At 35.0% G+C, this 144,179-nt stretch overlaps 1 protein-coding gene and 1 pseudogene across 1 annotated transcript; one reads left to right on the forward strand and one right to left on the reverse strand.

Moving 5' to 3' along the window:
* Window positions 1–9,829: 9,829 nt before the first annotated feature.
* On the reverse strand, window positions 9,830–74,279 carry PELI1 (pellino E3 ubiquitin protein ligase 1). The gene is made up of 7 exons (XM_051975383.1): window positions 73,755–74,279; window positions 26,450–26,590; window positions 23,628–23,757; window positions 17,033–17,134; window positions 13,167–13,364; window positions 12,882–13,070; window positions 9,830–12,264 (listed from the first exon to the last, which is right to left on the reverse strand). The coding sequence occupies exons 2-7, from the start codon at window positions 26,518–26,520 to the stop codon at window positions 11,698–11,700; spliced, it is 1,257 nt and encodes a 418-aa protein (XP_051831343.1). The 5' UTR covers window positions 26,521–26,590; window positions 73,755–74,279; the 3' UTR covers window positions 9,830–11,697.
* LOC127546473 (cytosolic purine 5'-nucleotidase-like) lies at window positions 33,395–51,239 on the forward strand (annotated as a pseudogene).
* Window positions 74,280–144,179: the final 69,900 nt, after the last annotated feature.

Raw genomic sequence — 144,179 nt, forward strand, 5'->3', positions numbered from 1 at the left:
AATAGGCCTCTAGAGATATGAGATTTCCCCTTATTACCGCTTTGGCTGCATCCCATACATTTTGGTATGATGTCTCATTATTATCATTTTCTTGGATGAAGTTATTAATTATGTCTATAATTTGCTGTTTCACCCAATCATTCTTTAGTATGAGATTATTTAGTTTCCAATTATTTTTTGGTCTACTTTCCTGTGGCTTTTTATTGAATGTAATTTTCAATGCATCATGGTCTGAAAAGGATGCATTCACTATTTCTGCCTTACTGCATTTGAGTTTGAGGTTTTTATGTCCTAATATATGATCAATTTTTGTATAAGTTCCATGAACTGCTGAAAAGAAGGTGTACTCCTTTCTGTCCCCATTACATTTTCTCCAGAGATCTATCATATCTAATTTTTCTAGTATTCTATTTATCTCTTTGACTTCTTTCTTATTTATTTTGTGGTTTGATTTATCTAATTCTGAGAGTGCAAGGTTGAGATCTCCCACTATTATAGTTTTACTGTCTATTTCTTCTTGCAGCTCTCTTAATTTCTCTTTTAGGAATTTAGATGCTACACTACTTGGTGCATATATATTTAATATAGATACTTCTTCATTATTCATTCTACCCTTTAGCAAGATATAGTGCCCTTCCTTATCTCTTTTGATTAGATCAATTTTTGCTTTAGCTTGATCTGAGATCAGGATGGCTACCCCTGCTTTTTTGGCTTCACCTGAAGCATAGTAGATTTTGCTCCAACCTTTTACCTTTAACCTGCATGTATCACCCCGCTTCAGGTGTGTTTCCTGTATACAACATATTGTAGGATTCTGGCTTTTAATCCATTCTGCTAACCGCTTCCTCTTTATAGAGGAGTTTACCCCGTTCACATTTATGGTTAAAATGACCAATTCTGTATTACTTGCCATCTTGTTGACCCCGGTTTATGCTTTTCTCCCTTCTTACTCCCTTACCCCCTCCCTTACCCCCCTTCCCAGTATTAAGCTTGTGAGCTCCCTTGCTTCTCACAGCCCTCCCTTTTTCAGTATCCCTCCCCTCCCCTTAGAGTTCCCCCCCCCCCAACTTACCCCTTTCCCTCCCAGTTACCGTATTCCCTTCCACTTAGCTTATTCCTTCCTTTTTCACTTTTCCCTTCTCACTTTTCAATGAGGTGGGAGAAGTTTCACCATAGATTGAATATGTCTAAAATTCTTCTCTTACTGCCAATTCTGAAAGCAGTAAAATACTCACTATTTTCATTCCTCTCCATTCTTTCTCTCAGATATACTAGGTTTTCTTTGCCTCTTCATGAAATGTAGTACCCCCACTTTCCCTTTTTTTCTAGTACAATGTCCTTTCCTCAACTAGTTTCTAGAACAAGGTATACATGTATTTTTTATACATCTTTACAGCCGAAATATAGTTCCCAAGATTAATCTTTACCTTTTTAGATTTCTCTTGAGTTCTGTGCTTGTAGATCAAATTTTTTGTTAAGTTCTGGCTTTTTCATCAGAAATAGATGAAATTCGCTTATTTCGTTGAATGTCCATCTTCTTCCCTGGAAAAAGATGCTCAATCTCGCTGGGTAAGTTATTTTTGGTTGCATACCAAGTTCCTTAGCCTTTCGGAATATCATATTCCAGGCCCTTCGATCCTTTAATGTGGATGCTGCCAGATCCTGGGTGATCCTTATTGTGGCTCCTTGATACTTGAATTGGGTTTTTCTAGCCGCTTGCAGTATTTTTTCCTTTGCCTGAGGGTTCTGGCATTTGGCCACTATATTCCTTGGTGTTTTGATTTTAGGATCCCTTTCAGTAGGGGATCGATGAATTCTTTCAATGTCTATTTTACCTTCTGTTTCTATGACTTCTGGGCAGTTCTCTTTGATAATTTCCTGGAAGATAGTGTTCAGGCTTTTTTTTTCATCATACTTTTCTGGAAGTCCGATGATTCTCAGGTTGTCTCTCCTGGATCTGTTTTCCAGGTCTGTTGTCTTCCCCAGAAGGTATTTCACATCCTTTTCCATTGTTTGATTTTTTTGGATTTGCTTGACTGATTCTTCTTGTCTCCTCGAGTCATTCAATTCCAATTGTTCGACCCTGATTTTCAGTGAGGTATTTTCTTCACTCACTTTTTTAAGATCTTTTTCTAATTGTCCAATTGAGTTCTTTTGTTCTGTGGAATTTTTTTCCATTTCGCCAATTTTGTTTTTTAGAGAGCTGTTTTCTGTTTCCAGTTCACTAATCCTATTTTTCAAGGATTTGGTTTCTTTATCCACTCTCTCTTTAACTGACTTCTCCAGGCTCTTTTGCCAAGCCTCCCTCTCCTTTTCCCATTTTTCTTCTAGCTCCCTTGTGAGAGCCTTTTTAATTTCCTCCATGAGATTCATCTGTGCTGAGGGACATAAGGTCTCCTCCTTCGGGGATTCACCTGGGGACTGTTTGTTTTTAGTCTCCTCAGGGTTTGGAGTCTGCTCTTTATCTGTATAAAAGCTGTCCAGGGTTAAATTCTTTTTCAGTTTCTTGCTCATTCTGTCTATTTATCAAAGACAAACTATCAAAGAAACAGAAGGAAAAAAAACCCCTTGAATGGAGGCTGCTTTCTTTGGGGGAGGGGCAGGGTATTCGTGAGGCACAGGTCCTACTGTGCTATGGCGCCTGCGCGCTGAGATCCGAGCGCTCTGAGATCCGAGCGGGCTAAGACACTGTGGGGGAGGGGTGGCCAGGTCCCTAGAAACTCCAGCTGTTTGGGATTGTATTCTTCACCCCCGGTGTTTTTAGCTTCTCTGCTGGGCTGCTGACTTGCTCCTATAGCAAAGCTCTCACCGCAGAGACGGCTGCGGTCCTACCCCCTCTCCGCTCCACCCGGTTCTGAGCTGCTATCTGTGCTCTGGTTGCAGCTGCTGCTACCCGCAGACTGCTTCCAAATACCGTCCCCGCCCTCGCGCAAAAACAGACCTTTCTTGACGAGTCTCAAGGATGGTTTCTCTTGGTAAGTAATTGTATGGTTTTTTTTTCAGTCGAGCATTAATTCAGAGGCATGAAATGAAATGAATAGTGAGAGAAAAACACGGAGATTACACAGAAGTGTATTTCCTCTCCGCCATCTTGGCCGGAAGTCTCAAAAATCCCTACTCTCAAAGAGTTTATATTCATCCTGTATTTTATATATATAATATATATTTTCCCCCCTGAGGCATTTGAGATTAAGTGACTTGCTCAGGGTCATACAGCTATAGAGTGTTAAGTGTCTGAGGTCAGATTTGAACTCAGGTCTTCCCGACTTCAGGGCTGGTGCTCTACCCACTGTACCACCTAGCTGCCCCTGTATTATATTTTTAAAGAACAAATTAATTTCAGCAGAACTTTGCATGGTGGAATGTGAGATACTCTTTACTTACATATAATACTATCATTTATAATTATTCTAATGAGGAAGACAACAAACACATAGATAGGTATATACAGCATAAATATATAGTGAATAAATGGAAATATAGGCACAATAGTTAAATATAAAGTAATATGGGAGGAGGGGCAAGGAAATAAGTCTTTATTAAGTGCTTACTACATGCCAGGCGTTGTGTTAAATGTATTACAAATAGCATTTCATTTGAGCCTTACAACAATTCTGTGAGTTACTGCTGTCTCTATTTTACAGGTGAGGAAACTGAAGCAGATGTCCAGGATCACTCAGCTATTAAGTGACTGAGACCAGATTTGAATTCAGGCCTTCTTGACTCTAGGCTCAGGATTCTATCTGGAATCAGGTTCCGCCAGGAGCTAGCACCCTAGTAAGTCCTTAATAAGAACTTTTTTCATTTCTTTTAATATTATGGGGGTTGCCTGCTTCTCTACTTGACCAAGAAGTAGGGGAATTCTGTGGACAAAAATGAAAGAATTCCTGTTCTCAAGGAGCTTACATTCTATTGTGGGAGTAGGAGTAGGAATCATATAAAATATAAAATAATGTTAATATAATTAATTATATATAATGCATGATTACATATAATTAATATATTGCTAATAATAAAATAAATTTAAAAGACTAACTGTGGAAAAAAAATTATGCCTGAGTGCCAACACTGTACTAAAAAGGCCTATGAAGTGAATGGGGAGTCAAAGCAATAGTAGCAATAAGTACAATAAACCATGCAACAATGACTAACATATAATTGACATTGATAATGATAATAATAGTTAGCATTAAAGTTGTACAATGCTTTACAAATAACTAATTTCATCTTCATAATAAGCTTTTGTCAGGTGATTGTTATAATTACTCCCATTTTACAAATGAGGAAACTGAGGCAAAGATTAAGTGACTCACCCAAGTTACAGTTAGCAAGTGTCTGAGATGAGTTCCTGACTTTCAGACTTTGGGAACTTTCTTCATAGTTACCACCAGGCATATATTAAAAATAAAATTTTAGAAAAACAAATATGGCATTTGTTATCATACTCTTTATAAAAAGCATGGTATGTGCCAGTATATGCCTCTCTCTTTTCTGATCTGTTTAATAGTGAATTAAAATTTCAATAATCCCAAGAAAGAAATAAACCTTAAAAACAGAAAAGATTTCCAAATCAAGGCTGAGAGCTTGAAGTTTAATGATAACACCTTTTAAGTTTTCCATAGGAAAACTTTTGATCCAGCATTTGATCCAGAAAAGTCACTGCCCAGTGACTAAAGATCCCCAGAAGTTTTCCCTTTAGTCAATAATTTAAGCGAATCTTCTCCTTCCATGGTTCCTGGACACAACTCTGTAATTCATTTGTGAGTTTTTGTCTTAGCAGACTTTGTGAGAGTCCCTAAATCAAGCCTGCTGCTAAATTACTTCTTTCTACTTATAACACTAGTACAAAAGAGAAAAAAAAAGGTAGATTATAAATTTATTGTTGTTAAAAGACTGAAAAACAACCTTAGTTCCCAAAAGATTCTGATTATAAGACTTCAGGTCATTCAAGGAGTTAAAATATAAAAGCACCTACCTTAACACATGCAAAGCAGTGCTTAGCACATTTCCTAGCATATAGTTTTTATTCAGTTATTTTTCAGTCGGGCCCAACTGTTTCTGACCCCATTTGGGGTTTTCTTGGTAAAGATTCTAGAGTGGTTTGCCATTTCCTTCTCCAGCTCATTTTACATATAAGGAAACTGAGGGAAACAGGATTAAGTGGAGTCACACAGCTAGTAAATATCTGAAACCAGATCTGAATTCAGGAAGATGAACTTTCCTGACTGCAGACCCAGTACCTAGCTGCCCATCGAACATATAGTAAGTAGGTTCTTAATAAATGTTTACTGATTGAGATTACTCACAGCAAACATTGAATTAAGGACAACCAAAAGGAGAAGAGATTTATCTTACCTTTTTTTAATTTAGCTTAGTGTCTGGCTTATTTACAATGAATAACTGCCCGTTGTTACCTTCCCTTTAGGCAAAGAAACATCCAGATCCTGATATCTAAAAACTAGATTGTGGCTAAAAGTTGGGATCCAGCCCAGACAGGGGAATTCCTTGTACTTATGAAATCCCACCCAAACATCATTTCAATGGCTATTTTGTATTAAAGGAGGAATTGAAACACTTTTATAAATAAACATGAGCCTATTTTAAGTTCTAACAGTACTGAAACCATAAATGAACCAAAAAATAAATAAATTTGTGATGGTCAGGTCTTAAATTTTACATGGCTGATAATAGATAGCCACACTCTAAATTAGTAAGGAAGGCTTTTCACTGTTCTTTTTCTTCTGCCAAGTTTACGTGGATTCTCCAGAATTCTGGATCAGTCTTTCATTTCACTAACTTGTCAGGTAATCATGAAGCTATAGGTTCCATCCTACTCCTGCTGTGGAATCAGGAAGCCAAGGCAAAGTGATTTTGAACTAAATTAATTTAAAAAACTGATTTTAAACATATTAATTCATTGGAATTCATAAACATACATTTTGGATCCATGGATACTCTCCACACATGATGATGGTAACTTAACCTATTCCTTTTGGTTCTGGACCATGTCCTTCTGTAAATCTTCCAAAGAGGATCCACCCAATGCTTTGGGAACCTTCCTTTTTGTCTTTCAGTATTTTTTGGAGAATAGTACAAACAACACTAGATATTCCCAAAGGGCATTTTTAGGTGACGTACTTGATAGAGTGCCTGGCCTAGAGTCAGGACTGCCTGACTTCAAATTCTGCTTCTGATACTTACTAGCCATGTGACACTGGGCCGTTTGCCTCAGTTTCCTTATCTGTAAAGTGAGCTGAAGGAAATGGCAAAAACACTTCATTATCTTTGCCAGAAATACTCCAAATAGGGTCATGAAGAATTGGACATAACTGAAACTGAGCAAAAACAATAACAAAAGATCTTTCATCTCTACTTCTTTGCTTTTGCTATATAATACATCCACCTCCTTTCTCATCATACATGTTCTTAGAAACATTTTTTTATGTTGCTTCTTGCATGCAAGTCAAAAATTTGTTTGCAAAATGTAAAAATGCCTTCGAACCCTGCTGTAGTTTACCTATTATCCTCCAGGTCAATTATAATTTTGATAATTATGAGTTCATGGTATTTGATGATTCCCAGTCATATAACCTTGGATTGGGATTGAAATGCTATTGAGGTAATCTCCTAAATGCAAGCCAGACTTCTCACCTTCTTTTTTTGATTTTAGTCCCAACTTTTTGCCCATTGATACCTGTTTATATCCATATATTGACAAACTGACTCAATGAGCACCCAGCTACATGTCATAAACAGAGCACTATGCATTTTTTATGTAGCACTAGGTTGTTCCTAGATTGCAACTTTTTGTGAATGCTCAATAGGTCTCCTTGAAGAGGCTCTTTATTGCTCCATGCAACAGTATAACACAATTATCACACCAAAACCTGAAGAACCTCAGGTAAAACAACTTTTGGAAAGTCAACATCTTTCATGATGGTCTATCAGTATTAACCTTTTTTTTTTTTTGTTTCAACTATCCAGGCCTTTGGATATTTTCCCTTTTTTTTGTTATTTTAGGTTCATCAAAACTTCTCTTCATTCTCCCACAAGTAAACAAGTAGCTTGCATTGGGTACATAAATATCTCAACAAACATCAAATTAACTTCGTCAATTTTGCAAGTTATCAACACCTTAAAAGATCTAGTGGAAAAGTTTCAAATCATGACTTTATAGTCCCACTCTTAATTTTTGCCTTAACTTGCTTCATTACTTTGAAATCAAATTAGGGCAAAAAATTAATTTCCCCTATTGGGCAAGTCAGAAGAATCAGATCCCTCACAAAACAGGTTTAACCTAAAAATATTCCTCCTTAAGGCTGCTGATGAAATCTTTACTTAAATATAAACATTAGAGAACATATCCTTTATTCAGCCGAGTTAGGGTCTGGTGGAAAAAAGAGACAATATTCAAAATTCTCTCAAACTAAAAGGCAGAAATTTTTTTTCCCTCAAGGCAAGTGGGATTAAGTGACTTGCCCAGAATCAGTAGTGTTAAATATGAGGCTGAATTTGAACTCAGGCCCTCCAGAGTCCTCTGCGCCATCTAGCTGCCTCCAAAGACAAAATTTAATTCCTTAAGTCATTGTAAGGAACTGTATGCATGTTTATGTGTGTTTCTTAAATTACAGGTTTCCAAATGTCACAGGAACAATGTTATAATGATTGGCCTAAGTAGCTTTATAATGGGATTTTGTGAGATTCTGGTTAAATTTAGATATAATTCATCAATAATTTTTCCTGAGGCAACCTTATGCTAATGTGACAGTATTTGAAACATCTGAATCTCAAACTTTTAAGTTATGCAATGAACACAATTCACCTACTCTATAGATAAATTTTACTGTGTAGGCAAAATTTGCTCAATTTTATTCTGTGAAATCCCTTGAGAGGGTAGACATGTTGGGAAGTTCCCCAATTCTTTTAGGCTACTTTGATGCCATTTAAGCAGTACTACAATTATTAAGCTTTTGTTCAGGTACATGTTATAACCTGCGAGCCCCTTCTGATTCACATTTCCTAAAGGACCAATTCCACACTAGGAGAATGTCCATCTCAGAAACAGGGAAAATTTGTTTCAAAAATTTAAGAGTTAGCATAGTGACACGACTTGGATTGAGAACACAAGTTTGAATCTCAGTTTTGCCACTTTCTACTTACCTGTCTGACCTTGGGCAAGCAATTTATAGCCACTCTGAGACTTTGATTTCTTCACTTGTAAGATGGGGGTGCAGGACAGTTGGGTGAGTGCAGTGCTTAGAAGCAGGAAGCTTCTTCTTGAGTTTTAATAGGCCTCACTGTGTGACCCTAACCAAGTCACTATTTGCCGATAAAATGAGTTGGAGAAGGAACTGACCAACCACTCCAGCATCTTTGCTAAGAAAATCCCAAATGGGTTATGAAGAGTCAGACCAGATGGAAACTGGACAATAAAAAATGGGGATGGTCAAACTAGATGACCTCTAAAATTTCTTTTGTCAGTTTCCATTCTTTTTGACTTCTCCACAGCCTTTGGCAACACAGTTCACTCTTTTTCCTTGATAGGTTTCCTCTCAAGGTTTTCAGGACACTAGTCTCCTGGTTTTCCTACTTCTCTGCCCTTCCTTCTGTCTCTTCCTTCAGATCACACCTTCTGCTGGTGTCCATTAAGGTTCTGCCCTGGCTCCTCTTTTCTTGGTGATCTCACCAGCTCATAATGGATTTAATGACAATCTTAGGCTAATGATGTTCACATCTACCTCTCCTGCCCCAATCTTCCATCTTCAACTGCTTTTCAGACATCTGGAATTGAATATCCAATAGACATCTTAAATTCAGTATGTTCAAAACAACTCATTGTTCTTACCTCTAAGGCCTCCCTCCCTTCTCCCTTCTCCCTTCTCCATGGCAACAGAGGGCACTAGCATCCTTGGTCCCTCAGACTCGCATCCTAGGCCTTTCACTCTCCATATCTAAGCTACTGCCAAGGCCTGTCAACTTCATCTCTTGAAATTGCCTCCTTCTACCCTCTGACACTGTTGCCACTCTAGGGCAGGATCTGACTGCCTCACACACTTTGATTATGGTAGCATTTGCTGGTAGATCTGTCAACTATCTCCCCACTGCAATCCATCTTCCAAGGTGATTTTTAAAGAGGATATGTCCAATTACGTTGCAATACACCCCAACTCTTCCTCCCCTTTCCCTTCCTAATACTTCCAGAACCAAATGTAAAAGGTACAGTTTGTCCAAGCTCTTCACAACTTGGCCCCTCCTACTTTTCCAGTCTTTTACACTTCACTCCCTGGCACGTATTCTTCCATCTGATTGCTCCATCTCATTTCTGGTTATTTTCTCTGGGTATCTTCTATGGCTGCTATGCTTTGCTTTTCGGCTCCAACTAGTGATATCTCTGGCTTCCTTTGAGTCCCAACTAGACACCTTTTACAGGAAGCCCTTCTCAATATAGTGTCTTTCCTCTTTAAATTTATTTCCTATTTAATCTAGTTTATATATATATATATATATATATTTGCATGTTGTCTCCCCTATTAGATTTTAACCTCCTTTAAGATAGGGATTTGTCTTTTACATCTTTCTGTATTCCCAGATCTTAGTTTAGTGCCCAGTATTTAGTAGAGACTTAATATTTATTGATTGATTGATTCTAAGTAAAGGAAGGACTGATACATTAAACATAAACCTTCCACATACTAGAAATGAATTCTTCCAGCTTGTGAAATAGTTTGTCTCCTCCAGTATCCCTATCATTAATTTCCCATTCCTGTTTTCTTTTTCTTTCCATATACAAAACCAAAAAACTTAAATCAAAACAAGAAAGCTTCACATGTCTATTTTGAAAAGTGTTTACTTACAGTTTGAATAAATTAAATTGCAAAAAAAAAAATAGCTATGGTATAGCCCAAACAGAAATGATTAAAACAAATACATATAAGGGTTGATTTCTGTGCTGCATCAGTAATAATGCATGAATCTAGAAAATTTCAAAAACAATTATATTTCTATGAAAAAGGTGTAACAGCAGTTACTTATACTTATAATACAGGTTTCCTGACATGCATTTCCTGAGTGAATCCAAACAATTTTTTTTTTAGGAAAAAAAAAAAAAACAAGGAAAATCTGACAGCTGAAGTAAAACAGTTAATGGCTTCTAAGCAAAAGAATCTTTTTTGTTCTTTTTACTGAGAAAATCAAAGCTATGCTACAAAGTACAGGAATTTGCTATTGTCAATTTTTATTATATACCTTTTTTTTTCTTAAACCAAAGGAAAAACATTATAAATGGAAAAACCTCAGCCTAATCCCAGGGTATACCGATGTACAAATATGTCACAAAACCTTTTTTTTCATGTAGCACATCTATCTATAACTTTCATGTGTATCAGTGCATGAAAAAAGGAGAGAATTTTTCATGCTTCTGAAAGCAAAGTTTTAAAGGCTCCTTTGTTTCATGAGCAAATACAATTTCTTTCATTTCTGCCGTCACTGTTGTTTACTATCGCCTGCTCAAGTATGTGTTTGCTGAAATGGCCAGTGCTTTGTAGGAATACTGGGACTTGAATATGATTTTAATTCAAAGTTCTAATGTAAACCAACTATTTTGAGGACCCAAACCCATAGGTAACGGGTTGGTCTTCTGGGTTCAAAGACACAAGTTTCTGCCACTCAGCCCACTTTATGCCTGTATCTATATCTCCAAAATTTGCAGATTAGGCCAAATGTAGAACACCCAATTTAAGCATCTTTTTTTTTTTTCTAAAAAGTCAAGTCCGTGCTAATTTATGCAGTTTCTAATAATGAAATATTTTTCCAGTGAACAGATGAACCACAGTTTGTGTCTAAAAAAAATAAAATAAAATAAATAAACCTGCCGAATGTTGCTAATACTAAAAACAGATTAGTTATCATGGGAGAAAAATATATAATCTAGATTAAATTGCATATTCAGAGGAGCATATAAAATGTTTCTTAGTGATAAGTTCTTTTATTATAGTACTACACACTAGAGAAACATTTTAAGAAAATCCTTCCTGATTATCCTTAATGTGGTTAAAAACAAATCTTATACAATGTAATTTGCATGAATTTTGTTTTACAAAGCATTCTACTAAATCTACCAAATTTAATATTATTTTTGATTAAAAAAAGAAAAGATTTGTTTCATAATATTTTTCCTAACCTTGCAAATCCCTGCCCTCTGCTAGTGACTCAAAGCATCCACGCAAGGGATGTTTACACTACTGTGCTACTCTAGCAAATACACTCTCAGATATTTTCTATAACGAAGATAAATAGAAAAAGAAAGTTAATGTACATGTTGCTGTATTTTACATTGTTTGCATCCAAACTGTAAACTAACATAGTTTGAACCAACAGTACCTCAGTAATACAAAACATCTCTTAGACACCGAGGATGAGTGATTCAAAAAACACAGAAATGAAGGCATTGAATTAATTCTTTCTTCAAAATATATAATCAGACAAAGAATACGGAAGTCTGGAATGGCACCAGATTCCTTTGCTTGACTCTTCCAGATTTTGCTCGGGAATTTTTGTTACAAATACAAAAAAATTTTTTTTCCCAAAAAAGTCTTCATCTTAATGTAAATGATCAAAGCAGAGAAATTTGTAGACAACTGGTGGAAAAAACCTGCATCACTTAGCTTATAAATTTCGTGCCACCCTAGTGCACGTTTATTAGTCTAGAGGTCCTTGGAATATGAGTCTGATGTAGCCTTGCTCGCCGGCCAGCTGGTGTGCACAAAAGGGGCAGGCCGCATGGAAAGTGTGAGTGCCATGAGGAAGTGGGATCTGGGACCAGTAGGCAGTTGTTTTCTCTGAACACACATGCCCACAAGGGCTGAAAGCGTGAGTCGGAGGGCCTGCGTCCACATAAAATCCAGCTTCACAGCCAAGCCAGAGCGGGACATAGGGGCCAACAGATCTACACATGGGGCATTCCCGGTCCTTCCCATCTCTCTCTTCTTTGTTACCCCAGTTGTGATACCCATGAACATGGCCACAGTTCAGATACACCCAAGGCTGCTTTTCATCGACAACATCTTTTCTTTTCATACTAGGAAAAGCAAGTGTGTTGAACCCCACAGGGCACTGGGGCCGCGCAGCATTGATCTCCTGCCTCAGAGCTTCCAGATGCTTGACCGTGGGAGTGTGAGAAAGGCCTTCTGCCGTCCGCCACAACAAGGTGGCGCCACAGAGATCGATCAAGGAGCCATCCTGTAACTGGTTCGTTTCAATTTCCACCTGGGTGGGGAAGGAAAAGAAGAAGCAGGGTTAATTTGGCTTTACATTTCAGTTTTGGATGTGCTTAGAAATAATACTAAGTACTTCCTGACTGCTCTTTAGGAACTCATCAAAATCTTGGGGCAGAGTCATAACAAAAAAGATGCTTAGAAATAAAGATGTAACTTGAGATAATAACAAATGCTTTTTTTTTTTTTTAACTGTAAGGTAATGGCAGATAATTGAAATGTTAACAATACTTTTAACCAGATAAAAAACTATAGGCAAACGATATGAAAATCTCAGAGTAAATGTAGCTAGAGAACATAGAACAAAACAGCATCTAGATCCTTTGTAGCTTTCAAAATTTAGAAAATTTTAGATTTTAGAATGACTAAATAGGAGAAATGTGAAAGAAATCAAAGAATGTAAAATGGTTTCTCTAAACACATCTAGTATCATATTTAGTATTTTTACATTTGACATATTTTATATATAAATCTCATGCAATCTTGTGTTAGTAGGTGTAAAGCAGTTCTGTTTGCAAGCATAAGAATTCATTTATTTCAACTTACTATTGATAGATGGTAGTTTCTTGACTATAAAAAACTGAATTAAAAAGTTCTTTCTGAACCTACCATTTTCCCCCTTTGCTGAGCTGATCTGGTTTCACGTAGGCTGAATACATTTCCACATACTGAGATTTCTCGCCATACCCCTGGTTTAGAATCTTCAGTAAAACCATTGCGTGGATGCATAACAAGAACTCCATTTGTGGTCAAACCATCCATTTGTCCATCTGCAGTCTTCCACTTGGCAGCCTTTTCCTAGAAGAAAAGCAACAATGAAAGAAACATCCATTTATCTATAATTATAAATTATAAGCTGATATAAAATATAAATATAAAATAAAAATTTTTTACCCCAAGAAAGATGTTCTTTGATGAGTCAAATCCTGCAGCATATATCCTGGCTGTAAAGGGGGGATTCCGTTCACATATGATTCTACATGCAAATCTTGAGATAGTACTTTGCACTGACTGTGTATCAGAATTGCTTTGACTTCCAGGAACTGTATCAGTCACCACAAAATCAATGGGGCTTTCAGTAGATCGTCCAATCTGGGGAAGAAATAAAAGATTATAAAATCAAAGAAAACTCATTTAACATAATAGAGAACAAAAGGATCAGAGCAGTAAACCTCTCTAAATTTCTAAGGCTCAGAGTTACCACTCTCAGATACAGGATCATTATGTCCTTAGAAACCAACAACTTTGGAAGAATATTTCTGATACAATAATTGATTAGGAGCATGGGCTTAAGTATAGATTTGTGAGTTTGAATTACTATATGAATTATCTAGAATACTTCTAGAATACTAAAGATTAGTCCCTTTAATCATCAAAGTTTATTTTAAATGTTGAACATAAATTTAATATGCATTCTAGACAATCTCCTGCCTTCTTAAAATATACTGACTACAACTGAACGTTTAGTATCATTGCTGAATGTAGCCATTATGAACAGCAATATCTGTACTATTGTGTCCTCCGTCTACTGAGAGATCTTTAGGAATGAGTTCTTACAATCCACAGCCCTCAAAAACCATGCTTTTTGCACTATTGTATTTTCTGTTTCTAATATATGTTATGGGTAGAAAAGTCAAACAGCTTGTTAGAACTACATAGAAATTTAATTTGGAAGGGAGCCTATAGAAGATTCCTACATCATGGCAGTATCATTTTCAACTTAATTTCAATTTAAGGGCTATCCCATTAAATGACATCTTGAAACATTTTTCCAATTGAGTTAATATCCATATATATGTGTTGGTCTAGTTCATTAGTTCACACCAGATAATGTTTTAAAAGTTGCAAAGTATAGATATTAGAGAAAAAAAAGATTTTTCAACAAAATTAAGGATTTGGAAAAGGTATTCTTTGCCTCATTGAACCTCATTAATAGTTGTTTTTTTTTTTAAGCACAAATATATTTTAAACAAAATTGTGCCCTTTGAGTGGTGATTATCTTCATGAAAGGTATACAGGTTTTCATTCTATCTTTTTGGAATATGAAGAACTTCAATTTTCTGGTTTATAGGTATTACTACATAGGATATCTCTATTATTTTTATCTGGTGTACTTGAAGAAACAGTACAAGGCTTTTACAAAGTACACTGATGGTTCCCAAGTTTAATAGACTTTGTGCCAAAAATCTGTTATGTTCCTTCCAGGCAGTGAAGTTAGTGACAAGGATACAAAGGGAGAAATGAATAATTTCTCCTCAAGGAGTTTATATTTGATCGGTGATTGTATATATACAAAGAAGATATTTTTTATTTACACACACACACACACACACACACACACACACACACACACACACACACACAAAATAAATACAAAGTGATTTTTTATATGGGGGTGGGTAGGAAGGCTGAGAAAAGACTTCATGCAGAAGTAAGCACTTGAGCTGAGTTCTGAATTCTCGAAGGTGAAAGTGAGTGGGGAGGGAGTATACTTTAGGCACAAAGGACAGAAAACCTATGTAAAGTTCAGAGATGAACATATGAGGGATACAAAAAAACTAGTATGGCTAGACCACAAAGTATAGAAAAAAGAAGTAATTGTTTAAAGCTGGATAGAGAGAATGGGGCTAATGTGGGAAGGGCTTTAAAAGTCAAACAGGGAAATCTGTATTTCAGCACTGAGGTAATAGGAAGCCAATGGAAATTACTGAAAGGGAGACAGGAATAAAAAGAAAGGGACAAATATGTTGCAGAGACAGAAATGATAAGTTTTGGCAAATCACTGCATATGTGAAATGAGAGAAAGAATAAAATGCCAAGGATAACTTCAAGGTTGTAAACCCAAGAACAGTGTTAGTATCCTTGGGAGAAGGGGAAAAAGTGGAGAGAGGTGTGGATAAAACAAAATTAAGTTTCATTTTAGCTAGAATGAGTTTGAGATAGCAATGGGAAATCCAGTTTGAAATGTTCAATTGTTAGTGATGGGCAACTGGAACTGGATATAGATTTGGAAGTCATTTGTACAGAGATAACTGAGTTTGACAGGAACTAATGAGATCATCAAAAGCAGGAATGCTGAGAGAGGATATGATAGTCCAGGACTGAGTTTTAGGAAACATCTAGAGCTGGAGGGCAAACAGTATCTAATAAGGAAACCCAGAAGGATAAGAAAGGTAAGAGGAGAACCAAGAGAGTAGTTTCACAAAAACCTAGAGATTAAGAAGGATGGAGACCAAGAAAAAGTCACAGGATCTTGCAATTTTGGAGAAAGCAGATCCAGTTAAGAATGATGAGGTTTAGAAACTATTTTGAGAAGGGCTGGGAAAAGAATGAGAAAAGAGGAAGTACAGATAAGTGTAAACAACTTTTTTCTTGAAGTTTACATGTAAAAAGTATTAAAGATACAGGAGAAAACTCAGAGAGGATGGTAGGACTAGTAAAGGATAATAGGGGAAAGCTTGATATTTTGTAATAAAAAAAAATCCTAGTAAATAAGGAGAAACTGAAAAAGAGGGAGGGAGGAGGAGGGAAAGAGGAAGGAAGGGGGAGAGAAAGAGAAAATGAATGAGTAAGTGAGACAGGCACAGTGGGAGAAAAAGAGGCAGAAAAAGGGAGGAAGGCAGCAAAGAGAAAGATTGTGGTGGCAATTTTCTATAGAAGATATGAGAGGATGGGATAAAGGGTGACTATAGAGATATTCATCTTGGCAAGAAAAGCCACCCCTTATCAGACTGGAGTTGAAAATATCAAAAAAGAAAATGGGTCTGTAAAACATGATCAAATTCTAAAAGTGTATGTTACAGGGAATACTAGTTTTAAACTATACCTGGAATATGTTCCTGCTGACTGTGACAAGAAATTAATAGAAAATACATGGCCTAATTGATTGAGAATAATATATATACTTCTTTTGCCAACTATGGCAATTACAATCGGAAGCTATATTTAGTGGACTAGAAAAGTTACTGGGCCAAAAAGACAGCCAACTCCAGAAATATTAAGAAAAATTCAATTCTTCAAGGCCTATACAGACTAATACATCAAAGATGTTTACACTCTGAAAAAATAGATTGTAATTAAAAAAAAAAATAACTACTTTGATGTAGAAATGTCTGGTTTTTCTACCAGCAAAGTCAACAACAAAGTGTTTATTTTAGGAAAAACTTTCTTGACCCGGAAAAACTGAATTTAAAAATTATACTGAATGGCAATTTAACTGGTTGCCACTGAAAAATGTTAAAAGTCAGCACAATTGTGCTGATGAGAGTGCAACATCACTGTAGGATCTAACAAGATCATTAATCCAAAGCTTCATTAAGGTTGCTTATTTTTTGATGAAAACAAGAAGGCACATTAAAAAGGTACAACAGATTCAATCCCACAGAGGCTATTTTAAGAAAAGGCCCAAGGGGCAGGTAGGTGGCGCAGTGGATAGAGCACCAGCCCTGAATTCAGGAGGACCTGAGTTCAAATCTAGTCTCAGACACTTAACATTTCCTAACTGTGTCACCCTGGGCAAGTCACTCAATATCAATTGCCTCAGAAAAAAAAAAAAAAAGCCTTTAATTCATTAGAAGTGCACTCTGAAAAACTTCAAAAAGAATTTTTGGTATATAATAAGGTTTATTTTTTATTTCAAGAATTGTCTCATTCAAGAATTTTTAAGGGGGGAAAAAAAGACATTCCAAATCCAAAGTTAAGGATGAAGATCTGATGAAATTTATTTTCTTAAAGAAAAAAAAATGTAGTCTTAGAAATACCTGGAACATATCAGTGTTGCTGTCATGAGTATATTCAACCACCACGGTCTGAGCTCGAGACAAAGTATATGATATGCTATGTTGGTCCTTATTGCTTATTGCCTAGAAAAGAAAAAATAAGACAGACATGATTGTTGTATAAAATAAATTTGTTTTAGTTTTTGTTTTTCTTCTAAAGTGTAGTTCTAATAGGGGCCAATAATAGGATTATATCAATTGTGTGACTTAATTCAATTCTCTTGGTTTGATGAGGAAAAACATAAAAAAAATTATTTGGACTAATCTGTGGGATAAGATTAACTCTTTAAATACAAAACCAGCACCACAAATACCATAGCATCCTGCAGACACACATAGACACACAATTTCCTAGCATCTTTCTACATATCCCTTAAGTCTTTATAATCACATAATATGGATTTTGAACATCAAATGAGATAGCATATATTGCATTGCTAACATTTAAGCTAAATCACTGCAATAGTAGATTTTAGAAAGAATGGATCAAAGCAGTAAATGTTTGACTTCTAATTCTAAGATTTAAAAACATACCATAGATTTCTGGTGTATAATATCATATAATATTATAAATTAAGTAATCTAAATCAAAAGACTACATAGAGACTGAAAAAAAATTTTTTTAAATTGTTTTTAAAAGAAAGATACTCAAAAGTCATTGAACATGTATGGACTAAATAAAAATATTTTTGAAACTAAAGAATAAAGTTAAAATAAAAGACAAATAAAGAAATTAAAATGAAAGAATAAAGTTGTAGAAAAGCAGATTTAACAGGTTCTTTTAAACATGCTTTTAGTCTCACAGATGTTGCTATGAGAGACACACTTAGTGATGCCAAATGTTAGCCATATGCTGGCTAGACATAAAAAGGTACATAGAATGATTAAGCATCACAAAAGGAAATGAACGTGATGCTGATGTGACCACAATCCTAACTTTTCCACAGCAAAGAAGCTTATGAACAAATGTTTCCTGATTAAAGCTTCAATATTACACATTTATACTTGGTCTCAATGTGATGGCTCATCTGTAAAGGATAAAACATTAAAAAACAAAATTTTATAATGTCATATACAAATTTTAAAGTCAAAGCTTGATGACAAAATAACTTATTAACACAAAGAAAAATTCGCATTATTTTTCAGCTAACTCTTCTTTTAGGGATGGTGATGAAAATTTGGTGAAATTAGATTTTAGTCAGGTCTTATTGAGCTGAAAGCTAAGATTTTAAATGCCAATCCAAAATCCCCACTGCCTGAGTAATAAGCCCCTTTCTTTATCCGGCAAGCATTTTTACTATAAAAAGCTTTTATGTGCTAGAAATAGGGGAAGAGGGACAATAATGTGAATTCAGATTAAATAAAAAATACAGAGTAAATACAACACAATGAGGAGTTGAGGGTGAGGGAGAGCCTTACCACCTAGGGGGACAGGGATAATTCTTATGTAGGGACAGACATTTCCAGAGTCTTGAAGAAGTCTAGGGATTTGAAAAAGCATAAGTGAAAAAGAAGAGCATTTCAGGTATGGGGAACCATATGGGTGTCAGTGGCATGAAAAAAAAAGGTCTCTTTGTTCAAGAGGTCTCTTGAACAAAGACTGGCAGAAACTAGTTTAGATATACATGGGGGGAATTATGACTATACAATAAGCCTGGAAAACCAGAATGGAGTTTAATTATGAAGGGCTTTTAATGCCAAATAGAGGAGACTGTGTCTTCTAGGCAACAGAGAGCCAATAAAGTTTCCTGAACAGAAGAATAACACTTATGCTTTAGGAATATTAATATGGCAGCTGTGTAAAAAATGGACTGGAGAGGAAAGAGACTAAAGGCTGAGATTCCAATGAGGAGGTTATAATTGTCCACATAAGGATATTGGTTATGTGAGTGGAGAGAAAAAAGACAAATATAATAAATATGATGGAGGTGGAATCAACAAGTTGTGGCAACTGATTGGTTGTCTGGGATAGAGGGAAGAGAAGTTACAGATTGAAACTGCAAAATTCGGTGATTGAAAGGATGGTGGTGATCTCAATAAGATACCGGGAGGTTAAGAAGAAAGGATAGTTTAAGAAAGATTTAGGGAAGGATACATCTATTTTAGACAACTGTGTTTGAGAAACTGTTGGCCCTTCCAATTGGAAATGTTCAACTAATAGCCGATGGTAACATGGGGTTACAAAGCAGGGGAGACTAGGATCATGTACAAATGATAATTGAGCCCATGGACTCTGATAAGAAAGTAGCAAGAGGTATTGAAAGAAAAAAAAAAAAAGAAAGTCGGGGATCATCTATAGGCATGGGATAATAGGATATGCCTTAAACAATGATCCTGCAAAAGAGATCGAAAGGAATAATCATAAGATGACAAGAAAAAATAATGATGAATGTTGGAGGGGATGCGGAAAAACTGGGACACTGATGCCTTGTTGGTGGAGTTGTGAACGAATCCAACCATTCTGGAGAGCAATCAGGAATTATGCCCCAAAAGTTATCAAATTGTGCATACCCTTTGATACAGCAGTGTTACTTCTGGGCTTATATCCCACAGAAATACTAAAAAAGGGAAAGGGACCCGTATATGCCAAAATGTTTGTGGCAGCCCTGTTTGTAGTGGCTAGAAACTGGAAATTGAATGGATGCCTATTAATTGGAGAATGGCTGGGTAAATTGTGGTATGTGAATGTTATGGAATATTATTGTTCTGTAAGAAATGATCAGCAGGATGAATACAGAGAGGACTGGTGAGACTTACATGAACTGATACTAAGTGAAATGAGCAGAACCAGGAGATCATTATACACTTCAACAATGATACTGTATGAGGATGTATTCTGATGGAAGAGGATTTCTTTGACAAAGAGACCTAACACAGTTTCAATTGATAAATGATGGACAGAAGTAGCTACATCCAAAGAAAGAACACTGGGAAACAAATGTAAACTGCTTGCATTTTTGTTTTTCTTCCCAGGTTATTTTTACCTTCTAATCCAATTCTTCCTGTGCAACAAGAGAACTGTTCGGTTCTGCACATATATATTGTATCTAGGATATACTGCAACATATTTAACATATATAGGACTGCTTGCCATCTAGGGGAAGGGGGGAAGGGAGGGAGGAGAAAAATTGGAACAGAAGTGAGTGCAAGGGATAATGTTGTAAAAAAATTACTCTAGCATGGGTTCTGTCAATAAAAAGTTTTTATAAAATAAAATATAATTTTAAAAAAAAGAAAAGAAAAGAAAGGAATAATCAGACAGATAGGAGAACCAGGGAAAACGTCACATGAAAACAAATCATGTAAGTATCTTTCTGAAAGCAAGAAAGGAAGACGTGTCAACAGTTTCAAAAGCTAAAGTGAGATCAAACAAATGAAGGTTAAGTAAAAATAAATGGCTTTCGCCATTAAGAATTGGTAGTTTTAGAAAAACAAATTTCAGCTGCATTACAAGAGCAGAAGCCAGATTGTAAAGAAATAAAAAATGAGAAGAGAGGAAGTAGTGGCAATCAATTTAGTTCTTTCTACAATATGTGAGGATGTAATTTGGCTATGTTTATAAGCAACAGGAAGAAGTCAGGAGAGATAGAAAGTTAGGGGGAAAATGAGGTCAAGGACAAAAGAAAAGGAGAAAAGAAGAGGAAAAGAGGTACTTCATCAGACTGACCAAAGAGAAGAGATTAGCGACAATTTCAAAAGATCTGGTGACATAGAGAAGAGAGAAAGAGGAAGCTCCTCATAGACGGGCTCTATTTTCTCTTTCTTTTTTTTTTGCTGAAGAAATTGGGATTAAGTAACTTGCCCAGGGTCACACAGCTAGAAGTGTTGTGTCTAAAGCCAAATTTGAATTCAGGTCCTTCAGGGCCAGTGCTCTATCCACTGAGCCACCTAGCTATCCTTCTATTTTTTCAATAAAGTATGAGACAAGGTCCTGCAACAAGAGGGAAAGGGGTGATGTGAGAGTTGAGAAGAGAAGAAGGTTTGGAATAGATTCTATGGTTGAATTTGCTAAACAGTAAATTTTGAAGGTGTTATTCGGTTGTGTCTGATTTTTCATGACTCCATCTGGAATGTTCTTGGCAAAGATACTGGAGTGATTTGCCATTTCCTTTTCCAGCTCATTTTACAAATGCCTCATTCCTAACCAAGCCAAACAGGGGTGAAGTGATTTGCCCAGGGTCACACTGCTCATAATTTTCTGAGCCTGGTTTTGATTTCAGGCCTGGCATTCCATCCGCACCTAGCTGCTCAAATAGTTTATTAGGGAAAAGTAAATGGTTACCTTATAGGAATAAGTAGGTAACAGACATTTGTATAAAGGCCAATGAGCAGAGACATATGATTTTCTCAATAAAAAAAAAAAAAAGATTCATGATTCAGCAAAATGTGAATAAGTGAAAAGAAGGTAGGGTTGGTATTTTACAAAAAATAAAAAACAAAAGCATGTTTGGTAATAGGACAAGAAGAAAACAAATTTAAGCATGATGGGTAGTGTATAGCTAAACTACTTAATTATAAGATCAAGACTGGAAAATAAAAAATGAAGCCAGAGTAAGAGTGGAAGTTTAAAAAACTTTTGAGTAAAGAAGGGCCTGGAATTCATGGAGATGAATAACTATAAAAAGAGTAAAACAAAGGGAGAAATGAAAGGATACTCTATGGTTAGACAAGGGAATTTCACAATTATTCCTCATCGAAAATGCGTGGCTCAATGGTAAGGCTACCGGGTATTAGCTAAAGTGGAACATAGTAAGTCATGGAAGCTGGGGAAGTTTCTTAACTGAGAATATTTGAGAGGACAAAAGCAAGTCTTAAAAAAAGATATTCTCAAGCATGTATATAAACACACCATGTCAATTTATCTTCCTCAAAAATCTAGAAGCTGTCCAAATTTACTCACTAAACTTTTTCACTAATATAGTGCTTCTATTACATACTCTGATCATTCTTTCCCTACTGTTCAGATAAGACTGAGGACAGCTAAAAAGTGTTTGTGTTTTAGGACTGTTAGTTTAAATCTCTGGTTTTCATGACTATATGACGATCAATTCTGATGGACATGGCTCTCTTCAACAATGAGATGAATCAAACTAATTCCACTTGTTCAGTGATGAAGAGAGCCATTTACACCCAGAGAGAGGACCGTGGAAGCTGAGTGTGGACAACAGCATTGTATTCTCACTCTCTCTGTATTTTGTTTTCTTTTTCTTCCTTCTTGATCTGATTTTTCTTGTGCAGCAAGATAACTGTATTCCATGAAGAGGAATTAGAATGGGATAATCAACTCAAATATATATTTTAACATATTTAACAGGTGTTGGACTAGTTGCCAGTTAGAGGAGGGGAAATATGGAACAAAAGGTTTTGCCAAGAGTCAATGTTGAAAAAATTACCCATGCCTGTTTCATAAATACAAAGCTTTCCCCCAAAAGTTAAAATACTTATTTCTTAAAGAGTAAAGATTGTATAACAATTGTAGCCCAAGAGCTGGGGTACTTCTTGATAGTAATGGGTTAATTATCAAAATAAGAAAAGTTAGAGTTGCCTATCCTTTAATCAAAATGTATTTTTTCAGAGTCACTGTATTATTGATAGTAAGAAGGTCATAGGAAAAGAAAGAACCTAAACAACTCTTTCTTAATTTTTCCTTCCCCTAAAAAGCCTTGTAGGAGGCTTCTAGTTTTTTTTTAAAAAATTGCTATCAGTGCTAAAATCCAATATGCCTACCTAAATACAGTGAGAAATGAAAGGCAAGAGACTACTACTATGACAGAATGTATACAGTGTCAGAAAAGGTCACTGATTGGGATGTTTTTAATGGGGGGGGGAGGAAATGTTTTGTTTTGTTTTATTTTCAAGGAAGGGCTCAATCTGGGGGCTGAATATTTTTTCAAAAATCCAATGTAATAACTACAATTTGATTTTTGGTATGAAGTAGATGGATTTATGTTAATTATGAACTTAGTGATAAGCTTGTTGAACACAGAAATCTTATCTATGCTCTTCCTTTATACTGATTCACACCAATAATCCTTTAACCTTTCCTATATTAAGATACAAATAACTATCTAAGCTCTGAGAAAGGAAGTATGAAGTAAAAATGTGAAAATGTTAAAGAGAGTACACTCAACTCATACTTCAAAAGATCTGTGATTCAGTCTGTCAGACATTTCCATGCCTTAGCAGTCTGGACTTCCTGAGTTGTTAATGGACATGGGTGTGAATACGCAGGCGCGTGTGTGTGCGCACGCACATACATACACACACACACACACACACACACACACACACACACACACGCCTCTCCCTTACTTCCTCCACTCCCCCTGTCTGTCTGCTTTCAAACTTAGACTGGTCTTCTGATATAGCATCTGCAAAGAAGACAACAGGCTGTCTTTCAAGTCTTACCAGAGCCTCCTGCTGTTATAGAGTTTTTGAGAGCCCTGGGGTATTTCCTGATAGTGAACCTAGAGTTCCCTGTGCCATGAAGAGGAATTAGAATGGGATAATCAACTCAAACATACTTGATTTCCCCACCCAAAATTCACTTTTCCCTTTCATATAGAAATCTAATTACCTTTGCAGCTTGAGGGGTGCAGGCAATATGCACAGTGCTGGGCTTCACCCCATTTGCCTTAGGTCTTTTAAACAAAGCAAACCTACTTTTTCTCCTTCCTCTATCACCATTTGGGAGTGACCCATTATACCTGATGGAGAAAAAAAAAAGTTAAGTGACCACTTGTGATTATAACCTTACTATTTTTTTCCCTAGCAAAGTAAATTCTCAATTACCTCCCAAGTTGTTATCGATAGTCAGAATCTTCTCCCATCTATAAATGATTCCCATACCAGATGCTGACAGGAGGGAAATGAGGGAGGTGAGGGGGAGGGGAAAGAATCTGTTAACTAGGCTTGTCTTATTTCACATTTATAGAGAAATGACTTTTGGATTATCTATTGTTCTTAATTAATGGCACCTCTCCCCCTTCACCATCAAAGATAATCAAGGGTTGATTAATGGCAGAGCAGCTATCTACTTATGACTCACTTTTTAAAATATGGTGACTGTTTGCATGTGCTAATACAACCTTTAAAAGTACAGTACGTATTGTTCAAAATAGACTCTGCTTTAGTTGTGGAGCAAAAGCTTTAAATAGCTGAACTTTTAAAATAAGGAATTTTTAGATGTGTTAGTTGAAGAAAATTAACTCTCCAGTGCATACACACAGTGTGCTAGAAGAAATATGTAAAACAGACTACCTATTTAACAAGATGCATGCCAACTAGAAGATCTCTCTATGGACATTTTTTTTTTCTATTGATAAATATCCTGTTTCCAGAACCAGTGGTTTTTAGAGATCAGGCTAATATTAACAAAGTGCCAAACAAGCAAAACCTTCAAAATGATTTCCTTCCTCCCCTGTTTTGACCTGTGTTCTATCCTGAGCCGCATTGGCCCAATACTTGGCCACTCTTCTCATCTGTTTCTAAAAGCTTAATATGGGCCTGTAGTAGAGGCCAAAGACTACAAAAGCAGAAATGTTGTTATCTTAAGCTAAAGAACTGAATGTTGCTCCTTGAATACTTGTCTAATTCAGGTATAAAGAGGAAAAGATGACTGTTTAGCATGGAAGATGTATTTTTGAATTCCAGAGATTGTAATGATAATTTAAAAAATATATGTAACAATTATTCCAGAAAATCTCTGCATCTTTCACACTGGGGAATTTATCCATTAATGCACAACCAGTTGTGATTGGCACCAGTGTGATGCCATTAGTCCCAATGCAATTCCTCTATCCCCCTACTAACCTCTCTTTAGTTCTGACTCATTCTTTTCCCTTAAGAATCTGTGTTTTGTCTGTCCCAAAATTGTACATCTGAAGCTCAAAGTATTTTCCCAACAGCAACAGCATAAAATTAACAAGCCTTTCCAGTTTTATTTTGTTACTTTTAGATTGTAGGGGGAAGCATCACTTTCATTTTAAAGAAAGGAGCATCATATATAGAAGTGACTGCTGTGGTGGGAGATCAAGAGAAATAAAAAGGAAAAGATAACAAAATGTTAGTTGGAAATGAATGTGATATGGAAAAACATATGAGTTGAATTTCAAACTTTTTCAAATGGCTCTCAACTCTTCTGCTAAAGGAGTTAAGACTTCACACAGCTTCTCATAAGTGAGCTATGTCATCCAATCACTAATAAGATTTAAAGTTGAAACAGTATACTAATTGTTATAATAAATTCAAAAGATAGTCTAAAAGCTATGTTTGTGATAGTGCTCAGAATAGTTTTAAAAGAAGCCTAAAAAACATTTTATCTAATTCCCTCTTTTACAGAAAACTAAAATCTACAACAGGGATTCTTATTTTAACATCTCAGACAGTTTGGTGGAGCCTCCGTACCCCTTCTTAGAATGGTTTTTAAATGCATAAAATAAAATACATACAATTGTCAAGGAAAGTAATTATATTGAAATACAACTGTCAAAATATCTTTAAAATTTCATGAACCCCAGGTTCAGAATCCTTGGTCTATAGGAAAAATGACCTACTCAAAGTAATACACGTGACAGAAGAAAGATTAAAATACATCTTCTGACTTCCAGCATTAGGTCATCTTTCCATCATACTACATTGCTTTCTTAATTACTAATACTCTCTGTGGCACACATGGAATATCTGTACCATCCTGACTGTTACTGTAGATATTTGGAATATCTGAAGTGATTTTCCTGTGGAAGTTGACATTAGGTAGAAGGACTGACCTGGTCATAGTTTATTTGGTCAACTGATTACAAGAAGAAATAAATAAGTGAATTTCTTCCAGTTCCTAAATTCAAGGAGTATGTCAATGAAATATATAGATGAAATGCCATTAATATATTTTGCAGACTTAATAAAAAGAAAGAAAAATGGTTTTCTTTTTAAGTTTTAAGTATCAAAAGCTACTTTTAATTCACAACAGAGTTATGAAGCTAATCCCAATTTGAACACAGGCAACCCCTTCAAGGGACAACAAAGCAGTAAGAACCTTGCTTTTGTGAAAAGTATTTATAATATGGGAAAAAGTATAGATCTTTTGCAAAATTCAGTGTGGTAAATCTTTAATCTTGTGGTGGGTAAAAGAAGGTATAGAAAGGAAAAGCTTCTAATGAATTGTTATGTGGCCTTGGTTAAATGTCTTAAGTTTCCCCATTTGTCAAATATGCCATATTTATTGACAATATGAAGTTAGTGTCTATATGGCATTTTGAAAGCCTCAGAATAGAATGATAAAGTGTTTTCACTTTTATAGCGGTCTGACCCAATTTATTATTAAAAGAAATAATACTGTTTCTTTTAGCGATTCTACAGTTTCAGTTTTTGCTGCGTACTCTTGTGTTTATGAAGCCTTACCCTAAGACAATGAGTTCACCATATTTAACTGGTGACTTAGATGGATGATTTTCTTGATCAGGAGAAAACATGAGCTTAGTTTTTTTGTCTCAAATCCTTGTGCACTGATCAGGAGCCTGGGGACACCTTTTGCATTATTTCCTAAAAGAAAAAAGAATACATTTTTCATTAATGGTATAAAAAAATGAATTTCACATGAAATGAGCAGTTTCATGTAAGTCTCCCCAGGCCTTTCTGAAATCATCCTGCTGATCATTTCTTATAGAAAAATACTATTTCACAACATTCAGATACCATAACTTATTCAGCCATTGTCCAACTGATGGGCATCCACTTAGTTTCCAATTCCTTGCCATGACAAAAAGGACTGCTACAAACATTTCTGCACATATCCCAACTTTTCTCACAATTTTCCCCTTCTCTCCACTAACAGCTTTCATCACCTCTTATATGTACTACTGCAATAGCCTCTAGTCTCTTCCTATTCCATTACATTCTGCCCACAGAAATAAGTGATTTTCCTAAAATGAAAGACTGATTATGTCTTCCATCCCTCCCACTGTGCTACCTCCCCTCCTAGGCTCTCTCCTTCCCCCACTCCTACAAGTCTCTGTATGTCATGTAAAGTTCTTTAATACCTAGTTCCATATTGCCTTTTTAGTCTTATTACACAATAATTTTTTCCATGATCCCTACAAGCCAGTGACACTAGTTCTGCTATTCTTCACAAGTGAAATCCATTCCTATCCCCATGTCTTAGTATTTCCCCAGTACCTGCAATGTTCTTTCATCCTTACCACTAGCTCTTAGACTCTTGGTCTCCTTCAAGATTCAGCTTGAGAGATACTTTATGTATAAAGCCTTTCCTAGTTACGTTGTTTTTTATATCTTTATTTATGCATATATGTTATCTTCCCGGTAAAATGTAAATTCTTGAGAAGGGAACTGTTTTACTTTTGTCTCTATTTTTAGCACCTAATTTCATGACTGGCACACAGTAGGCACTTAACTATGTCCTTACTAATTGACATCTAGATCGAGCCCTTTGATCTAATGAAAAAATGATGTAAATGATATAACCCAAAACAATCTGATTGCTCAGGATTCCTTTTGTGTCATTGATTGCCACACAACTGACAAAACTATTTCAATGTTTTAAACAGTAAAACATAAGATAAGGGAGAAAAGAAAAATAAATGAATGATTATCAACTCATATATCCCACTACAATATATATGCTTAGATTGTCCATTTCAACTGGGACTGAATAAGACCTGAAGTTCCATACATCTATGTATCAAATTTATTACTTCAATTTCATATCTTAACTCTTTTTTTTAATTAAAGTTTTTTATTTTCAAAACATATGCATGGTTAATTTTCAACATTTATCCTTGCAAAATCTTGTGTTCCAAATTTTTTCCTTCTCTTCTCTTCTTCCCCTCCCCTATACAGCAAGTAATCCAATAAATGTTAAACACTTGCAGTTCTTCTACACATATTTCTATAATTATCAGACAAAAAAGAAAAAGGAAACAAAATGCAAACAAACAACAACTAAAAGAGTGAAAATACTATGTTGTGAGCTATACACAGTTCTCCAGTCCTCTTTCTGGGTACAGATGGCTCTCTCCATCACAAAACCATTGCCCGAGGAATGCATGAGGAAAATGCTTCATAAAATGCAGCATTGTTTTTAATCTACCAAAGGAGTAAGATGGGATTTCATAAGAGATCATTAGAAAAATTACCTACTTATCTAAAAGATGAAAAATTTAATTTTAATAGTACAGAAAACCTTAGCAATTTATCATGTTACATCAGAAAATTGTAAAACAGCAGAAACATTTCATTTTTTTTTTCTTGGAACTGACATAATACTCAGATTACCAATTTAAAGAGTTATTTTAGATACATACATATATCAGTGGTTAACTCAAAAAAATACTGTTTGCTAATGCAATCAAAAACTATACTGGCTAGATTGAGGTTTTCCTTTAAGGAAAATAATTGAATAATCAAAGAAAGTATATAAAGAAGTTCTTTGGTGAGATGCTGAAACAAATTTAAATACTTCACCAAAGTATTTCCTTTCTCCAAGAAGTTTTGTTGGATATCAGGGCCTCAAAAAGAATACTCTCTCTCTCTTCAAACAATATATTAGACAAAAGATTCACTTTGTTCACATAGGGTAAGCGGCAACAAGAAATTTTAACATGTTGTAACAGGACCAGTGTTCACCCCCCACTTCCCCATTAACTACACACACAAAAAAGACAGGAGGGGGAGGAGGGATGTGTGAGAAAGACTCAGACAGTGGCTCCTTTGCTACTAGCTTCTTGGTCACATGGGAGCTGGGCCCTTATGACATGGTAGATTTCTGAAGATCACAGAAGTCATCCAAACCTGTTCTTATGAACAGATGCATTTCCACATGGAAACAAGGTGGGGTTTTATCTACAAAAGCTATGTCAGGGCAAGGTAAATACTAATTGCTCAATGAGTTATGAGCATCTCATTTTATCCCAATATTGAACCTGAACAGGGTAACCATTGGAGTTGGGCCTAATCCCAACATGAATCTTAAACTACACTATAGCAAAATTATTATTAAAATCATAGGTGAACTGTACTGATCAATTTCTCAATTCAGAATAGTAAGTGATGTTATGAATTTAAGCCTCTAGCTTCAAAGCTATTACAATAGAATTCTTTAACTTTTTTTTCCAGTTAACTTTAAGGAATATACTCCATAATATTCCTGAGCTTTGGGTCAGATGCCCAATTTTTAAAAAAGATTTCCATGTTAGATTCCATAAAATATTGTCTTAAAAATATTGACTTTTTTTTTTTTAATTTATCATTGATACTTGTTGGATTTTCAGATTGTAGGAATGCTGTATACCTTCTATCCAAGTATAATCCTTACGCAACTATAGAGTCTTGTTGAGATGGTTTTCATATTTTACCAAAAGTCATTTTTATAAATTTTTTAAAATTACTTCACGTTTTAAAAAAATACAATTAACAAGCATTTATTAAGTGCTAATTACATGATAGGTACTGCGTTAAATGTAGGGAACATAAAGAAAAACAAAAACAGTTCTTGTGCTTGAATTTCAATGGGGGAAGCAACACTTCTAGTTAACAATATTATCTTAAAACAGCATTAACTGTATGAACATTAAATTAACTGAAACAGGATAAATGTAGTGTATTTAAAGTTTAAAAACGGACTTCCCAAGTAACTGATGAAGAGAAATGTCTGTGAAGCTGTTTATCTGAAAAAGATCAAGGGATTTGGGTGGATTAAAGTCTCAAGTTAATAAACAAACCAAAAATACTATTATGTTCTTAGATTATATTAAAAGAAGCATGATGGATAAGGACTAAGAAGGTGATAGCTATACCATAATATTCCCAGGTGAAGCCACATCAGAAACATTGATAGTATTTTGTTCAATTCTAGTTACCATATTTTAGGAATTAGTAATAAACTGGAAAGGATAATAAGGAAGGCAAAAAGACTTAGGATGGCTAAATGAACTATGGTATATTTAGTCTGAAGTAAAAACTTATGGGGGTAGGGTGAAGGAGGAATGGTGCATGATAGTGGTTTTCCATTTTTATTTTTTCAATTAAAACACATTATTTTCTCTCTCCCCTCCATACTCCCCTTTCCCGGGGGGGAAAACCCAGAATAAAACAAAACAAAACAAAACAAAAAGAAAAATACAACTCTTGTGACAAATATGTATGGTTCAGCAAAACAAATCCCTACATTAGTCATGTCTAAATATATGTCTTATCCTGGATCATGTCTATTATTTCCATTAGGAAGTAGATAATGTTTCATTATCAGCACCAAGAATTGTGATAAGTTATTGCATTATCAGCATTGTCAAGTTTTTGAAGACTATTTGTCTTTTAAGAATTTTTTTTTTATTAAAGCTTTTTATTTATAAAACATAGGCATGGGTAATTTTTCAACACTGACCCTTGTAAAACCTTGTGTTTCTGATTTTCCCCTCCTTCCCCCCATCCCCTCCCCAGGTGCAGGTAATTCAATACATGTTAAATATGTTAAATCCAATATATGTATACATATTTATACAATTATCTTGCCGCAAAAGAAAAATCGGATCAAGAAGGGAAAAAAAACTGAGAAAGAAAACAAAATGAAAACAAACAACATCAGAAACAATGAAAATACTATGTTGTGATCCACACTCAGTTCCCACAGTCCTCTCTCTGGGTATAGATGCTCTCTTCATCACAAGGTTATTGAACTGGTATGGATCATCTCCCTGTTGGAAAGAGCCATGTCAATTTCCTGGTTCTGCTTATTTCATGTAGCATCAATTAAGTCTCGCCAGGCCTCTCTGAAATCACCTTATTGATTGTTTCTCATGGAATGATAATATTCCATAACATTCATATACCATAATTTGTTCAGCTATTCTCTAACTGATGGGCATCCATTCAAGTTTCCTGTATTCTTTCCACTACAAAAAGGGCTGCCAAACATTTTTGCACAAGTGGGTCCCTTTCCCTCCTCTTTGGGATATAAGCCTAGTAGAAACACTGCTGGATCAAAGGGTATACAAGATTTGATAACTTTTTGAGTGTAGTTCCAAATTGCTCTCCAGAATGGATGGATCCATTCACAATTCCACCAAGTATCGTGAAGCAGTTTTTCCACATCCCGAACATTCGTCATTATCTTTTCCTGTCATCTTAGGCTGTTTGTCTTAACACGGTTATTATATAATTTATCTCCTGTTTCTGCTCACTTCACTTTGCATCAGTTCTTACAAGTCTTCTATTGCCCTTTATCATTACAATATTAAATTACATTTGTCTATTATAATTTGGTCCAGTTATTTCCCAACTGACAGACATCCTACTTATTTTTCAGTTCTTTTTTTACTACAAAATGAGCCGCTATAGATATTTTCATATATAGCAGTCCTTTTAATCTTATTTTTTGGACATGATGGTGAATTTCAAGTATTCTAAAGGTTGTCTTATAGAAAGAATGATTAGACAATCTTTTTAGAATTAGGAACAATGTGCAGAAGTTGCAAAGATGAAATTGTAGGTATGATGGAAGAGAGAAAATAAAACAAAATAAAGTTCCATTAATGCCAGCTATTTACAATTTGAATTCCTAAGCTACCGTAGGAATTAGTAGTCTCATATTTCACTGGAGGTTTTGAAAAGAGATCTGTATCACTACTTGATTATGTGAAAGAGATTCTTATACAAATATGGATTGAGGCTAAAGAGTCTCAGAGATAACTTCCAATTTTGATAATGGTATTAAGGATAGGAATGTGATGGTAATAATGGTTTGGAAGGTAATTTGGAAAAGAAGGAAACTTTGGACAGTTTTTGGCTAGAGAAGCTACTGCATTCTTTCTTCCTCTTCATTAGAATGCCTGAATAAGATAAGATTATAGTCTTATAGCCAGGAACTTTGACAGTGATGATAGTTGAGAAAGTCAAGTGATAAAGAAGGCTTGATTTCCCATCCCAGGCAGGACATAACTGCCAATCCCAATGAAGGATTAAGGTTAGGAAAATGATGTCACAGAACTTTTCCATTTATTCACTCAATAAGCATCTATTAAATATTTATGATGTGCCAGGCGCACTGTGTTAAGTGCTAGAGATGTTCAGACAAAAATGAAGTCTCTACCCTAAAGAAGCTTACCTTTTTTCTCCTTATCCTGGCCAGGCCCTTAGCTGTTCACTGACATTATTTCATTTCCATTACTTCTGATTTCCAAATAGATGGAAATCACTTATGTTAATAAGTATTTATGAAATGTTTACTAAGTGCAAACTCCCAGTTATTTACTAGCTGTGTGATCTTGAGCAATTAACAACCTGTGTTATGGGCCAGAACTCTGTACTTAAAACAAGGATTCTTACAAAGTGCTAACTCAGTGGAATTGATAAAGACAATGGTTATCTAGTTTAGCATGGTGATGAATAGTTCTCTACTTCAGTATATGTACTTAGTACTCAATATAGTTCCACAAGATTGACACTCTACAGATTCACACCTATGATAATGTAATTAGAATAGAGCATATAAGCCGGGACAAACTCAGCCAGGGTCAGAGCCAGATTCATTTCAATGTCCACCTTTGTGGTGGCTGGAGGCTGAAGCACAAGCTGGGGGACTCAGAGCCAGATTCATTCATTCCATCTCACACCATCGTGGTGGATGGCTCTCCTCCTTAGTTTCTCCACTGAAACCAAGACTCCAGAAGGCCTCTAAAAAAGCTAGCTCAGGCCCCAAGCAAGGAAACTAGATTGTGAAGGAGATAATAAAGGATTTGGACTTTAACACCTGGCTATTCTTGTGGTGATTACTTGGCTGAAAGTAAGGATGCTCCAAGACCTCCAGAAAACCAAGGAGAACACTACAAACCTATTTGCCAGTTTCCTCAACTTTAAAATGGGGATAGTACAAGCACCTACTTCTCAGGGTCAAATGAGAGAATGATTGTAAAATATTTAGCACAGCGCCAAGCATCTAGTGTGCAATATGTAAATGCTTATTCTCTTCCCCATCTTCCACACTGTACTAGGTGCTGGAGATACATCTAGAAAAATTATGACAGAATGTGCCCTTAAAGAGCTCATATTCAAAAAGGGAGAAGACAATATATATATAGGAAAATTTAGCTCCAAAGTTAAGTGGAAAGAACCCATAGTGTTGTTACAGTAGCAATATGATAAATATATTTTCTTTAAAAACAAAAACAAAAAATGCCTCAAAACCTTATTATTATATAAATAAGGACCTTTGGTGGCAACAACTTAATTTTTCTCATCTTCAATATCAATTGTTCCTGAGGAATCAGGGCTAGCACTTGCAGAGGAAGGCACTTGGTCACAACTCTACAAGAATTGTTTTCCTGGACTGTGGTGATGGAGGCCAGGTAAAAGGAGGATCAGTGATTGAGGAAGTAGAGAAGAGGAATTGTTGCTATTCCCAATGTTCATAAGCAGTTAGTGGCAGTTGGTCAGTGGTTCATTTTAGTTTTTCTTTCTTTTTTTTTTTTCCATTTTAGTTTCAATAGGGATGTTGTATATTCCTTTTCTACAAAGATTACTTCCCTCCATTTTGGCTACAAGGGTGAAGATGAAGGCAGAACTGATAGTCTGTGGGGTGAAGGGGTGAATGGGGATGTAGATAGAGTGCCATTCCTAGGTTTTGGGGCTTTAAATACTGGGCTATCCCCATGATATTGAAGGAGGTGGTTGTCAAGGTGGGTACTTGTTTCCCTCAGGGAGCCTTGCCACATTCAATTTAGGGGCTTTGCCTGCTTATCAGTGGCAACTGGCAAACTAGTATTGGTGGTGCTGGAAATGGAGAACTGTTTCTCCATAAAGGTTGCTCCCCTCCCTAACATGGTGCTAATGCGAGGAACAGTGCTATTCCCAGGGGTTGTAGGCTTCTTGTCCACCAGAGGCAATTGCCATTGGTGGTAGCAAGGACAGGAAGCCCCTTCTCCACAAGGGTCACTCAACAATGGCTACAGAATCATCTAGTTCAATAGCTCCTCATTTTATATGGAGGAAATTGAGCCCCAGAAGAGTTTTTGTTTATAAAGGTCTTTCCTTTAAACTTGAAGCTAAACCTCTCCATTTGTGTAGTCCTTCCTCTTTTGAATATGAGCTCTCTAAAGGCTGGTCATCTTATATTTATCTCCAGCACTTAGCACAATTAGGAAGATGGGGGGGGGGGAAGGTAACAATAATTTCGTGGTTTGTTGTTCAGCAGTTATTTATTCACGACTGACTCTTTATGATTTCATTTGGGGTTTCCTTGTCAAAGATATCAGTGGTTTGTTCATTCTGCAGATCATTTTACAGTAAAAGGAAACTGAGGCAAACAGATTTAGTAACTTGTCCAGTGTCACGCAGCCAGTTCATGTCTCAGATTTGAACTCAGGAAGAGGAGTCTTCTTCACGCTAGGCCTGGCACTCTATTCACTGTACCACCTACCTGCCACACCAATAATACTTAAAGTTTTAAGTTTTTTGTACTATGATTGACATATTACAATCACTCTATCAAAGAATTAATAATTCTAACTGTAGTTTCAAAGCTAAATTCAGTTGTTTTCTTTTAAGATTTTTACTTTTTCATTAGTAATAGCTAGAATTACAGATTAAGAATTTAGAATCACAATGGATCTTAGAGGTCATCTTTTTTAATCTTCTCATTTTACAAATGAGGGACTGAGTCCCACATGAGTAGTAAGTGACAGAACTGGGATTCAAAACCAGATTTTATGACTTCAAATACATCATCATTTTCAAATGCACCACTCCCAAAATGAGTGTAGTTTATCAGCGAGTTTATGTATAACAAGAAATTACTGATGGAGAAACAGTGAGTGGGATGTTTCACTATTATATGAATGACATCTGTTTTCCTGCAATTTTATTAAAAGTAACGCCACTGCTTTCTATTATTGAAGGAATCCTACCTTAAAACCAGATCACCCCTTATACTGGGCATTTTTCAAATTTCAAGGAATATTTCAAAGACCAGATATAAAGATATATAACTAAATAAAATCTGAATTTTTTCAGATAAGTGTTGTATCCTTGATTTGGGGAGATATAAGATGTAGGTAAATATAGATTTAACTGAGTTCTAGATATAAATATACATAACTAGGCTTTGAAGGAAAACTTCAGAGTTTCCAATAGTTGAAAGAAAAAAAATCAGATAAAAAAATCTAGTAACAGAGAAGAAATATTTTGAAACATAGAGTTAACACCATGCTAGATTATTAATAGAATAAAATTCAATTTATGAGCATTTTTATTTTAAAAAAATTTTTTTGGGGGGGCGCTAAGTGGCACAGTGGATAGAGCACCAACCCTATAGTCAGGAGGGCCTGAGTTCAAATTTAACCTCAGACACTTGACACTTCCTACCTATGTGCTTCTGGACAAGTCACTTAACACCAATTGCCTCAGCAAGCAAAAAAAAAAAAAAAAAAAAAGAAAAAGAAAAAGAAAAATAATCGGGATGGTGGGAAAGCAGAAAAAACAGTTGTCTCTTCCCAGATAAAATTAAATGATTTATTCTTTAATCCTTTTTTTATTATACAATATCAGGGACACTATTATCTTAAAAAAAAAAAAAGATAGGAGTTAGTGTTCTAGCCTCTAATTACACAAAAAGGACCTGTTTTGAGAGGAATCTCATTCAATAGATTATTATGTATCTTCTGTAAACTATTCCTGTTTCATTTCTTAAAGAAAAAAACTAAAGCTCTACATCATCTTGAATGAGATAAAGGGAAAATAAAGAGAAAAAAAAATGTGAGTATTGCCATTTTTCAAGCAGAAAAAACTCTAAAAAAGAATATTAATCAGAAGACCTATAATTAACTCTTAGCTCTCCTCCACATCCTATTCCCATCATAAGAAAAATAATTTAGGCAAGAAAGACATACATATCTTACCAATTCCATATCCATATTTTGCTTTCCTCATTTGCTTCAGTTTTTTTCCTTATTTGTCAAAAGATTTGCAATTCTGTTTTGATTGTGAATTCTAATATGTTGTACTGGCAGAGATGCACAAAAGAACAGACCCTGAGCCAATATTTATGGTTAAAGATCTAGATTTGGAATAAATGGTCAATGACTCACTAAAATCTGCCAATGCTTCTAATACACCATCATTAGACAGCTACAAAAGAATAAGCTTCAGAGTTATTAACACAATCCTTTCATACAATGATTTATAAAATGAAAATGGCCAACACCAAGTCCTAAATTATGTGAAAGAAACAGTTTAGACTGGGGGGAAATAGCTTTCAATAATTTGCAATCAATTTATTAAACATTACACTTTTTTGTCATAAATCACTTTTTGTTCTCCTTCAGGATACTAAGAGAATTGATATGAACAATATATGAAAATATAAAACCCTTGGAGGATATAAGTTATTTCTCTCCCTAAATGAAAAGGACAGTGTGTATATATATATACATATACATATATATATATGTATGTATGTATGTATCTATTTGATATATTAAAAAACCCCGACATATTTTATACAAATTATGAAATTAACATTCCTTACATGTTTCCTGCATTTTCATCTGACATCAGAGATCTACCAAGGCAGCAGCAAGGTAATACTTAAATGATAAGCCATAGAACACCTACTTTTATTAGCTCCCTATCAATACATGCTAGTCAAAAACAACCTATTCTCATTAAAGTACCTAATTCAAGTAGCCTAAGTAGTGCCTAACTACACTTGAGAGTCAAGCCTGACTCTCAGTCTGCTCAGTGTTCTTTTACTTAAGCAATTCATAATGTGTGGGGGTGGGATTGTGTAATACAAACTAAGCAAACACTATATTATCCTACATTCTATGGCCTGAAATCAGAAACCACGTCTTGCTTATTATTACTTTGTCCCCAAGGAGGTATATGGCCAAAACCTGAAGAGACGGAAGTGAAAAGAGTAAGAACTGTTTTTAACAAAAGCCTTACAGTTATAGAATATAATGACTTAAAAGAGAACATTCTATTACTCAAAAGCATGACTGAGCTGTAACTGTACAAGCTATTAGTTCTGTTACTTGGTGATGTTAACACAATTTCTTCCAAAATAATAAAATTTAGCAACTCACAGTTCAATCTGATAAGAAAGATACCAACTTAAGGGATGAATACACATTTCAATCTTTAAAAAGAAAACTATTAACCACATTATTAATATAATGTTAGTAAGTCCTGGCTCTGGAGTTAAGAGGAAAGGATTCAAATATCAACTATTATTTATTACCTGAGTGACTGAACAAATAAAAGATATTGCCAAGATTTCAAGCATGAGTGATTGAAGAGTGAAACTATAAGCAGAAAATGGGAAGATTGACTAAAGGATCTGTTTGGTAAAAAGATGATAAATAGCTGACAAGATGAGTTTGAGGGCAGAGGGAAGTCCAGGTGAAGATATATACTATAAGGATGAAAATGTGGGTCTGACACTTAGGAGACAAGTCAAGAATTGGAGAAATAAATTTTGAAGTCATCAAAGAAGTTATTTGAAGCCATGAGAGGGGAACAGATAGGAATGGGCAAAAACTAAAACCTTGGTAGGTGCCAGGAGTCAGGAAAGACAAAACAGTAAAAGTAGGAAAACCATGACTGAATGTGGTATTATAGAAAGCAATGTGGGAGATATTATCAAGATGGATGGGATATTACTGACAATAAGAGGAGGGGATAAGGACAGACAAAAAGTCTAGTAATTATGTCACTAGTGACTTTTGAGAGAGTATGGAAATTGTTTTGATCAACATAAAACATATCAGTATGGCTAAAAAAGAGAGTTGTCTAACATTCTTTTTAATACTGTGCACATGTGACTACTTAAGCTTTGGTCTGTTTTGAATATAGAGCCCGATTTCTTATATTTAACTCTTGGCCTAATGTTTTGGCTCAAAATGACCATATATGACTGAAGAATATCACTGATTAGACTGCTTCAAGGTATTAAATGATGGGAAACAGTAGTATCATTTTACTTAAAAAGTATTTTAAGTAAGCTAAGCTTTATTCATTCTGTGGGTAATAGATCCACTTTAGATTGCTTTGCAGCATGGTACTAAAATACACTACTTTTATCCAATTTCTGTAAACATCTAGCCCAATGGAATGTGCTTCAAGCCCTGTAAACATATTTTCAAAAATGATGCACAATTATGTCCTAGGACTTTATTATTAGTGAACCTGTGTCATCATTTGATATCAAAGAAACCATATGAGAGGTCTAAGACTCATAGAAAAAAAAAATACAACTGCTATTGACTTTTTGAGCCAGTCTCCTCAATAGCCTACTACACTGGTTTTCTGAATTTGGCTTCCATTGATTAGTGTACTAGCATTTTAGTGAAAAGTATGCACAAATTCTCTAGCCTCAGATGCTTATCAACAACTAAATAACACACTCAATACTAAGTTAGTACAAAGTTAGAATTCTATTACATATTTCAGAGTTATATTTATGCTGAACTCCTTAGCTGTTTTATTTTTCTTAATGAAATATAATTGGAAAATCTGAGTTAAGAAAGCTTCATACAAACTATTACTATTCTGTCTTTGGAGTAAAAGCTCAGATCAACATTTATAGAGAAAAAGATCAGGCTGTAATTCCATTCTTTTCTTTTCCGATAAAGATCCTATTTATTAAAAAAAAAAAAAAAAAAAAAAAAAAAAAAAAAACCCTTACCTTACTATTACTATGGCAAAATATGCTAAGCCCAGAAGCATCCTCTCTAACAAATGGTCTGAATCTTTGTTCTCTACTCTTTTGTATATTGTCTTGTGTAAAAGTTTTGTGATTGACAAAAGAAAACAACAAATAACCCCTTAGTTTTCTTTCTTTCATCATGTACATATAGTGTGCCATCTGAGTAATTAAGGGACAACTTGTAATACTTAGGATAAGTGCTTGCACATTAGAGGAATGAAAAAAAATGTTTGTTGAATTAGTCATCATACACAGACTAACTGGTTGAAGAAATGCAAATGAAAGGAAAAGTACTATATATAATATGGAGAGAGAAAGAAGAAAAGGAAGAAGAAAAAGAACAAAAGAAGAGGAAGAAGAAAAAGAAAGGGTTAAGGCTATCACAAAATATTCATATTAAGGGACAGGGAAATTAACAAAGACAGAAGTAAAGATTTGCATTAGGAGGAAAATCAGGCCAGTGTGGTGGTATTTGTTGAACCAAGAGTAGGAAGGGTGTTAATAAGTGTTCAATGCTACAAAAGTCAAGACAGATAGAGACTAAAAATAAGGATACTGAATATAGCAAGTGATCAGAAAATAAGTGGTACCCTCACGACCCAGTTTCAGTAAAATGGCATGTGGAAGTAGAAGCAAAATTACAAGAGGCTGACAGGAAAGGAGTTAGTTAAGAAGTGAAGGCATAGATAGAAACAACTTTTTCCAAGAAGTTTAGCAGGGAAGGCAAGAAAGAGCTAGGATGGGAGCTAAATGAATAATGAATAAGCAAAGCCTTTTTTTTTTTTTTTTAAATAAAGAACTTGGGATACCTGAAAAAGTTTGCAGAAGATGATGGTAAGAACCCACTGAAAGAGGAAGAGATTTAAGATATGGAAGAGAAAAGCTGATGAATGGTAGGAGGAAGGTACTGGAAGAGGGAGAGAATGGCATAAAGGAAGCAGATAAAGAAATTAGCTTAAATGAAGAAAAAGAATACTTGTTTCTGTGACCAAAGACAAAGAAAGAGAAAGTGGCTGATAACTACCACAAAATTTTCAGAAATGAAACTAAGGATTCCATATTAGATGGTCTTAATCTTCTCAGAGAACTGAGAGGTGAAGTCCTCAGCTAGGACTTTGTGATACTGAAGTTGAAGTTGAGAATGAGAAATGGGAAGAAAATGTTCATAACACTAGGTGTGGGGAAATGAACTAGAAAATTGATGAAGGTAGATTAGAAAGACTATGAAGAAGTCCAAGACCCATCTATATATACAGAGCATCAAATAGGTTATTTTTCTACAGCAAATATATAATACAAGATACAAATACTTAAACAATTATTCAACTCCTCTGGCAAAGTAGCTAAAAAATTTGTTTCGATGATTACCTAAAAATTCCGTGTCATACTCTTGATGTTTCTTATGTTACTTAATAGGGTCAGTGTCATGCTATAATTAAGTGGAACATACCACTTTATTATATGAGAGATAGGTTTTTGTTAAGTTCTTTGTCTGCTACTACTAACAACTACAAATTCCTTGTTGATTATTTTCTCTACCAAAGATTTCATTATCTTTATAATTGTCAAACTGTTTGATCAATAATGTTCAATTAATTTGCAGGTAGCCCACATGTCTATGCATCTCCAATTTTCTTCCTGTATTGTTGTGATACGGGAGCCACCTACCACTGACTGCTGGAGGTCTAACTCAGACCTGTAGAATGGATCTCTTCATGTAAGAGGATGATGATGATGATGATACAAGGAGACTGAGAGGCAGTTGCGTTCTCTGACATCTCTCCTCTTCCCTCTTGCCTCCAATTTATTTCATTCCCAATCCATAAGGAACAGATGCATTAGTGAAGGCTGCTTTGTAACTCCTTCAAATGTTATGATTCACAGCTGTAGGGGCTCTTAGAGAATTGACCTGCCCCTTCACTTAGGGATGGCCCTTAACACTGTATATTTACTAATCATTCATTGATACATCAAATATTTCCTGAGCACCTGTGTCTAAAGCTACTATGGGGAAGAACATGTATTTCCACTTCATTACCTTTCCACTTCATTACCTACATTGGAAAATACATTTTTTAAAAACCGCCATCAATTTATTAAAGGGTGATATAATCAATGCTATGGAGCAATTAGGTGGCTCAATGGATAGTGATGAATGAAACTCCACAAGAGTTTCTTTTTGCATGAATCTGTGTTCCCAGAATTTCAAACTGTGCTTGCTGGCATGTAGAATGTGCTTAATAAAAGATTATTCATTCAGCAACCCTGTTTGACCTCCAGTGAATAAGTTGATCACCTGAAATGTCATGATTATTATCACCTCAGTGTGAAGCATTAAACTTTTCCCAAAGCTTTCCTTTATAGAGAATAGGGTCTGACATTTCCAGCTCACTCTCTATTTTTCACCTGGTCTTAACAAGATGCCTATGTGTTATGGTCCAGTACTTGAAACAAGGTGCTAAGTCAGTGGAATTGATAGAGACAATGGTTATTTAGCATGGTGCTTAACAGTTCTCTAGTTCAGTATATGTACTTAGTGCTTTCTACATTTCTACAAGATTCACACCTTTGATAAGAGACCATATAAGCTCAAACTCAGCCAGAATGAGAATGAGGGAAGACCAGATAAGTGGTGGCAGGCTGTACATCTTTGCTTCTCCACTGAAACCAAGATCCAGAAGGCCTCTAGAAAAATTAGTCGAGCCCCAAAGTGAAGGAGACAAGACTTTGAAGGAGATAATAAAGGATTTGGACTTTAACTCCTGGCTACTTATATGATGATTACTGAACTGAAACGAAGGCTGTTCCCAGAGAACCCCAAGAAAACCCCAACAAGAGAATGTTACATTTTAGAGAGAATATTACACCTGTGTCTAAGGGAACTCCTGGTGTCTGCTGGGGTTCCATCTTCTCCCATTAGATTGAAAATTCCTTCAGAGCAAGGACAGTCTTTTTCTTATTTGTATCCTCAGCAATTAGCAGTGTCTGGCACACAGTAGATGCTTAATAAATATTTATTGAATGAATGGTTGATATATGAAGTTCTTACTAAAGATGCGAGAAGTTGGGTTCTATGAAAAATATATAATTGACTGGCCAAAGTATAGCAAATGATGTAGACCCCAAGGACTGTCACAGAATTAGAAAGGGACCATCACTGCCAGGGACTATTGAGTACTGGGCAAAAATCAAAGCCTTTAAGTGCAGAAGTGCTGAAGATCAAAAGAAAATAATTCAAAAGAGTCTGATTGGGGAAGTAAACTCTTAACTGTCATTTCATTTGGGTTTCTGGACCATATCTTAAAATATAGGAATGATGAGTTCTTGGCAGGGAAGTAACACACCTTAAAGTGGATAAGAATGCAATTGTCTAGAGTATTTTAAATCTAATCAAATGGGCTTTAAAGGGGAAAGAAAGGAGAAAGTAAACTGGCTAAATATATATCTATCAAGTTAGATTTCATCAGGAACAGCTACAATATAAGGAAAAAACCAACAGAAATGGGCAGAAATTCTTAAGAAAATCTACAAAAGAAACTGGCAATAAAACCTGGTTTCCTGGATATCTACATGTAAATCGACAACCTAGTGAAGTAGAGATCCTAACAAAGAGGGAAATTTGACTCAAATACTATTATAGAGATTTGGCAAAATGGGACGTATTCTATGGGCTGGGATCTGGTTCTAGAAGAGTAACTGTTATTCAAATGTTAGCAATCATATAATCTAAATATAAAAAGTCACACCATAAATTAGAAAAGGAAAGGAGTTACTATTCACTTGTCCAAATTTTATTTCTAATCCAGGGTTATTTATTTTAATTCATCTTCTGCTTAAATTTTTCTTTTTTTTTCCCTTTAATTTTGTTTATTTAATATTTTCCCAATTACATTTAAAACAATTTTTAATATACTTTTTTAAACTTTTGAGTTCCAGATTCTCTCCTTTATCCCTAACCCCCAGTTCCCATTAAGAAACCACAGGTGAAGTTTTTTTTTTGCTGAGGCAAGTGGGATTAAGTGACTTGTCCAGGGTCATACAGCTATGAAGTATTGTCTGAGGCCGGATATGAACTCAGGTCCTCCTGACTTCAGGGCAGGTGCTTTATCAACTGTGCCATTTGGCTGTCTCAACTACATGTGAAGTTATGCAAAATATTTCCATAAGTAATGTTGTGAAAACATAGATCAACAATAACAACCAAAAAAACCCCCAAAACAAACAATAACCAAAAAAAACCCTGCACCTCTCAAGAAAAATAAAGTTTCAAAAAAAACTACATTGATATGAGCTACAATGAGTAAATCAGTGAATTGGGCATATAAAAAAGAGAATGATTTAATCTGTATTCAGATATAATCAGTTCCTTCTGATTCTGATATCTTGGATAGGATTTTTCATCATAAACCTTTCTAAGTAGTCATGAATCATTGTGCTGCTGAGAATAGCAAAACATTTAGAACTGTTCATCCCAGAACATTGTTCATTGAGATTATCAGTTTCACTGGCACAGAATTGGGCAAATAAATCTTCATTGATGGTGCTTTCCCCTTTTCGTTTTTGATGCCACTAATTTGTCTTTCTTCTTTTTTTTTTTTAAAATCAAGTTAACCAATGGTTTAATCTATTTTATCATTTGTTTTTTTCATAAAACTAGAACCTACTTTTAATTTTAGAAAAAAAAATTTTTTTGCTTTCAGTTTTGTTAATCTCTTCTTCCATTTTGGTGTTTATTTTTTTTCCCCCCAGTTGTCTTTTTTTTTTTTAGTTACATGTCCAATTCATTGATTCACTCAGTGAAGCTCACATCAACATTTATAGAGGAAAAGACATATTTATTTTATAGTTAGATTTATCTAGCTCTGAGAAAAAAAGTTTAAAAGTTCCCTGCTAGAATAGTTTTACTGCTTATTTCTACCTGTTATTCATTTACCTACTCTTTTAAAAATTTAGACACTATGCCATTTAGTACCTATATCTTTAGTATTAATATAACTTAATTGTCTATGGTTCCTTTTAACAAGATATAATTTTCCTACTTATCCCTTTTACTTAGGTCTTTTTCTTTCTTTCTTTCTTTTTTTTGCTTTTGCTTTGTCTCAGATCATGGTTGGCATTCCTCCCTTTTCTCAATTGAAGCAAAATAGCTTCTGCTTTGGTCTCTTATCTTTTTGTGTTTTTTTTGTTTCAAGTATGTTTCTTGTCAATACAATGTTGGATTCTGCTTTCTAATCCATTCTACACTGTTTTTGGTTTTTTTTTTTTTTTAACATGTGAGTTCTCCCCATTCACCAGCATTACTACTATCTATGCATTTTCCTATAGGCTATTTTCTTCTTTTTCTTCTATCTTTTTATCCTTTCTCTACTCTTTTACTTCTGATCCTGCTCCTCCTAATTTCTTTTATCCCTTTTCTCTTTGTAGTTCCTTGTTGCCTAAGAGATTATTACCAATTATCTTTTTTTTCTCTTCTTTGAGCCAATTTAGATGTGAGAGGTCCAAGCACTGCCTCATCCACCCACGATTTTCCCATCCACTGTAAAAGCTCTTCTTTACACAACTTAAATATATATATATGTATGTATATGTATACACACACATATATGTATAAAATTTTACCCTGATTACATGTCAAGACAATTTTTAGCACTTATTGTTATAATTTTTTAGTTCAAAATTTCTCCCGCTTCTCCTAAAAAGCAGGCAATTTAAAACATAGTTCCATATTAGTCAGTTATAAAAAAAATAAACAGATCAAAAGGAATAAATTGCACACCTCTTTTACAATTTTTCCTCTCCTCCCCCTTTTTCATAAGGCATCCCTCTTTTTCATCTTTCTCATTTTTTATATCATCCCATTTGACTCCCATATCTATCTTTGTAGCATCTTTCTGACTTAATGATAAATTTCTTAAAAGATACATGTATCATATTCCCATGTAGAAAGGGAAACATTTTAACTATATTGAGTCCTTTATTTCTCTTTCATGTTTATCTTTTTAGGCTTTTCAGTCCTATGTTTCAAAGTCAGGTTTTCTATTTAGCTCTGTTCTTTCTATTAGGAATGCTTAAAAGTCTTCTATTTCATTAATATCCATTTTCTTAATTTGAAGAATTATATTCAGTTTTGCTAGGCAGATTATTTTTGTAATCCCTGTTCTTTTGCCTTCTGGAATATATTCCAAGATCTCTGCTCCTTTAAAATGGTAGCTGCTAAATCTTATGGAATCATTTGGTTCCAATATTGTTTTATTCCTTCTTGAAACATTTTCTTTTTGATCTAGGAGCTCTGGAATTTGACCAACATTCCTGGGAGTTTTCATTTTGAATTTTTTTTCAGGTGATGATTGGTGGATTTTTTCAATGTTTATTTTACTCTCTAGTTTTAGGATATCAGTGCAGTTTTCCTTGATAATTTCTTGAAATGTGATGTCCCAGCTCTTTCTTTGATTATGGCTTTCAAACAATCCATATTAAATTATCTTTCCTGAGAAGAATTCTGTGCTAGAGCTCCAGCATTGAATCTCTTATGTTGAGCCCAGACTGGAGTCAATGTAGAACAGGGTCTCTGTGGTGAGTGAGAAGGAGGCCACCAGGAGTAAAGCGAATGAAGGTTAATGGGGACGGCACTGTTGCAGTTTTGTGTTAAGTTTTCTGCAGATGATTGCATATGTTAAAAAAAAAAAAAAAGGTGACAACTAAAAGGTGGCAACTACCTACATAAATTATTATTATTGTTATATGTTAGCAAAAAGAGATAGAAAGAGAAATCCCATTTAAAATAATCATAGATAAAATATTTGGCTGTCAACCTGGCAAGACAAACCCAGGGAACTATATGAATATAATTACAAAGCATTTTTCTTTATTTATTTTTAAGGCCTTTATATTTTCAAATATATGCAGTTAATTTTCAACATTCACCTTTACAAAATCTTATGTTCCAAATTTCTCCCTTCTTTCTACTCCCTCCCCTAGATAGCAAGTAATCAAATATAAATTACACAAGTGCAATTCTTTTATACATATTTCCACACATCATGCTGCACAAGAAAAATCAGATCAAATAGGGGAAAAAAATTAAGGAAAAAAAAAAAAGCAAGCAAACAACCAAAAAATATTATGCTGTTATCCATACTCAGTCCCCACAGTCCTCTCTTTGGGTGTAGCTGGATCTCTCTATCACAAGATCATTAAACATGGCCGGAATCATTTTGCTGTTGAAAAGAGTCTCGTCGATCTGAATTATCGTATAATCTTGCTGTGCACAATGGTTGCTTAGTTTTATTCACTTCATGTAAGCCTCTGCAAAATCATCTTCCTGAACTTTCATATAAAACAACGTTCCATAACATTCACACACCATAACTTATTCAGCCATTCTCCAACTGATGGACATCTATTCCATTTCTAGTTTCTTGTCACTACAAAAAGAGCTGCTACAAAAACTTTTTGCTCATGTAGGGTCCTTTATGATCTTTCTGGATACAGACCCAGGAGAGACACTGCTGCATCAAAAGTATGCACAGTTTGATAGTCCTTTGGGCATAGTTCCAAATTGCTCTCCAGAATAGTTGACTCTGTTCACAATTTCACCAATGATGTATTAGTGTCCCAGTTTTCCCACACCTCCTCCAACATTCATCATCTTTTCCTGTCCAATGGTAACTTATAGTTGTCTTAATTTATATTTCTTTAATCAATTGTGATTTAGAGCATTTTTTCAAGTGGTTTCTTTTCAAAATTGTCTGTTCACATCTCTTTACCATTTATAAATTGAAGAATGGCTTGTGTTCTTATAAATTTGAGTCAATTCTCTATATTTAAACTGTGTGATGATCAACTATGATAAACTTAGGATAGAAAATGCCATCTGCACCCAGAGATTTTTAGACATGGAGAAACAAAGTGTTTTGGTTTTGATATGTATAACACACTTGCTGTGAAGTACCCTCTGAAGTATGAATCTCTTAGTTTTGCTATGACGGTTGAAAGCTTAGTTTTCATTGGATATTCCCAGTTTTGTCTATGATTCTGCATCAGAAGACTGGTCTTTGACATATGATATAGGAACTTTCTGAAAGTTGATGCCTAAGGAAACGTGGCATGTGCACATGGATTTAACCAATTCATAAGGGGACTTGGAACTTAGGAACAGTATCCAAATACTATATCCAAATACAGTGAAATGACAGTAATTTTATATTAACCTTCCAAAGACACACCTGTTGGCTTAGCTTGATTTTTTTTTTTTAACTAATTGTGCTAGATATTCTAGCTGTGAGATAGAATTTAAAGATAGAAATCTCTTTATGTCTTTCTGAAGCAAGTTTCAGAAATGTGATTGAAGCCTTTGCCTATATTCATTACAAGGGTTCCTCAAGAAAAAGATGGTTGAAAATATATAAAATGTAATCAAAAGATGGAAAGCAATTTTTGCTTCTAAGCCAAATGAAAGAAGCAGGAAAAGTATTTCTCACTACCAACTGTAATATACTGATAAAATTATGACTTATCTATTTGATTTACTGCATGGTGCTAAGCCAGGAAGTTCACAATGACCATGGCACACCTATTTTGATTTAATTCTTGTGAATGCCCAAAAACCAATGTTCTTTGGGGGAGGCACACTTCTGAGGCGGGTGAACACTAAAACTAGAAAGCTAAAGAATGGAAATAAATGCCTATTCAGGAAGTTCATCTGATATAATTTGCGATCTTTTGGAGCTATGGGCATGAATATTTTTTATATTGGAGAGGGGATATTTTGAAATCATGGGCATCAGTGAGATGGAATCCCACTCCTGCTTGTTACAAGTATACATGTGTGGATTTTAAAGATATTTATAATTATTTAAAATTATATACATATATATATAATTTATAATTAATGTTTATAATTAAACATGCTCTATCAGGGAAGTCAAATGGACAATTCTGATTATATAACACTAAAATCAATGTAGTTAAATTTAGAAGAGAAATAGTTAATTGATAGGGAAAAATTTTTTGCAGCAAGAAAAAAAAAAGATATCAGTGCAATGACCAACATTTGTCCAGAGTACTGATAATGAGGCATACTATTTATCCCCAATCTGACAGAGAATCAAGCACACTTTCATATATAGCCAAATTACTAATTTCTTTTGCTCAACTACACAATATGGTACAGTGGATAGAGTAAGGGACCTAAAGTCAAGAAGACTTGAGCTGCAGATACTTACTACTAGCTATGTGTCCTTGGGATCACCTACTTCCCAGAATTGTAGTAAGGATAAAATAAGGTTAATATTTGCAAAGCTCTTTGCAAACCTTAAAATACTACATAAACACTAGCTGTCATTATCATTATCATTATTATTTATAAGAGAAGTTTTTTTTTTTTTTTTAATAAAACTAGGGGGATTTCAGAGAGGTAGAGATAAAATGGTCACAGTAACATTTTTTAAAATGAACAGGAGAAAAGGAAGTTTAGAAGGAGTAACAAACAGGACAGTTGTGAAATCAACATACTGAATTAACTAGTCTTTTAAAAAAATGTACATGGTACTTTTAAATAACATACACAAAATAATCTCAAAAATCATTACTACAAAATTTCTGAGATGAATGTGACATAACAAAACTCACAAGTCCTCAAGTTGTTCCCCTCTTTCTTAAAAGATGATCTAGTCTCTTCCCTACAAGATTCCTTAAGAGTTCTTCCTATTCTTCAAAATTTTGCACCATCCTCTCATTCTAATCTTCTTGTTTCCTGCTTCAAAAAGAGATGTCCCTATGTCTCCACCAAATTCTTATGCAAATTAGGTTAGATTTCCCTTAAAAGGTACTGAAACGACCCTTAACACTTGATTGGCTATGAGGACCAAGGGCTAAGACTGTTGACATCACTTTCTGGTCTCCAAAGTACAAAGTAATAGTTAACAATTACTTAGACAAGGAAGCTCAGCTGAATCAACTTGAGACAGTCTCAATGCATATTCTTGTTGAACATCCTTCTTCTGTGACTAAGAAGTGGTTAACAGATAAATGACCTGAGTGCCTTATTTTGTTCCAATACTAAAGATAAAACTACCATGGAGCTGATCTCTATGAGGCTCAGTTCAGAAGAACACTTCTCTAAATTTTACTATCTCCATTTGCTTCCAGGGCCTTTATTTATCCATCCATCCATCCATCATCTATTAAACAACAGCTATGTGCTAAGAACGTTGCCAAGTTCCTCCTATAAAACAAGTGTCTCTACAAAAGAAGGCAAAAAACAGTCTCTGTCCTCAAGAAATTTATAATTAAGGGGGGAGACAACATGCAAACAAATATCTACCAAAGCAAGCTACACAGAAGATAAATAGGTAACAAGAAGAAAAGCACTGGAATTAAAGGGGGCTGGAGCAGGCTTCCTATAGAAAATGGGGTTTTAGTTAAAAGAGTTAAAAGAAACCAAAAAAAGTCATAAGTCTAAGTAGATGAGAGTCAATGTTTCAGGCATGAGGGACAGCCACAGAAAATATCTGGAGCCCAAAGAAAAACAGCCAGGGCCAATGCCACTAGATCAAAAAGTACATGTTGGGAGGGATAAGGTAGAAGGGGGCTAGGTTCTGAAGGACTTTGAATATCAAACTGACTTTGATCCTGGCTATAAGAAGCCACTGTAATTTGACATGATCAGGGACATGATCAAGCCTGAGCTTTAGGAAAATCACTTTAGAGACTGAATGGAAAATGGATTAAAGTGGGAAAAGATCTGAAGCAGGTATACCTATCATCAGTCTAATGTAAAAAGTACACCATGAAGTAACAAGCGTCTTGACTAGAGTGATGGGAGTGTCAGAGGAGAGAAAAGGTCATAATTGAGATGCTCTAAATATGAAATCAACAGATCTTGGTCACAGCTTACATAAAGAGAGATGAAAGATACTGGGTAGGGCAGAATAACTCCTAGATTGTAAGCCAAAGAGATTGGGAGGATGGTGGTGCTCTTTAATAGTGGAAGGTAGTTAGAAAGAAAAGCTTTAAAAGGAAAGATAATGACTTCTGTTTTGGACATACTCAGTTTAAAATGTCTATAGTAATCATCCTTTCTCTAATAGTTTATACACACACACATACTGTAAAACACATTACAAAAGTGCTATACACACGAGTTATTGTCAGCTTCATTTCTCTCCTTTCCTGACTCTCTTCCATTTGTCTATAAATCTTCCCCAATCCCAAGACAGATCCTTTTCTTCTAGCCATAGCACCAGCTCTTTTCTTTCTTTGCCAAAATTTTTGAAAAATAATCTTAAGATATTTGATGCAAAGTAAACAATATATTACTTTACTCTTTTCTCAATCTCTTATAATGGTAACTGGTGAAGACCTGAATTCAAATTCCACCTCAGATATTTTGTGATCTTAGGCAAATCACAAACTTCCGTTTGCTTCAGTTTCCTCAGCTATATCACAGCACTTACCAACCAGGGTTGTTGAGAGATTCAAAAGAAAGTTGCTTCCCTTGACTCACTCTTCATCACTGTACTCAAACTCCTCTTATTCTTAAAAAAGTTTTCAAAGATCTGATCATCAAATCGTCATCATCCTGTACTGAGGGGTGGTCCCTAATGACTCTCTTCCATCTTCAGAATACTTTTTTCTTTCTAGATGTTTCCCTTTGTTTCTCCCCAGACCTTTCTAAAAGCTCCTTTTTAGTCTTCTGGACCTTAAAAGTTAATGATTTCCCAAGGCTGTTCTCAGCTGGGCTTTCACACCAAGATTCATTTATACAAGGAATTGTTAATCTGGAATTCATGAACTCGATTTAAAAAAAAAAATTAAACTATTTTAACATAACTGGCTCCTTTTGTAATTTTATGAAATTTATTTTATGCATTTAAAAACATTTTGGAGAACGGTTCCAAAGGCTTCACCAGACCATCCAAAATTAAACTTTTCTCTTCATTCCCCACCTGTTCTTTCTTTGGACCTTCCTATTTTTGCTAATAGTCTCATGTTTGAAACATGTTACTTCTGGTTCTTCTCTCTTCACTTCTCACATCTGATCACTGGGTAAGTTCATAATTAGCAATCTCTTTCAGATCCATCTCATACAATGTATTCCCACTGACACCAACCTGTTTCAGGTATTTACTGTCTCCTAACTGAACTACTATAAAAAAAGTTCTTAACCAGTCCTCTAACACACACAAAATTTCACCATTTCAGTGCTTTCTCCTTTTTTACTGTTAGATTAGCTTTCCTTTTTCAAAGATCTCATCTTGTCACTTCTTTGCTATAGTTTCTAATTATTCTGTGGTCCATCAAATAAACTTCAATTCTCTTAGCCTGCTATTCAAGCCCTAAACAACATTCCTGGACTGTCTGTAATCTTTGCAATGTTTTTCCCATCTCTATGACTTTGTTCATATATTGATGTATTACAGTAGTATATATTATTTCTCCTATTGGACTAAAGATCAACGAGAATAAGAACTCTTATAAAGTACTTTATAATAGTCATTTATCAAATGAATAACTATATTTGAATTTACTTAAGCATATTTAATATTTATATATTTCCTAGTTACCTCCTTTGTCACTACATTCATTTATCATAAGAAAATTGAAGCAAAGAATCTTTAATATATAATTGAACTACAAATATTCTAATTAACAAGTTGTTCTTTTCATCAAATCTGTTGGCAAGAATATGGTCAAAGACTTTACAATTAATAAGGATGTTCACATTAAATGGGCTTGTACAAAAAATCCTGTTTTAAGGGACACAGTGAAACTCTTACAATATAGATTTGCTTTGTTTTGAAATCACTCAAGTTCTAGAATTCACTATCGCTCTTTGCCATGCTCTCGTCTTTATCAATTTGTGGGTAGGTAGGAAAAAAAACAATTCATTTAGTACAAAATGTTAAGCAGAGAGAAAGTTTTAGACAGCAAAAACTGTGGTGTTCACTTATATTTGTTCTGTAGAAACAATTTTCACTAAAGGAACATAAACTGAAGCGTTTTCATCTATTCCTCATATAATATAGTATTATTCTCCGAATACAATAAATCCAGCATTATAACTTATTAAAACTTAAAATTTTAGCATTTTTTCTTATTAATAGCTCTTTTGCCATAAGAACCATAAACAAAAAGATTTTATCTAATCCATTTTTCTCAGCACATTCAGCATGAGATATGGTTATGATGAAAGGTATCATTTCCTTAATATTTAGAACTTTTGTAAAACTTATCCAAGAAGACACATTTGAAAGTACATTATATCAGGAGCTTGTTTACAGTTGATCATCTGGCATGATTAAGTCATTTTTTCTGTCCATTTCCAGCTAATATTAAAATTTTTTTAAAAGTAGTTTTGATTTATATTGATGTTTAATTTACAAAGTTGTCAATATGGGTGATTCTAACACACACACACACACACACACACAAATATAAAATGCCAATATTAATCTTATATTTTTCCAAGGCTGGTTTTGTAGTACTGTATTTTGGGGCAGTCAACACACAATTTGACATACGGTATAATATGTATTATAATGGAATTTTATTATGAAATCCATGCCATAAAAAAAGTAACTAATGTAAGGTCCAAAGTACAGCAATCTAATTTAACAAGTTCTACTAATTTGGTGAAAATTTATATGGTGTAAAAAAATGAGCACTGATCTTAAGTCAGATTCAAATCTCGGCTAACACTGTGAAACAGTGCAATTCACACTCCAGTTTTCTTTAAAACTGAGATTATTTCTGTACTACCTACTTCATAAAGTTATTTTGAGAAGAGGACTTTGTAAATTTTAAAGTGCTACTGTAGCTAGGTGGCTCAATGGATAGAGCACTGGGGCTGGAGTCAGGAAGATCCAAGTTCAAATCTGGATTCAGATACATACTGTTGTGTGTTCTTAGGCAAATCACTTAACCTTAGCCTCAGTTTCCTCATCTATAAAATGAGTTACAGAAGATAATAGCAAATCACTCCAATATTTTTGCCAAGAAAATCCCAAATGGGGACACAAATGAATAAACAAGGAATAGGAAAATAATTTTACTGAAGATCAAAATCTCCTTTACAGCTATTATTACTACCCAATTCTGATGAATTTATGCTTATACTTCATCAATGTGAACAGGGTCAAGAATCTTCTTCAATCAACAAATCAAATTGCCTTTATTTTCATAATTTGTTAATATAATTGTAATTTAATTCTCATATGCAGTGAAAACCAGACTATGACACAAACTAACAAATCTTTTTCCTTAATAGGATATTTCTGTATGAAGAGTCTGTGGTAAATAATTACATGCTAACATATCTTACTGCTAAAGGCTTAAAACATTAAGGCCTGTCACTTTGTTATATGGTCCTTTCCTACTAAAATAAACATCAAGTAAACAATCATAAAATAGGAAATAGCAGAAATGTAATTAAACATGTAGTATAAAGTGTTAAGAAGTTAAGAAAAGAAATTTATTCCATGTTAGAAGACAATTTAAACTTAGTTTTCAAACTTTACTCTATTTCTTTAACTACTATGGCTTTTTCTGGAAGAACTAAAAAGCTAAAATGACATAAGGTGACAAATGACAATTTTATCAAGGATAACTTTATCCATCTCTTTGGTTCCAAGCTTTTGATTCTTAAATATTAACCAAGAGGAAACCATTATACCAAGATAAATTCTTTTTTAAAGAGTTGAGGCAATTTGGGGGGGATGTGGTGGGAAGGAAGGTGTGATATAACTATCTGGACAACTAGCATTTTTCATCCACTCAATTTTTCCTATGTAAACTGTTTAATGGATTGCTTTTAAGTAAACATTTAAATCACCATACCCTAAGGAATCCCAACTACACAATTCACCATTAGCTTCCTTTTCTGCGTGCAACACTTCCACACCAGCTGCCATGTCCCCTGACAGGCATCCCTCTCTTGAACTACCTGTTATGTTTTGTTCTTCACTGTGTGAATGTAAACTAGAAGGAACTGTCTTGTTCCTTTATTTTTGTATTCCCATGACTTAGTATTCAGTGCTTGGCCCATAGAAAGTGATTAATAAATGCTTTTATCTATCTCATTTGGAGAGGATGGTTTTGAGTCCTGTCTCTGATGCTTATCTGTAAATAAGTTACTTTCCTACATCTTAGTTTTTTCATCTATATAAAATAAGGCACAAAAGCTGACTCTGAGGTCCCATCTGGTTTTAGGTCTACGATCACATATTTTCACTAAAAAGACGGTGTACTGTTCTGAATCTTGAGGAACTACATTATTTCTGAATGGGAGGTTCCGAGGGACTTTACTTTTAACAGGGCTTCCCTATTCCATTTGGATCTTGAGGAAAACATCCTTCATGATAATGCCAAATGGCTTTGTCAACAGAAACTCTCCAACTGACATAGTTATGAATTTGATCCAATGGATAGTGTTTGTAGCAAATATTTAATACAACACTGTGCAAATGAGGTCAAATTTGAATCCACTGGAATTAAAATAACATGAGTGCAAACTTTCATCTTTACTATCAACTGATCTAAGTTCATGAAACAGACTGAGTTATACTGCTAGCTAAACTGCATCAGAATTTGAAACACGGAAATTCAAAGTTAAACAATTTTCTTTTGGAAGTTTAAAGTATCATGATGTCTATTACATTTCTCAATGTCATTCATTTGTTGTAATACAACATATAATTCAACTTTTAAAAAATGGAAATAACTAAAATGGTTAGAGATCACCTTTATAATTTTTAACAACGAAATTTTAAATTGTCTTAATTTCTTACTGTTTCTAATTTTCTAAATAAAATGACATTCCTTTAAAACTTATTTGAAGAGAAAATCTACTATAATTACTGAAACTAGTATAAGCAGAAACAATTGAAACTATTGAAATATTGGAAGTACAGGGACACAAACAAAAAGCCCAAATCCACAAAACATAATCTACAATGCTTATCACTGGGAATTTCTAAGTACTGTGGCTGATGGAGGAAAAAAAGATAGTTGTGTTGTCTTTAATATAGGATCAGAGACTTAAAGAAGGGTCCTTAGAGATCACAAAATTTAATATTTTCATTAAAAGAAATAATTCCATAAATAAAATTTCCCAATAGCATACCAAGACAATTTTAGCATATATTTTAACAAAATTTTGAATTACAAATTTTTCTCCCTTTTTTCTCCCCTTTTGAGAAAAATTCTGACATGTTTATACATGTATTATCTTATAAAACATAGTTCTACATTAGTCAAAATTGTGAAAAAAATAGATCAAAAGGGAAAAGAATCCCACAAAAAAGAAATCAAGTAAAAAAAAAAAGTATGCTTTAATCTTTATTCAGTTTTTTATCTGAATGTAGTAACATTTTCCTTGCTAAGTCCTTTCTACTTGTCTTGGATCATTGTTTTGCTGAGAAGAGCCAAGTTATGCTTTTATAGTTAATTATTACACAATGTTGCTGATACTATGCTATATTTTCCTGGTTCTGCTCATTTCACTTTCTAGCAGTTTATACAAGTCTTTCCAGGTTTTCTGAAGTCTGCCTGTTCATTATTCCTCAGCATTCCAATTGCATTCATATACCACAACTTGTTCAGCCAATCCCCAACTGATGGGCATCCTTTCAGTTTTCTATTTTGCCACCATGAAAAGGATGCCATAAATATTTTGTACACGTAAATCCTTCTACGCTCTTTGGATTAAGGACTAAGTAGTGGTATTGCTGGATCAAAGGGTATGCAGATTTGATCTTTGAGCATAGTTCCATATTGCTTTTCAGAATTGATCAGATCAGCTCACAATTCTACCAACAGTACATTAGTGTCCTAATTTCCCCATATCTTCTCCTACGTTTATCTTTCTTTTTTTGCATGTGTGATATTAGCCAATCTGACAAATGTGAACTGATACTTCAGAGTTGTTTTGATTTGTATTTTCTAATCAAAAGAAACACTTCATATGCCTATAGATAACTTTGATTTCTTCATATAAAAAAGCCTATTAATATCATTTGATCATTTATCAATTGAAGAAATGGATTGGACTCACAAAGTTAATTCAATACTCTATATATATATTTGAGAAATGAGATCTTTATCAGTAACTTGCTATAAAAATTGTTTCCCATTTGGAACATAAGATTTTACAAGAGTGAATGTTGAAAAGTTGTTTCTCAGCTTCCTGCTTTCCTTCTAATATTGCTTGCATTGATTTTGTTTGTGCAAAAACTTTAATAGAATCAAAATGATCAAATTTACACTTCATATAGCTTTCTCATTGGTTTTGTTTGTGCAAAAACTTTTTTAATAGAATCAAAATATCAATTTTACACTTGATACAGCTTTTTCTTATTTGGTCACAATTTTTCACTAATGGCATGTTCAATTTCTTTTTCTAAGGTGGAGTTAAGCATTTTATTTTCCTTTTTGTTAATTTATTTATGTGAATTTGTTTATATAAATATTAATTGATTTTGTCCAGGCTGTTAGCTTGTCATAATTGGGCAAAACATTTCTTAATAATTATTTAAATTTCTTATTAATTGGTGGTGATTTCATCCTTCCCATTTTTCATACTGGATATTTGGTTTTCTTTTGTTAATCAAATTAACCAATTGTTTATCTATCTTAGCCTGTTTAAGTTCTCTCCACTTCCTCCCCTCCCCCCCCAATAAAACCAGCTCCTAGATTTATTTATTAGCTCAATAGTTTTTTGGTTGGTTTTTATTTTTAGTCTCACTTCTCATTTTCAGGATTTCCAATTTGGTGCTACAGTGGGAATTTTTAATTTGTTCTTTTTTTAGTTTTTTAAGTTAGTACTGTATTAAGTAAGCATTGAGCATACTTAATGCATTGCATCTGTTCTTTGTCTATTATACTGATGTAAAAATTTGGAAAATAAAAATTCCCTGAAGTACTGCTTTGGCTGCAATCCATGTTGTCTCATTGTTGTCATTCTCTTTAAAGAAATGGTTTCTAACTTGTTCTCTGACTTATTTTTTAGGATTAGATTATTTAGCTTCCAATTAATTTTTAATCTTTCTACTGTCCTTTATTGAATGTAACTTTTATTGCATGATTCAAAAAGAATACATTTAATACTTCTGCCTTTCTAATTTGATTTTGAGGTTTTAAAGTTTTTAATACATAGTTACTTTTCATGTAGGTATCTATCATATGCTGGGAAAAAGGTATATATATCCCTTTCTGTTCTCATTCAGTTTTCTCCAAAGGAATATTTAAAATTTTAATACTTTATTTTATTTACCTCTTTAGTTCTCCTGTTTATTTTTTGGTTGGATTTATCAAGTTCTCAGAAGGAACAGTTGAGGTCCCTCACTAGTATAGTTTTGCTGTCCATTTCTCCAGCCTTTTTTACCTTTACTCCTTCAAGTATGTTTCTTGTAAACAATATATAGTAGGATTCTGTTTTTTGATTCACTTTAAATTCTCTTCTGTTTTATGGGAAAACTCAATCATTCACCTTCACAGTTATGATTACTATCTGTTTCTCTCTATTCTATTCTTTCTCCCATTGTCCTCTTTCTCCTTTCACCCTCTCTCCTCCCCAGGGTTTTGCGTCTGTCTACCATCTCCTCTGATCTGTTCCCCTTTCCCTTTAATTAATCTCTTATTTCCATCAGATAAAAGATATATTTTTATATTCAAGTGACAGTGTATATTATTTCTTCTTTGAGCCAATATTGACAAGACTACTCGATAAGTTTTTCATTCCTCTTTATGTGAAATTACACCATTCTACTTATTCCTCCCTTCCTTCTTCACCTAGTATCCTCTTCTTTTTCATTCCTTAATATGTCTGTCATTCCTTCAAATGCACCTTAAACCCATACCCTCTATGTAGTATACTATTAGTGATACAATTTTTAAGAATTACATGTATCATCTTCCCATGTGACTATGTATAAGCAGTTTAGCTCTACTGAATCTCTTATTTTCTTTTCCCTTCTGAATCTGATTATGCTTTTCTTGGGTCTTAAATTGTAGGTCAATTTTTTTGTTTAGTTCTGGTCTTCCCTTATGAAAGTTTGAAATCCCTTTATTTTGTTGAATGGCCATTCCCCCTTGTATTATGCTAATTATGCCGGATAAATGATTCTTCATCATAGTCCTAACTCCTTTGCCTTACAGAATATCATGTTCTTATAACTTCTGATCCTTTGCTGTTCAGCTTTAATAATTTCTTTCCTGCCACTTGTAATTTTTTTTCTTGAACATCAGTTCATACTTCAGAAATTTGGCTGTACTGTTTCTTGAAGTTTTTATTTTGGGATCGCTTTCCTGAGTTTATTAGTGGATTTTTTTCAATGCCTATTTTGTCCTCTGCTTCAGGACAATAGAGCAGTTTTTCTTGATAATTTCTGAAAAGATGCTGTCTAGGTTCTCCTTTTGATTATGGTTTTCAGGGAATTCAAGGATTCTGATATTGTCTTTCTTTAATCTAATTTCTAGGTCAGCTGTTTTTTACCCATTAAAGTATTTCACATTTTCTTTCACTTTTTCATTCTTTTCAATGTTTAATTGACTCTTGTTATCTCATATAGTCATTAGCTTCCACTTGTTCAGTTCTAACTTTTTAGTTCCTCAATTAGCTTCTGTACTTTTTTCCTTCTGGTCAACTATACTCTTTAAGGAGTTGTTTTCTTACATTTTTACAATCAAAGGTTCTGATAAAGGCCTCATTTCCAAAATATATAGAGAATTGACTCTAATTTATAAGAAATCAAACCATTCTCCAATTGATAAATGGTCAAAAGATATGAACAGACAATTCTCAGACAAAGAAATTGAAACTATTTATAGACATATGAAAATATGCTCCAAATCATTATTAATCAGAGAAATGCAAATTAAGACAACTCTGAGATACCACTACACACCTGTCAGATTGGCTAGAGTGACAGGGAAAGATAATGTGGAATATTGGAGGGAATGTGGGAAAACAGGGACACTGATACATTGTTGGTGTAATTGTGAATACATCCAGCCATTCTGGAGAGCAATTTGGTACTATGCTCAAAAAGTTATCAAACTGTGCATACCCTTTGATCCAGCAGTGTTTCTACTGGGCTTATACCCCAAAGAGATACTAAAAAAGGGAAAGGGACCTGAATGTGCCAAAATGTTTGTGGCAGCCCTGTTTGTAGTGGCTAGAAGCTGGAAAATGAATGGATGCCCATCAATTGGAGAATGGTTGAGTAAATTGTGGTATATGAACGTTATGGAATATTATTGTTCTGTAAGGAATGACTAGCGGGATGAATACAGAGAGGACTGGAGAGACTTACATGAACTGATGCTAAGTGAAATGAGCAGAACCAGGAGATCATTATATACCTCAACAATGATACTGTTTGAGGATGTATTTTGATGGAAGTGGATCACTTCGATAAAGAGAGCTAATTCAGTTTCAATTGATCAAAGATGGACAGAAGCAGCTAAACCCAAAGAAAGAACACTGGGAAATGAATATAAACTACTTGCATTTTTGTTTTTCTTCCCGGGTTATTTATACCTTCTGAATTCAATTCTCCCTGTGCAACAAGAAAACTGTTTGGTTCTGCACACATATATTGTATCTAGGATATACTGTAACCTATTCAACATGTAAAGGACTGCTTGCCATCTGGGGGAGGGGGTGGAGGGAGAGAGGGGAAAAATCAGAACAGAAGTGAATACAAGGGATAATGCTGTAAAAAATTACCCTGGCATGGGTTTTATCAATAAAAAGTTATTTTAAAAAAAGGAGTTGTTTTCTTCAGTAGATTATTCAACAATATTCTGTAGAAGTGGGCTGGTGGGCACTTAGAACAATAGTTGTTGATATTCTCAATAGTCATTACCCAAACCCACCCAATAAGATACCAAGTCTTTGGTATCCCCTTCTAACATATTTCATGAGATTTGTTTTGTCAATACCCTCAAAATTTGGCCGGCTCTCTACATACTTGGTCTAGACTAACTGCTCTTTGCTTCGGTTTTCCTCAGTGCCATTTCTATTTCTTCATGAAGCATATTAGTAACTCTAAAGTGGGCTGTTCAACTTGCATTCCCTTCCTGGCTGAGTTTCTAATTTTCTAGACTTTGGCACTCTGCTCTTGAGCCCAGAATCTCCATCTCCTATAAGTTGCACTATACTTCTAATTCTCCTTTGTATATTGTCTTTCCCCTACGAAACTGTAAACTCCTAAAGTAGAGTATAGGGATTTTCTCTATCTCTTTTTTTTTTGATCCGTTTGTATTCCTCAGAGGTTGGCACATTGTCCAGCACATACAAGTCCTCAATAAATGCTTGTTGTCTGCCCACCCATGAAGTAAGAGCTTACATGTAATAGCTCTAGATATCATAGATGGAGAAATTATAAAGATTATGAGATATTTTTTCCATTTTAAAAATCTGCTCATTATTCTTTGAGTATTGTCCTTAAATGCCTTCCAAATGATCTTAGTTGGGTCTCTCACCTATGTAAAAGACTGTATGACTCAGTCATGAATCGCTAAAGACCTGAAGCTGAAAGGGTCAATAGAAAAAGCATACCTATATACAATGAATACTTTTCTTCAATAAAAGCTTTTGATTTCTTGTCTTACTCATGAACCATGCTTTCCACCTATTTTTTCACTTTCCTTCTCTTTGCCTACCTTGCAGAGAAGTCACCCAATGTTAAAGTAAATGCTGATGTAATTTGGAAGGTTTTATTAAGTTTTTCCCATACTTCTTTATCCTATGTGACAGATTGTTAGTACATTAGCTGCAATTACGATTAAGGTAGTATTTTTGCAAATGCTCGTCACAAACACTGCATATAAGATGCCCAAATGTATCATGAAGGTATGTTTCTTGCTAACTTTTGACAAATGAAAGTCACTTCTCCCAGTTTAATTCATTTACTTCTCCATGAAGAACCTGAAAAACATCCTTCCATTCACTAGCAATTTCTTTTTGTCTTTTTTTGCATTTACATTTCTTGACATAATGTATGACATAATGACATAATCAGTAGCTAAGTTAATGTTTACAAACAGCTTGGTATGAGATTTATTTGTTCTTTTTCTGCCTTTCTCCAACACATCATAAATACATATGTGAAATGGGGATGCCTACGATCTAACATCATTTTGTATTTTTTCTTTGCTTCAAAGATTATCACTAAGTGCCCCTCGGCTTATTGGTGATAAACTTTTTATGTATTTGGCCAGGCACCTTGATCCTAGAAGTTGCCTGTCTCTGGCTAAGGTGCTATGGAAGCAGAAACTATGAAAACTTACACTCCATTGACATTCAGTTCCCATCACTCTGCTAGCTGTGTTTCTTTGAACAAGTCATATAACTTCTCTGAAGCTCAGCTTCCTCATTTATAATATGAAAGGAATCTTTCAGTTCTAAATCTACAGTCTTATGACATAGACCTTGAGAAACCAGGACCATATATCTATATAGGATGAATTGGAAGTTGGACTGTGTGAACGTCATACTAAATGCTTTTCCTTTCATCCAACACAACAGAAATGAGCTTATGTAATTATCAATAAAAATTTACCCTCTACTAAGATCTTGAAGTAGTTTCTGTTCTCAAAGAAAAAAAACTTCTGGCTCATCTTTGTGTAACTTTACCTAGAATACCAAGACAGATCTAACTTTCAAACTTAGTGACTGTGGAAAAATGGTTACACCTTGGTATCATCATTTTTACAGAGGATTGCTTGGGATAATACTGATAATTGTTCAATGGGATTGTTGAGAACATCAAATAAGATAAGGTGAGAATCAAATAAGACATGTAAAATACTATATAAATGCCACTTGGGAGTTGACATCTGAAAATTTCACAATCATCTAAACTGTAATTCAAGTAGAAGAAGCCTGAACGGATAACATATCTCATTTTCATATATTACTTTTTAGAAAAACAACATTATAGAAAAAAAAGATTAATCCTTTTTTTCACAGAAAGGAACAATCTTAAGATAGGCAAAATGAATTGCTCTTCAATGTTTAACTAGTGACACTCCAATAGTTTTAGTTAAATTTAAGTACTATAGTATCTAAGTATTTCACAAATAATCTTAGTTCTTTTTTGTCAAATATTTGATTTATTACTGGAGAATGAGACTCCTCAACTTATAACTGGCTAATATGGAGCTTTGTACTATGTTCTCTACCATTGGAAAAAATATTTTAAAGTTCTGCCTTGTTTTATTGGACATAATTTAAAAATTGCACAATCATGAACTGTGGCTAGGAAAATTATATTTCTCTGTGCCTTAGTGTCTTCATTTAAAAAGTGGAGAAAGGTGCAGTGTGTATGACTAGATTATCTCTCAAATCTGAAAGGTCTATGATGGGGAATCAAGAAATATTCAACTATCAAGTAATATTTTAAATATATATTTGAGATTATTATGTGCAAAGCACTATGCTTGCCTTTGTAAGAAGTCAAAATAATGAAGGAAATCATGATAAGTGTTACTGATATACTTTGCAGCTTGATTACAATGTTTTCTGTTTAGTATATACTTTAGAATACGTTATGTGAGAAAATACTACAGATCTCATTCTGCTACTATGCTTCCAAGAACTTTTCCTTCCCCTCGCTAAAGAAGTCATTCTTGCTATAGAAGGCACATTATATCAAGGATTTAGTGACTTCATTTATTTAATGTCAAAAAACCCAAGACAAACAAACAAAAAACCCACCACCTCACAACCTCCTCAAATAAAACCACCTACCATAAAGACTTCACAGTCATGAAACTCACCATTTTTTGCTGCATTTTACAATTTTATCTAGATTAATATGACTGGTTATTATTCTATCAACTCTAAAATAAGATACTGCAGTTAACTGCCATGAAAAAGAATTTTTCATAATTAAAACTATATAACCATGCTACTATATAGTTTAATAAACAAGAAACAGGACCACTACATATGAACTGCAGTGTTATGGACCTTACAACTTTTTCTACTTTGTCCATGCTGACTGTTTGGTAACACTAATCTGAGATACATCCTCTTTGGTCATTAACTTTCCCTCTTTATAAAGGAAATGAAGCCTAGACAAAAAACAAAAACAAACAAAAAAACTTATCCTGAGTTTGCTGTGGATACTGATTAACTACATACCAAATGTAGTTGCTAATATGGGAAACAAAATAGTACCTGGGGACTTTTAGAAACAGATTTCTTTAGCCCTTTATTTTGTGTTTCACTAGACTGAGATTTCATTTGGGGCTTTAAAGGGCTTATACTAAAATTTAAAAGGATGAAAGTGGGAGGGGAGGAGGGAAGGGGGTGCAGCAATTATTAAACAATATTTCTCATATATATGATTTGCAACATATTTCCTTCACAGCAACTGGACAAATTATTAAATGAATGAAAAAGTTTATGAAGAGTAAAGCACTGTATTAAATGCTCTCAAAAAATATATTCTATAATAAGGAAGGCAATATATATGAGCAATTTCAGCTTCAAGTCATATGGAAAAGTCCCCTGATAAGGTACAGCCTCAAAACAGATGGTGATGCCTCTTCTTTAAATTCATGTCCACTAATAAAATTTGATCTGTTTCTAATGCTAAATCATTTCATATGCCAAGGACTTTGGTGGTAAAAACTTTATTTTCCAAACCTTCAGTAGTCATGACTCCTAAAGAAGAGAGTGCAATATCTGCAGAAGTTTCTGCCAGGTTGCATTTCCACAAGGGCCTGACAGTTAAAAGAGGAGGGGAGGAGTCAGCAGAGGGCTGATTAGCACCAGCATAAGTGGAGGAAGAGGACCCCCCCCATCCCCTTTCTCAAAAGTGTTGTTCCTCAGTGATGGCCCTAGAGCCTGAGGGGAGGTGGTAGTTGACATGGCCATGATGGTATGATCTGTTTAGTATATGCTGCTCATCATCTCTCCTCCTCTTTCTCTCCCTCCCCCTCTCGCTCTCTCTCAGGCCTTGCTGTTTTAGCAAGCCTGCCTGCTCTATAGGTAACATTTGGTTGCTTATCTCCACTGCACATATAAGGAAACAGGCTAGAAAAGTTCAGATTCCACTAAAATTACACAACCCAAAGAGCACAGATATGAATCTCGGTCTTTTTTTCACCTATAAGATCTGAACAATATCTTATCTATAATCAAATATTTATTCTGTGGATCATCACACTCTGTTTCTAATATAACAGATTCATTATTTTGGATCACCAAAGCCTATTCCAATAAGCAAGTTTGTATGGTGTTTTCACTTAATAAAAAAAGAAGCTATTATACTCTTTTACATAAGAATTTTATTTCATTTTTTTGATAATGGCATAGAAAGAATATCAGAATGAGATATCATCTCATTTAAGTTCAAATCCTACTAGATACCTACTTTGCAACCATCCAGGACAAATCATTAAACTTCTAAGAGCTTCTAAGAGTTTTCTCATTTGTTAAAAGGGGATGAGAGATATAGTAATAACTACCTCAAATTGAAATAATAATTGCTTTTGAAGTATCTACCTACTTCAAAAAGTTATTATGAGAATCAAATGAAATGCATTTAAAGCACTCTAAAAACCTTATAATGTTACTCATTGATATTGTTGTTTACTCCAATTACATGCTTTGCTGGGGGAAAAAAAATTGTCCCCAAATAAGTGCATATTTATCTAGCATTAGAACTAGGATTATTTATTATTATTTTTCAGCTACCTTGTTCCTGTCAACAAAGTGCAAACCACTGGTGTAGATTTGCATTCAATTATGAATTGAGGATTCACATGAATGTCTTCCATTAATCTGTGATACTGTCACATGTAATATATAAATCTTGATTATCCCAACATGTTATCCCAAGATAACAACAGATTAATTCCAAGGCTACTATGTGGCATAGTAAATAGATAATGGAACTTGGAGTCAAGAAGACCTGAATTCAAATTCTATCTCAGACACTGGGGCAAATAATTTAATCTGCTTCAGTTTTCCTCAACTGTAAAATGGAGATTAATAACATGTATCTCTCCAGACTGCTACGAGGATCAAATGACTTAATATCTAAAAAGCATTTAACAGTGCCTGGCATACATAGAGAAGGTACATAATTAAAATGCTTGTTTCTTTTCTTGAATGGGACTTTCAAAACAGTAGGCTCAATAATAAGAAAAACTGAGAATGCCAAAGGAGAGGAAGAACTTTCTACAAGTAATTGTATCTGATGAACTTACTCAATAAAGAACTATAATATAAATTTCACTTAAAGATAAAAATTATGAAAAATGAGCTAACAGGAAATGCAGTATTTACAAGCCCTATGGTAAAAACATACCTGTAAGAATTTTCAGATATTAGTGAGTCCATAACCTCTAATTTTTATTACTATGATCAATCATCTATGATTCAGCTTGTTTTCTGCAAATTTCACTTCAATGTGAGTTCTTCCATTTGACAATCCTTCTTTACAAGTTCTGCCAAGATATGGAGGCTATGACTCAGGGCTACTAGATGTTAAGAAGGAGGTGATTTCAGTTTAAGGAGTGGGTGGGAAATCAGAGGGGGCTAACTGAATCACTACCAGCCCACTCACTTCAGAACATAGCAAATTCTTTTTGTGCAAATAATTCTCTAGTGACAAATTCTTGGTAAATGCTTTAAAAATCAGCATTCAACAAACTGAAATAGATACAATTCAGATATACTATTTCTAAAAACAGATAAAACTAAATAAGCATTTTCATTAAACCTGTAATTTCACACAATGCTGAAAAAAATCAGTTATAAAGCAAGATTTTTGAGATCAATAAGGTCACATATTGGTTGTTAATCAGTTGGGTAAACTGACTTCAAAATTCATCAAAGCTGCTTCTAGTCAGATGATAAAAGAGAAAAGTATGCTTGGGAATATATGCATCCTCTTTCTAACTTGGAGCTAAGGTATTACATTACAAACACCACAAATGCAACAGGTTTTCTCCTACAAAGCTCTGGTGAGCTAGTTCTGTTAACACAGAGGCCAGTCTTCTTTTGATAATAAATTAAAAGGATCAGTAGGAAGGAAGAAGTCGAAGAAAAATCGATATTGTTAGCAGTAGTCTAAAATTAAAGTCTGCTTTTGGTGTTTCCAGTACATGCAGTACATTTAATCTGGCATAAACCCAGTGGAACACAAAGTACTTAGGAATATTGTCTGCCAAAAGCCAGAAATCTAGCACTTAGGTTTTGAAGAACAAACAAAGCACGTCGAATTGTTTCTTTTCATCCAATGTAGTGTTAATGAACATAATCAAGGTGATCTTTTTGAGACACAATTAAGTTTGAATCAATTGGCATATAAGAGGCACTAGACTGAGCACCCACTGCCTGGCAAAGAATCAATGCTAATCATTTCGTAATTCATTCCTATAGTAGGCAAGGTTAGGAACATCTGTTAAACTCCACTACAATATTTTTATCCTCTCACCCTTAAACATCAAATAGATAGATACTTAACAATTCAAACACATGTAGCTTGATCCATGATCAGATTATCATTTAAGATGATAGTAACTGTCAGTGTTAGGAAAGGTGTGACAAACAGCAAAAAAACCCAAAACAAAACAAAAAAACAGCTGAAACTCAGCTAGATAGCTAATTCAAATGTACTTCTGTCTTAGATAGTTTATTTAGGAATAAGTTCCACTGAGAAGATTAAAGCACCATCAGCTACTAGCTATCTATCTAAAATAAAAAATGGATTATTTATCCCAGTACCTAGTTGATAACAGGCAAAATTCTTACAAAAATCACTGATCCAAAAAAGAGCAAAAAAAAAGGATAAGAAGTTAAAATAAGAGAACTCTGCTATCACAACCAGCACTGAATTTAATGGACAGATTATAGAGAATCACCCAGAATATGACTTTAATAATATGACTCTAATAATTAAGCTAGACTTCTAATCAGCTAAAAAAACTGAGGGTGACCAAATTAATTTTATGATGATTAACATACTCAAAAAGTATAATAGAGTCTTTTATTATTATTTTTTGCAAAGTACTTCTTTTCCCCAGCACATGTAAATAAAGATAGTATTTGGTCACACAACTTCAGAAAATCCAAATTATTAACAAAAAGCTCTGTCAGGAAGCCTGCTATCTTATGGGACACTTGAGTCTTTTCAAAAAGGAATTACTATATAGTATGGTTACCATCACTTGCATGAAGGACTTTAAATACTGCTGGTGAACAATACATACCTTAATTTTTTTTTTAAGTAGATGAATAAAGCATACAAGTTATCTGGCTTGTTTAGATTTTCAGAAGTAACAGGAAAGCCAAAAACTGAACAAAAGTCTTGTGTTCCATGCTAATTGGACTATTACTCAAAAGATATTGAGTAATTCAGTCTATAGCTCATAAATTAAATAATAGCTAACATTTACATAGCACTTAAGGTTTGCAAAGCATTTTACATATATTATCTTGTTCGATCCTCATAAGAATCCTTCAAGATAAATACCATTAAACTTCATTTTACAAATGAGGAAACTGAGGGAGATTAACTGACTTGTCCAGGGCTCCACAGTTAGTAGATGAGATTGAGGCAACATGTAAATTAAACTCTAAACCATTAGATCCAACAATTCTAAGCAAAATCTTACTACTACTGAAAAAGATTAAGGTAGAAGTTATATTAAATGTTGATCTAAATTGAAAAAGGTTTTGCCAATTTCTCATAATCAGGTTTTTTTATCCCATTCTGTTTAAAGTTTATTAGAAAACCTACTTTGTCTTTACTTGTTATCAACAAACAAAATAAAATTATTATAGGGTGATCAATATTAGGTAACCCACTTCTCCAAAGTCAACTGAACTGGTTCTCCAACAACAACATAATCTACCATCATTATTAGCTGGGTACCTAAAAGGTTTTTAGGCAGTAGGATCTACAAGCACTTCCATTCCTCATTTTTGATCTTTAAAATCCAGGGTCATTTCCCTACCAAATTGAAGTAGTGCTGTAGTGGGATTTTTACTAACTATTTTAAATCTCATTAACTTCCTTTAAAATTAGGTATGTTATTTGGTAAATTACTTTTTTATTTATATACATATATTATAAAGGATGACATGGTACAACTGATTAAGTTCAACTTTTTAGGGCAGAAAGATATTTTAAAAAACATATTAGAAAGGGCAGCTAGGTGGCGCAGTGGATAGAGCACCAGCCCTTAAGTCAGGAGGATCTGTGTTCAAATGTGACCTCAGACAATAACTTCCTAGTTGTGTATGTGACCCTGGGCAAGTCACTTAACTAACCCCAATTGCCTCAGCAAAAAAACAAAACAAAAAACAACATATTGGAAGTTGAGTAGTAAAAGTTGGAAAATCTGAATGAAAGTTTCTTTGCAAACATAAAAAGCTGCCAAGCATGTATATGCTGGCATATTGCTTACAAACTTCTGGAATAGGTCCAATTAATCAAATATTAATAAACTTTTTTTTTTTTGGAGGGGAGGGGGGTCAAGAAATAACTATTTTCTCAAATTAACTAAACACATTTGGAAATGAGATATAGGTATAAGGATCTGAAACCAACCTTCATCTTTATCACAATGTTACCTAAGTCATAGAACCTTAGTTTTCCCATTTGTAAAATGGGAATATCTACTTCAACAAAGAATTTTGGAATGAAGAATACTATAAAATATTTACTTAAGATGACAAGTGTAATATAATTGTGAGAAACTTTTTTTTCAGGGTCTAAAGTCATACTTTAGTTTTGCATACTTGTATTCTGCTAATAATGTAATTTAAAAGAACTGTATCATTGTCATATCCAAAAGAATGTTGTTATCTTTAACAATACTGTCTCCCCCTTGAAATAGTTTGGGAATTTCTCTTCTGGAAAAGCCTTTTAAGTTTGTGGAAGTCTTTATTCTTTTTGAAATTAAGGGTTTTTGATGAAATGAGTGATTTTGCTACTGTTACCAACTTTACTTAAAAACATTAAGGAGCAATGTGACCTTATTCTTCCTCCCCACACACTTCACCCCACCCCCTCCCGTAGTTTCCAAGCTGACTCTGAAAGTAAATTTTAAAAAAGACTCCCTAAACATTTTTAGGAACAGAAATATTTTTGGGAGCAGCTTATAGTCTCTCGAGGCCAATGTTCATTTGTACATTTTGTTTGTTCTAAAAATATATATACATACACACACACACACACACACACACACACACACTCACAGTGTGTATTCCTTCTACTAACAAAAACTTGGCTTCTTTAATCACTGAAATTTAACTGTGATCTAACCAAAGCATTGCATTACACCAACTATATGTACTGTCAGTAATAGCTAAGCATTTAATAGGCGACACAAGCAAGTAAACAACAACAAAAAGTTGTAATGGAAAATGAGAAACTGGCATTTTTAGAATTAACTTCTCTTAGGAGATAGATTACAAAATAAAAATTGGCTACAAATTCATTGAAAAAGGAAGTCATTTATCTTTCATTGAGGCTGCATGGGTTAAATTTTAGATTTTTTTTTTTAATCACATTTCAAATATTTAGTTTATCTAGCTGACGCTGATGAATGCCAATTTTCTCCCAGTTACAGTAATTAATATAGTTTTCCTTCTAAAAATGATTTATTTTGAAGTAGGATTATTAAACCAATTAATACTAGGTAGACATGGCTTTTTTATTAATCTCGTCCCAGTACTGATGACAGCAGACAATTATGGCATTTGGAAAAATAATCAGATTCTTCCAATTTTTAGAATTTAAAATTCATTCCTATTCATGTTTCCTTTATTATTAAGTCTTCTTTCTTCTTAGCTTATTTCTGTGGATAAATATCAGGTAACTATGTTAAATGAAAAGCTTCAGTCAAATGTTCAAAGGTTAGAGATTATTTGCTATTAATAATAATTTCATTGTAGAGAAACCTTGTAAATACTCGAATTCCTCAAAAAACTAACATCAGCTGACATTTATATGGTGCTTGAAAGTTTTCAAAGTACTTCACATGCATTATCTCAGTTGAACCTCAAAAATCTGTGAGGGAGGGAGGGAGGGAGATAGATAGGTATAAAGATATCACTATTCTGTTTTTTACAGATAAAGAAACTGAGGTCGAAGTAACTTGCCAAACAGTTGATGTGAGAGACTGAATGTGAACCTAGGTCTTTCAGACTCTAAAATTTTATTAAACCTGATAGCACCTGTAATAGTACTTTGCTTGCAATGTATTCAAACAAAATATGAGTCCTTTTACTTAATATGCTAGGTGTATGATGCCAGATAAATACCATTTAGACTGTACCATCTAAGATCACGTGTAATATGCAATATTCAAAGGAGTGCTGTGTCCTGCCCAATATAACAACAAAAAAAAAAAGTTAGTGGTAGGTCCTGAAATCATTCTCATGTTAATAGGCCTCTTCTAGAGTTCTAATATAGAATCAGGTTAGGAAAAATTTTGCCCCAGAGTTCAAACTTGGAAAAAATAAAACACCAGAAATTGCAATCCTACAAAGTATAATTTCTACTTTGTTTTGATGTGTGATACAATTAGAGATCTGAAAATCTTTTTGCTAGCTCTACAGCAGCAGCAAAACATAAAATGCTAAACAAAAGCTTGTAATCTCAACAAACATGGTTTGTACCAGTGTTTTGTAAAAATTATTTTCAATCTTATTCAGTTACAAATAGTTTAGAGATTTAAAATCGGGTTTAAAATGAATAATTTAAAGAAATCTTTAATTATTACTGAAAATTTAAAAACGATGATTTTCTATTACAACCAATATTGTTTTCCCTTTTTTCCTTTCCTCAGATTGGCCTCATTTTTTTTTGTGCTATTGCTTTCCTCAAAAAAAAAAAAAAAAATTTAACTGCCATAATTTCTCAAAAGACATACTCAACAGAATCCTATTATTTTCTTTCATATTTCAAAATGATTTCTTGAAAATTTTATAATAAAAGAAAATAATTCTTAATGATAGCTCACATTTAGAACTTCTTTAAAGTTTATGTTGGCTTTCCTTCCAACAAACTTTCTGAGGTATTCCCATCTTACAGGTAATAAAATTATTTTTGATGAAATTAAATGACATCTAGTCCCACATAGTTTATTTAAAAAAAAAAAAAAATGTCAGGCAAGACCTGAATTCAAATCTTCTGATTCTAAGCCTTGAATTTAGAACTAATTTTCTTTCTTAAAACACACTCAAACTCTCTCTCTTTGCCTGTGTAAACAAGTTAAGAATCTAAGCTTCAGCTTTTATATTTTACCAGCTATCAGAACTTAATGTCTATTTTAAAACAATGATTGTTTATAAAATACAACTGCTGATCACAAACTATCCCACAATCACAATCTAAGATAGTCTTTAAAATGACAGTATACATTTATAAGCACACACCTTTTTCTGACATGCTGAACAGAAGCTGACAGATACTCACAAAACAACGTTGGTAGTATTAGTGTCTGACCCAATTCTTCCACATGTATTTTTGTCTCATTCCTTTAGACCCTTTTGTCAGTGTAGATATGAATTCAAGGGTTAAAGGATAGAAGCTGGGGAATGTGCAAATATAGGTTCCCCAGTCAAAGCTGCCTCCTGACTTTGGATTCTAGTGACTGAGTAAAGGGAACATTCAAGTAGCTTCTTTAAAGTACAAAGGGTCCATGATAAATCTCATTTGCTAATCTGCCACAGAGCTAAGTAAATGTCAACCAACAGTATGACCACTTAACTGATGATGTTTAAGAAGGGGAGGGACCCAAAATAAATGCCTCTATTGGCACAATCCATTTCTATCTCATTTTTCAAGTCAAAATAAATGTTAGCATCAAGACAAAATGTCATTTTACCTAATTATGAGTGGGTAATTTTTTAAAAAAGACACATTATACTTCAGCACAAGATTTCACAAATGCTACTTTCTTCCCACACCCAAAGTCCTGTTTTGTTTGTTTTTAATCCAAGATCTAACTAGAGCAGGGAAAGGGATGCAGTTAGTTATTTTGATAATCCTCTCTTTGTATAGCTCCCAATGACTCACTTTTACTTTTAGACACAATCAGCCAATGTATAAGTTTGGTCTGAGGGGCAACAGGCTGGAAAGAAATTTACATCAGCATCCTACAATTGGAAGCATCTATGCAAATATCAAATTAAATTCTTCCTTAATTTACTATAAGGTACTTCTTTACCTGTTATTGTGATAGTGATAATTATTCACTGAAACAGAAAACAAGCCACAGAGAGAATGCATTAAATTTAAAGACATTTCTGGTAACTTTCAACTTACTCAACTACGAAAATAAAAATGAACTCATGAACAGGCTATTAAAAACTGTCATAAGCATTCACAGACCAGCCTAAGACACGGGACAAGATCAAGCTGTGCACATGAATACAAACTATAAACACACACACACACACAAGAAAAACTGTATTTGTACAAAGGAACATAACGTTCCAGAGAGATAGACATCTAGTCATCTTAAGAAAACAATTTCTTTTATCTGAAACAAATAAAAGCATTACAAACTAGAACAGTAAGGCAGTGTCTTTAAAAATTCAAAATTTTTAGAAGTTTACACAATGCTTTTTGGCCACTTTTTGAAACAAATGTTCAACTGCTCTGAAACTAAATGACAACACTTTGCAGAGTAGGAAAAAGTCAACAGAGTTTGAACAAGACCAAGGAGCTGACCTTTTAAGTATTCAAAAAGGAGCAGTGTCTTGCCTTAAAAATTGGCCTATTATAATATTTATAAACATATTGTTGAATGGCTAAAAAGTACAGTTAAATTTGAGGAGGCATTAAAATTCGCTTAAAGATCCAACTCACGTTTTCTACAGAAATCTTAAAAAAAAAAAAAAAAAAAAAAAAACTAAGGCTACCCACCAAAATTAAGAAGTGTATATGATTCACAATACTTCTCTAAGTCTTAGCCAAGAAGGACTATTAGTGAAGGAAGTCCTCTCAAGTGTTAAGAGCCAAGCCTCCATGAGCGGTAGTACAGTTTAAACTACCCAACAATTAACAAGACTAATAGACTCCAGTTGACCTATAAGTAAAGTAGGTATATTTACCTTCGTCCCAGGGACTTCCAGAGAACTGAATGATTCCCCATTAAGTGTTCTGAGATTTCTCCAGACACCACACAAGTTTCTCGTAACTCATCAATTACAGGGCTTCTCCAGAGCCTCAGTATACCCACCTACAAAACGGGTCTATAGACTTCCCCCGCAGGGGTGCTAGGAGGCTTAATTAATTAGTATTTGTAAAGTGTTCAGAGATGGAGAGATGAAAGGAGGCCCGAGAGACACGCTGAGATAATGACAATAATCATAACAATAATAAAAAAAATTACTAAGTTGGGAGTTGGCGTTATGTAAGGAAGAGGGAGGGAGGAAAAAAGAACTTCTCAATAAAGAACAATCGGCGTCGTTCCTCCTCCCGCTCCCCTAGAGCTGGTCTCCCTTTTGTTTCCCCCTCGGTCCCCACTCGGGCCGGCTTCTCGGGCAGGAAAACACAAGGCCCTGAGCCAGGAGAGCTAAGGTGAGGGGGCGGGGAGGGGGAGGGGGAGACAGAAGCCCAGAGTTGGCGGATGCTCGCCCCCCCACCCCCTTCCCCGCTGGGGTCTGCGCGGGGTCGTGGAGGAGGGAGAGAAGGGTCCGGGGCCAGGCAGCTCCAGGACAAAGGCACTTCCTCTTTCTTCCTCAGGCTCAGGATGGAGAAGGAAACTGTGCTTTATCCGGGGCTCCTTCGGCCTCGGTGGGTGTAGATGGGGGAGCGGATAAACCCAGGGAAACGCAGCAAGAGTCGGGGGGAAGTTGGAGTCTTCACGTCCCACCTTCTCCTTCAAATAAAATCTTTGCCTACCTCCTCCCCAAATATACAGCGTCCGTCCGTCAATCAGTCGTCCGTTCATACTCCCCTCCTCCGGGAAGCAGCGCGCGCGCAGCCTCCCGACAGTCGCGATACTCACCGGGCAATCTCCGTCGGTGACTGGGATCCTTCACAGCCCTTCCACAGACACCGAGATAAAGAGGAGCTTAGAGGAGGGGGGAGGGAGCGAGAGACTAGACGGAAGCTCCGGAGTCCTTCAAGCGGCCGCCGCGGGCTTCTCTGGAGCCCGACGAGCGCCGACCGACGAGAAGTTAGCCCCGGAACCGGAGTGACGGAGACCGGCGGCTGAGAGAGAAACGCGAGGGAGAGAAAGAGAAACGGGGAGGCTCTAGAGCCCCCTGGCGTGGGGGCGATCCCAGCGGGGGAAGAGAACGCACACACCGCGAACCCGAGCAGCGCAGCGGCGGCGGCGCCCCCCACGGTCCCCCCTCCGCCTCACCCTGCCTCTGGGTCAGTGACACACAGCGAAAGAAAGGGGAGGAGACACGCGGGGGAAGGAGGGAGGAGAATAGGAAGGGGGGAAGGGTTAAGGACCGGGGAGGAGGAGGAGGAGGAGAAGGAGGTAAAGGAGGAGATAGAAGAGGAGGAGGAAGAGGAGGTGGAAGAGGAGGTGGAGGAGGAGGAGGAGGAGGAGGAGAAGGAGGAGAAGGAGAGAGGGAGGAGGAGAAAAGGAGCCGCGCTGCAGCCCAGAAGCCTCTTGGGAGTTGTAGTTCTCAAGCGGAAAGTAGGGAGGAATCTAGGGAGAGCTTCACCTCACACAACCCGTGCCACTTTATGCTACTGCGCATGCTTGCCCGGGCTAGGGCCATCCCCTCCCGTTTCCATGGCCACAGACTCACTAGCCGAAAAGGGCCGTTCTGGAGTGTTGTTGACCGAGACAAGGCCGCCTTGGTATTTGTTTTTCGTTTTTGTTTTTGTTTTTAATTTTTTTAGGAGGAGGGATGTTGTGGGCTCCACCCGTCTTTTACAACACCCATGTCTCGGTTCCCCCATCTTTTACAAGATCCCCAATTCCCCCACGAACCATTTCTGGAAGCCACGTTGGTAGAGAACCCTCAAGGGGCTCTAGCCCGTGGATTGTCTGGTCCCACGCCATAAGTCTCTCGCTCCCCTCTCTTTCACAGTCCCCTAATCTTAAACTCGGATTTCTCTGATCAGGACTTACAATCAGTAACAGGTATAAAACTTTGCAGAGCTCAGCCGTACAGCAGGAGCCCACACCCCGCATTTGTATGACTTCTCAGCTCCTTGTGCACCCCACTTGAAGGGCAATGAAGGAATGTGAGTATCCCCAGCATTACTGTAAGGAAACATGAGATTTCACTGAGCGTCAGGTTTGTACAGTTGCTTAATGAATAAAGTCAGATTTGACATTCTTAAGAATCTTCTGTTTCTTTGTACATAATGAGATTGTTTTCAAGTTATCTACCCCGCTGCAATTTTGAACTCCTGAGGACAGAGATTTTGTTTTACTTGCTGTTTCCAGTTTTTTGCACAGTACCTGGCACCTAGTGATACTGAATAATTACTTGTTGATTGAGATTTTGGGACTGAATAAATAGCAAATCAGAAAAATGGTTCCTGAACATCCCCTAACTAACTTTGATTTTGGCAGTAAATTAAGGGTGCACCAAATCTTTTAAATTTTTATATATATATATATATATTTTTTAGCCACATCAAATCTAATTGCATTTGCCTTTCCTGATCCTCTTAAAAGTGAGTGCTTCCCCTGTGTGGATTATCTTCAGTATATATTAAAAGCAAACTATGCACTTAGATTTGGTTCAGTCCTAATTTGCTGCCTAAACAAAGTTTTTCAAAGGATATCCAGGAGCTATCAACTATGCCATTTATTCACTTTCAAAATATCAATCAGCAAATATTTATATATATAACATATATATGTAACATTTTTTTTATATATATATATATATAAAATGTGGGTATTATGTATGTATACATAATACATTTTTTATATCTATATAAATTTGGCCATAGACACTAGCTGTATGATCTTGAGCAAGTCACAATTCTGTTTGTTTCATTTTCCTCATCTGTTAAATGATCTGGAGAAGGCAATGGCAAACCCCTCCAATATCTTTGCCTGGAGAACCTCCAGATGGAGTTAGGAGTTTTTTTGAGTTGAATTTCATTAAACAATAACTCTGTATGTGTGTGTATAAGTATATATGTACATACACACATAAATGTGTGTGTGCATACATATAGATACATATGTATATATCTTGTTTTTACTTGGTTATTTGTATATTATCTTTTTCCATATACAGTAAGTTCCTTGAGATCAGGAATTGGGTTTTTTTGCCCTTTTTTATATCCCCAAAATTTAGCATTGTGCCTGGCACATAACAGGAAAGTCAAGGGAAGAAGCCCTTATTAATAAGTTTCTACTGTGTGCCAGGCACTGTGCTGAGGCCTTTACAAATATTTCATTTGGACCAACATAGAAGTTTAATAAATGAATATTAATCTATTTTGACTCTTGTCAACCAAGTCTACTTCAATTTTTAGAGACTTTGGAATAAGACTAAAAGGTAAAAGGGCAAGTAGAATGTTTCTCGTCTGTACCTCTACCCTTCTTAATATTCTAGTGTTGCTAAAGCTGCCCCTAAATCCTAGAAAAACAGCAATGAGAAGCATCTGGAAGAGTACCAGAGGATTTTTTTGGGGGGAGGGGGAGAACATAGGAGTACACTGCAAACAGTAACTGACATTTCTAAAACACTTTCAGGTTCATAAAGCACTTTATATATTTTATTTCACATAATCCTCACAACAACCCTGTGAAAGAAGTACTACAGATTATTATGATACTTTATCCACTTATTATCTGCTTTATAGAAGAAGAAATGAAAGTATAGAGAGATTGGAGGATTTTGTTATAGTCAGTGTTCCTATCAGAGACAGTATTTGAATCCCACCTGGCTATTTCAAGCCCCTAAATCCATCCTTATTTCCATTATACCATAAGGCCTTGGAGTCATAAAACTTGGGTCTGGGTCCCATCTATGCTACTTAATAGCTAAGTGATCTTGGGCAAACCATTCCAATTCTCCAAACCTCACTTTCCTCATCCTTTACATGATCTTAATAACAGCTACCTTGCCAACATAACAGGAGGGTTAGAAAGAGCAAATGAGCTGTGTATGTAAAATGCTCTATAAATGGTATGCCATTGTAAATATGTGAGATGATATTACATGGCCAATATCTCATCATCTTGTTGACTTATGCTGTATTATTGCATCTCTTGTCCAAACACAATTAATTCTTCCTAATGTTCTTCAAGGCCATAAATAGTCAACATGGACCATGATGTGTCTATTTTAAACTTGTGAATGGTACACAAATTAAAGACTTGGGTTTTCACTCAAAAGATTTTTAGCCTTAAATGTATATAGTCTGACATTTTAAATATCTTTACAAAATGTCAAGAACCAGTTAGTAAAGCAACTTTTAACATTTTAAAAATAATGTTTGAACAATACATTTTCAGGACTATTGTTGATCTGCTATAGATATTAAATACTTTCTCATGGCTCTGCCACTGAGAAGCTGTATGGCCAAAGGCAAGTTACTTACCCTCTTCAAGTTTCAGTCTCCTCATCCACAAAATGAGGAGAATAATGCTTGCTCTGCCTCAGAGAGTTACAATTTTATAAATGGCAAAGCAGTATAAAAATGTGAGCTATTATTATTGCTGTTAAATCTATGTGTTTCTCTAAATCATCTCTCAAATTGTGCTGAATCCTCCAATTAAAAAAAAAGAACTATAATGTTTGCTAATGGACATTAGAATAATTGTTTTAAAGTATTTCACCGCAAAAGGTCTGCTGAAGTTTTGTTAAACTAAATTCTTAGACTGTATTTCCATTTCTGTGTTTTTCATGAGCAAGTCACAGTAAAATCTTTGTGTCACTATTTTTCCATCTGTAAAGCTTAATTAACTAATGAACATTTTGGAGTAGTTTCGTAACATAATGAATGTATTATTTTTTATCAAGTTTTTTGGTTTCCCTATATTATTGGCTGAGTAATATAAAAAATAGAAAATGATAGAGAAATTCCCTTTTGTACTAAAAAGGTTCTATTACTAAGGTAATAAAACATTAGAGCTAAAGGATACATCAAAACAGTTTTTCTCAAAGTGTGATCTGGTGATTCCTGGAGTTCCTTGAACTTCTTTCAAGGGATCCACAAAGCCAAAACTTTTTCTAATAATACTAAGATATTTAATAGCTAATATTAATCAATAAATGAACAACCAATAAATATTTTATCAAGCATCTACCATATGCCAGGCAGTGGAAACAGTTCCTGCCCTAATGGAGCTTTTGATCTAATAGTAAATATTGATAGATAGTCCAAATAAACAAAAGTTCTTTGGGAAGTTCTCAATAAATTTTAATAGTGTTTAGAGACCAAAAAATTTGCAACATTAGAGATTTCTTTATCAAATATCAATTGATAAGGGGTTTTATTAATTAAGTGACATACCTAACGCCACATAGTAGTAGAGCTGGTGCCACTAGAGAAATGACACCTTATTTTCAGCCCAGTAACTAACTTTCCTTTACTCCCTGATGTTTCTTCCTAAGAATATTTGTATGATTTGTCCTGATACCCTATCAGTTATGGAAGATACTAAGATATGAAATAATGGATGAGAACTAGATACCACATAGTTTTAAGGTTCAGTATGACAGTTATTTATTATGATGGGCATTCTCTGTAGCATATGTGCTGATGGTTAGCTATAAATCACAAGATCATAGATTCAAAGGTGGAAAGGATCTTAGGGATCCTTTCATCTTAACTTTACTCATTTGCAGATGGGGAAACTAAGTATCTAAAAAACACAGGGATTATAAATGACAAAATCCCAAATCCTGACCAAAGCAGGTAGATTTTGAGATCTAGTTTCCTGGTTTTAAATGTGATGGTAGATTACACATCTCTCACATTGGCTAAGATGACAGGAAAAAACAGTGATTTCAACATTCGTTGGAGGGGATGTGAGAAAACTGGGACACTGATGCATTGTTGGTGAAGTTGTGAATGAATCCAACCAATCTGGAATTATGCCCAAAAAGTTATCAAACTGTGCATACCCTTTGATCCAGCAGTGTTACTACTGGGCTTATATCCCAAAGAGATTTTAAAGGAGGGAAAGAGACTCACATGTGCAAAAAATGTTTGTGGCAGCCCTCTTTGTAGAAAAATTGGAAACTGAATAGATGCCCATCACTTGGAGAATGGCTGAATAAGTTATGGTATATGAATGTTATGGGATATTATTGTTCTGTAAGAAATGACCAGCAGGATGATTTAAGGAAGGCCTGGAGAGACTTATATGAACTGAGACTGAGTGAAAGAGCAGAACCAGGAGGTCATTGTACACGGCAACAGCAAGATTTTATGATAATCAATTCTGATGGACATGGGTCTCTTCAACAATGAGTTGATTCAGACCAGTTCCATTGATCTTGTGATGAAGAGAGCCATCTATACCCAGAGAGAGGACTGTGGGAATTGTGTGGTTCACAATGTAGCATTTCCACTCTTTTTTGTTGTTGTTTGCTTGCGATTTATTTCCTTTCTCATTTTTTTTCCAGTTTGATTTGATTTTTTCTTGTACAGCAAAATAATTGTATAAATATGTATGCATAGATTGGATTTAACATATATTTCTACCATGTTTAGCATATATTGGACTACTTGCCATCTAAGGGAGGGGGTGGAAGAAGAAGAGGGAAATTGGAACACAAGGTTTTGCAAGGCTTAATGTCAGTGCATTATCCATGCATATATTTTGAAAAAGAAAAAGCTTTAATAAATAAATAAATAAATAAATGTCATGATAGCAGGTGGTCAGGGAAATATACACTGAACTAGAATTTGAGAGAAAACTTTAACCAAATAAAAGGAATATTGATTTCTACCATAGATTCCATAGAATATGAAATAAAAAAAGAGGTAATACTAATTCATGAAAAATATTTTCAAAAATTTTGCCTGTTTGTAGTGGCTAGAAGCTGGAAAATGAAAGGATGCCCATCAATTGGAGAATGGTTGAGTAAATTGTGGTATATAAATGTTATGGAATATTATTGTTCTATAAGGAATGACCAGCAGGATGAATACAGAGAGGACTGGCGAGATTTACATGAACTGATGCTAAGTGAAACGAGCAGAACCAGGAGATCATTATATACCTCAACAATGATACTGTTTGAGGATGTATTCTGATGGAAGTGGATCTCTTCGATAAAGAGAGCTTTAATTGATCAAAGATGCACAGAAGCAGCTACACCCAAAGAAAGAACACTGGGAAATGAATATAAACTACTTGCATTTTTGTTTTTCTTCCTGGGTTATTTATACCTTCTGAATTCAATTCTCCCTGTGCAACAAGAGAACTGTTCGGTTCTGCACACATATATTGTATCTAGGATATACTGTAACCTATTCAACATGTAAAGGACTGCTTGCCATCTGGGGGAGGGGGTGGAGGGAGAGAGGGGAAAAATCGGAACAGAAGTGAATACAAGGGATAATGCTGTAAAAAATTACCCTGGCATGGGTTCTATCAATAAAAAGTTATTAAAAAAAAAAGAAAATTTTGTTATCATGTTCCTTACTATCAATTGAAGATCAGTAATGTTAAGGAAATGATACATATTTCAGAAAATTTATTCAAGGTAAATCAAAACATGATTTTTCCATGAGCCCTATGTTCCATATCCACACAATGAAAATACCAGTGGCAGTGTTGTACTGATTTTGGAATATTTTACCTTGAAGAATCTAGGCACAATTTCAATCTAGGTTTTCCTGTCTACAAGTTGTATTCTATTTCTTACACTGTGCTGCTGCAATATCTTACTATAAATTATAGTGAAAATTAATATCCCACGTTAAGGGCAATAAAGGAGCTAATGTTGATTGAAAAGCACATTTGTAGTTGCTGTGTGTATTATCTTCCTTTCAGCAATCTAACAAATCCTTCATTGAACAAATAAATGTTAAAGTTGATTAATCTTTGTTAGTGGCAAATGGTACATTTTAAGAAGATAATAAAGAAGCAAGAAATAAGGCTCTTAATAAAAGAGATGTGTTGAATTTATCCACTTTTTAAATTGCTCATAATGAGAACTGTCTGTCCACCTCTTCTGTCTGTCCACCAACAAAACATTTGGTTCCCAAACTGAAGATAAGCCAAAAGTAATAGACCTCTTCCCCATCTCTAGTTTATGAAGAAAGTTTCCAAATTATTCAGGTCCTATCTTACCTAGGCAGTTTACCTTTGCCTCAGCTGGGATTACTTGAGTGTTGGGGCTAAGGGAAGAAGAATGGAGAATGAAGCATGAAGGTTTTAATATTTTAAATTTCTAGAATCAACTCTTCCCAGATTTTCTCATCTAGTTTTCAAAACCTCATTTCCATCTCCCTTTTGTATCATCACCAGAAGACTACATTCTGTCTTCTAGACTTATGATTCTTCTCAGATGCATTTACTCTTAGTCTTATTTATAGATCTGAAAAGCTATCCATTGATCCAATTAATATTTCATACTTGATTTGATCAGAAGATCAAAAAGATCTTCCAGTATTTCTCAGGTTTAGATTTAAAGGGAACATATTTGGAAGAGGAAAAAAAAAACCTTTTGGGGAAGGGCCTTTAGGGCTCAGCAGCAGAAATTATTTCTAGCTTTTATAGGACCGTGTATGTCTTCACATAGCAATGTCATATAAAATATATATACTCTTTGAAAATTTGTTCAAGTTCCCAATTTCAGTCAATTGGATGGGAATATATCATTTTCTAATAGAAAATATATATGTGATATAAAATGTTCTTTAATATTCCTAAAAACCAGTGATTCCATTCATTTACTTACTTCCTACCACCATTGCAGACCTTTCTATTGATTAGTAACTGGGCTTTTAAAAGTTGTGATCATAAAATTCAATACCCTCTAGCCAATTTGGTAAAGAGCATCTGTATCCTTTGGTTGGTCCCTGGACAACAAACGTATAAATCTGTTATCATAGCATATCATATCAAATCTGTCTAAGTCTTATACTTTGGTGTAGGACCTAGTACCATTTTCTCACCAAAATGAAGCATTAGAATACTATTTTAGTAGTGGCCTATGTATCTATTTCCACATCTAAAATATCCTTCTTAAACATTTCACTTAAACATTTAAAAATTTCTGTGATTTAATCAATGTGGTACACAATGTGGTACATAGTCTATACCTTCTCAGCCAGGAAATGAATCTCTTATGTTCTCAGATAAACTCTTACATAGAAGGTCCTCTCAACATTTCAGGGCTCTTCCTCTAGACTGCTTGTATGAGTACCAGTGCACCCAACAAACTTTGTTTTCCTTTGCTCTCACATGACATGATTAGCGTACCTTCTTTCCTAGTTGCATATTCTTTTTATTTTTCTAAGCTATATGTAATTTGTCATTGGCAATGTGCTTATATTAATGATATTTATATTTAATCATAGGATCATAGATCATAAATTCATAACTCTGGAGCTGAAAATGGATTGTGGAGACTATCTTTTTTAATAATTGAGGAAACTAAGGCCCAAAGAAGCAGCAGGTGATAGAATTGAGATTTTAACATACCTATGATTACTTTTTTAAAAGGTAAAAATAATTATTAAAAAATTATTTATTCATTTTTAACATTCTAAAATTTTGAATTCCAACTTTCCCCCTTCCTCTACACACTGAGATGGTAAGCAATATGATATCAATTATCCATGTGAAATCATGTAAAACATTTCCATATTAACCACATTTCAAAAAAAAAAAAAAGAAAGATGAAATGAGAAAATTAAACTTTAGTTTGCATTGAGTTCATTTCTCTGTAGGTAGATAGCATTTTTTCATCATGAGTTCTTTGGAATTGTTTTGGATCATTATATTGATCAGAGTACCTAGTCTTTCACAGTTGATTTTCATTACAACATTGCTGTTACTATGCACAATGAACTCACAGTTCTCATTTTTACTTTACAAAAGTTCACATGTATCTTGCCATGTCTTTTTGAAATTACCCCCTCATCATTTCTCCTAGCACAACAGTACTTCATTTCAATCATATGCCACATATATGAAGATAATGGAATATTATTGTCCTATAAAAAATGATGAACAAGCTTCTTCTAGAACGGCCTGGAAAGATTTACAGGAACTGATGCTGAGTGAAACAAGCAGAACCAGGGATTATAGTGTACCCAATAACAGCAAGAATGTATGATAATGAACTGTGAAAGACTTGGTTCTTCTCAGTGATTCAATGATCCAAAGAAATCCCAATAGACTTTGGACAGAAAATGCTATCAGCAACCAGAAAAAGAACTAAGGAGATTGAATGTAAATCAATATATTCTATGTTCACTTCTTTTTTTCTGTTTTTTTTTTTTAAATCTCTCCCATGGTTTTTCCCTTTTGCTCTCATTTTTCTCTCCCAACATAGGTCATAAAGTAATATGTATTAAAAATAAATTTACTAGAAAAAAAAAAGGAGAGTAGAACTAGCAAAGGAAACTACAGATATTAGAAGACTGATTACAATGTAAAAGGGGGGGATGGGAAGGGGAAAGAATAAGACCTGGTGATTTGGAGATGGAATAGGAAAAAGGGACTGGTAAAGATTGAAATTGTTCTGAGGAATAAAGATTACAGCTACTTAGGGAAAAAAATCATATGGCACAACTTATTTGACTATTCCCCAATTGATGGGCATCTCAACCATTTTCATTTCTTGCCATCACACACAAAAAAGCTGCTATAAATATTTTTTTATAAATATAGATCCTTTTCCTTTTTTTGATCTCTTTTCTCCGCTTCCAATTATAGACCCAAACCAAATTTTCTTCCTGAACTCCAGCTATTCTCTAACTAGTTGTTCTTAACACTGAACTCATTTTCTTTCTCCCTAAAACTGTGCCTGTTCCTGGCATCTTTATTTCTTTTTATAACTATCACCCCTGTCATGAAAGTTCAAAACATTAGTCACTTTGACTTTCCTTCATGTGTAACTGGTTTAAATATCCCATAGCATCTCTCATAGAAGTCCCCTTCTCTCTACTTACAGTGCTACCTCCATTGTTCATCCCTTACCTGAACTATTAGAGTAACTTCCTAACTGATCATCTTATTTTCATTCTCTCTCTTCATTTAATCCAAGAGATTCCTAACTGTTTTTGTGTTATAGACCTTTTGGACAGACTAAACGTGTGGAACCCTTTTTCAGAATAATGTTTGTGCCTACATACATAATTGAAGAAAAAACTAAATTTCAATGAGAAATTAGTGAAAATTAGGTGTATTTTTTCCTTTCCCAATGTCATGGACTCCCTGAAATTTATCTATAGACCAATGGTAGGGAAGTGTCTATGGATCCCAGGTTAAGTATTCCTTGCTCTAATCCATCTCTTACACAATTGCCAAAATAATCTTCCTAAGGCACAAGTTTGACTATGTGACTTCCTTGGTCAAAAGCTTTTAAGGATTTCCAATTTATTCTAGAGTAAAATACAAAGTGCAAATTTAGTCTGATATTAAAATCTTCCATAATTTATCTTTAACTTACCCATTCAGGCTTATTTCATATTATTCTTTTCCACAGACTCTATTTCCAAACACTGGACTATTCCCCAAATTTACTATGCATTCTTTCACCTTTATGTATGATGTAAGTCCATAGACTGTCCTTTATATAAAGATTACATTCCTTTTCTCTCTCTTTCAGAAATATTTTTTTTGTCTTCAAGCCTCTGAGAAGCTAACTAAAAGTGTTTTCTCTCTCTTCAAACTGTTAAAAGATTCCTATCAATTGGGAGTAACCAAAAAAATTCTGGTATGTAGATGTAATGGAACATTATTGTGTAGTAAGAGATGATGCAAATGAATTCAGAGAAACATGGGAAGATTCGTATGAATTGATAGTGAAGTAAATAGAACCAGGACATTAACATACATAATTAGAATAGCAATGTGTAAAAAAAAAAATAAGAACTTTGAGTCCTGTACAATTAAAAAAAAAATCAAATTTGTTCCTAGAAAGATAAAAAAGCGCACCTCCCTTCTTTGTAGAAATGGCTGGGGTAAGAGCAGTTCATGGATATAGAAAACTGCATAAATTGTCAGCTTTAGTTGATGTTTGCTTAGTTTTGCCGAATTATTTTTTCCTCCTTTTTATTCTTTGTTACAAGAAGTAACTTACTGAAAGGAGTGGGGGAAAAGATATATTTAAAAGTAAAGATGACAAAAATTAAAGGTAGGCATAAAATTATAGAAATAAGCAAAACCAAAATAGACCTCTTCACATGTCAGATATGGTCACAGAGGTCAATATCATATACATGTCAGATATGATCACTGTATCCTATATTTTTGATTAATTTGGTTTTCTTTGTCACAAGTGAATATTTAGTCTGTAGGACACAGAGGGTTTTATTTTCCCCTCAGAAATAATTGTAATATGAAGACTTACTAATAAAATGTTTTTAATTGTTGAACAACCTTTTGTCTAAATCTTTCTTCTCTGAATTTCACACTACCTTGTGTTATATTTGTAAGTCAAATCATACTCAGTAAAATGTAAATTCATTAATAAAGGAATCATACTAAAAAAAAAAAAAAAACCAAACACTTTATGTCTCTAGAACCTAGAACAAGGCTTTCCATATAACATCTAGAAAAAAAAAATATTTTTTGCTGAGGCAATTGGGATTAAGTGACTAGTATTAAGTGTTTGAAGCCTATTTTGAACTCCGGTTCTCCTGACTTCAGGGCCTGTGGACAGACACCTAGAAAATTTTATGTTGGTTTTGCTGTTGTTGACCACATTCTTCTCAAATATGAGACTTAAATATGAGAACCAGGAATAGGTTCCCTTTTATTCCTATCCCTAATCTCTGGTTGTGTTGAAGTACCCAAAAATTCAAGTTTATTCAAGCTTCTGAATTGTGAGAAATGGATGGGCATTTATTTGGTTTTGACAATTATGAAAATTAATTTGATCTTCAAAAGAAGAAACTTAAATTAGAAAACTGAAACATACAAGGATATCAAATAAACAAGAGTAGAGGTTATTTCCCCTAAAAGAAAGAATGTAAACTCTTTAGGGACAGGGACTGAATTTTGTAATCTGAGGTGGTGGCTAGAAATTTGAAAAGAATCTTATATTCCTGGCCCCTACCTTTTCACTGTTATCTTTCCCTTCTAGAAGGGAAGCTCCTGGTGGGCAGGGACTATATTGAGTGGGAAACATCCCTGCCCTGTTAAGCATTTGGTAGCCTCAGCCTAAGACTTTCTTACCTCATATTTTTAGAAACTGCACTTTAGAAATCTTAGCCAATGGAAAAAGGAGCCAGAGGGTTGGGGAAAGGAGTTCACATTAGGGAATAAAAAGCTCCTTGCTTGTGGGTGTGTCTCTCTCTTTCAAACCAAGCTTTGTGTGTCCAAGAGTGTGCACTCTTTTTGAGAGAGAAATAAACTCCTTTTTGCTTTTCCTAAGACAAGTCTCCTATTGATTGATTGAAAGTGGGGAGGGGTTAGGCAGTGACCCTTACCACACAGAATTTATCTCAGAGAAGATAGCCAATTTTTAAATATTGGATAGGGGATGGAAGAGGATCAAACCAAAGAAATGAAAAACTTTAGTAGTTTTAATTTCTTCTCAATTTTATTTTTTTTATTTTTAGCTAACAGTAATAACTAGAATATTAAATGAGAATTGAAGATCCAAAAAGATTTTTACAATCTGAACTAGAATTCTTTTTTTTTTTTTAAATCTTTTTTTTTTTTCTTTTGTGAGGCAAGTGGGGCTAAGTGACTTATTCAGGGTCACATAGCTATTAAAAATATTTGAGTCTATATTTGAATTCAGGTTCTCCTCAATCTGTGGCCTGTGCTCTAGTCACTGTACCATATAGCTGCCCTGTAGAACTATAGTTCTTAACCTTGGGTCCAAGAACTGATTTTAAAAAATATTCTGATAATTGTATGTCAACGTAATTGGATTCTTCGGTAATCCTATGTATTTTATTTTATGCATTTAATAAGTATGCTAAGAAAAAGTCTAGACTGATGAGGTGTGAGAAAAGAGGGTTGAGAAATCACCTAACAGCAATGGGGTCCCCTGGCTGATCACAGGCTTTGGAAAGAATTCACAAACCCAAATCAATATAAATGTGAGGTTTGTGGCAAAAATGGGTTTATTACACTAAGAAAACAACTTTCTTAGTGGGCAAAATCCTGTTAGGATTTATTCAAAGATTTGGGCACATAGCCTTTGATTATATTGGGTTTTTTTGGCCCAGAGCTGGGAACCAATCTCCAGATGAATTTGAGGGACTAATTTTCAATTCAATAGAGGGTAGTGATTATGCCCCAAGCCAAGATCTCCAATTGAATTGAATGAGATTACTATCTGGAAGTTTCCCCTATGAACAGGAGGGTAGGGTCCCTCCTAGAATCTGGGAGAGTGTGAGACCCAGGACTGCCCTTCCCCAAAAGATTAAAGGGGACACGATTTACATCAAGACCATCAAAGAAGTCTAAGATGAAAAAAAAAAGTAACTCTAGAACATTCAGCCAAGTCTAATATGATGTTTAATAGGGATAAAGGTAAAAAGTAACTCTAGAACATTCAGCCAAATCTAATATGATGTTTAATAGGGATAAAGGTAAAAATCACATAATCAGTTTTGGCATTGGAAAGGGCCTTAGTGGCATTCTAGTTCAACGCTGTATCTGAAAGTCCATTATACTTATTACAATGTACCAATGGTTGTTGTTTGTCCTTCATTCTAAAAGAGGACCATGATGTGGGAGAGGTGATAGGATGCAAGTAAATTGGATTTAAGTGAGGGAAGGCTGTGCAAGGCCCCCTGCCTTTCCCCTCCAGAGCCATCTGGGTCCAGTGGCCAGATAGATCAGGAAGGTTAGAGATGGCCCCAGATGCAGTGGGAGACCTTGGCCTTTTTAAGTTAAGATCTTTAACAGGTCTCAGTTTGCCTGAGACCACAGCTGGGGAGCAACTGAGACAAAGAATATCCTCTTTTACCTAGTCCAAAAAATCTAAATAAAAAAGTAAATGGTTGAATGAATCTGGGAGGGGGAATCCACAGGGTTTCTGGCCAAAGCAGAAATGACTGCTATTTGCGTTTAAAATGAGTCAATCAGGACAATGTACCAATCAAATGAACAACTAGTCTCTGTTCTAAGAGCCCAAATAATCTACCACCTCAGGAATTCTGATTGTTTAGAAAAATTTCCCTGATAATCTAATATACATTTTCCTCTCTGTGACGTTCACCCATTGTTCCTGGTTCTAAATTTAATTTCTCACTTTTCAAATACTTACTTGAAGATCTTTCTCATATTCTTTCTCAATCTCTCTCTGGCCTCTATCTCTCAAACTATCTTTTCTGCGCTGAACAAACACACTTCCTTCAAGCGATGGAATGGATCCTAGATCTTTGCTGAGTATTGCCTCCTCTGGAAACTCTCCAGTTCATTAGTGCCTTCTTAAACAAAGGTATAGAACATTTGCAATATTCCTGATGTAGTCTGATCAGGTCGGAGTACAGAGGGAGCACTACCTCCTTAGTGGTGGAAGTTATGCCTTTTTTTTAAATGCAACTTAAGATTACAATAGCTTTTTGGCTGCCAGATCACACTACTAACTAATTTTGAACTTGTAGCCCCCTAAAACCCCAAGATATATTTCTGACAAATAGATGGTCTAATCCTACTTCCCCCATCTTAAGCACGTGAAGCTAATTTTCTTAAAACACAAAGGTATAATTTCATATTTATCTTTACTGAATTCCAGCTTTTTATGTTCAGATCTAAGCTTGTCTAGATGTTTTTGGACACTATTTCTAGCATCTATTGGGCTGTCTCTTCCATCCAACTTTGTGTCAGATGCAAATTCATTCCATCTTTGTCTTAATCCAAGTTATTGATAGAAATTAGAAATGGCACTGGCTCAAGCACAGTTATCTTGGTACGTACTCCACTGGAGATATCCTGCCAAGTTACATTGAATTATTGACAACTACTTTTAGAATTTTGGGATATTATACAAGGGTTCAAAATAGCAATTTCCCAAATGTAAGATGGTGAGACTGGATAGTAAGTAGTTCATCTGACAAAATCTTCTCTCTTTAAAAAAAAAAAAAAAAAAGATTTCAAACTCAATAGTAATCAAGGGAAAAAGGAGAATAAACATTTATATAGCCCTTACTTTGTAACAAGTAATGCGATAATTGCTTTATAATGTTGGGATACAGATGCTAATATCTCCATTTTATAGTTAAGGAAAGTGAGGCAAATAGAGGTTAAGGATTTATCCAGCAGTGTGATTTAGCCCAACCTTATACTGAATTAAGACAATTTATTGTTGTAAAGTCATACCCTATTTTTTGTGACTATATTTAGGATTTTCTTAGCAAACATAAGAAGCAAACATGAGATGCTGGAATTGGCAGCATTTGCCATTACTTCAGGTCATTTTACAGATGAGGAAACTGAGACAAATAGGATTAATTGCCTAGGGTCATGCAACTAATAAGTGTCTGAAGATAGATTTGAACTGAGAGCTGCCTGACTTCAGCTTTTAGCTGTCCAAGAAGGAGGTGGTGAAAGTCATACTCTATTCTCTCTTATTCATGTCATATCTCAAGTATTTTGATTAATTCTGGGAACCACATTCTTTGAAGAACATTATTTAACCAGAGTGTTTCCAGAACAGGATGACCAAGATTTTATAATCATGATAGAACAGATAGTATTTATAAGGAGGAGTGGTGTATATGATGTTGTAGATATGAAATAAGATGACCAGGGTTTGAATTCTAACTCAGCCATCAAACTCCTTGTATTCTAGAGTGAGTCACTTTGACCTGGATCTAAGTAGTGGTCGTGAATATCAAAGAAGAAAGGACTTTTATTTCCTCAGTGACTGAAATACCAAGAGAGAAATGAACCCACCTTGAGACATCAGTAGTGGGACTAGGATTCTGAAATGTTCTCTGTCTTCATCTCTACCCTCTGTTTACCTTTGGCTTGCTTTAAATTTCTACTAAAGTTCCACCTTCTACAGAAAGTCCACCTTCTACAGAAAGTCCTGCACAATTTCTCTTCATTCTAATGGCTTCCTATGGTTAATTATTTCCTGTTTATCCTGTTTATAGATCATTTATATGAATTTGTGTGTGATTTGGAGCTCTTTGAGAGCAGGAGATGCCTTTTGCCTTTCTTGGTATCTCCAGCATTTAGCACAGTGCCTGGCACATAGTAGGTGCTTGATCAAGTACTTACTATCTGACTTGATAAGAATTGATTAGGAAGGAGGATGATTTTAGAATCTATGCTAAAGGTGTAAGGGACAGACCCCTGATCCTGGAATCAGGAGGACCTGAATTCAAATCCAGCCTCAGACACTTGACATTTCACACTTAACTGTGTTATCCTAGACAAGTCACTTAACCCCAATTGTTTCACATACACTTCCCCCCCCCCAAAAAAAAAAAAAGAATTACTTGGAAGGAGCAAAAACCCTTAGAATTATAGCTAATTACTAACTTGATTAAACTTTCAGGCAAATTAAATAACAAGACTATATGCTTGTAATTTAACTACTAATGTACAATTTCTATCCCAAGATCTCCATATACTATAGTAATATAATTTTGCACTCATATTAAGTATCATAATCACATCTCACAACTTGTTCAGCCATTCTCCAAGTAATGGGCATTCCCTCAATTTCCACTTTTTGCCACAGCAAAAAGAGCTGCTATAAGTATTGTTGTGCATATAAGTCCTTTTCTTTTCCCTTGATCTCTTTGGAATACAGATCAGGGAGTGATATCGCTAATTCAAAGGATGTGCAATTTTGTTGTTTGTTTTTTTACACTTTAGGTATCACCCCAAATTGTTCTCTAGAATGATTTGATCAGTTCACAATTCTACCAGCTCCTACATCAGTGCTCCTATTTTTCCACATACCCTCTAGCATCTATTATATTATTTTCCTTTTCTGCCATATTAGCCACTCTGAAGGATGAGAATTAGTCCTCAGAGTTGTTTTAATTTCCATTTCCATAATAATTTCATAATTAGTGATTTAAGGCATTTTTCATAAGACCTTGCATAGCTTTGATTTCTTCTTTTGAAAACTGTATGTTCATTTCCCTTCAGCATTTATCAATTGGGGAATAACTTATTTTTATAATTCAGAAAGCCTTCCACATAGAGATTCTCCATAGTCCTATTTCATCACAAGCATTCATAGAAATTTTTCTCAGGACCAGGTCCCTTACCACACTAGCCAGAACTACTTCCTAGGATTATTTTTTTTACCATTCTCCTGGGACACATATCCGTAAAACTTGTTTTTCCACACTAAGATCTCTTCTGAACTCTGGACACTTTCCATTATAAAATCTTGATTTCTGTAATTCTCATTCTGAGATATTTAACCCAACCCTGCATGAAACATTACCCACTCAAGAAGCAATATCACAGCTTAGGAATCACTATCCTAGAAAATTCCTTTATCCTTTTCTAAACTTCCCCTGACAAAAGGAGAGACATTCCCTTTGTTCTTTGGGTTTTGTATTTATACACTTTGCCGCCTCTCCTGTCCAACTGTTAATTTCAAAGCATCATATTGACTATCCTCAAAGAAGGCTCTAAAATATAGGAATAAAAGCAAATAAAAAGTTCATTAGTATGTATCTTTTAAAGAAGACAATTGGCCAATTTTAGTGATAAAAATTGTTATTGCTATGATAGATGATATTAACAAGAAAATGAGGAAGAAGCATATTTTATCTCTTATTAAACCTAAAACCCCAAAGAAGACCTACTTTCAAGTCTTATCAGCTGTCTAATGTGAAGGAATTTAGTAAAAATTCTTATTGTGTAGGTTAAAGAAGAATGAAAGGGACAGAAAATGGTGAAAGTAGAAATAAAAGGAGAAAGATAGCCTATTAGCACTTTTGAAAGAAACTGTGGGTCAAAATCAAGAGACTCTCAAGGTAAAAAGCAAAAAAAAAAAAAAAAAAAAAAAAAAAAAAAAAAAAAAAAAAAAAAAAAAAGAAAAAGGATTTATTACAATCCCCTGAAAAAAGGCAACTCCCAACAAACAAGGTGTCAGCAGAAGAGTACAAAATGCAAACTGCAAAACACAAGATCCTAATCAGAAGCTCCTCTTTCCCCCCACATCTTTTTCTCCCATTGTCTGGGGAAGTTCAGGCTTACTCTAACTATTGAAATCTGTCCCAGAGACAAAAGAACAGTAATAAATAACAAACTCTTTACCCATCAAGTACTTAAATGCTAATTGAAAGGTATGGAGGGGAGGAGGAGGAACAGAAGGGGAAATAATCATCCAAGACAATCAAATGCTTGCAGCTTTTTAGCTACTCAACTTATTATTGAAAAGTTTCAAGTCACAATTAGAACATAGGTCAAAGCCACATCCTTATGAGTGGTCTTCACTCAGTTTATACCATTCAATCTTTCCTCTTTATTTATTAACCTTTGAAGACCTCTCACATTCCTGACACATTTTCTCAACCATCTTGTTCTCGGTTTTCAATCTCTCTGGCTCTGATTTGTACCAGTCATGTCTGTAAAACTATCAGCAGGAACCAAAGAACTTGCTTTTTTGTTTAATTGTTTGTTTGGTTTTTTTTTGGTTCTTTGATCCTACCCTCCAAAGGTAATCCACAAGTTAAATCAGTCTCCCAAGACCTATCCCAGTGGAAAATCCCAGTAATGCCCCTGAGATAAAATTTTCCCTATAAAACCCACCTGTGGGCCATCCCATGGCTGCTACCTTCCTTTGGGTAGGCCCACCCCAACATTTTGCCCTGTGGTGTCCTTTCCTTTCTCTTCCTCTGTCCCACAACGTATCTTGCAAACCTCACTATGCTTCCCAACCCCGCTTCTCCTTGCTGTTAACCAACTCTTTTAAGGATGCTAAGTCCCTTTCAGGATTTAACCTGCTAGCTAAGGGCATGTCCCAACCTCATGGAGTGCTCCCTTTCTATTGGGAAATTGTGAGTTCCACTGAGGAACTTGTCTTTTATATGCTTTCCCAACCCTATTTCATACTGGCCATTTCTGGTGTCTATTATATCCCTTCATTTTGTCTGTAACTCATTCCCCCAAATAAATCTACCTTTTGCCAAAGAGAATGCCCATTGTGAATTCTTCACATGATTGGACTACAACTTTTGGTACTTACCATCATTTGGTAACAAACCCCCCACCACAAATCACATCAGTGAGGACCAGCTCTGGAATGAGACATGAGGCAATTTCCTTTACTACCTGTCCATTATCATTAATTTTCACAGAGCAAAAATTTAATTTCCCATAGACTACCTTCTTCAGCCAACAAGTAGTCTAATTCCATCTATACTGTTTCTCTAGTCTGAATGGCCCGGTCTGCTAACAAATCCAGTGCCTTGGTCCTCTGGTTAATAATTATTTCGACCATGGCCTGGAGTCTAATGAGCCTATTTAGCATACAAGTTGGGGTTCTGTGCCCCCAACTTCCATCTGAGGCCATCTATCACCCCAACCATTTGTGTCCCCAGTAATTAGAGTAAGTAACTTCACAAATAAAGATGCATATCAGGAAAGTCAGCAACAACAGAAATGCTAAAAGGAACACACAGATAATATGCATCTAACAGCAGACAGATGACTAGGCCAAATAATCACCTACTTATTTAGGGTATAATGATCACATATTTTCAGAGAAGAAATTGCAAGATCTCCTTGAATAGTGCTTATAGTTTCTACTGAATACTTGCCTAAATATAGAAACTTGCTATAAGAGGGAAAAAAATAGTTATAATTATAATAGCATCAAAACTGGTCCTTCAGGCCTCAGCCTGAGAGCACATACATGACAGGACAAAGCATCCCCAGCTAATTGCATGCAATAACAATTTCACCTTATAGCCAGATTGAGGAATAATCAGGTGGGTCCTTATTCAAAAGAACATCACTCAGAAACCGAGTCAGAAGGATCCCACCTTAAGTGGAGGCCAAGGCTGTCCTCCAACTCTTGCCCAGATACTAACCTCCACCTGTAATAATTCAGGATCATATCCTCTGAGTATCTTGTGACATATACCTTTCAGATGGTAGATTACTGGCTTGATGATCCATTAGGCAATCATACCAGCATCAAAACTTCAAATAATCAGTTACAGTCCCATTGGATTTTGTTTCAAATAACAAGTCTCTTTAATCAAAATGTCAGGTGAATTTAGCTCTCAAGGATCACATATCCTAAATAAGTTTTGATTATAATCTTACATTGATAATAGTAAGAGATTCATCCTAGAAAGTTCATAGCTTGTCTTCATATCTAAGTAGATGTATTTTTAATTCAACATTACACAAATCATTTTACTTTAAGATGCTCAATAACCAATCTATATCAAAATAGGTTCAGGTATTAATCATGTTCAAAAGGACAAAGATATAGACCACTGTTATCAGAATCTCTCTAAACAATGGGAACCGCTTTAAAATGACTCAGTACAATCAATTAAAACTCACGTAGAATATATTGTCCTAATTTTACCTTAAAGAATCCTATCAGAACATTCAACTTCCTCCAATTGAGGACACTATAAAATTTTCTGGAAATATAAATAACAGATACAACAACAGTATTGTCAAAATTCCTCTAAGTACAATTAATCTTATTTCCCACTAAAATATTCCTAATTGCAAAAAAAAAAAAGTCAATTTTAGAAGTTATGAATTGTCCTTACCAATCCATTCTTGAGGTTCCTCCACAGGTTCTTTGATCAGGTGTTCTCAGTCTCCAGACTGCAGTCTCAGGCATCTGTAACATCTGGTAAGGTCATTCCCATTCAGCTTCTTCCAGGACTTAGTAAGTACCCATTCTCCTGGAACTGCAAATTCCAAAGGTGTTGTCTGGGCCAGCAATTCTTGCTTCCTAAGAGCTAAAAGAGATGAGGACGCTGCCAATATATTTCAAAAGAGAGTCTTTCCCTTTTTTTTCCCCAAGTAAAATAAACCAATCTCATATGAGGAAAGTGTCTGATTACTTCTGGGAACAGTTCTAATTTCTTAATAAAGCAATAGACAAACATTTGGTCCAAGGCAATTTAGTCTCTAACATCATTTTAGTAATCCAGTCTTAAGAATGAGTCATTCTTTCCACTTTCCCAGTTGAAGGCAGGTGCCCAGGTGTAGGGAATTGCTGCTCAATTCCATTAACTTTACTTGAAGAGCAGAACTCAGGGAAAAGCTTTTACCCATCCACTATATCTCAGTTTCCTCATTGATATCATTTCATTAAAATTTAACTTGAATATTTTAGAAGGGACATCTCAATGCTTTCTTATTTGTCTTTAGACATATTATACACCTTTCAAATACAATTTGTTCTGCAATTACACATATCTCTACATCAAATTTTCTTTCTTTCATTTGTTTGTTAAAAGGAGAAAGCAAGACAAAACTTAAGATTCAGAATATAGGTAATATCGAAATAACTTTGGACCAAATTTCACAAAATTTATACCACATATTTAGCTGGGCTGACAATGTTAATGTACAGTTCATATAATTTTTACAAATTGCCCAATGTGCAATTTAGCAAGCAACATAGTAGGTTAAATATATTTCATCTAATTAGGAGGTAAAAACATGTGACCTCTTTAGATAAGTTACCAGAGAACCAAAAATTTTTAACTTAAAAATCAAATCAAGGGGCAGCTAATTAGTGTAGTGGATAGAGCACCAGCCCTGAAGTCAGGAGGACCTGAGTTCAAATTTGACCTCAGATACTTTTTTTTATTTTTTTATTTTTTTAATTATAGCTTTTTATTGACAGAACATATGCATAGGTATTTTTTTTTTTTTTACCATATTGTCCCTTGCACTCACTTCTGTTCCAGCTTTTCCCTTCCCTCCCTCCACCCCCTCCCTGAGATGGCAGGCAGTCTTATACATGTTAAATATGTTATAGTATGTCCTAGATACAATATATGTGTGCAGAACTGTACAGTTCTCTTATTGCACAAGAAAAATTGGATTCAGAAGGTAAAAATAACCTAAGAAGAAAAACAAAAATGCAAGTAGTCTACCTTCATTTCCCAGTATTCCTTCTCTGGATGTAGCTCATTCTCTCCATTACTGATCAATTGGAACTGAATTGGATCTTCTCTTTGTCGAAGATATCCACCAGTCTCCAACTGATGGGCATCCATTCAGTTTCCAGTTTCTTGTCACCACAAACAGGGCTGCCACAAACATTTTGGCACATACAGGTCCCTTTCCCTTCTTTAATATCTCTTTGGGATATAAGCCCAATAGTAACACTGCTGGGTCAAAGAGTATGCACAATTTGATAACTTTTTGGGCATAGTTCCAAATTGCTCTACAGAATGCCTGGATCCCTTCACAACTCCACCAACAATGCATCAGTGTCCCAGGTTTCCTGCATCCCTTCCAACATTCGTCACTATCTTTTCCTGTCATCTTAGCCAATTTGACAGGTGTGTAATGGAATCTCAGAGTTGTCTTAATTTGCATTTCTCTGATCAATAGTTACAATTTATTTGGATCAAATGTCATTGGAGGGACTAAAACGGATACACCAGAAGCTTTATGATCGCCAGTTATACAGAGGATTGGGAGGTGAACTAATGAGACAATCAGTTTGCACCTTTTCATATGAGTGGAAATAGTTTCAGTTTCATCATCTGAAAATTGTTCATATCCTTTGACCATTTATCAATTGGAGAATGACTTGATTTCTTATAAATTAGAGTCAATTCTCTCTATATTTTGGAAATGATGGCCTCAGATACTTAACACTTCTTGGCTATGTGACCCTGGGCAAGTCACTTAACCCAATTGATAGCAAAAAAAAAAAAAAAATCAAATAGAGATTTAAATTTCTAGTAGCAATATTTCAATATTAATGCACATATTTCTAAAATCTTATACCAGAATAAGTTCACAATTGTAGCACCCACTAGTTAATAGTAATTATCTCATACAATTTCAGAATCAGAATTCCAATTTAAATACACACAGCCCAAAAATTTAAGGTGGCAGAAAACTGTACATTCAAGTCCATATACTAGAGAGGAGAAAGGACTTTTGGATCCTGGGGAAGAGGGTTGGAGAAATTTGGACCTAGGTATTGGGCTGCAGGTCTGTGGCCCAGTGACTAACAGACCCTCCATGCCAGAAATGCTGGGGGCCATGTCAAAGATGTTGGGGTGCTAGCACACACCCCAGAAGAATTCAGACCAGTGAAAGATGCCAGGGTAGCTAAGGCAGATTCCACAAGCTTCTCTAACAGAGACAAACTTGGAAGGTGGCTTTTTCCTTCTAGTGGGTACCTGCCCAAACAAAAAAAAAATACTATTTAATCCCTATACATTTTGATACTTCATTTCAATTCTTCCTAAAGGGCTATCTTACTGGAAAACTTTTTAGAATCAGCTACCTTAGATTGTTCCTTTCCCATAGTTCACAGTATCTTATCTTTTTTATGGAAGACTCACTGGATCTTATCAAAGGAAAATGAGAGCACCCTTACGGACTTGAACCGCTTAGAATTTCCCAATATCAAAGGGAAATGGGAGCCTTAACCACTTAAATTCTCCCAATTCCAATTCCAGTCACCCTGGTGGCTCACCAGTTTTTGGCAAAGGGAAAGTCCTCTTAACCAGTTAGTCTCTTTCCCCACATCATCAGTTGCTTGTCCTACCTGGGTTGTACCAAACTTACCTAACTGATTTCAAACTTTTCTCAGATGGCTTATCTCCTGAGTCCAATTAATCCTCTATCTTTGCTAGCCCACTTCCATTTTTGCTTTCTCTCTTTGGGAATTTACCCAATCAGAGCAGGAATTCCTGAACTGAGTCCAAGGACCACCGGAGGACTTTCCATAGGGTGCCTGCCCGAGGATTCAGTATGGGAAAGAACCCCTACTGAACAGGAAATATCCCAGATGAGTCACCAAAACTGTATGGAACAGTTAAATTAAAATCAGAAACTCTCAAGGTAAAAAGCAAAAAAAAAAAAAAAAAAGGATTTATTAAAGCTACCTAGAAAGAGCAACTCCCACCAGATATAAGGTGTCAGTAGAGGAGTGCAAAGTGCAAAGTGCAAAACAAAAGATTATATAGATCCTAACCAGAAGTCCCCACTATCTCCCCCTCTACTTTTTCTCCCATTGTCTGGGGGAGTTCAGGCTTTCACTCTAAATATGGAAATGTATTCCAGAAACAAAAAAATAACAAACTCTTTACCCATCAAATACTTAAAAGCTAATTAAGAGGTATGGGCGGGGGGGGAGAGAATAGAAAACAGGAGAGGAAATGTTCGTTCAATTCAAAACAGGAGAGGGAATGTTCATCCAATTCAATCAAATACCTGCAGCTTTTTAGTTATAGCTCAACTTGTTATTACAAAGTCTCAAGTCATAATTAGAACATAGGTCGAAGCCATATCCTTATGAGAGATCTTCATTCAGTTTATCCTATTCAAAACTAATACTGTCTAAAAAGCACTATTGGGTTATTATCCGATCTAGCAGATTTTTGTTCAGTGTCCTAGCTCAGTGTCCAACAATTGTGAATGAAGACCACCTATGTGACTGCAAATGATAAGAATAAGCATTTCAGAATTAGGGTTACTAGCAGGATAATTCTGTTAAAAAACAGAATTCAAATTAGATGAGTACCCATCCATTTATTTCAGACCAGAAATTCTATGAACTAGAAAATGGGCTGGTTATATCTCTCACCATCAAGATTCCACAACTCATAGAAATTCTCCAAAGACCCTAGTTTGACAGGGTCACACAACTAGGTTCTATCTCTGCAGCTGATAATTTGCGGCTAATGTTTAATGAGAGCCAAGGTCTTCATTTACTGACTCAGAAGACAGCTGTTTTCTAATCTGTGTTTTTCTTAGGGCATGGTGTTAATATGGGATCCTTTTGGTCTTTGATATTAAAGACTGGTGATTCTAAGAGCATGGTCTTAGCAGATCAATTTATGTTGAAACTTGACTTGAAGGATGGACAGAAGCAGCTACACCCAAAGAAAGAACACTGGGAAATGAATGTAAACTGCTTGCATTTCTGTTTTTCTTCCCAGGTTATTTATACCTTCTGAATCCAATTCTTCCTGTGCAACAAGAGAACTGTTCGGTTCTGCACACATATATTGTATCTAGGATATACTGTAACCTATTTAACATGTAAAGGACTGCTTGCCATCTGGGGGAAGGGGTGTAGGGAGGGAGGGGAAAAATCGGAACAGAAGTGAGTGCAAGGGATAATGTTGTAAAAAATTACCCTGGCATGGGTTCTGTCAATAAAAAGTTAACAAAAAAAAAAAAAAGAAAGAAAAAGAAAAAAAGAAAGAAACTTGACTTGGAAGATTCTTGACAGTGATCTGAGATCCTGCTTTTCTTACATTCTTAATGTAAAAGTAGATTGGGGAAACTAGCCAACCATGACAACTTTCATTTGTTCTATAGGAGATTAGAAGAACTAATTAATAAGACTTTAATTTCCAATTTCTAGGCAAGTATATGGCTTAAGTGAATGCTTAGTATTAGAATGGGAAGGGGCAATCAGTGGCTTTTTATATGAAATGCAGCTCTTTAGAGCTTTATATTCAGCCTTTGAAGCAAGCATAGGGAAAAACTGTCATTATGAATAGGATCTTTGACATAACTAAAAGTAATTTTGTCTTCAGAAGCACCAATATTTATAACTTAAAAGGTTACATAATTAAGATACTAGTTAATTCAAGTTAGTATAAAAAGCAACTCCCTATTGATATTTAAAATGAATTTATTATGATTCTTTCTTGTAGATGATGATGATTTCTGTAAAATGAATTTTTGGTCCATTTGGTCACTTAAATCAGAGACAGAGTTCTATTTAAGACCACAACTATTGGTTACAGAATTTAAAGCTGGACAGCATCTTTGAGATCATCTAGTCCAACCTTATCACTTTATAGATGAGGAAATCAAGTCTAGAGATGTCATCACTTTCCCAAAGTCCATCTAGGTGATTAATATCAGAGCTGAGACTTCACTTGGGTCTTCTCCTCCTATGTCAGAGCTTTCTTAGGTTAGCTTAGAAGAGAGCTAAATTTCAAATCAATTTCACATATAGAAGGGGAAAATCACCTGGTGTTATTCTAGATAACAAAAAATAACAACTAGCATTTATATTCTCATCAGGGTTTGCATAGCACTTTATACTTTATCTTATTTAATCATCACAAAAATCCTATGAAATAGAAGCTTTTAATATTCCCATTTTACAGATGTGGAAACTGTTGGGTCAAACAATTTAGGATCTTGGACAGGATTCATTATCAAAGATAATAATGCATCCCTGGTCTAGGTGAGGAGAAATTGTAGTGACATGTGTATCCCAGGGAGAAAGCCCCCAGGTGCTCTAAGGCATAGATCACCCCTTAGACCCTAAAAGGATGTATTCACTCAGCACCAAATAGTGGTGTTGACTGTAGCAATGGGTTCCTGGTTGATGATTAATGGGGCCACTATGCACACCAGTGATCAGGAAGTTGGAGACCAACATGAGCAATAAGACCCACGGAGCAGCTGGTTCAGGGCCTGCTGTAACCACTTGTAGTAATAGGACTGCTGACTGACTTCTCTTCCCGTGTATCCTTGAAAAATAAACTTTGCTTTTTTCCTGTAAGTTGTCATTTAAACTACTGATGGGCTAATATTTCATACCAACTGAACTTTGGCAGGATCACTCTTTTGCCTTCACTTTTTTCTATGTTGTATTACATTAGTTTGCCTATATATGTGCTTCCCCCGCTTCCAACCCACTTTGAGTAGATTAGAACCTTGCCTGAAAGCAAGAGCCTGGTGGGTTTTTTTTTTTCATCACTTTGGCTCCTAGAATTGTGCTTTGCACATAGTAAATATTTTTTAAATGAATGTTTAGTGGTGATAGTTATTGAAATAGAAAATTAAAAAGGCCTCTGAGTAGCTAAAATAGATGAGATAAACTCACGTGCTTAGTCCTTTATTCTTAGGAAAGCTCTTCTTATTTTAGACAATTAAATAAGCTTATTTGGCTTCTCACACCACAGCAGATTAGAAGCTGCAAAAAGTGACTGCTGACAGCCTAACACTGATAGAGAGAAATAAAATTTGAAAAAACAGATAACTAAAAAAGCAGAGGAGGCTGGGCAACTGAGCACTGGGACAAACAGTCTTTTGTGTCCTAAGAAATTCCAAGACTCTTGCTTTATTTCAGCCCCATGATAAGTTATTATTATTATTATTATTATTATTTTTATTTTTAACAATGATTCCAGGTTATCAAAAAAATAATAAAATTACATTCAACATTTTTTGTTGTTGTTGAAGACGAAAAACTGTTAATATATTTTATAAAGATGACAATTAAAATGATTTACCTAATACAATCCACCAAACTTAGATTTAAATCCTGACTCTGCTACATGCTAGCTGTGGGGAAGGTAATGACATCTCTGTGCCTGCTTCTTTTCCTCATCTATAAAATGGGAGAATGCCAGCTCTAAGTCAAAATTCACTTCCATAACTTTAGCCTTTAGTATTGTCCCTATCAGATTAAGCTCAGAACTTTCCATTTCATGACCTTACTGCTAATTAGAGACCTTGATTGACACTATTCTCTCTACCTCTGTTCCTCCACTCTGCACCTGCTTTTCTGCTTGGTTTCAAGTGTTTTCTGAATCATCTAGAAAATGTGGCATTGTCTTTAATGTTATTGTAGATTTTTTACTGGATTCTGCATTCTTAAACTTATTAAACCATTATTTCTTGTCCAGTCTCTTATCACCTTACAACTGAACTATTGTAACAACCTCCTAATTTGGTCTCCCTTTCTTTCATCTATCCTCCAAATATATGTCAAATTGATTTTCTTTTTTTTCTTTCTTTTCTTTGGGGGTATGTGTGTGAGGCAATTGGTTTTAAGTGTCTTGGAGTCACACAGCTAGTAAGTATTAAATGTCTGATATCAATTTTGAACTCAGGTCTTCCTGACTCCAGGGTTTGAATTCTATCCATTTGCCTTCTAGCTGCCCCAACAAATTAATTTTCTTAAATCACAGTTCTAATCACCTTCCAAGAAGTGTCAGTGATCCCCTGATGCCTTTAGGATAAAATACAAATGCCTCTGTTCAGTATGTAAAACTATTTGAAATTTGGCTCTAACCTATATTTGCATTTTGATTTCACATGATTTCCCTTTATGCACTATATGTCCCCACCAAATGGACCTTGATGATCCTCATTCACAGCATTCTTCTGCTCTGACCTTTATACAGGCTGTCCTCTTGTCTGGAATTTACTCCTTTCTCATTCCTCTTCTTAGAATCTAGCTTGCTTCGGGATGAAAAGTGCAACTTCTTATAAGAGAATTTTTCTGATTCTATCCATTTTCAATGTTTTTATATTTTAATTATTTTGCATATTTCATATCCACTTATCTGTGTGTATGGTTCTTCCCCTCAATAAAATGTTATCTCTTTGAAGGCAAGATCTCTCTCTCTGTCTCTCTTTCTCTCCTCTCTTCTTCCTCTCTTTCTCCCTCTCTCTCTCTGTCAGTGTTTCTCTTTGTTTCTCTCTCTCTGTCTCTGACTGTTTCTCTCTCTGTCTCGAAATATAGTAAGAATTTAATAACTATTTGTTGAATTGAATTGACAATGATAATTGGAATATTAGATTAATCGTATCACTAGGTTCTTGAGCTGTCCTGAATAAAAGAGAGTTAACTATGTGTAGAAATGATGTAAATTGTGTCCCCTTTGACTTTTGGGGGGAAGCAAAAGAACTTTGAAACTCTTTTCTGACAGAGACTCACCCTTCAGGGCAGTTAAGTGGTCTCATTCAGGTGGAGATCTAGCCAGAGATATGGTCACACCCTCTATTGAGTTGAAGATTAGTCCAAGACCACTCCCAGTAGCTCAGATGCCCAGTTATTGAGTGGTTTGAAACTCCAGGATAAGTATTTTCTTTTCAACTGGAAATCTAAGCCTGGGGGTTTGACAACATTGAAGGATTCTCATTCAATTCCTAATGGAAGCTCTAGCCTCAGACTGCTATTTATAGCAGTCTGACAATTCTGAACTCCTAATATCTGCAGAAGTCCGAAACAGGATTATACCTTGCCAAGGAAGCTCTCTTCTCAGCACAGCTGCCTGCCAGGACTCTTGTCTGCTGTGAAGACATTCTCTTCTCAGTGATAACCTTTTGTTATTTCTAACAGGACTTTGCCATAGAGGAGTCTGTCTTCCTAGCAAAGCTGGCTTCTGAGTGCCAATAAAAATCCCTTTCCTTGCCACATTCAGATTTCAGGTTTGTGAATTCTTTCATATTGGACCTGTGCTGACCAGAGGGGATTCTCACATCTCAATTCTTTACTACTACTAGAACCACATCAGAAAGACATTCAAATTGTAGCACATGTAAATTGTTCCTAGGAGTTGGAGCAAATAGGTTTTTAGTCTACCATTTTTTGGTAACGTATATAAATAAAATCTTAGATCCTATTGGGTAGATGAATTTTTAAATTAAAAATTTTAAAATGAATTATTCTTCTGGACTATTGTTTTACATTGATTACCAAGGAGAGAGCAAGAAACATAAAAATACTTTGTTGCTTTTTACACATTTAACAAAGTTCCTATGGAAATTTTGCATAATTTTTACATAAAAGATCATAGCCTAATTTAAAACCACAAACCCAGTGTGAATTTTTTTAAATGGTCTTTTATGAAGACAAGAATGAAAATAAATACAAGTTTCAGGTAGTTTCAATATCTTTGGATTAAAAATCTAAGAAATTAATATAAGTGGAAAAAGGTGATTAATTTGAAATGATATTCCTGGCACTGTCTTGCTACTCCTAAGACCGAAATTTAGGCAAATCAGTTCAGTTTCCTCATTTGTAAAATGGAAAGGTTGGATTTGGTTACCTCTAAAGTCTTTTCCAGAGCTAAATCCACAATCCAACATTATTTGGATTAAAAAAAAAATCTCATTTTCTCTCTGTGCATTTATATAATAGAGGAGAATGCCTGGACAGCTTTAGACAGGTATGAACATGTTCTTATGCTCTGATAACTTTCATGAATCTATGACCTCATTGATTTAAGCACTCCTGGAAATCCATCCATTGTCTCATGCTATCCTGTACAATTCTTGGCCATGTTCTTTCTCTCCTTGATCTTCCACTAATGTAGGAATTTCTTCTTCTAAAGTGCCATAGTCTTTTTTTTTTTTTTTTTAAGTTGTTTTGGAGCAACAGGAATTAAGTGGATCACCAGGGTTATAGAACTTGTAAGCATCTGAGGCTGGATTTCTAGGGCTGATTCTAGGGCTGGGGCTCTTTCTGCTGTGCCAGATAGCAGCTCCTCCTTTTTCTAGATTTTCTGTCATATAAGTTTTATTGCAGGATGCAGGCTGCACACCAGTTATCCCTTGATGGCTCTATGTGTCTCACCCACCATCTTTTCCAAGTATATATTTCTTGAGTTATCTATCTTATACTACTTCTTACCCATAAATCATCATTAGATGCAAAGATCTCTGGTGACCTTTGGGTTGCCCACAACTTTGTTCTTTCAGATACTCCTTTCTAAGTTTTGCAATTATATAACATTTGTGTTAATTTTTGTGTGTGTCACAGTACAGCTTAAAATCACTAAAATTGCTATAAAATCGATTCTTTTGGTTCTCTTTTCTTATTCAAATTTGAGCTCAACTGTGTATCCATCTATAGTATCTTTTTTTTTTTTAATTTGGTTGCTCTATTTTTCTTTTTTCTTTTCTTTATTTATTTTTTAATAGTTCATTTATAGTGTCTTACAAATATGTGTACTAATGGTCTTCCCAATCAGAGATGGTAGTCTGGGAAATCTGCATTTTTTATTTAGTTTTTTTCTTTATAGTTTATTAGAAGGAAGAATAAATATTGATAAAGTATTTACTTATGTGCCAGAAACTGTGCTATGTGTCCCCATCTCCTCCCCCACCCCCCCCTTTTTAATCAGATATTATCTCATTTGTTCCTCATAGCAACCTTGCAAGCTAAGTGTTATTATCATCCCCCATTACAGTTGAAGAACTGAGGTAAACAGAGATTAAGTGATTTACCCAAGATCACAGAGCTAGTCTGTGTGAGGCTGGATTTGAACTCAGGTGTCCCTCACTCCAGTCCCAGAGGTCCATAGGCTCAACCATTTAGTTCTCTCTGTTAGGTCAGTCTTTTTTTGAGTAATCATAGATTTCATAAAAGAAGCTTTGTAGCATTCTGAAACTTGATGCAACAAGCAAAAAAATAATTCTACCAACAGGGACAGCTGGAAGAGCTCACCCAGTTGCAAAGAATCTCTCCCATGTGTATCCTGAGCTTAAGACACTGGTCAATGTCTCCTTATTTTATGTCTCTCCTGATCATGATCATCAGAGATTAGTTGAAGCCTGTGCTTGTGTAGAAAATCCTTAGCAAAAGCCTGTCGTTTTCATTGTTTCCTCAGGTATGCCCTGGATCATTTAAATAAAGATTATATGGGATGAGAAGACAGGATAAGGGCTTGTGGCTTCGAGTGTCTCCTTATCCAGTTTTTCTTTATTTCAAATCCTTAAGTGAAATCTCCTTAAGTGACATTAAGTACAGATGTGGTGATTATAATATCATTGATGACATAAATTATATAGATAATGACAAATGTGTTCCTTTTTCTTTCTTTTTGTTGCGCAACTGGTAGCTTCATCTATCAGTACTTTGGAAAGATGTGGCTTAATCGGGTCTCAAAACAAACTTTCATGACTTTTCCTTTCCTTTCCACTGCGTTATGCAGGGACACTGCTGGTTATCTTCTGCCATCTTCCTCCATCATGTTTTTGCAAATGAGTTTATATTCTAATTTGATATTATCCCTGACTGCCATCTTTCTCTGCTTAGCAAGGAGAACAAGCTTTTGCTCTGAGTTGGTTTCTGGCAAATTTTGGTTTATTTTTGTAGCAACTATTTAAGATCAATTAAACTTTTATAGGGAATAGTAATAATTAGGGTCACTCAAATTCCTTTTTCCTTGTTTGAATGTGGAAATAACTATATCTTTTGAGCTATTTCATTTATTTCTATTACAAATTCTTATTGTCAAAATAAGAAGTCTCTAAAAGGTCCAATGACAGAAGATAATGCCAAATATTACTCATTGTATTTAAATAATAGAGTGGTGTACTTCAGATAAGTATCATTTATGATGGGTTATTTTGTATTTTAAGAAAGAGGAATGAGCATTCATATATTATTGACACATAGTAAATGCCATATACGTTAGTGATGATGATGACCTGATATGATGATATGACCTGAACAGCACTTAAAAAATAAGAGGAATTTTTTCCTAATATTTGATTATAAAATAATTTTGTTGCTTTATGAAGAACTAACTTTAATATTGAATAAAAAAAAAACCCATAGTGATATGTTTTGATACATCAACATGACAGATTTCATCCAAGAAGCAGCTGAATAATTGCTTGAAAACAGCTCTGTACCCACCTGGATGAGGTCAGGAGCCAATGTAATAATGCAGAAGCTCATTAAAAAAACAGAAATGTCCCCATTGCCTCCTGCTTTAGAGAAAAACAACCGGTTTCATCAGTCTAATAAGAGAAAAAGTAAAAACTATATCTTGTTTCTATCTGCTTGACTATCCTGCACAATTGCTTGCCTTTGAACTTCCTTTCCTTATTTTCCCTATAGTTTTCCTGATGAGTTTATAAACCCCAGACCTCCGGGAACATTCTTGCCTTCATTCTTAACATGACATAGCTTCAGATCTCCTCATTCTGATTTCATGAGTGGTAAGATAGTTGGTGCCTCTGAACCTTTAGCCCAGTTAGAGTTACCCTGGGAAGTCTTGGGGCCATCTTAATTAAGGATGCTAAATTTCTTCCTACAATAAGACTAATGCATGAAATAGAGTGGAAATAGCATATTAAAATGCGATTCTTATTAAATCTTTTATATATTTTTATAAATTTCATATGGAAAAAAGGCTGCTAGTCAAATAGATCATGCTCAAATATAAAAAATAATAGCCCTTTTGGTGATTGACATTTATGTAGAACAGTTACTATCATAAGCCCCAAATTTAATACATATCAATTGAAAAAAAATTTTCATTTACATTTTTTAGCCTTATTTTTTAAACATTATGAAAAATACTAGTTAACATACCTATGGCAGACTGCCAAATTTTCTACTAATGCTTTTAAATGTGTATGAATGTTTATAAATAAATATAGCAGAGATCTCCATCTTTATGCTTCACAAATTTCTCTATCTAGAAAAAAATAGACTACACTGCCTTAATGTTATTTTTAGATGAACACAATATCTATTTGTTGAGATCATTAGAACAAATTAAATAAATTACTTACACATGTTTCTTCTGATGATAACCTTTTTCCTTAGATTGAGTATCACATTCTTTGATTTTAAATCCTTTTTTTTTTCCCATCTAGGTAAAATGAACTAAATGAGCCCATGACATGGATGTGATATATGATTTAAATAATTGTCTTTAATTGAATTTCTTTGGAAAAGTGCCATAGAATACATTCTAGACAACATTTTTCTCCTTAAATTGAGTTTTGTTATATACAAATGACTTTGCTGTTTCATAAATATATTTCCAAAGTATAACTGAAAAGAAAGTATAATGAATAAATTCGATTATCACATCTTTATCACTTTTGGCTATCAGGGTATTGTGTATACCACTCTATGGAAATTATCTTTATTAATTGAATGATTTTTTAAAATGCAAATAACCTTTCTATGAGGGTTACAATTAGCTGCATTGTTCAAATCCACAAACATTTATTAATCATTCACTATACAAAAAAACATGGTTTTAGGCATGAGGAAAAACCCAATACCTGTTCCCAAGTGGCTTATATCTAAAGAGAGAAAAAACAAGTATAAAATAACTTCAGCACTTTGGTGTTATTATCCAATCATTTAGGATTGTGTCCAGTTCTCCATGATTTCATTTGGGGTTTTCTTGGCAAAGATACTGGAGTGGTTTGCCATTTTCTCCAGCTCATTTCACAGGTGAGAAAACTGAGGCAAATAGGATTAAGTGACATACCCAGGACTACACATGTAGTAAGTGTCTGAAACTGGATTTGAACTTAAGAAGATGAATTACTGATGTCATATCAAACACTCTATCCACTGCACCATGTAGCTGCCCCAACTGTAGCACAAGGGAGAATTAAAATGAATGTTAAATTCTTAGAATTAAAAAAAAATAAATACAAAAGAGAAGTTTAGAACAAAGTACTATAAGAAAGCTGAGATCACTTTCCCTCCACAGAAATTAGAAAGGCTTCATAGAGACAGTGCTACTTGAGTAGGATCTCAAAGGAAGAGTATGATTTCAATCAATAATTCAATTCACCTAAATTTTATTAGGAATTAACTATATGCAAAACACTGTGCCAGATGCAGAGAATACAAAGACAAGAATGATGAAAATCTCTGCCCTCAAAGGAACTTATATTTTATTTGGGAGGACACAATATGTATACTGACAAAAACAAAGTTTATACAGTATGGCACAAAGCAATCTGAGGAAGGATAAGGACATTATCTGAGAAGAACAGGAAAGGCTGTCTGAATTAAATAATTTTTATAATAGTCTAGGAGAGAAAAAATGGTGTTTTAGGCCAGAGTGATGGCAGTAGGAGTAGAGAAAGTGTAAGAAATGGATAAAAGTGATCTTGCAAACATTAAAATAACCAGACTTAAATGTGTGGGGTGGAGTGGGAAGAAGCAGAAGTTTTGAACTGGAGAGCATATACTTGGGACTATTTCCAGTGTGTATAAGCTTATACTATGCCTTCAAGGAAGCTAAAGATTCCAAGAGGCAGTCATGAGGAAGGAGCATTGGATATGGATATGGAATAGATATGGATATGGAATAGATATGGATATGGAATATAGTATACAGGGAACTCGAGTGGTAGTTCAGACTATCTGTAACAGAGAGTTCTTGAGCCATCTGTGCAAAGGAGACTGAAAAATCAGACAGACAGGAGGAGATTTACAAGAAAGACTTAGACTTAAGAAGACCTGAGTTTGAATCCCGCTTCTGACATTAGCTGAGTCGCTTAACTTCTCTCAGTCTCAATTTCTTCATTTGTAAAATAGCGTCTACTTCCCTGTCTTGGAAGCCAAAAGATGAGAGACTATCCAGGAGGAAGAATTAGGCAATGATTTAGTGCTAAAACTGTAAGAGTTCCAGAGGTGTGGACTAAGGATAGTCTATTGAATTTTGCAATTAATAAATCAATGATAACCCCAGGGAAAGCCATTTCAGATGAGTGATGGATGTAGAAGTCAGAATGCTTGAGTGTGAGGATTAAGTACTATTAGAAGACTTAATAGAACCTATTTTAAACACATATTATGAATACACAAACACATATATGTGTTTATATATATTACATATATATACTATAAATATATGTGTATATATACATATATACACACACACAGGATGAGAACAGACCAATTTTTATGAAATACAGACTATATGAATGAAGCAGAGATAAGATTGTGTGAGTAGATTTGACATAGATTATAAATGGCTTGAACAAACACTAGATTTGGAAGTTGATACTTCCTTTAGTAATCAATGGAGTATCCCTGGAGATTTTTGAGCAACTAATTGAGTCTTAGAATGGTTCCTCAAATATCTACATGAAGGATAAGCTGGAAGGATAGATAGACTGAAGACAGGATGATGAATGATGAATTAAATGATTTTTCTTTTCTTTTCTTGGGGTTAAGCGATTTGCCCAGGGTCACACAATTAGGACGCGTTAAGTATCTGAGGCCATATTTGAACTCAGGTCCTGATGTTCTATCCACTGCACCACCTAGCTGCCTGAATTAAATAATTTTTATAATAGTCTAGGTGAGAAAATGGTGTTTTAGGCCAGAGTGATGGCAGTAGGAGTGAAGAAAGTGTAAGAGATGGATAAAAGTGATCTTGCAAACATTAAAACAACCAGACTTGAATGTGTGGGGTGGCGTGGGAGGAAACAGAGGTTTTGAACTGGAGAGTATATACTTGGGACTATTTCCAGTGTGTATAAGCTTGCACATACGACATATGGCCTTCCCCTCTGATAATGACTCCACTCTGAGGCTGATTCTTGTTTCTGTATCCCCATCACCTATCACAGTGCCTGGCACATAGAAATCATTTAATAAATGCTTTATCTTTCTACCTTTCTGGCTGTGCTAGCCATACTTTTTCTCCTCCCACTGGCCAGATTCATTCCCTAGTCATCAACCTATCTTTTGTTCTTTCTTTGATTATTGAGTTTAAAGTTAGCAGAGAATATTTAAGGCATTGCTTTGTAATTTGACTTCATTATCTGAAGAAAGGGTATTAGGCAACTTTCTAAACTTAGCTATTTTTCAGTTCTCTTCCTTTTCCTGCCCTCATTTCCTTCATTCACTTCCTCTCCACTCTCTCCCCCAACAATACTTGTAAAGCAAGAGTTAATGAGAAGACTCTATAGAGAATTTCATCTTCCGCTCTCTGATCCTTCTTATGTTTTTAGTTGCATATACCTTCTTTGACATGAAATCATAAGTTTGGCTCTGGCAACACTTTTACTCTTATTTTTTTCACATGGGGATAAAATTGGCAAAAAACGTCCATCATCCTCTACATTTGTCCTTTTTTTTTCATTTTCAAGTTTTTAAAAAATTTTTTTATTATAACTTTTTATTGACAGAACCCATGCCAGGGTAATTTTTTACAACATTATCCCTTGCACTCATTTCTGTTCCGACTTTTCCCCTCCCTCCCTCCACCCCCTCCCTCAGATGGCAAGCAGTCCTATACATGTTAAATATCTACATTTGTCCTTAATTAAGGAGAATAAAAGGACATTGAGAGATTCTTTCCAATAGTGCAAGTCTGTGCTTGTTAACAGTGTCACGATTTTACTTCATGTAGAGCAAGTTTTTGCCAAGAGGTGTGGCTCTCTGTGGCCTAAGGTGAATCATATATGAGTAATTAATATGAATATAACATCCCATACCTGATTGGACTTCAGTGAAAACAGTAGGAGGTGGCTGAAACTATTCCCATATTACCATCAGAGAAAAAGTTAAAGGCGTCTTATAATCAGAGCTGGAAAATATGTGTAAGAGAGAGGAAGGGAATGAGTTTACATTTAAGTGCTTACAGTGTGTTCATACAAAGTAGCCTATAAAGGACAAAGGATGCATCAAGGATTAGTTTTTGGATTTTTAAAAAAATACATTTTTATTGATATCTTTTGTTTTGAAACCATCTTCATTTCCTAATGTGAACCTATCCTTTCCAGCTCCTAATGAACCATCCCTTACAACAAAGAATTAAAAAAAAAAAAAAAAAGAGGAAGAAAACACTTTACCACAATTCACCAACATATTGTGAAAAAGTCTGACATTTTACAAAGAGTGACACATCCAGAGTCCTCCACCTCTGGAAATAAAGGTGGTGAAACTTAGTCATGATAGTTGCTAAACATGGTTTTTATTATTTTGTATTAGAGTTTTTCCGTACATAGTGTGCTGGACTTAAACTTAAGAAGACCTGAGTTTGAATCCCACTTTTGACACTAGCTGAGTCGCTTAACTTCTCTCAGTCTCAATTTCTTCATTTGTAAAATAGTGTCTACTTCCTCAGGTTTGTGTGTGTATATCTGTAGGGGGAATAAGATAATATTAGGAGAGTGCTTTTCAAGCCTTAAAGTGCTATATAAATGCCAGTTTTTTTTTTTTTTTTACATTCTATCAGTTCGGGCCTATTAATTGATTAATTACCTGATTGATTAATTAATTTAGAGGAGCCCAAAAAATAAAGACCATGTAGGTCACAGAGATCACAGAATTTAGAATTTATCTAGTCTAATTCCCACAGTTTACAGATGAGGAAACTGAATCTCAAGTGGTGAGGTGCCTAGTTTAAGGCTCCAGAGATGATAAGTAGCAGTTAAGGATTTATGTCTTAAAGTTTAGGAAGTATCCTTCTTCAGGCTTTCCCACAGCTTTGGCATTCTCTGGGCTTTCACTGCACAAGGTCTTCTGGAGATGAAAGTTATGGCTGTATCCCCTTCTGCTCCAATATTATGTAACATATAGAATCATGCAAATGGGGACAGGTGTAAAACATTTATAAACACCAAATTTTTTTCTAAAAACTGATATTTGAATTGTCTTTTAAAGTTGATAGAACTCTCTACACACTATCTTATGTGATCCTTATAACAATCTTATGCTATTATTCCCATTTTACAGATGAGAAAATTGTCTGAGAGGGTAGAATGACTTGCCTTTGGTCACTTTGCTATTAAGTGTCAAAAGTAGTTTTTTGAACTTAGGTCTTTCTTCCTCTAATTATAGCACTTAAAAATATCTCATGGAATATTTTCATAGAATTATATGAGAATATTTGCATTTTAAAATAGGATGCTTCTTACCCCAACCAAGTTTCTTTTGGTTGGAATTTCTGACAAAGTTAAAAGAAGAGAAGACTTTCGGTTAATATTAAGGAGATAATTTGATCATGGGAGTTTTCTACTGACTCTTAAGTTCTGCGCTCAGCAAAGTCTGACAGCTTCCTCTTGATATCATAGTTTACTATTCTTTTCGACAAATTTTAGCATGATTTGCCTGTTATCTTGGGTTAAACCATTTAGCTTCTCTGTAGTTGGGTTTTCCCTATTTTCAAATAGAAACACTATTTGTATTTTCTCTAACAAATTATGAAGGTGAATGAGATCATATTTGTAAAGTGCTTTGAGTTTTCTTGAAAGAAAGACAGTGATTGTGCCTGCGAATAATTTTGGCAACAGGATGCCAAGAGGTGATGTAGCTTGCATGCCCTTCAGGGGAGGGACCTGAGAGAGCAGGTCTTGTGGCAGTTTTCCAGGAATTTGGGGCCAACTTCAGATTCTCGGGCCCCCTCTCTCAGGTTTGTACAGAGAATTTGTTTTAAGCTTCTGTTCTCTTTAGTAGCTGAATGCCTTGAAGAGGTGTAAAAGTAAGTAATGATCTCAAGATATTCTTTCAGTGGTCCAGTTGGTCAAAAGAAACTAAAGAAGAGGACATTTCACTATTTTTTTTCCCTAGAAGGGCTATTTCTAGGTGCCTTCTGGATTTGGAGAGAGGGTAGAAACAAATGGACTAAACTCATCCCTCATTTTCTTATAGCTTTAATATACAATATATACTTTACTACATTTCTGAATCCACAGGATTGTTATGAGGATCAAATGAGGTAATATTTATAAAGTTCCTGGCCCACAGTAGATATTTAATAAATGCTTGTTTCCCGCCTTCCTAATTTCAATTTGACAATATTTTCTAGGAATCTCTTACTTGTATGATGACTTGGGTGTTTTTTTTTTTAAATGAAATGTAGATTCCCTCCATCTTTTAAAAAACACATTTTAATTTTACAACATACAGAGGCATACATTTTTAATATTTATTTTGAATATAGCTGAAGTTCAATTGATGTTTGATCATTCACTTGCTGATTGACTATATTTATGCGGTAGTGGAAAGAATACCGGATTAATTAAATGTAGGTACTACTCCATTCTCTTCTATTGATTATAAGAATTTGTGATAGCTACTTGAGTTTGAGCCTCAATTTCTTTTTCTGTAAAATGATGAAATTAGAATAGATTATCTCAAGGTTTTCTTCAATTTTAAAATATTATGATTCTTTTAGAATTATCAGTAAGCCAACAAGCATTTATTAAGCACTTACTATGTGCCACACACCATCTCAGTTCTAGGGATACAAAAAGAAGCAAAAGATAATCCCTGTTCTCAAGGAGTTTATAATTCAATGGGGGAGACAACAAACAAACAAAACAATTTACAGGATAAATAAGAAATAATTAACAAAGAGGGAAACTATAGATTTAAGAGAGGTTAAGAAAATCTTCCTGTAGAATATAGGATAGTGGGGACTTGAAGGAAGTCAGGGAAGTCAGTAGGTAGGATGAGAAGGGAAAGCATTTCAGGTACAGAGGATAGCTGCAAGAAAATATCCAGAGCTGGAAGGGGGTAGAAATATGGATAAATTGAGAGTCTGATAAAGTAAGACAGAGGGAGATTTGGAAAGTCGATAGATTAGGACTTCAAAATTCTTGAACAGAAGAGTGGTGACATTGGGAGTAATGGCAAGATCAAAGATAAGATCATCTTTATGTGTGGCTAAGGTGAGATGGATTGTCATGGGAAGCGAGTAAGGAGGTTGAAGAAATATTCAATGAGGGTGTTTAAGAGTATGTTGAAGTTCTCCTTATATGAAGACAGGAATTGGGGAGAAGAGAAAAATTGTGAATCAGGTACTGAATTCATTGAAGAAGGAAGGAGAATAATCTGGGATCTGTAGATAACAGGTACCTTGTTTTTAATTAGGTCACTGATGTGAATTGCATGATTGTTGAAGGAAGAAAGGTTATTGAGTGATGGAATAAAATGGTAAATTGGAAGTGGCAATAGGGGGGAACAAGGAAGATTCCAACTTCCCTTCTTTTCCCAGTGCCTCAGAGGTGAATGGTGCAGCCAAATGGGTTAAGATGTAGTCAGTAGCAGAATGGGGCCAATACTAGACAGGAGGGGTTATATCGTGGTGATTACTAGAAGATGAAAGGAATGGGAGAAGAAAAGATTTAGGATGAAGGGAACTTTGTTGCCTATGGAACAGGCATTCCAGAGGGCAAAATGGAAGGAGTAAAGTGATTTTGTTGGATCTTTGGAGTAGAGGAAGATGGGAATAAGGAATCAGGTGATGGGAGGAGAATGAGGTTTGGGTGATAACTTTTAGGGGAGAAGAATCACTGGGATATGGAGGGTATAATCAGTTATAAGACTGTTCATTAAAAAGCACCATTCTTTTTTCCATAAGTGGCTGGAGGAGGGATATAATAGGGAACTACAGATTGATGCAGATTGAGCTAAATTTCTGCTAATGTGTGTAAATTCTGGTGTTTGTTTTTTTTTTTTTTTCCTGAACTCTGTAAACAAGATGAGGGAAAGAACAACAGAAATCATGTAGAAGGACTATAATAATGATGATGATAACAACTTATTATTATGTAGTACTTTAAAGTCTAAAAAAGTTTTCTCCCACATCAACCCTGCAGAGTAGGTAGCATAATATTATAATTATTCCCATTTAAAGATGAAGAAACTCAGATTTACACGGGTTAGGTGATTTGCCCAATGTCACACTGCTAGTGTCAGAGCATATTTTATAGAAGTGCATGGGCTAATAATGAGTTTAGTTATTACTAGTTTTAGGACAGATTATTTTTATAATATTATGATGTGGCTACATAAACCTAATCAAAATGTGTTTATTAAATTTTTACAATATGCCAGGCACTGTGGCACCCACTGGAGATACAAAGATAACAGGGAAAAAAATCATTACCTTCAAGGAACTTAGAGTCCATTGGGAAAACAACATGTGTACATATAAGTAATGTGAAGGACATAAAAGTTAGATACAAAATGATTTCAGGGAGAGGATTCAGGAGTTGAGAATCAGCAAAGTGTGGGTGGTGGCACTTGAGTTGGTTCTCATTGCTTTCATAATAGTATCTGTCATACTAATGTTTTGTCATTATGTTTGTTTTCTATCTGTGGTATACTTTAAATGGAGTAAAAGATTATTGCTATTGCTATATTTTTTGCAGTATACTTAATCATAATTCCTCTTTGAAGAATTGCAGATTCACTATTGTAAAAGATTAATAGAAGGAATAACAGGTGTAAAACAGTACGTTTTTGAAGAAATAGCTAGTATTTTAATTTGAAATGCAATGAAGAAAATGCTAGGGTGGTTCCCCAGGCCTTCTAAGATTTATAAAATTCTAAAGGTATGAAAAAGCACAAATAATCTTAAATATGTTTGTGTATGAGGGAAAAAACCCATCTCCTATTGAGACTTTCCCATCCTTTTATAATTCATTTTGTCTGAGTCAAGAACAACCAGCAGCATGGGGCAGTTTGGATTTACCCTCAGCTCTTATTCTTTCTTATTTATTTCTATTTCTGCTGGGTCAGTATAGAAAATAAGTTCTCAAAGAAATTGTAAATATCCACATGGAAACTAAATTTGGTAGATTGATATTTTGATTTATTCATTGCTAGCATATTCTTGTCTGTGGGGATACTGGCATTAAGGAGTTTTTCCATTCCTTCCTTGTAAGTTCAGAAACATAAAAGACAGATTGGGGCTCAGTATAAGAAAGTTATTCAAAATGTACATCAATTTCAGTGGAAGCTGTGTCATTCCAGAAGGAGAATTTGGCTTGAAACTGTTAAGGAACAAGGAAAAAAACTAGACCTGATAGATTAAACAAATACATTTTTTTAGATTTTTAGCCAAACACCATTCATGTTTTCAAGTCAAACCCAGACTTTCTGAGTTATGTTCAGAAGAATATGGCACATGAAAGATTCTATTGTTCTGGACAGGAAAATACTGATGCTGATACCTTTTGGAAGCAGCAACAGCTCCCTAAAGGACAAACAAAAGCACATTTTAGTTTAGCAAAATAGATATAGGACAAGTATGAGGTGTTTTTTTTTTAAAAATTGGATTCATAATAAATATTGATTCTAATTTTTCCTTTTGCTTTGTCACTTGAAGAGGTGAACATATTACCACATATGTCTTTATGCTTTAACACACACACACACACACACACACACACACACACACACACACATACACACCCAGGTGCTCCTATATTATGTAACCTAGAAAATGCACCAAGACCTGAACAGAATAGCAGAGGATTAGGATGGGATTAACATGTTTCTCTGTATGGCTATGTCTTCAAATCGGTATCCTATTCCACCAGTGACCTCAAACTTAGCAGCATGTGGGCATGTTCTTTTGGCCTCTTACAGTCTTTCAAGTCCCTTCATCTTGTTGAATTTAAAATTGAATGAACAAATCTTTTAGAGAAATAAAAACTAAGTTGGCAATAATGCAAAAAGAGATAGCACTCTAGCCGAGGAAATCATTTAACTTCCTCTACTCCAGACACAGAGAGATTTGAGACCACTAGCTCCATGATACACTTTTGAATGAATATGCATATGCATATTTAAAATTTATCAGTTTTCAGGGCAGCTAGGTGGCATAGTGGATAGAGCATCAGCCCTGAAGTCAAGAGGACCTGAGATCAAATCTGTCCTCAGACACTTAACACTTCCTGCTGTTGTGACCCTGAGCAAGTCACTTAACCCCAATTACTTCAGTGGGAAAAAAATCAAGTTTCTTCAGGGAGTCAGATAGACTTTGCATTCCATACATAGAAGGGTATTTTGCAAATTTATTTTTGAGCTTTGAAGAGTACATTCTCAGATTTCATTCATTCAACATGTATATTGAGCACCTATAGGAGTCAGGAAACAGTGTTGGGAGGAAAATTACAAAGGTTGAAAATCCATGGTCCCTGCCTTGATCAACATAGGCTTATAAGCAATTTATATTCCATCTTAGTAATTATAATTTTAAATATTATTAAAAAAACTCACATGAAGAAATAAAATTTCACACCTTATTTTGGAATTATGTACAAAAATTACCACCCCCTTCCTGTTGTGTATCACATACTTAAACTGATAATCACTCCACAGTTGAACACAGTGATCTGTAATTAGATTATTAGTCATTGTTCAGTTGCATAAAAATATTTGATTTCTCAACTCCAGGACAAGCTTTGTAACAGTGTTGTTGTCTTACAAATCAATATTTATATTTGACTGATGCTAGGTTGTAAAAGAAATCAAATTAATGAAGCCTAAATAAAGAATAAATAACTGAAGTAATTATTAAATATTTGTTTTTTAAAAATTCTTGGGGCAGCTAGGTGGCGCAGTGGATAGAGCAACCAGCCCTGAAGTCAGGAGGACCCGAGTTCAAATCTGATCTCAGACACTGTCTAGCTGTGTGACCCTGGGCAAGTCACTTAACCCCAATTGCCTCAGCAAAAAAAAAAAAGAAAAAAAAATTCTTGAGAAACTTTATATTCTAATTTCAGATAGGTAAAAACAAAACCTATTAGATCTTTAACATGCATATATATGTATGTGTGTGTGTATATATATTTATAAAATTACCAATGATCTCTTAGTTGCCACAACCATTGGCTTCCTCTCACTCCAATTTAATCTCCATTCAGTCACCAAAATGATTTCCCAAAAGCACAAGTCTGACCCTGTAATCTTCCTTTCCCTCAATAAATTCTGATGGTTCCCTATTGCCTTCAGCAACAAGTACAAAATCATCTGCTTAATGTTCAAAGCCCTTTCGTAACCTTGCTCCTTCCTATTTTACCAGTCTTCATATACCTTACTCTCTTCTTTGATCTAGTTTCCTGGCTGTTCCACCAACAAGATACTCTATCTCTTAGCTCTTGGCATTTTCACTGGGTTTTTCCATTGCCCGGAGTGCTTTGTCTCCTCATTTCTGTCTACTGATTTCCTTTAAGTCCCACCTCAAACCCCATCTTCTATAGGAAACCTTTCCCCATCTCTCTTAATTTTAGTGTCTTCCCTCTATCAATTTTTAAATTTATTCTATAAACTGTTGATACTTTTATATCCCCAGTACTTAGTGCAGCACCTGGCACATAGTAGATACTCAATAAATACTTATTGATAGATCGGTTAAAATGCTTTTGGATATAGTAGAAAAATTTAAAATCTTCATTTGGATCAAGATAAAGGAGGAAGCCATGAGAACAGAATAGGACTGGAAGCACTGCGCGTTTCTGTACACTTTTCTTCAGGTTTTCCCATTTATTTCCTACTACTATTACTGTTGTCTTTACCTCCTTTGAAACCCCTTAATTCCCTTTCACTTAAAAAAAAAAAAAAAAAAAAAAAACCTCTTATCTTCTCATATCTTTCTGATTCCTGATTCCTTACTCTCCTCACTCCCACTTCCTTTGCCTTCTCTTAACTGTGTATTCTTCCCAGTCCCTTGTATATACCCACCCTCCTGCCTCCACACCATATGGCAACTACTACCAACTTTCTCAATGTATGTGTCATCAGAGTGCGAGATGATGGACTGGGGAAAGTGGGCGGTGCAGGGTAAAACACTGTTTAGTCAGTTTCTTCCCAGGCAGTGTGAGAACACTTCGGGCAGAGGTTGTCATCTTCCCCAGTACATGTGCTTGTTAATGGATAACTATTTATGGGCGCGCATTCCTTTTATCCCCGACCAAAACGGTGGGCAGATTATAATTTGTAGAGAAATTAAACTAGTCCTTAAAAAGACTCTAGGTGAACGTTGGTGTGCGAGGGGTGCTTTTAAAAGTACACCCGCAGACAGATACAGTACTTAGTAAAAGAGATGTAGGGAAGTGGAGGGAAGGTTAGGACCAGTTCAAAATTAGAAAGAAGTAACTTTGTTACTTGGAACTTGAAGAACTTGTTCAAAATGAACTCTCTGACCCTCTCAGGAACGCTGCTTTATGTCCTTTGCTGGAACACCAAGAAACAAAGTGACTCCAGCTAATAGCTTTCTTTGAGGAGCAAGTCAAAGGCTAATTTCTCTTATGCTTATTGAAACTCAAGCTGTCCCCCAAAGTAGTAGCATTTTCCTGGGAATTATATGAACTTTGATTCTCACCTCGAAATTATCAGAGACAAGAGATAGATATTGGAGCCTTCTTTTTCTTCTGATTTCACCCTTGCTTTCCATATCATCTCCAGACACATGCTTGGCACATGAAGCAAGATGTACACTTAAGGAATTGCCTTCAGAGATAATATCTGAATCTACAGAAAAGTTGGATGGGGCCATTTATTTTCTTCTTCCTGGTTCAAAATTCATTTGTAATATATTTAGTGTATGAAAAGTCCAAAGCTCAAAAAGAATTGTAAGATTAGTTCAAAATAAGTAAATATATGTATATATATAATATGTTTCTATATATATACTTCTCTATGTATATTATATATTTAGATATATTTAATATATATTATAACAGGTTTGTATTTATGAGTATTATTTATCATAATTCTTCAAAAGAGCCAAGATCTCACAAATATGGGCACTTCTTCAGGCACTGCAAAGTTTAGCCCTGTTGCACCATAGTAGATTCTCTCTCTCTCTCTCTCTCTCTTTCTCTCTCTCTCTCTGTCTCTGTCTCTGTCTCTCTCTCTCTGTCTCTCTGTCTCTGTCTCTGTCTCTCTCTGTCTCTGTCTCTGTCTCACTGTCTGCTTTCTCTCTCTCTCTCTTTCTCTGTCTCTCTCTCTCTCTGTCTCTGTCTCTCTGTCTCTGTCTCTGTCTCTGTCTCACTGTCTGCTTTCTCTCTCTCTCTCTCTTTCTCTGTCTCTCTCTCTCTCTGTCTCTGTCTCTCTGTCTCTGTCTCTGTCTCTGTCTCACTGTCTCTTTCTCTCTCTCTCTCTCTTCTCTCTCTCTCTCTCTCTCTCTCTGTCTCTCTCTGTCTCTGTCTCTGTCTCTGTCTCTCTGTCTCTCTGTCTCTGTCTCTGTCTCTCTCTGTCTCTGTCTCTCTCTCTCTCTCTCTCCTCTCTCTCTCTCTCTCTCTCTCTCTTTCTCTGTCTCTCTCTCTCTCTGTCTCTCTCTCTCTCTGTCTCTGTCTCTCTGTCTCTGTCTCTGTCTCTCTCACTGTCTGCTTTCTCTCTCTCTCTCTCTCTCTCTCTCTCTCTGTCTCTCTGTCTCTCTCTCTGTCTCTCTCTCTCTCTCTCTCTCTCTCTCTCTCTCTCTCTCTCTCTTTCTCTCAGTAATAAGGATTAAGTGACTAGCCCAGATCATGTAACTAGCAAGTATCTAAGGCCAGGTTTGAACTCAAGATTCCAGGGTCAGTGCTCTGAGCCACCAAGCCATCTAGTTGCCTCAGGAGATGATCTTAATAAGTTGCTAAAGGAAATTCATCATTTAATGAATAATCTTCTAGTAAAATGAGCTTCTCTGAATTTAGCTAGGCTGAGGCTCTGGTGATATATCATCTGTTGCTCAGTCTGTATCCATATCTTTCCCAGCTCGTTAGGACCTTTTCAGACATTCAGACTTTCAAGGTACCCTTTGAGAATCCAGGACTACCTCCATATCACTGAAGTTTGAAATGTCAATCCTTACCTCAAGAAACTTTAGTGGCTCCATATTGTCTCTAGTATGAAATAAAATCTTCTCTGTTTGTCACTTAAAGCTCTTCATAATTTGATATCTTTCTGCCTTTTCAGACTGATGGTATATTATACCCCATCATCTTCTATATTCCAGCCCAATAGGTCTATTTAATACACTCTATAAGCAGAATCTCTCTTCTACTTTCATCCCTTCTCATAGGCTCTTCCTCCTGCTTGGTACATTCTTAAAGGAAGTAAATATTTACTTTTCATTTGGAGGCATCAGAAAGGACTTCAAGAAGAAGCTAGCAAAAAAAAAAAAAAAAAAATCAACCCTCAACAAACTAGCTTTTGAGCTGGGTCCTGAAACATGGGTGGAATTTCAATAATTATAGGCTAAAGTGGGGGAGCATTCTAGTCGCTCAAAATGGTACAAATTAGCACAGGCAGTGAGGCAAGAAGAAATGTATGGCATATCTGATAGTGAATATTTTTGCTTGTTTGGGTCAGAGAAACCTTATGTGAGACTGAGATAAGCGTAGGTTGGATCAAGATTGTGGAGGACTTTGCATGCTAGAATAAGGAATTTAGATTTAATTTTGGGGGACCATCAAAAGATTCAGAGCAGTGTAGTTACAAGGTAAGACCTAAATATAAGAAAGATTAGTCCAACAAGGAAGAATGAATGGGAAGGGAAATGAATTTCCAAATTATGAGGTTCCTATAATTGTTTTAAGTGATAAGTGTTGAGTAAGATAAAAGCAATGAAAATGGCAAGTAGGAGAAAGATGTAAGAGCTATTGCAGAGGTAGAACTGATAACTAATTGGCTTTGAGAAATAAGGGAAAGGGAGAAGGCAAAGATAATATCTAAGTTTGGGGCCTAGGTGACTATGTAAATAGTGATTTATTGAACAGAAAAGGGAAAATCAGGAGAAAAAGCATTTTTTTTTTTTTTTTGTGGACAGACACTAAATTTAGTTTTGAACATACTGAATTTGAATTTCCAACAAATCAGCTGGATAGACACGTCCATTAGAAATTGGACCTACAGTTCTAGAATTCAGGACAAAGAATCAAGGCTGGAGATATACACCTGGACATCATCTTCTTAGAGACAATAATAAGTGTATGAAGTTACTATGGGGGAAGAATACAAAGAGAAGAGAAAAGGACTGAGGATAGCCTTGGCAAATGCCCAAATTAAGGAAGTGAAAAGAGGAAGACAAATCAGCAAGGGATTCTGAGAAGGAGCAGTTTAAAGTGGACTAACAGGGGAGTTGCACACATAAAATGTATTTATAATAATAAAATGTTTATAACTGAATACATAAATATTGAAGATACCTAAGAGTTCAAATAAAAGACTCATCAACCACATGAATATTATTCATTGGGGGATTAAATAAATTTAACACATCATTAGATATTGATTTATACCACTTAGCAAATTAATTAAATCTACTTTGCATACACAATGGGTATTCTTAGAGTATATTATGTTTGTTTTTATTGTTATCTTTGGCATAACATGGAAAGACTTAGACAATGTAATTGATTTACTTTCCTCAAAAATTTGTTTTCCAAATTATAAAGATTCTTTTAAAAAAAAGTTATAATAAAAAACAAACAAAATAAGAAAAATAGAAAAGTAGTACAGCAAAAGAAAAGAAAACATTATCATATGTGCAGCAGAACATAAGAGAAGATTCAAAATATATACCAACAAATTACCAGATCAAGAAAGTATATATACTAATAGAAGAAATGGTATTCATTTTTTTTCTTTCTGGCATTCAGTTTTTCTTTGCTTCTTTGTAAACTGTTCTTTTGTTCTCTGCTGAGAATTTTATTATTTATTTTATTCTTTTTTCCCTCTTTTATTTCCCCTACCCTCAAGCAAGCTAGAGTTATGAAAATATATATTTATCTATACATATGTGCATATATAGATACACACATATTTTTCCTATTCTGCTGACTTTGCTTTATTTCTGCTCTTTTAACTTGTTTTGCTATTTACTTAATCTCCCCCATTCCATGGATCCTTCCCTTGTCTTCTTCTTCTTCCACTCTTTACTTCCTCATTTGTCCATCTCTCCCTCTCCTCCCCCCACCCCCCATTTCTTTATAGATTTTGGAAGATGCTATACCCTTCGTGTAGGGTATACCCTATTAAAACCATTTCTGATGTGAGTAAGATTTTCAAAATTACGAGCCCTCCTTCTCCCTCTAATGTCTCTGTGTCTATTCTTCCTTTGCACTTCATTTGTATAATATAATTACTACTTTTATCGTAACTCTGCCAATTTTTCTTTTGAGTTACTCTATTGTTGATATCAATCTTAAACATATAGTGTACATTTCCCATGTAAAAAAAAAACAAACCATTTGTTCATGTTGAGTTCTTTGAAACTGATTTTTGATTTTGGCTCTTATATGTTAAATTTTCTATTAAGTTTCTATTAAGTTCAGATTCCAAGTGTATTGGAAATTGTTGAAAAAGGCCACGTACATCACAGTTGAACATCACATAATCTGGCTGTTGCTGTGTAAAGTGTTCCCTTGGTTCTATTTATTCCACTCAGCATCAGTTCATGTAAGGCTTTAGGCTTTTCTGATATCAACCTGCATATCATTTCTTATAGAACAATAATATTCCATTACATTCATACACCATAACTTATTCAGCCATTCCTCAACTGATGGGCATTCATTCAATTTCCACTTCTTTGCCACTATGAAAAGGGCTGCTACAAACATTTTTGCACATTTCCCCCCCTTTTTTGATCTCTTTGGGATATAAATCTAGTAAAATCACTGCTGGGTCAAAAGGTATCCACAGTTTTATAAGCCTTTGGGCATAGTTCCAAATTGTTCTCCATAATGGTTCAATCATTTCACCATTCCACCAACAATATCATTTGCTGTCTTTAGAAGGAAGAAAAAGAAAAATAAATAAGAGGTTGGCAGTTTGCATAGCATTAGAGCTTTCAAATACCAAAAATATGACAGCTGATAATGGCACATCCAGGGAATTTTGAATCTCATTCTGGCTTATGTTTTGTTAGGCAAAGCAACCTTTAAAAAGTTGCTTTTTTTCTCTTTTGAAGGAGAAGAGAGAATACAATAAATCCTTGTTATAGCTTATAGCTAATATTCCTATAACACTTTTAGGTTAAACTACTTTGTAAATACTGTTTTATTTAATCTTTTCAACAAGATGGATACTATCATCTTTGGTCACCAAAGTCTCCTTGGCATTATGTTTAACATCAGAAATAGATATGATTTTATCTGTGAAAATGACCCATCTCCTTTGCAGCTATACATTAAGGATTGTAGGGTCTTTCCATATGATTTGAAGCTGAAAATTTCTGTGCATTTAGTCTGTCTTTTAGAATGTGAACTAAATGGGAGCAGAGACATTTGCTTGTCTAGTTATATTCCCAGTGCTTAGCACATTAAATAACAGACACTTAATAAGTACTCATTCATTTAAGTCAATCCCCTGTTCAATAAGCTCTAGAGGCTCCTTATTACCTTTAGAATCACATTCAAATTCCTCTGGAGTTTAAAGTCCTTCATAATCTGGTTCCAATCTACCTTTCCAAGTCTATTAAACATCACTTTCTTTCCTGAACTTTACAATCCAGTTAAACTACTTTTCTTGCATCATCTCTCATCTGTATTTGTTCAAGCTTTCCTCTATATCTGGTGCATTCACCTCCTTACCTCTGCCTCTTAGAATATCTAGCTTTCTTCAAAACTTAGCTCAAGTACCACCTTCTTTCTCTATGAGGTTTTCCCTGCTCCCCCAGCCAATAATGACTCCCTTAAGAAATTATCTTGTTTTTATTTTGCATATTCTATATACATTGTCATATAGTTTATTGAAATTTAATTTTTTATAATTCTGAATTTGACTAAAACCAACAAACACAAATTTTCCATTTACAAAGAACAGAAAAGGAGGATTGCATTTAAAACTGTAAATCTATTATCTACAACTTAGCTTTTTCTTTTCTTTTTTTTTTTTTTAAGTATTATGTGCAATTTGGCATTCCAGTTCCAAAATTGAGTATCCTTATATCTTTTGTCTGTTTTTACATACTTCAATGATGGTGCTTATTTCTTCCCCTTTTTTTTAACATCATTATTACTAACTCTTCTTTCTTCCCTCACTGACTCTCCTCTTCCTCTCTTAATACACCTCTTTTGTAACAAGTTACCATAGTCATACAGACTATGATACAAATCCACCCTATGATATCTAAAATGCATGCCTCATTCTGTGTCTTTCTTTCAAGAGTTAAGAAACTTGTTTCACCATGGTTCCTCTGGAGTCAGTCATGGCATGGATCAGATTGCATGAGTCATTCAAAGTTATTATTATTTTTTATTATAGCTTCTTACTTACAAGATGTATGCATGGGTAATTTTTCAGCATTGACAGTTGCAAAACCTTTTGTTCTAATTTTTCCCCTCCTTCCCTTCACCCCCTCCCCCAGATGGCAGGTAGACCAATACATGTTAAATATGTTAAAGCTTATGTTAAATACAATATATGTATACATGTCCATATAGTTATTTTGCTGCACAAAAAGAATCGGACTTTGAAATAATGTACAATTAACCTGTGAAGGCAAAGTTATTTTTCTTTACAAATATGCTCATACATAATTTTGGTTTTGTTCACTTTACTCTGTCAGTTCACATAAGTATTCCCAGATTTTTTGGAATTTCTCCCTTTAGCTATTTCTGATTTTGCAATTACATTCCTGTAACATAATTTGTTCTGCCATTCTCCCACTGATAGGCACTCCCTTTAGTTTCTAGATCTTTGCTATTACAAAAAAAATAATCTTCCATGAACATTTTTATACAAATTAGTCCCTTCTTTATTGATTTGTCTGTTTGGGAGTATTTTTGGGACCAAAAAGTATGTACAGTTTAGTGACTTTGGGATCATTTTCCAAATTGTTTTTAAGAATGACTTGATAAAAATTATATCAATATATATGAATGTTATGGAATATTATTGTTCTGTAAGAAGTGACCAACAGGATGAATACAGAGAGGCTTGGAGAGACTTACATGAACTGATGTTGAGTGGAATGAGCAGAACCAGGAGATCATCATACACTTCAACAATGATACTGTATGAGGATCAATTCTGATGGAAGTGGCTCTCTTCAACAATGAAAGGATCCAAATCAGTTCCAATTGATCAGTATTGAACAGAACCAGCTATACCCAGAGAAAGAACACTGGGGAATGATTGTGGACCACAATATAGCATTTACCAAATGCTCTTTCTGTTATTGTTTGCTTACATTTTTGTCTTTCTTCCCAGGTTATTTTTATCTTCTTTCTAAATCCAATTTTTCTTGCAAGACAACTGTATAAATATGTATACGTATATTGTATTTAACATATACTTTAACATATTTAACATGTATGGGACTACCTGCCATATAGGGGAGGAAGTGGAGGAAAGGAGGGGAAAAGTTGGAATAGAAGTTTTTGCAAGGATCAATGTTGAAAAATTATTCATGTATATGTTTTGTCAATAAAAAAGTATAATAAAAAATTATACCAACAGTGTGCCCGTTTTTCCTCATCTTCTCTAACAATTGTCATTTTCTTTTTTGGACATTTCTGCCAATCTTGATGAATATGAGGTAGAACATCAGAGTTATTAGAATTTGTGTTTCCCTTAATATTAATTAGTTGTATTTTTTTCCATGTGGTTGTTGACAACTTACTTTTCTTCTTTTGGGAAAAATCCGATTATTCATATTGCTTAACTATTTATTTATTGGGGAATGGCTCTTAATCTGCTTCTGTTTCAGAGTACCTCCTCTTTTTGCCATATTCAGAGTCACTTGCTCATTTACTTTTTTTCCCCCTTTTGGTCACCCTGATTTATAATCCATTCTCCAGACTTCAAGTTAGTTTCACTTATGCCTATTTCTTCCCTGGCTGCATTCCTTTTTAAATCTTTGTTCCCCTTTTCCCTCTTTCCCCCTTTCTCTGTTGACTTGGAGTTGGAAAGTCCCAAGATCAGATCCTACTTGAGGCAATTACTAGCTATGTGAATCTGGGTAATTTGCTCTCTTTAAGCCCCAATTTCCTCATCTGAAAAATGAGAATAGCATTTACTTCATAGAATTATTGAAAGGACAAACGAAGTGATATATGCAGAGATTTGGATACTTTAAAGCACATGCAGAGTGTCTCAAAAATTTTACTACTACTAAACTAACACTTCTAAAACTTAAATTCAACACATTCAATACAGCAGATGGCCAAAATCTAGGTAGACACTGGAGAAATATTTGTATCATGTCAGTGGAATGATGAATGACATTTTAAGCTGCACTAAGACTTTTGGTACATGCTGTATAAATGCTTTTATTATAATAATTAGTAGCTGTATGATCCTGGGCAGAGTCATTTAACAACTCTTGGCTTTAGTTTTGCATCTATAAAATGATAGAATGGACTGGATGACTAAAAGGTCCCTCCTAGTTCTAAATCCTTGATCTTATGATCCTCGAAGGCATTAGTATTTTAAAGGAACACTTATTTTTATCCTCATTAGAATGTAACTACTTACATGTAAAATCATTTAACTCTTTCCAGTTCACCAAAATATTTACCTTTATAAGTTTTTGTACTCCTGTGTTTGCATTTCTAAGTTTTTACTGACTTCTGGTCTTTTCATCACAGATACTTGAATAATTCTTTTATTTCATTCAGGATCTAACTTTCCCTCCATGTGTTCTATTAATGTTATATGATTTTTAAGAGAAGTTCGAATCCGCTTTTATAAATGACGCTCTCAGGCTCAGTTAAAGTAAAGGTAAAATTTAATTATACAATGCACGGGATAGAATGCTTGCAATAACAACACATACAGCAAATAATACACAAGAGACAAAGAATAATAAGGATTATGATTAGAATAGCAGAGAAAGAGAGAGAATACATTACTCAGTACGATCGAGGGAGCTTCAACTCTAATTGGGCGGCTGGGAAGCCCCGATATTTCAGCCTGTGAGTCTCTATCGGGAAAGTCCTAGGCAGATCGTCATCTCCATAGATGAGGCTTCAAAGTGGAGAATGCTTTGCCCACTCTTTATAGGGGTCCAAACAAAGAAGGCTTTGGGCCAAATGAAGACCTCATCTAAGACAAGGACGCACCAACTAGGGCTCCAGGTGGTTATAATCAAATGTTGCATTGATAAGGGGGCCAGTCCTTATCAACAGCAATAGTTCCAAGGAGTGGCGAGTTCCTGGAATCATATAATTGGAGCTAAAATACCGGTGGTACATGCCTGTCTTATAATTAAAAAGGAAAGAGTTGAAATATATGTTCTTATGGGTCAAGGAACGGTCAGGTTTTCATAGGAGAAGGAGTTAAAATATATGCTCTTGGGGTGAGAGAGAAGTCAAGTCCTCACAGGGGGAGTCACATCCTTCCTCGATTGGGTTCTCATGGTTTACATGGGAATTAGGTTCATATGGGGAAAGTCATGTCCTTACAATGATTTGAAATGAACTTACTACTAATAAGGAGATTTCTTATTCACCATGTGACTAGACAATATCTTGCAGAGTAAATTATTCCTGGTTGTAATTCTTTACCTTTTGGAAAATTGTATTCTGTTATTTTCTTTTCTTTACTATAGTTGTTGCTGAGTCTTGTGTGATCCTAACTGTGGTTCCTTGGTACTCAAATTCTTTCTTTCTGACTCCTATGATATAATTTCATCCATCAATCCTTCCTTGATTCCCTCTACCCCTTTTTAGATCTTCCTGCCACTCCATTTGGAACTATTCTATTTACTTTTTTAAAACTTTTTTTAACTATTAACTTTTTTTTTTTTTTAACTTTTCATTTCTTTAGTGGAGGCAGTTCCTGGTGAGGAATCCTTTCTATCAACACAATAATACCTGTTATGCAACTTGTTGACTTAGAGAGTTCATTGGGAGATACCACGAGATCAAATGATTTGCTCAGGTCACCCAGCCAGGGAGTGTTAGAGATGGGTCTTGAACCCAGTTCTTCTTGACCTCAAGGCCAGCTATCTAGCCAATAGACCATGGTCTTCTGGTAAACTCTTGCCATAACTTATATGTTAGTTCCCTGTGTCACTATGCCACATTATTTTTTGACAGTGAAGATGTGCCTCTACTGCTGTGGTCCTTAGGCCAATTAAAAATTTTTTTTGAAAAGTTTTAATTATTGCTTTTTGCCAAGAGAACCCCAAATGGGGTCATTAAGAGGTAGATACTGCAGAAACAACTGATCAACAACTCTTGTCTGGACTGGCCTAAAGCAGAGCTCTCTAGTTCTTTAGTCCTCTTTTCTCTAGAACTCTCAGAGTTCTCTAGTTGTCCTTTACTGTGTGTCTCAGAACAGAAATTGTTGTTCTTATTCTCTTTTTTGCCTTCTGCCTCAGGTCACACAAATTTTCCCAGTTCTCTCTGTATTCATGTCCTTTATGATTTCTTAGATCAAGTCAATAGACATTTAGAAAGTGACTGCTCAGCGTCAGTATACAGAGTAGCATGTGCAGCAGCCACATCCCAGTAAATCTGTCTCAGCACATGGGATAACCCAGATTGAGAGTAACCAACAGGCCTCAAATGTGTCAATGAGTCAGGAGAATGTCTGCCCTAAGCACATTGTAAGATATCCCAATGGAATGGGCACATGAAAATAATTTGTCCAATAGCCAAGAAGGTGGATGAAGCAGGTGCTGTGGAGCATTTAGAGCTTGGACAGATATGGAAGATTCCAAGGTCAATCACTGTATCCCAGGCCATTGCTAGTCATCTTGACTTTTGTCTTACAATTGGACTTTCATGACTGTGGGAGAAAGAGTGAGGCTGATGACTGTGCAATTCTGCCTCAAATCCAATTCACATGCTAATCAAGACCTATTATCCATTATTAGTCCTCTTTAAAAATCAAGGATGAACAATAACAATCTTGGTAGACTTTTTTTCCCTAGTTTGACTTATTCTACTCTGCAACACTTCATACAGGTCTTTCCTCTGTTGGGTTTTTCCAGTTTATCTGATATGTATCTTGTTTGTACATAGTGGTTTCCATGTTGTTTTTCCCATTAGACTGTGAGCATCAACTGTCTTTTGCCTTTTTTTTTTTAATATCCCTAGCATTTAGCTTGGCACATAGTAGGTAATTAATAATCATTTATTGACTGACCCATTTTTTGGAATTCTTCATATGGTATTCTTATAGTATAATGATATTTTCAGTCAAATCTTACTCTTACATTGAAAAGCACATAGCTAAGTAAAATTACAAAATTTATCTGTAGTCATAGATGAAACAACTATGTGTCCATGTGAAACACAAACTTTGATATGACAACATATGGTGCATTTTTTTTGCTTTATTGACTTTAGTAAGATTATCATTTCTATATATGTAGAGAAAGTTATATAATTAGAAAAAAAGATTAAAAAGAAACCATTGTATCCCATATAAAAAGTGATAATGTTTTTTATATAGCTTTTTATTTATAAGACATATGCATGGGTAATTTTTCAGCATTGACAATTGCAAAACCATTTGTTCCAATTTTTTCCTTCCTTCCCCTCACCCCCTCCCCCAGATGGGAAGTTGACCAATACATGTTAAACATGTTAAAGTACAAGTTAAATACAATATATGTATACATATCCATACAGGTTTTTTGCTGTATAAAAAGAATCAGACTTTGAAATAGTATACAATTAATCTGTAAAGGAAATCAAAAATGCGGGTGGACAAAAATAGAGGGATTGGGAATTCTATGTAGTGGTTCATAGTCATCTCAAAAAGTGAGAATGTTTCTGTGGCATATAAAAGTTTCACTGCAGAATGTTTTTTATAACTCATTCTTCTTATTTTAGTTCAGAAAAAACTTATAATTTTTTTAGAATGCCCAGAGCACTGAATAGTTAAGTCACTTACCTATAGTCATCCAACTGATATGTGTCAAGAACAAAATTTGACATCAATTTCCTGGCTTTAAGATCTGTCCTATGTCTGCCGTAATAGGTTGCCTTTCTGTGCTTCCTATTTAGTTCAAATCTTCCTCAGATACTTATTAGCTCTGTGATTTTAGGCAAGTCTTAACTTCTCTGCCTCATTTTTCTCATCTATAAAATGAGATTGATTTTCTGGCTATTAATGTCCCTTCAATCTCTAAGTACATGATTTTGTAAAATAAGGAAATGTTCTGTATTCACCATCTGATATGACATATGGCAAAATGAATGGAGCTAGAAAATGACAAAACTACCAAAATGGAAATTTATCTGAAAGTCTTCTTGTGCCTGAAGTTAGCCCAAGAGAGATAAAGCAGAAAGCACCACTATATCAGAAATCCCCACATCTTTCTGAGCAAGTACTAAATACCAGATTGAGACTCAAATGTTTAGCTTCTAGATTGCATATTTTTGTTTTTATTTGAGCAGCTTTGGTATTTCCATACTCCCTAAGTTATATCAACCATCCTTAAACAAATGCCAGAAAATAATAAAGTACTTGGAAGCTAATTTGATGATCATAGAGAGACACCACCATAAATCCTGGAAATATTAGCTTGAAAACTGTATATGGTCTTTGTTCTTCTAGGACAGTGCCTCATACATACAATGTTTAGTAAAATGTTGAACTTGAATTTTTTGAATTCCAGATGATCTGTCCAGGTCCAAAATAAAGAATGTATCTTTAAGTTCATTCTCATGAAAGAATTATTGGACAGGAGCAAGGAGGGAGGGAGGAAGAAAGGAAGAGAGAGAGAGAGAGAGAGAGAGAGAGAGAGAGAGAGAGAGAGAGAGAGAAGAGAAGAGAAGAGAAGAGAAGAGAAGAGAAGAGAAGAGAAGAGAAGAGAAGAGAAGAGAAGAGAAGAGAAGAGAAGAGAAGAGAGAGAGAGAAGAGAGAGAGAGAGGAGAGAGAGAGAGAGAGAGAAGAGAGAAGAGAGAGAGAGAGAGAGAGAGAGAGAGAGAGAGAGAGAGAGAGAGAGAGAGAGAGAGAAGAGAGAGAGAGAGTTGCATCTGAAGAACAGGGTATGATATTGCTTAAAGTATCATTTTTGGTTTCAATCTGGTATCAAAGTCTGTTGTCATGAAGATGTCTTCATTGAATCTTCTGAGACTGACTAGCTGATATTGGGGTACTTCCCCAGGTATAATCCAGTGAAGAAAATTAGTTGAATGTTCTGTTTCCTTTATTTCACCCTGCTTAAGGAAATGTCAGAAAACTTGGTTGTCACGTTGGACCTTTCTCAGAGATAATATGTAATAATAGCTCCAACGTAACTGGTAAGCAGCAAATGGCAAAATATAAACCTGCTTCTGTATGTCACATTCTTCGCTGCCCTTTGCTGTTTGATTCATACTTGGGTAGAGAGAGGACAGATACCAAGAATGTACGTGCCCAGCAACTGCTGAATTAAACAAATGCTTCCCCATATGCTCTTGCACAGGTGTTGGGGGGAAGGGGAGAATGCTTGCCATCCAATAATCTCATTCTCTTGTACACTCTAGGCTGGGAAAGGTAAAGTTAATGTATTCAGGATATCAGGTCAGATTATGCACGAATACCGCGGGAGTATTTGTCTTCTATCCTATTAGGGGCAAGGGATAACCTGCCCTTTTCTAGTTTCCCACTTATAGGACAAGTCTATCAGGCTGAAGTAACAAGGCATCCCAAGAGAAAGACATGAGGCAACATGTCCCATACGTGTCAAACCACTGTCACCGCTTCCTCCACCACCTCCATTCGGACTCCAGCAGAGACAGATCACGTTCCTGCCCTCGAGAACTCTGGACATAACTAGCAGGGCCTTCCCCCCTTCCTCCCGCCCCCTCCCGATCCTGCTCCAGCCTGCTCGGCAGCTATCAGGGAGGAGAGGAACTACTGCGAAGAAGGGCCCTCACTTTCTCCTCACCACCACCACCAACTGCCGGCCAGCTGACATGGAGGGCCATGAGCATAGGGAATGGGAGCAGCCCTTTTCCTCCCCATTCAGATCTCAGTGCAGCCCCTATAATTATCATCCCAAAGGGCAACAGTCACAGAAAATTCTTATAGTTCATTTTCCTTATTTTAGGATAGAGGGGCAAGTCTTAGACAAGTAAATGAGACTTAATTAAAGTTATCCATGGTCATACAGTGAGTATGTATTGAGCAGCTGTTCCTGTGGCTACTGTCGCCACAGCTTCTGAAAATTCAGAATGTTCTTGCCACCAAATTCCTTGGCATTGTCATATGATTCAACATCAGAAACAAATATGATTTCTACCAATATTATTTCACCTGTTAGAATGTGAGCTCCTTGAGATCAGGCTATTTTGATTTTCTGTATTTTCCCCAAGCTAGCACATAATAAGTACTTAGATACTTTTTCATTTATCCATTCATTCATTGCTGGAGGGCAAAGAAGGAGTGGAACTAATCTCCTGCTCAGAAATTTTTCTTAATGAATTGATGTCACATCTGTTAAACAATTATTAAGTACCTACTGTATATAGAGGATTGTGTTTGAAGCATCACAAGACTTTGCTCTCTACCTGATTTATGAGAGCTTTCTAGTCAAACTTCCCAACCTAGCACAACTTTTTATCTTGGAATATTGTCTATCCTGGCAACTGGTACAGCATAATAAAATGAGAGGCAAGACTCCAGACAGAAATACATATTCAAATTTAATTTTACCATAGTGTTTAATATCCAATGTTAATAATGTGAACAACACTGTAAGTTGGGTGCGCAAAATAAACTTGTCTTTATTTTGTTGCTATCTTTTTTTCTAAAAGTTACTAAGAAATAGTGTCCTTGACAAGAAACATGTTCACTCTATGGAGGATTATTATTAAAGTAACATTAGATGTGCCCTCACTACTCCACTCCACATAGCACACAATCAGACTTTGAGAGAAGTTAAACAAAGGTTTTGCAAGGATGATTGTTGAAAACTATCTTTGCATGTATTTTGAAAATAAAAAGTTATCAAAATTTTAAAAAGAGAAGAGGTTGAAAGGGCCATAAATGCACAACCAAAAATGTCATGTATTTATTCTTTTTATTTTTTGATTCAAATGCAGAAGTGTGGCTATCAGGTAAGCTGGCCCTAGGAAGCTATTTGAAATCAGATGGTGGTCTAAGGCAGTTGCACCACACAAAATTGAACAGTGTCTCTTTTCATTCCACTTATAAGGGCCCCATACTGACACTGCTTAAGCACTGGCCTTAGAAAAGTTTTTACAAATCTACTTTGGTTTAGATTTGCTTTGTATTTCTTTTATGAAATTGATCTTTATCTCATCTTATACTCAATGGGTTTATAAATAAGGCTTCCCACTGGCAACTTTTCACTGGACCATAGTTACCTATGTTGGACTATATGTTCAAATAGCTGAATGAGACATATTGAGCCAACATGTACATAAGCACCTACTACATACCAAGTATTGTGCTAAGTGCTGGGGATAGAAATACAAATAAAAAGAACCTGGCCACAAGGGTCTTCCAATCTGTTTGAGGAAGACAATAAACAAAAGAATACTGAAAAAGGGAGGGGAGATGGGAAAAGTGTCTATTGTGGTGGGATGAAAAATCCAAAAAATGTCCAAAAGAGTTCAGAGAGTTGGGAAATGAAGAGATGACTGTCCTCCTTAAATGGAGGTTTTGAAGTTCATGGTTCTAACCTTTAACCAAAGGGGAAGATGAGGTATGATGTATTGATGAAGTGTAAGTACCAAGGCTGATTGAGTCTTATAAAATGATAAGATTTAATCAAAGATGAAATTCCTGGGTCAGGAAGAAATGATGGAGGACTCCAAAGAAGTCCAAAAGAGTATTGTCAGGTGCAATGATCTTACTATTCTTTAGAATGTATTCTAAATGTTGATTTGCAATTATTCAATTATTCCACTCCCTTTATTTCTAGATTGATGTATTTGGTCATAAGTTTATGAAGGCAGTCATCTATAGAAACAAAGCAAATGATCTGATTGATCAGGTGCAACAAAATAAGTAAGGTTTTTTTCAAAGGACCAGAAAAAAACTAGACAATAAATATTTAAATAAAGTGATTCTACCACTATATTCTGATCTAGTCTGACCATATCTGGAGTAGTATGTTCATTTCTAGGCACTATATTTGAAAATATCTAGAACAGAACTGCCAGGATAATAAAAGGCCTTAAGTTCATGCCATTTGAAAACCTCATGAAGGAACAAGGACTATTTAGTATGAAGAAGATTTAAGGAAGACATAATTCTTCAAGTATTTGAAGGGTTGTCATGTAGAAATAAAGCATAAAATGAATATATAAATATAAACGAAGCAGCTAGGTGGCACAGTTGATAGAATGCCAGACCTGGAATCAGGAAAACATAAATTCAGATCTGATTTCAGATACTAACTGTTTGATTCTGGGCAATTGTTTGCCTCAGTTTCTTTGTAAAATGAGCTGGAGAAAGAAATGGCAAGCCATTTCAGTAGTTTTGCCAAGAAAACTCCAAATGGGGTCATGAAGAGTTAGATATGATTAGAAAGACTGAATAACAACATGTATCAAAAGGATAAAAAATTTAAAAGGAAAAAAGTTTCTTTGTCAGGAATTAGATATGTTTGGTTATATGCAAAACAAAAGTAAATGGAAATTGTAGAGAGGCAAGTTAAAACTTGACATAACATAGGGAAAAAATTCTTAACAATTCACAGCTACCCACAAGGGGAATAGACTGTCTCCAGAGATAGTAAGTTCCTCACTCAAATTTTTTAAAGAAATGGTTGAGTGATCATCTTTCAGGTACATTGGAAACAAGAAGCTTTTTAGATATGATTTGGCTTTCTTCCTTAGAGTTCCCTTGACATGCAAATGTGCAGGACCTTGGATCACATGTCAGATAAGCTATATTGAGTTAGTGAGCATGGGGAGAAGTTAATGGTAAATTGATTATTTACTGAGAGAACAGAATATTTGGTAATTTTAAAAATATTTATTTTATCACTGAAATGTTAAAAATCCCACTTTATGAAAAATGTGATTTTATTTTCACCAACTGAAAACAATCTAAAGTTTTGACTTTACCAGGATAGACAGATCATTGGAAACAATGCCATTGTTCTCTTCCTCCTCCTCCTCCTCCTCCTCCTCCTCCTCCTCCTCCTCCTCCTCCTCCTCCTCCTCCTCCTCCTCCTCCTCCTCCTCCTCCTCCTCCTCCTCTCCTCCTCCTCCTCTTTCTTTTCTTCCTCCTCCTCCTCTTCTTCTTCCTCTTTTTTCTTCTCCTCCTCTTCTTCATCCTTTTTTCCTCCTTCTCCTCCTTCTCCTTTTTTCCTTCTTCTTTTTTCCTCCTCCTCCTCCTTTTCCTCCTCCTCCTCTTCTTCTTTTTCTTCCTTCTCCTTCTTCCCCCCCCCCCCTCCTACCCCTCTTTCTCTTCCTTCTCTCATATCTTCAGTTTTATCTGTGTAAGCATTTCCTCCAACAATACAAATTGCAGCTCCATTGATGCCTCAGTGGGTTGTCTTATCACCTGGTGGCCAAACTTCTGGCAATGAGCTTTATTACCAAGGAATTATTCATCTAATTTTAATCTGATCCAGGAATAGCCTGAGGCTGGATTGTTACAAATAAGATATGAATAATAACAAACACATTTTATAGATTTTGAGCCACAAAGTTTTAGTAGAGGAAAATGCTTGCAGTAACTTTAATACTGAAATCTCACTAGAACATAATCTGCTATGGAAATGAACTCAGAATAAACCAGAGCCATCTTATTCACTATCATCTAAAAGAGTTTAATAATTAGAAGGACCTTCTTATAGTTTGTCTTTTCTATAACTATTCTTTGATTAAATGGTCCCTGCTTTGGAATGGACTCTGATCAGTATTAGCTACTGTGGTTTTTGTATAATTATTTTCAAGTTAGGGCTTTACAAGTTTCTGTATTTATTTGCCCAAAGAGTATTATAAGATAGAAAGAATTAGAAAGCACTGTTATCTAATTACTTTGGGTTTGTTGGGGTTTTTTGTTGTTGCTAAAATGTTTTTATAAAACTTGTTGGAATAGAATTTTTATGTTTAGTATATGGAAAAGTGGAAACTATAAAAAAATTGCCTATGAAAAGCTTTTTCTTTTTTGTATACAAAACTAAACAATTTGGTTTAATAATTGAAGAGGTGATCTTAAAGCCAAATCTTTTGAGTATAGTCCTAACCATCTGACTTGTATGATCTTCAAAATGTCATTTGATCTTCCTAAGTGTGGTCTCCAGAACATCACTTTATCTTGAGTGTGAGAATATTGTTTAGACATTTAGAACATCTAAATAGCACAAAATGAAGGTGAGATCAATAATTATCTGGTCTATTTGCTCAATATAGAAAGCCAGTTAAGACAATTCAAGTCGAAAGAGTCAGTATTTGTATTGGAAGAGCACAGAATTTATTGTCAGATGATCAGGGGGTTTAGTACCCTCTTCTTAGTCTTGTGATTGGTCAGATCTGTTAACTACCCTTAAGTCTCAATATCTTCGTTTCCAAAATGGGGATAATGATATTGTCCTACTTGCCTTATGAGGTTGATACAAACATGAATGAGATAATGGAGCTTAATCCACGCTGTAATTTGTAAAGTATGTATGCCCAAAGAGTTATTACTTGAGGCATCTGAAGTATATTTACATGCCTACATAGTTTAAATTAAATAAATAATTATAAGTCTTGCCCTTCACTTTCTGTTATGCAGAGTTGGTCATAGAGTTAACCTCTGAAAATAAGTACTAGCTCAGATTTATCCTTTAGAGAAATAAAGGCAAACCTACTAAAAATCAGGGAGTAGCTATTGCTTCTCTTTTTTTCCCCCCACTCATTTGGTTTTCATGGAAATATGCATTTGTAAGGGGGAACAGATTAAAAGTAGTTTAATATTATAGAAGAAAATAGAAATGGGTAGCAATGGACTTGAATAAGAGATAGGAAACTGACTAATGTGAACCATCTTATCCATTCCAGAAATTAATACAACAAGTGTCATAGTCAGTGATCTTAGTAGAATGTAAGCTTCTTAAAGTCAAGTAAAGTGTCATGTTTATCTTTGGGTTCTCATCACAGTCCCTTGCACATTGTAGGCGCTTAAAATTATGCTTGTTAAATTAAATTGAATACTTTGCCCTTTTGAAAAACAGAAAAGAAAAAAAAATTCTTTTGACCTGAGAGACATAATTACTATGAGAAATATTCAGATAAACACATCATCTGGAATCTAGAACTCAGTTGTGGGATTGGGCAGTCATTCCAAAAATGGCAGCTGGTGGATTATTGGAAGGCCAACTATGCTTCTGGCAGAGTGAGAAAGGCAAATCCACAGAGAAACCATCAAACTTTAAGTAGCTTGCAATGTGTGACTATACAGTAATGATTTTGTGTTATGATAGGCAGTGGAAGAGATATTTTTGGACATAGGACTTTTCCTGGGACTTCAGATCTAATCATACAGGGCAATGTCTGTAGGTAAAGTTGACCTCAACTTGTGTATTATTATAGGATATCTTGCTTCTGTTTTCTCAAGGCCAGTATTCAAGATATTGCTTTATAATTAACCATGCAAATTATATCCAAGTAAAAGGCTAATATCTAAATTATGTAAAATCTCTCAGTAAAAGAATCTACAAAATACTTCAGTCTTAAATAGGACATAAAATTCTTCTAAAATTTTGGATGTGAATAAGGATGAATCCAGATGATGGCGGACGTGGGAAAACATGGAGATTTTCCCTTAGGCTTCTAAGAATCCTTACAACTTTATACTCCCATCCTGGCAGTTGGAGAAAGGAGAGGTTTGTATTCAAAGGTCTAAAGTTTTTCCTTTTGTTTCCAAGTTTCCATTTTCTTCTACATGGAGATAGAAGGCCAAGATTCAATAGTCCTAGGACTTTTAGTGACAGAAGGAGTAAGGATGGGGAAGGACATGGAGGAAGATGAATAGTCTCTCAAAGAGGGTGTGATGTATTAACAGTTCTATTTCTGGTTAGCTGGGCAAGCATTTACTGCTAATGGACCACTTTTGTGAATTTGGTCTCTAGCATTAGTATTTTGCCTTTCCCTGGTCCACGAGGATATAATGTATCCTTGGCTAACCATCTTATAGTACATATCCCTCCTATTAGCAGGTTCAGAAAAAGAGACTCATTAAAGAAGAGAAGGGTTTGCTGGTGGTGGTGGGAGGGAGTTACTTGGCAATTGGAGGGATAAAGGGATGATCATCAGTTGGCAGGAGGAATAGTTACTTCCAATGAAAATACTGCCCCTAGTCATTTGTGTAGGAGTGTCTATCCATAGATTGATTCCATTTTCCCACAATACTTGGGGTTGAGAGAAAGCTTCAGTCATTGGGTGAAATCTTTAGACAGCTCCTAGAAGACTCCAATTTCCAAGGCATGACAATATTACACCTGGAGTATGCTGATTGAGTAAGAATATTTCCTATGTTTCCAGCATGAAAAAAGATTACAAGTCTTGTGGGATAAGGCAAGGGACATAATTTTGTTTAAAAAAAATTAGGTATGGGTACAGCCAATGGGAACACAAGAAGAAATTTCATGGACATGCTGAGAACCAACACCCTCTTTAGCCCTTGATGGTTGACAAGAGCCTTGGCCAGAGGTTTCAGTGATTATCTGGCTGCTGTGCCAGGAAACCAGTACTCTCAAGACTGCTGTTGCAATGGGATGAAAAGGGAACTAAGAAAAGTCACTATTGCATAGTCTTTAATATTCTTCCGTGAGTGAACGGATGTTTCCCTTTTTGGCTGTGAAGATAAAGTGGTCAACTAAGAATCTTGGCAGTCAATTAGTACTTCTGAGAGATATTTGGGGGATGGAAACCTTTTGGGAATGTTATCTAAAATCTTTAATACCTAACTAATGTCTTTGTTATTTACTTTGCTACACTTAAATACTATTTTTTAAATTTAAATAATTTAAATACCTTTTGCTCTGATTTCTTGAACTATTTGGTCTGGCCCAGAATCATTAGATAGGAGCTAGGAATTTTGAATTTGAATAGAGACAACCCAAAAAGGACCATAATCCTAGAGGAATGTCATATTATGTGGGGTCAATATCACATGGGTTTCTGTTGTGGGGGCGAATTTGGAAATTTTGGTTTATACATTTGCATTTCTCTCTTAGTGAAAGAATCTTTCCCACCACTAAGTTCTGTAAATAGTCATGTATTCATTCAACATGAACTAAACAATTTGCATACATAAGTTAGGTGATTTGGATACAAATTTACCCTTTAATGCCAAAATTTGAAGCATAAAGTTAAAAGATCATCTATCAAAAACTGGCTTTTACTATATAGTTTTTCACTTTGAAATACCAGTAGATATATTATCAAAAGTGAAACATGAGTGTGTTAACACAGTAAATGTGGATGAACATTAAATCAAATTAGGGACATGGACAATTGTCAATTACCCAAGTAATAAGAAATCAGTTAAACAATAGAAGCATTAAATCCAAGATTATTTTCAGACATTTCCATTTCATTATAACTGCACTCACAGGTGAACTTTGAATTTCAAAGAAAACATATCACTAAAGACACATTGTAATTTGGAATTCTATAACTGGAGAAAATGCTGATGTAATGAAATATAGGCCCTGAAACTAAAGTTTGATAATCTTATTTACTTTTTAAATGATATTTAAACAAAAAAAATTCTCTTTCAAAATGAATAGTTATATTAAAACTTTTGTTCACAAGTTATAATGATGAAATTTTGCTTTAAAAATACATGCAAAATTTTTTGTTGATAGAAGGTTATGTGACTTCACTGGATTATCTTCTATGAGGAATTGGTAGATTCTGAAGAGACAAGTTGAAACTTGAGGAAGAAAGTGTGCCTAAAGAAACTGCTAATCCTTATAACCCAGGGGGTTATTTATCTTTAAGGGTGGCTGACAAGAACTTTGTCCAAAAATATTTCTAATGAGCATCTTGTATAGAATCAGTAAGAGGCCTATCAGGATGAGGGAAAACAGTACAGAAAGGAAGGGGGATGGCACTAAAGACATATATACTTTACAGCTTTTCATGAGACTGGCCCTTTTTCATTCTCTAAGATAACAAAGGGAAGGAAAAAAGAGAAGAAAGAAGGAAGGAGGGAAGGAAAGAAGGAAGGAAGGAAGAAAGGGAGGGAGGGAGGAGATAAAGGGATGATTATCACTTAGTAGGAGGAATAGTTACTTTCAAAGAAAATATTGCCCCTAGGCATTTGTGTAGGAATGTCTATCCATAGATTGATTCTATTTTCCCACAATACTTGGGTTGAGAGAAAGCTTCAATCATTGGGTGAAATTCTTTAGACAGCTCTTAGAAGAGTCCAATCTCCAAGGCATGACAACATTAGAAGGAGGAAGAGAAGGAGGGAAGGAGGGAGGGGAGGAAGAGAAAGAAGGAAGGAGGGAGGGAAGGAAGGAAGAAAGGAGGAAGGGAAAGGAAGAAAGAAGGAAGGAAGAAAGGGAGGAAAGAAAGTAAAAAAGAATGAAAAAAAGGAAGATAAGAAGGAAAGGAATTATGGAGTATAGTACATTTAAAGGAAAGGTAGATTTGGGAGGAGTTTCAAAGCTGGCACTTTGAAGGGCCACATAACAGCATCAAGGTACTACAGATGGGGATGCTGGGACATGGAAAAGGCATGCAGAAAGGGAGGATACTCAAGACAAGTGTTATTTATTCTGCAGTTTTGTCAAGGACCTAGTATTTCTATACTAAAGATTAGCTCAGTCTATCCAACTTTGCCATAGACTCACTGGTATTTAGCAGATCTTATGAAAACAAGGTGGCTTTAGTAATGGTTATTTCATGAAATGTATCAGTTTAATTGAAAGCTGTGTATGTGGAAACCTTGATTGCAGTGTGAAATAATAGAAAGAACATTGAATTTGGAGTTTAGAAGAAATTTGGGTTTATATTTTATCACTGATACTAGTTATGTGACCAAGGACAAATCACTTGCCTTTTTGAGTCTAAGTTTTTCAGTCTATAAAATGGGGATAATAATGGACTACCTATTTTGTAAGCTTGTCATGAGGAAGGTGTTTTTGCAACCCCCTAACTTACAGTTCTCAAAGTGGGGTCCAGGGACTTCCTATGGTCCCCTTTTAGGGAAGTCCGTAAAGTCAAAACTTTTACAAATTATACTAAGATGTTTTAATTTTGAATACAGTAAAAGTCAATATCTATTACCCACATAAACAAAAAATCTATGCATTCCTCAATAATTTTTAAGTTTGAGAATCACTTCCTTGAAATGACATGGAAATGTGAGTTTACTACTAGTAGGATTCTTCTTGATTCTGTATCCCTTATAGTAATTACAAAAATAATCCTATGTGGAGGTCAACTAGTAATCACTTTTGCCTCTCACCTACCCTATCAGATTCATTGACTTGTAACTGATCTCTCAGGGAAAAACTAAATAGACTCTCTGTGAGCCCCAAATCTTTAATTATGATTGTAATAATAAAAGCTGGCATTTATATAATTCTTTTATGTTCTGAAAAGTAAGGCTAAAAGTAATTATGGTACTTATTTCTGGTGAAGTTATGGATTAGCCTTACCATAACTTCACCAGAACATAAGTACCATAATTTTTATTTTTGAAAGTCTGTATGTTTTTTGTTCATTATTCCAACATAGATCTTAATGTTTTCCTGGTCCAGTTGGAATTAAAAGAGGAAGAAGAAAAGGAATTCAATAAGGGAGGATGGTGTGAGGAAAAGGGAAATGAAAAGAAGAAAGCACAAGTAATTGAATGTTGATTATTTTTTCTTGTAGTTAAGTATACAATGTTTCTAAGGATGTCACAGAAGTAATAATAACATTGGTTAATCTGATCTGTTATTCAGCTGTGATTCTGCCCAGGGCTGAAAGAACACTTTGTTCAGAGATTTCAGCTGACTCCTAGGAAGTTTTCTAAAAGTAATGGTTATAATAAGAATATTTTTCAACAAATGGCATTCTGTATGACATAGGAGATGACAAGAAAAATATGAAACAGATTTTAAGAACAAATTTATCAGCACACATATAACTACTTATATCTAAAGAATTATTGTCTTCTCAAGTAGTTACTGTGTAGATATATATGTGCTGTGAATATGTATATATGTGTATATATGATGTGTATATGTGCATTTGTATATACAAGTGTGTATATGAACACACACACACTATCTGTCTATCTATATATTACTAGATGGCATGGTGAATAATAGAATATCAAACCTGTAATATCACCTACTTCCCAAGATTGTGAGGATCAAATGAGATAATATTTATAAAGCACTTATCACAGTACATGGCAGAGAATAAATGCTTAATTAATGCTTATTTCTTTCTGCTTTCTTCAACTATACACATTTAATTAATGCTTCCATTGCTTAATACAGTTTTAAAGCTCAATTTCTGGGCCAATGATAAAAATAGCAATACATCCTCTGCAATTGTCCTTGCCCATAACTTTCTAAAGATTCATTGTAGAGGTTCCAGAGTGTATTGAAGTACTCTGGAAATTTTGAAGATACTAAAGGAACACTTTGCCTGTTCATCTGCTTTCCCTCACCCTTGCCACTTGATCACTTCATCTTCACTTCCTATCATACACTTCATGATATGTGATACATGGCACATGATACTTCCTATTATGTCAATTCCACATAAGGCAGTAAATGTTGCATTTGATACTTGAAGTTTTACACCTTCAAATGTAATCCAAAAAAAAAAAAAACTAAGATCCTTGTTATATTTTGTACTTAAACCATTTGAAATTCTTTATAATATGGTGATATTTGTAAGTGCAGATCTAGAAAGGTGTTAAAGTGAGGTTTCTTGAGAAACTTTATTCCTTTGGCTAGGTCAGTTATGAGCAAAAGGGAAAAAAAATCCCTTTTACCTGTATAAAATATTTTTTCTATTCATGATTAAATTCTTATAACTTGGTTTTATATTGCTTCTCTTTGATGGAAAAATAGCAGAAATTTTCAAATTTTATGCAATTTCATTAAGCATAAAGCATAG

This window comes from Antechinus flavipes, chromosome 2 (genome assembly GCF_016432865.1).
Source record: "Antechinus flavipes isolate AdamAnt ecotype Samford, QLD, Australia chromosome 2, AdamAnt_v2, whole genome shotgun sequence".
Taxonomy (NCBI): Eukaryota; Metazoa; Chordata; class Mammalia; order Dasyuromorphia; family Dasyuridae; genus Antechinus; species Antechinus flavipes.

Bases quoted from the DNA above. Each gene is read 5' to 3' on its own strand.
- PELI1 (XM_051975383.1), bottom strand. From the start codon at position 26,520: ATGTTTTCTCCTGATCAAGAAAATCATCCATCTAAGTCACCAGTTAAA. The intron at 13,365-17,032 runs GTATTTCTAAGA...TTTCTTCCCCAG, and splicing joins GCAACACTGATATGTTCCAG to ATTGGACGATCTACTGAAAG. The intron at 13,071-13,166 runs GTAAAAAATTTT...CTTTTCTTCTAG, and splicing joins CAAAGAACATCTTTCTTGGG to GAAAAGGCTGCCAAGTGGAA.